The sequence below is a fragment of the Marmota monax genome, unplaced genomic scaffold, assembly GCF_021218885.2.
Source record: "Marmota monax isolate L192 unplaced genomic scaffold, Marmota_monax_Labrador192_F-V1.1 WCK01_AAM20220418_F8-fsc00027, whole genome shotgun sequence".
Classification (NCBI taxonomy): Eukaryota; Metazoa; Chordata; class Mammalia; order Rodentia; family Sciuridae; genus Marmota; species Marmota monax.
Genome location: NW_026694617.1, coordinates 5,928,337 through 6,072,515, shown reverse-complemented (window position 1 = coordinate 6,072,515; position 144,179 = coordinate 5,928,337). Strand labels below are relative to the sequence as shown.

Below are 144,179 nucleotides of genomic sequence, written 5' to 3'. Positions count from 1 at the left end.
GTTTAGGGTCAGCACATCAGGTGCCCTTTGTGACCTTTCACTCTTTTAAGTAGCAGAAAGTTGGGGCTGAGTTATGACATGAGGGAACTATAGGCACATTTGCCTCATGGACCCCTTCCTTCCTAAACAAATATTTAAAATTATATTTTATGACTGCATTGGTATCAAGATAAATACAGTCAATTCTAAATTCATTATTATATGTGTGTCTATCTATATGTATATATACATGCATATATATATATATATATATATATATATATATATATATATATAATCTTCTGATTTTAACAAAAATGAAAATTAAAATATTTTCATGGGCCCTTGTAAATATAATGGGTCCTAGGCACTTTGTGTAATGGAGAAATAATCCACCAGGGGTGTGCCTATTGGACCAAATGCACAGATCTATTGTGAGAAAAATCACTTCTCAAAGATGGACCTAAATTCCTAAGAAGGATAAAGTATTTTTTTAACTGCCTTCAAATCACAAAATATCTCCTTTTCTGTAGCACTACATTAATATTCAACACCAGAATTAATTTAATTTGTTCACTCCCCTCCCTGCTGCTTTCCAAATTGTGCTCATTTGGATTTGTCATGAATAAAAGAAAAGGGTATAGTATTTTAATGGCTGCATCCTTAATTACAAAAAAAAAAGGAGCTTTGAGACTCTTCTCCAGGAAGAGCTTGATTACATTTTGCGTCAAGGGCCTGTAGTTCTGCTCCATTGCCACCTGCAAGTATTTTATTCTTACAGTTGTAGTAGTTGGGGAACAGATGCAAGAGGAGCCCTGCGGTTGCAGTGGGGAGTAGAGTCCTGCCTGCATAGATTTCCTTCCATGCCTAACACTCCTCTGAGCAATACCAGGGCTCTTCAGAACTAATGGAACCCACTCCATCCACCACACTTATGTAAACAAGGAATCAGAGGGCCAGAAAGTGTGCTTTTGCCTTGTTTTTTAAATCATAAAGTTTGATGCGTTTCTAGGTACACTTGCCTCTTAACTTAGATCCTTGCCTGCTTTCTAGACAGAATGGTGAGTCACTTTGTTAGTCTGAATGATCTTGATTCCAGAACCCCTCCTTGATTTCCTGGAGATAAAAACAGAAAGCCCGGAATGGAATTGTCAAGGCCAACAATGTCCTACTCCCAAGGAAGAAATAATAATAGAACAAAGATAATTAAAATAATTTGGGCCACATGAGGTTGTAAGCACTTGACATATGTTACTTCTTTTTACTTCATTGTGGTACTACCAGGTGGGCATCAGCATATCCATAGAGGGTTTCTGTCAGTTGTACAGGGGTGGGTAGTTACTCAGCTGTGGAGTTAATCCATTTTCTAGTCAGTCTGACCACATGGTCTAGCTCTTAACCCCTCTTAGATATGGAGAGCCTTGAAAATTCCTATTCCAATACTGACTTTTTTTTTTTTTTTGCTTTCTTTTTCACTTAGCTTTTGCTGTTCTCCATAAAGTTGAGAAATTGTCCACATCCTTCCTTATCTACAGTGACTACTCACCTCACTTTCAGAATCCATCTGCAGACAAGAACTTCTGGTCATAATCCTAGTTATGAGATTTAAGTAAATACTATTTATTTATAATATAAAAACTATTTATTTATATTACTCTTGGGAGTTGAACTCTGTGTAGAACTATCTTGAAGACTCAGAGGGGAGTTTCTTGGAGGCTGCTGTGGAGTCAGAGCTGGAGCCAAGTGAAACCTGTTTCTGGTGCTCAGAGCACTTGCTCTCCCCACCCGGGGGAAATGCCCTCCATGTCTGGACATTATGTCTGAGTCTCAGAACTGAGCCATCCCCACTTGACCAATTATTCTGACCACATCCATGCACAGAGAACCGTGCAACACACAGACCTCCCGTCCCTGCTGCATTCATTGCCTCCCTGTCTCTGGGAGGCATTTGAGTGTTCAGACAGAAATCAATCTCTCTTAGAGTCAATGCTGGTCTTGGGGAAGTTGAGTAATCAATTTAATCCACTTCTGCCTCCTTTTTCTTATAATAAAATAGAAAAATAATTATAGTGCCTGTGTCATTTAGCTGTTATAAAGAATGAATGGAGCCAGGTACAGTGGTGCATGCCTATTAATTCTCAGTGGCTTGGGAGGCAGAGGCAGGGGGATCACAGGTTTGAAGCCAGCCTCAGGAACTTAGCGAGGCTGTAAGCAACTTAGAGAGATCATGTCTTAAAATAAAACATAAAGAGAGCACAAGATGTGTCTCAGTGATTGATTGCCCCTGGGTTCAATCCCTAGTAAAAAAACAAACAAAACAAAACAAAACAAAAAAAAAACAAAAACAAAACAAACAACAACAAAACATGATAATACATATAAAGCACAAAGCACTTAGAACATTGCCTGGTTCACAGTGAAGGAGTAATGTAGACTAACATTTACTATTATGAGATGGTTGGCAATAGGAGAGAAGACAAGGTGATCCTCATCCTGGGAAAATGGATAGGGTCTACTACTGGTGAAAGGTATCTCAAGAATTCTAATCTTAGTTGGGTGCTGTAGCACATGCCTGTAATCCTAGTAGCTTTGGAGGCTGAGACAGGATTGCAAGTTCAAAGCCAGCAAAAGTGAGGAGCTCAGGAACTCAGTGAGATGCTGTCTCTAAATAAAACACACAATAGGGCTGAGGATGTGGTTCAGTGGTCGAGTACCCCTGAATTCAATCCCTGGTACCCAAAACACCAACAACAATAACATCAAAAAAAAAAAAGAATTCTAATCTTAAAATATGATCAGATTATAATAGTGGATCACTGTGCTGCTGTGCTGCCTTCAGTTGGGTGCAGACAAAGCAGTATCCAGTTAATTTCTCGGTAGTTGTTAAACTAACTCACCTGGGAAAGCTATGTCTGTTAATCCTAGTCTGGGTCATAGTACCAAATCATCATGTCTGACTCACTGGTTTCACCTCCACTGGTCATAGGGTGGTATCACTTTATGAACAGAACTTCTAACCCTGAGCTCAGTTTTCTTCTTCATCTGCTTCCTTCTACGTACGTTCATGACTCTGTCTTGTGTTTATCTTGTGCCACTCCTAAATCATGAGTTTTTACAACTGGGACTTTCTGCCTTTTACATTTTCTTTTCTTTTAAACAGTGTGTGTGTGTGTGTGTGTGTGTGTGTGTGTGTGTGTGTGTGTGTGAAAAATACCAGGCATAAACTGGTGTGGTGAACACTGTAGTGTGTGGCTCCATCCCTTTTAAAAATGAAGGACTTTGTCCCAGATGCTGGGAGTGTTATGAGCAATAGTTCTCAGTGGTCATCCCTAGGTGGAGGACTCCAGCTGAAGAGAGCTTCTTTGCCCAAGGTCAAGTCATTCTCTGAGGTGGCCTGGATCCCAGGAATGATCAATGTGGCTGTATAAAGACTCATCTCCCATCACCAAATCAGGACAACTTTAAAGGGACATCCCAGCTCCAAACTCCCTATACTCTTGGCTGAGACTCTGTTGAGATGAAATTGAGCATCAGCCACACCCTCTACACAATACTGCTTTCTTCATTGCATTCTAAGAATACTCTCAAATTAATCTCTTACATGAGAATCTCCATCTCATAGACAGCTTCCCACCAAGTTGTGACACGTATAAAAAAAATTTGTATCATTTAGGGGATAATAAAACAAGCATTCATGTACCTTTCATCCAGCTAAAGATGTAGAGTATCTTACCAGTATTTGAAGGCCCACTATGTGCCCCCTCCCTTTAGGCATCCCATATTCTCACCCCAGGTAATTACTATTCTGAATTTTGTGTCAATTATTTTGAGTTTATATTTTTACCTTATATATGTAGGTATTTTACATAGTACTTTCTCCTTAGTTTTGAACTTTAAAAAATGCATCCCAATACCCTATGCATTGTGGTAGTCAAACTTTTCCTTCCACATTATGTTTTTAAGATTAGCATGACAGTTGGAACAAAGAATGTTCCATAAATATTTGTTCTCATTTTCATTCTCATGATACAAATTTTCCCTCACAGTCCTCAGAAAAAAATCAACCCTGGGACTGTGGTTATAGTTCAATGGAAAAGCGCTTGCCTAACATGTGTGAGGCACTGGGTTTGATTCTCAGCACCATACACAAATAAATAAAATAAAGGTACATCAACAACCAAAAAATATTAAACAACGACAACAACAACAACCTTGCTGATGCTTTGAACTCAGGTTTCCAGCCTCCAGAACTGTTGTTTGTGCCACTCATTTTGTGGTACTGTGTTGCAGCAGCCCTAACAAATTGATGCACTCTATATTCTCTTTCCTCCTCTATCTGTATGCTCCCTGGACCTCACCATGAGAATAAAGTAGGTATATAGGGTATGTATGTTCTGAGAGCTCTGTTATCATGTTATGGGAACCAGCCTGAAAATGTGGACGACTTTTCACAATAAGTCCATGCTAATGCTGGGAAAATCAAGTACTTATTCAGCTTTTCAGTTTCTGGGGGAAATAATTAAGAAAATCAGCAGAAGTTAAAAATACAAGAGTTGTGATACTAGAACTGGACTGGGATGAGTTATAAATGGATAGACACTACCAAAGTAGCAATTTTTTCTTTACAGGGGGAGCAGTAAGCATGGCTATTGAACAGACACTGGGCAACAGGAGTCAACAGGTGAAAAAGAGACAGATGGGAACCCAGGTGGGAGAGAAGTTGGAGGTCAGAACCAGGAGAATTGAAGTAGTGTGCAGAAGGTGGTGTAAGACGGTGACCAGATAAGGACTTTGAACTCAAGCAAGAGATTGGATGTCTTCTCCATGACCTGTCCTGCTTCTGACCCATGGTGAGTGAGTTTTATTAGTTACAGCAGCATCCATATATCCTTGAAAACCAGTAACATGTATCCATGTATATTTGTTTTATGTATCATGTATCTATACATGATACTTGGCTCTTGCTGAAGTGTTCTGAATGCCCAAGGAGTCTAAACAGGAGCCTGCAAATACATTATTTTGAAATTAGTATTCTCTGATGTATTTGTGTATATGTGTGTGTGGTGCTGGGGATTTAAACCAGGGCCTTGTGCATGTGAGGTAAGCAGAATACCAACTAAGCTATATCCCTAGCCCTCTCTGGTATATTTTTAACTCTTACCACCAACCCCTCCTCACAGCCCCACCTCCTCACCCTGAACTGACATCCAGTATGATTGCCATGTGGCTTCTTTCACCTGCCAGTGATTGCTACTGATTCTGGGGGTGATATACACTCTGGGTGAGGAACAGAGGCCTACGCATTAGAGGATGCCCCACCATTGCTTAGGGTTCTTTGAGAGAATGATATCTAAAAATTAAGACATTGGGTAATAGGAAATAACATATAGAGTGAAACTGTGCTAACACATTACTTTTCCCAGTTTACTTTTGGTTTTCAATGAATATTTCACAAATGACTCTGAGTGATATAATGGTTAGGTCAGGACATCAAAGGAAAAACACATAAGTAAATAAATTAGAAAAAAATAAGCTGTTTATTTTAGAATAGTTTTAGTTTTGCAGAAAAAGTATAAGGACAGTCTAGTGTTCCCATATGCCCCACAACCAATTCTCATATTACTGACATTACATAAGTATACTTCATTTGTCTCCATGAACAAACTGATATTGGTACATTATTATTATTAACTAACAGTCTGTACTTTATTCTGATTTCCTCAGTTTTTATCTTAGTTCTTTTTCTGTTCCAAGATCTCATCTATGGTACTACATTATATTTAGTCCTTGTATCTCCTTGGGTTCCCTTGGCTGTGATGATATTTTTTCAGAATTTCCTTGTTTTTGATGATCTTGATAGTTTTGAGGAGAATTGCTTAGATATTTTGTAGAATATTATTAAATTGGGATTTACCTGAAATTTTCATGGACACAGATTGTCAACATGACTCATGACTGTTGATGTTGACCTTTTCACCTGGCCAAGATATAGTTTGTCAGGTTTATCTACTACACAGTAATCTTCCTTCCTCGATCCCTTCTGTTTCTCCCTTCAATTAATGCTAATTTATATTTATTTTACGCTTTAAGTTATAATCCAATACTAATCTATTTTGTTGCTCAGATTTTTCTAGATTTGCCCACTGGGAACTGTGTGTGTGTGTATGTGTGTGTATACACATGTGTTTTAGCATTTTCTTATTTTCTGGGACAAGATGCTCTAGTCTTATCTTGTTTGGTAGGTATTTTTAGGATCCACCAAAAGAACATCAAACATTTTCCTTCCTTTTGGCATCTGCTCAGTTGCTCTGTAATTCCAAGAATTATCTTGTTTATTTCCTGCAGTATCCTAAATGCATGAGTTAAAGACCTACAAAAACCCACAGTAATGAAATACCCACAATAATGAAATATGTTTTGCTTATGAAAAAATGAAAAATAAGATGAACACAGAACTTTCTGTACTTATTACACCACAGCAGAACAGACCCCTGTAGCCAAGAGACTCCAGAAAGCGCAGTGTGAAACCAAGGGGAAATACAAGTTCAGAATGGTTGCCATATTAGAATGACCATGATAATCTATCACCCAGATGCAGAAACAACAGGCAATGTACGAAGCAGGAAATGGAGAAATTAATGGCTGACTAGCAAAAGTTGGTATTTTAAATAAAGTCATCTTTGCCAAATGCAAGGTAGAGTCTAATATTGTTATTAAGTACAATCATTTAGTGAAACTTGCATTTGATCAAGAGCATTGGGAATTTCACCCTTCTGCTATTTTAGGAGGAGTTCTTGGTTTTCTCACATTTTCATTAAAATGCAGATGTCAGGTAGCCTTAGTTGGTCAGGTCTTACGCAAGGTGTTATAAATGCAGACCATCCCAAGCTTGCAACTCTTATTACTTTCACTCTTCATGCTTTGGCTGGACATTCAAGCAGGAGTCCCCACTTTGCTACTAGAAGGAGAGCACCAAGCAAAGAACACTGTTTTGGGGCGGAACTGAGAATTGTCCTAAGCCCTGAGGCTGTCATTTAGGAAGTGAAGACTCCAGTTTCAATTTTCTTCATCACATCTTTATGTAAAAATCACAGCCTGCCTTAATCAAAAGCAGACTGAATTTTGCCTCTAGTCCTCTCCTTCCCATTTTAGACTTCCTTTTATAGCACCAACTTCCTGTTTCTTATCCCTCTAACCTCTTGGGTGCTGCTCTCACTTTGCAAATCTGACAAATGAATGCAGCCAACAGAGTAATGAGAACTAATTTTTGCATGAGAGCAATCTTTCCAGGTGCTCTTTAACAAGGATTTTTATAAAGGAAATATGTTAACTTTAATGATAAGAAGAACAGGAATTCAAAAGTAGGGACGATAGTTTTGATTGTTTGGGTAGAGGGTTTATGCTACAGTAAACGTATATATCTTGCCTTGCAGGTATTTTTAGGTAATAAAAGATCCCAATTGCTCTAAATAAATAAATAATATTGATATATTTTTTTAAAGAGAGAGAGAGAATTTTTTAAATATTTATTTTTTAGTTTTCGGTGGACACAACATCTTTATTTTATTTTTATGTGGTGCTGAGGATCAAACCCAGTGCCCTGTGCATGCCAGGCAAGCGTGTTACCGCCTGAGCCACATCCCCAGCCCAATAAGATCGATACTTGTGGTGCACTTCTATTATTAACATGAACTCTGCTATATAACAATTCATTAACAGTTATTAGTGCTCATGGTATTATTAGGACCCACTAAAAAACAGCAAGCATTTTCCTTTATTTTGACACCTGCTCAGTTGCTGTTTTCCCAAGGACTACCAAAATAATTAATTTATGCATTTAGTTTAGGAGTTCCAAAATAAGCTGGAGTTCCATAATAATATATAGATTGTTGCTGGGCACAGTGGCACCTGCCTACAACCCTAATGACTCAGGAGGCTGAGGTAGGAGGATTGATTACAAGTTCAAGGCCAGCCTGGGCCACTTAGCAAGACCCTGTCTCAAAAATTAAAATGGCTGGGGATGTACCTAGCTCAGTGTTAGGTTCAATCCTCACTACCACCTTAAAAAATAATGTATGTATGTATGTATCTATCTACATGCACACACACACACACACACATACACAAAGCCATATAAACACACATATACATGCATACTGATGACTGATTTTTTAAAAAAGCAATTATAAAATGCATGCAAAGTAAAGAAGTTTGTGAACTAACCATTTTCCAAGTGGCAAGTGGAGACGTGTGGCAAGGTACTCCAAACTGTAGGATTTCAAATTATTAAATTTTTTTATATTGAATTATTAAGCAGGACTTCCAAATGTATCATTTCTACTCTGATTACTATTTGTGGTGATTACTGAAGACTGATAGTATATATGACTTACTTTTCATTGAGACGTTTAAAATGATGACTTGAAAACACCACTTAATCTTGACAATATGTGTTTGTTGGGTGGCTAAATGCATTTACCTTTAGTGTCTTCAGTAACACTGATCCAGGCAGAGGGATAGAGATGCAGGAATAAGACTTAGTTCTTGTCATGAAGGAGCTCAGAATATGCTATCAAGCTAACAAATATTTGTTATATGGCTCAAACAGTACAATAACAAAAGAATTTATATTAGTTAAAATGGCAGCATAGGGCGGAAAGAAGGATTTATGTGGAATTTAGTAGATTTGAGAAGGCTTTTCAGCAGAGGAGAGTTTTGAGTTGGGTAAAGGAAGAACATGATTTTAACATTTGAAAGGGAAAGGTGGGGACTGATGAGGGCATTTCTAGGAAAAGGAATACCACAGCAAAGAGGGAAAAATGAGAGGACATTTGAAAGTCATTTGGGAATGGTTGGAACATAGAGGTGGTCACAGACGCAGGCACCTAATCACAGAGGACTTTCCCCATTTTACTTAGTACTGTGTATAAAAAGTGGAAATTCTGGGGAATGTTAACAGAAAACTTATTTATTAAAAATGGGTATTGGGCTGGGAGTAGTGGCACACACCTGTAATCCCAACAGTTTGGGAGGTTGAGGCAGGAGGATCACCTGTTTAAAGCCAGCCTCAGCAACTTAGCAAGGCCTTAAGCAACTTAGAGAGACCCTGTCTCTAAATAAAATATAAAAAGGCCCAGGGACATGGCTCAGTGTTTAAGATCCCCTGGGTTCAATCCCTGCTACAAACAAACAAACAACAACAAATAGGTATTGGATTTAGGAATGGTAAAAGGGGCCAGGAGATGGGGGAGGCCAATCAGAAGACTATTTAAGATGCTAGGGTAAAAGATTTTATGAGGGCCTGAGGAAAGAAAAGGCAGCAGACAGGGGCAGGAAAGAATGAGAGACATATGAGATGTTTAGGAGACAGAATTTTAATAACCTGTTGAATCTTGGGAAATAGAAACATTTAAAATGTGAGTGGAAGCTGATAAGGAAAAGAAAAGGCATTTGGGTAAAGCAGAAGGTGCTGGCCAAGTAGCAAAAATGGAATCAAGTAGGAGGTGGTATTCCATAGTACCTGTGCCTTAGCTTTATATATAAGCAGAACACTAACAACTACTGTGCATTTGACAAATATCTTTGAGTGTCTGTTTGGTGTCAGGCTCGGTCTAGATGCTTAAGAGTACAGAGATGAATAAGAGAAACAAGTCCCTCCTCTGGAACCTATGTTCTAGTAAAGGTGAGACAAATAATATAGAAGTAAACACATAGATAAGGTCATTTCAAATAATTATAAATAACGTACAGAAAAAAATAAGATGAATTTATAGAGTATGAGCATATTACTTTAGACTGGGTGGTCAGGAAAGGCCTCTCCAAGAATGATATGAGGGACCAACCTGTAAAAAGTCCTGGGTCAGATAGTTCTAGATGGAAGAAAAAACTCAGGGCAAGATCTTGAAGGGGAAGTGGGCTTAGAGGAATGAAAAAGACTGGTGAGATGCTAGAGAGGGTGAATGGAATGAGATGGATTGGAAAATAAGTTGAGGTTCAATTATGTAAGTTCTAATGAATTAGTAAACAACTTGGATTTCATCCTAAGTGCAATGGGAAACAGTTGAAATATTTTAGGCATGAAGGTGGCAGGACCTGATTTATGTTTTCAAAGGTTCACTCTGGTATGTATAGAAGATAGGTTGTAGTGAAAGCTTGGAAACGATTTGAGCAGAAGTTCAGATGAGAAAAGATGTTGGCCTGGTCTTGGGATTTGGCAGTTAAGATGAAACAGATGGTGAATATATTTAGAAATAGAGTTAACGGTATGTGCTCCTGGGTAGGATATTGGCAGAATGCCACTAGTTGGATGACAATGCTATTTACCAAGATGGTGGAAGACTTGAGTGTGGAGTGGTGGTCAAGAGTTTCATTTTTCTCTGTTACTTGTGAAGTGCTTCTCACATGAAGATGTCAAATAGGCAGTTGAATGCATGAATCTAGGGTTCAGGGAAAGATGTAAATTTGGGATTCTATGGATGTTATGAGTAGCTGTTGGAGTGACTCCTGTTACCCATGAAAGAAGTGAGGATGCAAAAAAGAGGGTCTCCAGGACTGAGCCTGAGATACTCTAATATTTCACATTCAAACTAGGGAAAAGGATTTATCCAAGGAAACAGAAAAGGATCTTCCTGTGACATATGTAGAAATACAGGATGGCATGGTGTCACTGAAGCCAAGAGAAGAAAGTTAACCATGGAGGGAGGAGTGAGTGGTCAATTGGATCAAATGCTGGTGAGAAGCTGTGTAAAATTGAGGATAGATTTAGTATCAGTGGTGAGTTTGATGAGAACAGATCCAGTTGATGAGAAACAGAACAACAGGAAACTTGAATAGAGAGAACAGAGTAGTGAGATGTTGAAGTAGAGACTGTCTTTCAAGACATTTTACTGTCAGGTGCAATGGCACATGTCTAATCCCAGTGGTGCAGGAGGCCAAGGCAGGAGGATTTCAAGTTCAAAGCCAGCCTCAGACACCTAGTGAAGCCAAGGAACTTGACAAGACCCTGTCTTGTCTAAATAAAATACAAAAAAGGACTGGGGATGTAGCTCAGTGATTAAGTGCCCCTGGGTTCAATCCTTAGTACCAAGGGTGTCACGACCCATCCATGAGCTGTGTGTGTGAGCTGTGTGCATTTGAGTCATAAAAGAGGACTGGCCTGGCGTTGTATGCTGATTGGGCTGTGTAAAACAAGCGTGCCTTTCCTCTGCCTGTGATCACACATAGCCCCCGAGATGGGTGTGACTTGCCAAGATGCCAATCAATCTGCTGACCACAAGACATCACCAGGCAAGACTCCATCTTTTGAAACCCTACCCCTTGCCTTATTTGGGTGGAGTATTCTATCGAATATCTTTTCCCCAATAAATTAAGGGGTTTGGGGTGTGCTCTCTCTCTTGCTTTTTCCAGCACTGTGCAGCATGGAGCTGACCCTTCGTGTCTTAGAGCAGTCTCACCCTCGAAACTCACTGCCGTGGGTTGCATGGTTTCTTTGCCGTTTTCTTAGTTATTACTGCAGCCAGCTCCTTTAAACCCAGCTCTTCAACAGGGGGTTGGGGGAAGACATTTTACTGAGCAAGGAAGAAGAGAAATTTAATATTGCTACTATTTACTGAGCACTATTTTGTGCTAGGATTTTTTTGCAAATATTATTTACAATCCTTACAACTCTCAAGGTAGTTTTTATATTCCTACTGTATAAATAATTAAACAGAAGATCAATGGGGTAAGAAAAAATTTAAAGGCCATATAATTAGAAATGACAGAACTGGAATTCAGGCCCAAATTCGACTTGGTCCAAGTCCTATCTCATTCCATCATACTATATTCCCACCAGAAAGGCAAATTACTCCATTGACATGATCTGCAGGGACTTACGAATTCCCTTATAATTTCTGGCCAGAAATATTTTTCTTGAAATGTATAATATTCTTGAAATTGCTAACAGGGATTTTAAAAAATATCAATTTTTAAAAGTTTTTCAGACTTCTAATTAAAAGGTCAATGACCAAGGGAGAAGTAGCAACCAACAGTTCAATACAGATTTTCATGGTTTTAAGTAGTATCTATAAACTCATGACATCCCCCCCCACCTTTTTTTTTTCTCTTTAATTCTGAACTTTTCTTTGGGTTCTGGGCTCATCAATAAACTTGATATTTGAATGTATTGCAGATATTTCAAAAGTAACATATCCAAAATTGTACTCTTGGCTTTCACTATCCCTCTTCCATATGAGTAAATGGTGACATAGTTCTTTTAGTTGATGAGATTTTTTATTTTATTTATTTATTTGTATGTGGTGCTGAGAATCGAACCCAGTGCCTCAGATATGCTAGGCAAGCACTCTACCACTGAGCCACAACCCCAGCTGACATAGTTCTTTTAGTTGCTAATTGCAGAAAACTAGTAGTCATCTTCTAATTTTTCCTTATCCTTCATGTCAGATCCACAAAGAAGTCATATCAGCTCTTTCTTTAAAGAGATCCTAAGTCTGTCTGCCCTTCTCTTGTCTTCAGTATCCCACTCTTACTATTCCTCCACCCAACGTGGGTCTCTCACTCCATCACCTCACCTATTATTGTTAAGTTCTTCTAGCATTTATTCCATGCAAGTATAATTTGGTTTATTTCTTCATTTGTTGTAAGATATCCCCTCTAGAACACATGTTCCATAAGGGCAGGGACTCTGTTTTGAATACTATTGTATCCCTGGCATATAATAACACAATTCCAGGCACATAGCAGATGCTCAATAAATATTTTGATACCTGTAAAAAGGAATAATGAATAAATAATTTCCATGTGAAAGGTGGGGTCTGATGTCAAAGAGGTTGCTCCAACTGTGACTGAAAAACAAAACGAGATTAAAAAACCAACGGAAAGCACTAAAACCTATGATCAACAAGGTCAACCTCTCTAGTCCCTGAGGCTCCAGGGTCAGTGGGGCTGCCTGCCATTAGCACCCCTTCCTTCCCCTCTTCTGGCGTAAAGTGCATGTATGTCTTCTATGACTTGACAGTGAAACAATAACAACTTAGTATTTTTGGTGGTTTACCAAGCAAATGCAGATATTTTACCTTAATAACCGGTGAGATGGTGAATTGAATTTTAGAGATAGGAAGTATGAAGAGCAAGGGATTATTTCAGAGACTATTCAGGGATGAAATCAGTACTGGGCCTTCATGTCCAACTCCTGGTCTACTTTGCTTTCCACTGGGATAGTTATATTTTCTACCAAAAGGCTATCATAACCAGTTTCAAAGCATAGCAGTGCTATAAGGTCCATGCCATGCTATTTGCGCAAGTTTAAACCTTTCTGATGAGCAAGAATGTCTATTTCAGAATTTTACCTACAGTACATTGTTTTTGCTCATTTTTGAAAGCCAGGAAAGAAAATGAAGACCAAGATGATTTTTAATTTACTGAAACTTTTACATATAATGATCTCACTTAGACCTCAATAGGACTTAGGGAAATAGGTGGAGTAAGTTTTATTATCCTTGTGTTCAAGATAAGTTATCTGAGTTGTAGGAAGGAAAGGGTTCAAGGTCACCCACTTGTGGAACATTGATTAAAAGCATGGGTTCTTGGAAGAACACTATTTGTATTTGATTCCTAATTAGACTGTTTATTAGTTACATAATCTTGAGCAAGTTTCATGACCCTCTGCCCATTTCCTCATCTACAAAATAAGGTAGTAATAGCATGCACAGGATGTAATTTTGGCAGAGTTTGCTGAAAATTATAATATCAACATACAGAATTGTTTTTTTTTTTCAGTTTATTTTTTCCTCCAGAATTGCAGAACTTAAGCAAATGTGGCCAAGTCTGTTTGTTATGACACATGCTCAGACATACTGTGTGTCAAGAGATGAAAGTTTTTAATATGATGTCGAGGCTGCAGCAATTATTTATTATTACTTTTTCTGTCTCTTTTGATTTCTGCACAGAATGCGTTGTTCCAAAGGCTGGATTAATTTAATCAATATATGTTAAAAATAAAACAAAACAAAACAATGGGAGTGATACCACGACCCAAAGCCACTGTTCTGAAGCCCAGGAAATTACAAATGATCCTGGCTGTGGTTACAGGCATACACAGATGCCACAGACCAGTGTTATTTGTCCTTATTAACAGTCTGCTTCATTCGAATAAAAAGCTTTAATTGAGCAGTGCCCATGTATGGCAAAATTCTGATCTTAGTCATTATTTTTCAGTTTCTTTGGAAGATGAGAAGTGAGATTCTTTTTTTCAAAAGAACTTCTTTGATCACTACTTTAGTCTCATTTTTGTTTGTTTGTTTGCCATCTCTATAGCTTATCTGTCCACACATTTTTCAGCTGATCTCTTGGTGGATGGTGAAGTGGCTGAGCCTCAGTTTCAAGGATAGGACGTGAGGTTGGAACTGGTTAAAATTTGACTTTTCAGTTATGGCTACCTCTTTGCCCAGATAGGCCAAGCAATCAAAGAATGAGGGGCAAAATTAGAGATAGTTTTGCTATTCTCATGCTCCCCCACACTGGGAAAGTCTTTTCAGATGTTCAGAGACAACTGTTTTTTCTGAAGTTAATACTGGATTGAGTAGCAGTCTTCATCTTTGACATGTAGGAAAATCTGATCTAGTTGGCCATTGTTCTAGATTTCAAACAAATCTAGAAATGTCCCCTAAGAGCTTCATGATCCACTTTCTAAAAGACCAGAAAACAAAGATCACCTTCTTCTTCCAAGTTTGGTTAAAGCTGCAGCATGATGAGGTTGAAAGAGCTATTCTTTGGAGCCAGATAAAATGAATTCAGATCTTGATTTTGTTACTGGCTGATTCAGGTGGGCAAATTTTTTAATATTTAAATTATTATAATTTTGACATATACTTATTGGATGAATTAGTGGATTTCATTGTGGTGTTTCCATATATGCATATATAGAACTTGATCACATTCACCCTCCTTTCTTCTACCTCCTGCCATACCCTCCCTCCCCTAGACTCTTCTCCCAATCTATAATAGTCATATGTGTGAATTTTTAATACATCCTAGTATTAGTTTTCTCATTTGTGAAATGGGAATGCTAATCCCTATAGGGTAAGCTATTTCAAGGATTAAAGAAAATGATGTATATAAGGTCAGGAACTTCATGCACAGAGAATGCTCAGTAACTCCTTGGTCCTCATAGTGAAAGTGTTGTGAAGGAACTAAGTTTTGTATCAGAGGCTGACAGATGCATCTAGTCTGGCCTAAGAATTTTTTTTTTTAAAGAGGTTAGCATATATGAAATTGGGAGATTTTTGCATAAAAATCTATTTGGTTGGCTTTTCTTGGAGGGAAAACAATAGAAGATATGGCAGTACTGGGTCTGCCTTCCCAAGCCAGTCTTGACCAGAGTTGAATGTACCTGCCTCCTTTAGATGTAGCGTCCACACACCTTTTCATCCGGCCCTCACAGGTCCTATTTATCTTATTGGTTGGCACCATCACTTTGGAGTTAGAACCTGCCATTATTAGGGCATGCTCTTGAAATTGTTGTTCTATAATATTGGGGTAGAGGAGACTCTCCAAGACCTTTTAAGGGTAGAGGAGACAAAAAAAATCATAATGTCAGAAAAGGCAGATGTATTAGACTACATAGAAATTAAAAAAAAAAAATAAATGGCAAAAGACAGAAGCAAAAGATATTAAGTCAAAAGCAAATGATTGATTTATTTTTCAATAAAATTTAAGAGTTAATGGGGCTGGGGTTATGGCTCATTGGTAGAGGCCCTGGGTTCGATCCTCAGTACCACGTAAAAATAAATAAATAAAATTAAGGTATTAAAAAAGACTTACAGAATGCTTTAAAAAAAAGAGTTAATATCTTTAGTGAACAAGACAGTTTTACTGATAGCTAAGAAAATGATAAACAAACCAAGAAAAAAAAAAAAAAAAGACAACTGAAGCCAGAATATGAGGGGGCAAAGACTATGAAAAAGAAAATTTAAAGAAGAAATGCAGATGGCTAATAAACACACAGTCAACTGCCCCATTAATTATGGCAAAGCAAATTATTACAACAGTGAGAATCATTTTTACTTTGTGACAATAATTTGAAAAGAGTGAAAATATCCTGACCTGGTGGGGAATAAATAAATAGATAGTCTCATGTATTGTTGGGAGTATGAACAGCTATACTCTCTGGGGAAAGTAATTTGCCTATATCTAGTAAAATACACACTGATAGATTTTGCAATCATACTTTGGGGACTGTAAACATGAACAAAAGGCCAGCATATTAGATTATATGTAAAAGATCATTTTTGCAGCATTGTTTGTCATGATAAACATGACAAAATAAAAAGTGGAAACAACTTGAAGGCTCATGAAGAGGGGATTGATTAAATAAATTTTGAATTATCTATTTTACAGATTGCTAGGCAGCAATGGAAAAGACGAATTATAAACTCGAAGAATGCCTATGATATGCTAAAGTGAAAATAAGCTCGTAGATTATGTGTATAGAGCGATCTTATTTATATTCAAAAACTGAAAAATCCACATATGTATATGTTTTTTGGTAAGTGTGAGAGGGATATAAAAATGGAGAGGATAGAATCTATTGAAATATAGGTGGTACTGGAGAATACTGTTAGAATCTTCAAGAATTCTAGCTTTAAAAATATTGTATCTTCCTTAGCTTTAAAGATAATTTACTTTGCCTCTGTTTTGATCTGTTTTTTTTAAGAAAATAAATACTATTCATTTAATTTAAAAATACTGTATCTTGACATTATTTTACATATAGAAATTATGTGTTAATTATGTAATAAAACATGAACTAAGAAGATATTTAAAATGTTTTTCTTTTGTAGTGGCCAATTTACACGTTTACTCTCCTAAGGCTCCTTGATCTTGAGGAATTGTACTGATAAGATGCCTTGAAGTATCCAACAGCTCTCTGTCCTGTTAGAAATCAAACCTTGGAACTTGATTTCAACAGCACAGAATTTCAGCAGAACAAATACCCTTGTTGACACATCATCATAGCCAACACAGGGACTGCCTGCAAATTATGAAAATATGCACAGGATCACACACACTTTATTAAATAACTATGATTTAATATTATGTTTGTCTTTTAATTTATAAAAATTATGATATGTGGATTTCATTATAGTGCAAAACTAAAACTATAATGTCTGAGCTTTAGATATGTACATACAATTGCCCCCCTTTCCACTGACTTATGTGATGTTCTTTAAAATGTGGCAACTACCTCTAGGTTTCAGATAAGTAAAGCCTTTGAAATATGACTCTCCTCACAGAAAGGAATCCAAGTCGCTTGGAATAAAGATTATAATTGTTGGCCTTCCCGTGTGAGATTTACAACTGTGACCTTCGGCTCTATTTCTTCTGGAGTGTAGTCACTTGAAGTTACCAGTGATGATTGCTTTGAGTTACTAGGTCAGTATGAATTGCCTAATATAATGTCAGATTCGTGCTTCCCAAGGGCTGGACAGTATTAGGGACACAAAACAAAGTGAATTTTAATGTCTACAGAAGGCAGTACTGTGATATACGAGCCACCCCAGAAACAGCAAATCTCCATGGCAAGAGATTTCAACACCAGTTCCATCCTAGCCATCCTTTAATTCATGAATTATTATGAATTCACATTTAATTGGTGAAAAAACCTCAAGAAACTACATGCTTAAAGAGATGAAAAGAAGGAGTTACATGTTAGTTCTTTAAGGCTAATCTTTTCCTATCATGATAAAGTTGCTGTATTGGGAATGAAGCAAAACTGCAAATAATAGCCTCTAACTCCGTTAATTCACCACTACCTGGGAGTGGAACAGAAGCTTTCCTCCTACTGCAGTTCAAAAGGAAATATTTTGATTCTTTGAAACTCATATATAAATTTGGGTGGTAAGCAATAAAGGCTGTTTAAGAATCTGGTTTAACAAGAACAGTCACATGGAGTATGTGAAATTAAATCCTTCTTTGATGGGCTACGTCTAGTCAACACTAGATGGCACTCTAGGGTTGCTTTTCCAGTGTGTTCCCCTTGTTCCAAGTTCCTTCAACATCAATTACCTTCTTTAAAAAGAGCAAACATGCTATTTAAACAAAGGGTCCCTGTAGTTGCTCTGTAGTTCTGTTTTTATATTTATAGTCATGTAATCAATATGTTGGAAGAGTAATTAATTTTTAACCTCAATCCATGGGGAGATCAAATGTTAGTGGAGTTAATGGATGGAACAGGCTTCATTATTCTAAAGTAACACTAATGATAAAGCAGGGAAGAAAGTCTAGGGTTGTAAACAATTGTGCCATCAAACACAACCATAAAGCAACTGTGCAACGTGATCATGCGATGCTGACCTCTGGTCTCCCTCCGTACAGCTGCAGTTTTAGTCAACTGGACTTGAGCGAATAGTCTTCTAATGTTTTAAAATATTTCCTCTTTGAATCAATGCTATTGGGATTATTATTCCAAATAATAGCTCTGGTTTCATTGCCACTCTGTTTGAAAACCTTTCATTATTCTCCATCTCTGGCCACCTTAGGGTGATATCAAAGCCTTTTATAATACACTCTAAGAGCGAAGCTGATTCCTCATCTGCAACCTCCTTGTAGTGTTTACTGTGTTCCAGACTGTGTGCCAAGTCCTTCGGAGAGAGGTACCAGCCCAGAAGTAGCTTTAGCATTGATTTCATCATATCTATCAGCAGAGAAGGTTCAGGATGGGCTTATTCCTGTCACAGAGTGTGCTGGCATCATTAGAGCTGAGGGGATGGAAGCCAAAAGAACAAAGGACTTTATATAACTATAATGCAACAATTTAAAAAAAGTAGAAGGGAAATCAATAAAAGTAGAGGACGGGGATGGAAGTAGGGAGGAGGGAAGGGAAAGAGGAAGTAATATGTAGTTAAATGAAGAAAAGCGTGTTATATGCATTTACGTCTAAATGAATCACACTATTTTGTAAAACATAAAAGAAATTTCAGAAAAAGGACAAAGGACTCAATCTCTTTTATTCTGATTACACTTACTCATCACCCAACTTCAACCCTTGAATTTCTAAACCCACATCCCCAGATCATGAGTTTATATGAAAGATCATTATAGGCAGAGAAGGCTCACAGTGAAGTGATGCCAAGGCTTGTTATTAACAGATACATTGCTATTACTTTTCTAAGTATTGTCATATTTAAATTAATCTCTTAATCAATCTTGTACTTTTCTGACTTCTTTGCAGGCACAATTTCCTACTGGGGAAGGTTCTTTTCCTGCCTATCCACTGGACCTGACTTGCATGTATCTTCTTTTTTACAAACTGCTTTTCAACTCCTTCTATTATAATGAATCTCTTTATATGTTACACTCCCAAGTTTCTTAAGTTACATGCATATTATAATAACATGTTATAGTCAGGACTTCTGTCCTTATTTTTCTTTTTAATGAAAGTGTAAAAATGTGAGGACTTGCAATACCTCATGCAACATAGATGAGTCTATAAATGCTGAATTTTCTGAGATTTGATAGGATGAAACTTGATGAGACTAAGGATTTGGCTCAGAGGTAGCATACTTGCCTAACATACTCAAGGCCCTGGGCTCCATCAGTTTCCAGAGACAGCAAGGAAAAACAAACAAACAAACAAACAAATAAAAGACCCAGGATGGATGCTTGTGTAATTGTATTGAGGAAGATCATTTTCTTTTTTTTTTTTGACTAATCATTAAAAATGGAAGATTCCTAAATGATTTATTCCTTAGAAAATACTGGTTGATATTAGTCTGGCACACTCACTGTGAAAGACTAGCAGTTGCATATCAATATTCTCCTTCCTTTATAATCCTGGTTTTCAGCTGGGCAAATTGGGGCCAAGAGGAAAGGGCTACATTTCCCAGTTTTGAGGTTCTTTAGGAAGCTTCTTATAATATGCTAACCCAGCCTCTTCTTTTTCCTGAAACTCAGGGACTGTCTGGAGTACAAGGGGACCTCGAGATTAGAAGCCATGCGTGTGGTTTGAATGTGTTCCCCAGAAAGCATGTGTTGGAAACTTCATCCTGAATGCAACAGTGTTGGGAGGTGGGGACAAATGGGAGGTGATCAGTCAAAGGGGACTCTGCCCTCATGAATGGATTAATGCTGTTGTGAAGCGAGTAGGCTCATTACCACTGAAATGGGTTCCTGATAAATGATGAGTTTGGCCCTATTCTCTCTTTTTTCCTCTCTGCCCTGCCCCCATTGGATGGTACAGCAAAAAGCACTCCCTTTGCCACATTGCTGGTCCCTAGATCTCAGACTTCTCCAGAAACATGAGCTAGTAAATGTCTGTTTATTATAAATTACCCAGTGTCTGCTTTTCTGTCATAGGAGAATGAAAGGGACTGATACCATGCATTGGGATGCTGGGGCAGAAAGATGGGAGCCCAGGTGTTAGCAATACCTTGTGACCTTGGTACCAATCCCCAGCTACTCATTCCCTAACCCCCTAACTAGGTCTATGCAAACCACACTTGTTCACGGGTTTTCTGAACCCAGTGTTGACACTCACACTCTAGGTTAACTTGGGATCATTACTTTTTTTTTCTTAGGGATTTTCTCTAATTATGATAATGATTATATAAGCTTTCATCTAAGTGTAGGCAGGAGTGAATGTGTTTAAAGGGAACAGATAAAGGTAGGATGCGTAATTTTCCATTTTAAAATAGAATATAATTGGAGATATAATTTGTGTTAATGTAGTGAGGTAAACCAGAATAATGTGAATGAAATAAAATTTTTCAGAACAGAGGAGACCTGTCATTTGCGGTTTCTGTTGTGATGCGTAGTGACTTGCTGGTGTATGGTCTTCACTCATCCATTACATTCATTTGGGACCTAGATGAATTGAGCTAAAAGAAACATAATTTTTTTATTCCATAGGGTAAGTAGAGGCTCAGTTAGAGTAGAGATTGATTGTACAGCAGGAGTGGGTGAGAAGAGAAATGACTATAAAAAGGGAGGAAATTAATATTTGTTAAGTATCTTTAACAGGTTAGTGAAAAACTTGCACAATTTTATATAATCTTTTCAGAAAATAACCTTGCATTTAGCTGGCCTGGTGGCACACTCCTATAATCCCAGTGGCCTGGGAGGCTGAGGTAGGAGGATAGAGAGTTCAAAACCAGCCTCAGCAATTTAACAAGGTCCTAAGCAACTCAGTGAGATCACGTCTTTAAAAAAAAAAAAAAAAGAAAGAAAGAAAAAGAAAAAAAAAAGAAAAAAGAACTGGGGATGTGGCTCAGTGATTAAGCAACCCTGGGTTCAATCTGATATTCTGATACTTGAATTATTTAAACAAAACAAAACAAAAACAAAAACAAAATGTTGGATTTTATGAAAAAGTAACTCTTTCTCAAACTCACTTTTCTGACTTCCAGATGGTTTCCTGAAATTGTGTCTTGGCTTCCCTGAGCTTCTATCCTTTAGCTGATCTGATTCTGGTTCCATGGCCATGTCATAGAAATGTCCATTATCTACTATGTATCTATCTATCTACCTACCTACCTACCTAATGATGGATTGAAATAAGTTCTCCTTTGGTTAGGAAGAATTACTCCTGGGGCTAACAGACTTGGTTACTATATTCCCTGTGATATTTTCCTTCTTTAGAACAATGCCTATCATGTAGAAGGCTCTCAATGATATTTTTAAATTAAATAAATGAAAAACCAAATTTGTCCATAGGCAAATGGTAAGTAGGTGGCAAATTTAGAATGGGAACCTGGCCCAATCTTGCTTCAAACCCTGTTCTTTCGTTATAAGTCTTTGCTACCAATCAGCTAAGACTTAGAGTTCTCTGACATTAAAGCAAGGATAATACTAGTTAAAGTGAAGAAATTCAGAAATGATTTGGTCAATAGTATTCTCTGAAGATGATTTTATCTGAACTCCACAAATGCTTTAAGTACTATATGCTAACTATACAATTCATAAAAACTCATTTTTTTACTTGAATTATTTAAATAATTGCCTTGACTCTTGGTTTTCTTTGCTGTCATTTATTATTCTTTATATGTATGAAGAACCATTTCCTTTTGAAAATAATATTGTTCATACCCTTATGAACTAGTTAATTTTCTTTCCGACATTTTCTTTTGGGCAGCATAGATATGACCTAATAGTCACCACAATAATACTGTTGTTTCAAAGGGTAAAGACCTTTTTTCTTATAAAAAATTGAATGTGTGTGTGTGTGTGAGAGAGAGAGAGAAAAAAAAAAAACCTTCCTCATACAGTATGTATACTGTTTTTCTTGGTAATATTTCATTTCCTTAGCAAGAATATTTTCTTCTGCTTTCCATTGTCAGTGGACAAAAAAGATACAATTAAATCAAGGAAACCTGGCAGGACTGATTTTGGAAAATGAAGTGAATTCAGTTTCTGATTTGAACAAAGAGTAATTTATTATGTTGGAAAAACACCCCCCTGATGAGATTCAAATTCAATATGCCTCCTGTTAGTACAGGACACCAGCTCAGATCTCCATTTGTGTTTATCTTTGAGAAAGGGCAGTGATTTCACTCCCAGACTTTGAACTCTGTAGAAGACGCAGAGATGTTTAAGGGTCAGTTAGCACTGAGTGTCAGAACCCCTGGGTGAGGGGCTCATGGTCTGTTGGAGGCTTTCTCCAGCTCTGAGCTCTTTGATTCTCAGCACATATTTGTGTAAATAATTCCAGCAGTTATGTCGGAGCAAAGGAAGTGTTGGGTTGATTAGAGGGAATTTTATGAGTCAGATGAATTATAAGGAGATTTTCAAAGTGAAAAAATTATTTTGATGATTCTAAGAATTGTTGTAGCTGGGAAAGGTGGAGTGGGCCTGTAGTCAGCCACTTGGGAGGTTGAGGCAGGATTGTTTGAGCTCAGGATTGTTGTGAGGCCAGCCTGGGCAATAGACTGAGATTCTATTTCCAAAAAAATTAATTAATTAACTAATTAATTAATTAGATTTTTTTAAAAAAAGCACCTTATCAAAATATATAATATACTTCAGCACTTAGCTTTAGTTTTAAGGAAAGTACAACTTAAAAGATGAAGTGACACAGAAGGTCACACAGGTAGGAAAAGTCAGGATGGACTAGGGACTTTTCTGGATGATGCCAAAATATGGATGTGTTTGTAAGCACTTTTATGCCTGGATCTTCCACACTGAATCTTTCTGTGGAGAAAGGCAGGCTATAAAAACTAAAAAGACAAAAGAGAAAATCAAGGTCTTGAGAAATAATGACTGCTGCTTGCTGTGTGCTTTGCCTGCATGCATTCATTCAATCTTTGCACAGTCTTGTGAGGAAGTCATGGTTAGTATTTCCATTTTACAGATGTGGAAATTAAGGCTCAGGAGGATTAAACAATTGTCTCCCCAATCACTTTGCTCTTGCCTGGTGGAACTGATTCAAACCTACCGTGTCTAATTCTAAAATGTGTCCATCTAAACCCTGTGTTCCAGCACTTATTCAGAATGAGAGTAAGGGGTGGCCCTCTGAGGCAGGCTACTGGGTGCTGACTTGTGACAGGATTAAGTCAGTAATATGTGTCAGACGATTCAGGTTTCCACATGTGGCTCCTTATGTAATGGACAAAATTAGGTTAGGTGTGCTCTGCCAAAAGGACAGTTGGGGTGAAGGAAAGTAACTCGCAACAGTAAATAACCCATGTCTGTGGTGTACGTTTGCCACACATAAGAAAGTATAATTCCAGTCAGTGAAAAGTCATCCATCAACTGAAATTCTAAAATAATCCCCCACAGAATGCTGTTTATAAGGATTGGGTGATTTATACTTACTAAGTTGAAAACCCTTTATAACATTCAAGCAGTCTGGAGACTTCCATTGGAAAAGAGGAGGCAAATTTTTAAAAAGTGTACTACTTTGCTAATTTTAAAACTATGTTTATTTTGCTTTGGCAAACAGAAATAAGTAAATCTGTTTCTTTAATTTTCGGAGTGAAAATCATTTCAGTCTCCTCTCCATTTAAATAGAAGTCGAGAAAATAATTTTTACATATCTATTTATTTACTGAAAAACAATTCTATCTATTCATTTATTTATTTTTGAGAAAGTAATTTTTAAAACATTGGTTTGAAGGGACATCAAATTATAATCCACTGAGGGCATAGGGTTGGTTCAAATAGCTTAGTCCAGCCCTGTTTATACAGCTTATAGCCCAAAGGAGGGTATTTTGGTGGGAGTTCAAAGTCACAGAGGTGGAGAGACAATCCCTTCTTCTGGACAGCTCAGGCTGAGTAATAGAGTTTAATTGACAAGAGGGAGGCTAATGAAGGCTGCACCTATGTGTCTGGCTTAGTTTAGACCTGTTGTGGGGTGGAACTTTTCTGGAGTAATATATAAGAGAGTGTTAACATCGTTTACCCACAGGGAGTGAGGATGGAGGGAAAGAGAAAGTGGCTAGAGGATATTTTCCATCTACTTTATAGCTTTTCGACCAGTTTAAAAAAATTTCCATGAGAATATGTTTTATAGTGAAAACAAATAAAGTGAAACAACATAAAGGATTGGTCTAGAAGTGAGCATAGATGTGTGAGCAGGTAAGTGACATGACCAGACAGATAATTTTGGCAGCTGTCTTTAAGTTATGAAGCAAAGGCAGTACGGAAAGGGCAGAACCAAGAGGTCAGCTGTTAGAATAATCTTGGAAAAAGATGTTGAATAATGACTTCTAAGCCAAGTATAATTTGGAGACAATATTTTAAAGGCAACATGGAAGATCCACATCTTCTTCAGATCAGCGATTTAGGGTAGAATGCTTCCAGTCAAACATAATTTTAGGAAATTCAATATGTTTACACTAGAGGGAGTTGTATTTTTATTAACAGGTTAATTCTCTGTCAATTAAACTAATTCATAAATAAACACATTTTCAGAGTAAAATTATGAGACAGATGTATGAAAGCCAAAAAACCATAAAAGATACATATTTTCTGAATCACTAATAAGTAAAAAATTGAGTAAGAGCAGCACATGACACATTTTCACATTAGCTTTTTTTTTTCCCCTGTGAGTCAACCAGTCCTGATTTTGTACTTTCTGTCATTTTAAGCGTTCGTTTACTAAACTAACAGCATTTCATGAAGCAAGACTAATCCCTGAGAGCATTACCTTAGCCCATTAGCTTCTAGACAGTCATTAATTCCTGTGACATGCCCTGGAATGAGGTCATTATTATTATTATCATTATTATTATTTTTATCAATTAAGTTCATTTAAAAAAATGTGCCATTTTAAACTGGATATTTTCTATTTTTTTTTCCTGAAAACAAAATTTTAAAAAAATCTTTATGATAGTGATTTGCTGCTCCTGGACTCAGGTGTTTCCATAGACCCTGTGGCTACCACTGAAGCTCAAATTCTCTGTTTAAGGGGCTGGAGTTGTGGCTCAGTGGTATAGCGCTTGCCTAGCACATGTCAGGCACTGGGTTTGAACCTCAGCACCATACAAAAATAAATAAATCAAATAAAGGTTAAAAAAAATTCTCTGTTTAATTCTCACAGTTCAACAACACTTTAGAAATCACTGTGTAGCAGTAGCACAATAGGATATGTGGGTTTCTCTTTATCGAGGCTTCTGAAATTGTCTCTGAGGATCACGTGACTGAAGTGTGGCCTCTCGGGGCAGGATTTCACAAAGGGTCTGAATTTGGCATTTCTTGTTTACAGGAATTGTTGCCACTGATGAATACGGTGGTTGTTTAGTCACAGTTCTGCAAAAGGAAAGCCCCTGCTCGACAATAATGGAAAGAGCAGATGTCACAAGAACAAAGTGGCAAACGTCAAAGTGAGGGCTTTGCTGGCAAAGCCCAGGACCACTTTCCAACACTCTTAGAATTAGAGACAGAGAGAAGAAGACTCACGAAAACACTGTGAAAATTATGACCAACCAGGGAAGGTAGATGAAATCGGGTGCTTAAAAATTCCAGGCTGTTCAATAAAAAAGGGAACTGGTATTACAGATGCCACGGGCCATAAATGAGGAACACAAATGGTTTGGGGAGAAAAACAGTACTGACATGTTTGGATGCCAAAGATTTTTAAAGTTGATCTCTTTTGGCCTAGTAAGATTTTATGCATTTTTGTCGTTCCAGCTGAGAGGTCTAAGGATTAGTGGCTGTTTTCTGCCAGCCTGAAACTCCTATGGTGAAAGGAATGGACTCGTGGCAGTGGAAAGGCACATCAATAAAGACAAAGGGCTTCTTTTCAAGAAAGGGATAAAAATTAATTATCATTGCAATCTGGGTCCAGTGCTACAAAATAGTGTTGAATTAGAAGTTCATCTAAATGAGAAATTTCTGTTTATGTATCCAAATTTGGTAAGCTCAGCTGTACTTCTGTAAGGCTACCTGATTTTCAGAGTGCTTGAGGGTTTAACTGTCCAGAAGAATGGTATTTGAAGCCTATTCTAAACTGATCCATATGGGGAACTCTAGCTTCTAATAATAATAACAATAATAATAATAATAGTAATAATAATAGATTAGTAACTATTTGAATCTTTGCACATTATTACCTATATTAATAATTCATATCAAATTTTTTAAAACCTACACTTTTTATTGATAAGAAGGGAAACACATTCATCAGAATAGCTCAGAAACATCCTATGGAGAACAGAGAGAAAACAGAAGTTCCTACCGATTCCAGGATTTATTCAGTTTTTGCTTGTAAGCCAACGCAGTGCTAGCTGGATGACAGGACAGTGAGTCCCATTACTGATGGACTTTTCATTACCATAGTTATGCTTTTGCAATTTTCCTAGATTTCTACTCCAGGGTCACATGGTAAGTCAATAGTAGTTATAAACCTCTCAGGGTTGTGATCAATACCTTTGGCTGACGTAATCTAAACTGTTAGAGTAATTTACAATAAAGGACAGTTTGGGCAAGTCTCTGTTTTATTACCTTCAATTCACTAACTGAAATATTTCACTGGTTTATGACTGAAGTTCTTTGTAGTTTTTTGATAGATAGGGAATTGAAATAGTCCCGAAGAAAAAGGTCAAGTTCGAAAAGGAGAAACAGCACAAGTGTCTCCTCCTTTGGGGCATGCTGCTTGCATCTCTTCTATGTCCTGCAATTGGCTGAAGTGCCACAAGAGTGAATTGTGTCTGTGACTACATCTGTATGTGTCCAGCTGTCTAGATGGACAAGAATATGTACAAAGTATTCCTTATCTTCCAAACACACAGCACGTAACTAAAGAAATAATGGTGCTTGGTGCTTAGTCTATCTCTACTGGAACCTTAGTAATCACTAGCTACCTATTTGAGCAAAATAAGGAATAGAAATTATCTCTGGACACCAATACTGCGGCCTGTGCCTCCTATCATTGCATCTTCTCACAACATTCATATAATTTAGGTGAATTGCTCTTTTCTCTGTCTATTGTGTATTCTAGGTCTGAAGGCTAAAGAGGGGCGGGGAAAGACATCCATCAATGGAAAACTGATTAAAGGAACACTGAGAAGCCCAGAGCAAGAAGAGATGGCGATATCCTGCAGGTGTCCTGCACACAGGGGAAGGGTGCCAATGTCTTGTCACTCTTCCAATCTGCCACTCTCTGTCTCATGAATCAGTGTTGGAGGATGAGGTAGAATCACAGCTCCCTACTGTCTAAAGCAAGCTTGAGGTGGAGACTTAAACCTTTATAAGGGTGCTTTCGGACCAATCACGGTCTCCATTTACTTAGGTTTTTATTATCTTAGACTAAAGATAATAATAGTATGGCAAGTACTGAGCAACTATGGTATACCAGGTACCTTTACACACACTCAGTTCTTAAACATTTCGTAAAATGAACAGGATTAACCTCTCTGACTGATGAGAAACAGGTTTAGAGAGGTTCAGAATGTTGCTCAAGATGAGTCAGGGCTTGTTCAATTTGCCCAAGGGCTTGTACTTTTTGTATCTTTAAAATATTATGTTTCTTATACACATTTTACAGATCTGAGATATGCAAGCTTCTAATATTCACTAATTACATAATTTTGTCTCTTTCTTCTGTTAAATTCCTTGGAGTGAGAAAGACAATTTTATATTCCTATTACCTCACAGTGTCTGTTATACAGAGGTGCTTGATAAATATTTAATTAAATAAAATATCAACTTCTTTGATATAATGCTCTTATTTCCTGAATGAAGTTGGGTAGATTAACAATGTGAGATGTCAGCATTCAAACATTTGATGTATTTTTACAGGTTTAATATATCTTTCCTTTATTTCTTTAAGGATGGGATCTCCCCTATAGAGAGTAAATATATAATTGATGACTATATCATGAAATGAAAAATTAATTACAAGGTAATTAAAAGTTCAGAGAACCAAGCAAAACTTTGCAAAAGGATATCTTTTTAACCCTCCTTCCCCAGAAGGTCCCTTTCCCCCCTTTTCCTCATGTCACTGTTTGCTAAATATCATGGGAGCTACATAAACAATAACTTTCCCCATTGTGGTTTAAGACTGAGGATATAAAACTACCGTTTCAGTTCAGCAATTATTTGAGAATTTACTACATGCCGGATACTAGGGATATAAAGACAACAGGCTCTTGTCTTTATGGGGTATAGAGAAGTGATTGAGGTTTCTAAGGAAATTAATCTCTTGACTGAGAAGGAGTGTGGCTGTGTATTGGGACTGGATTTGCTTCTAGTAAAGGATCAGCCCCTTTCTGTATTTTGTAGCACTCAGTCTAAACTTGGGTCTGTTCTAGTCAGCTTTTTCATTACTGTGACTAAAGGATCTAACCAGAACAATTTTAGGGAAGAAAAGTTTATTTGGAGGCTTACAGTTTCAGAGGTCTCAGTCCATAGAGAGCCAGGTCCATTCCTCAGGGCTCAAGGTAAGGCTGAACATCATGGTGTAAGCGTATGGTGGAGGGAAGGGGCTCACATGATGATCAGGAAGCAGAGAGAAGAGAGGTAAACTCCACTCTCCAGATACAAAATATATATCCAAAGCCACACCCCCACTTCCCACTTCCCCCCAGTCACACTCCACCACTCAGTTACCACTCAATTAATCCCTACCAGTGGATTAATCACTGATTGAGTTAAGACTCTCACAAACCAATCATTTATCCTCTGAACCTTCTTGTTTTGTCTCACATATGAGCTTTTAGGGGACACCTCACATCCAAACCATGAGGGGTCTTTAAAAAATTCAATTTACCAGAAGTGTTACATAATTCTTAGATAACATAGACATTGCTTTTGAGTTCCTTTACCATTCAAAAATATTTGTGGAGAAAACTTGAAGATAGTTTCTCTGGTAATTGAAGGCTCAGAAGAGTGAGCACCCATGCAGATGATAAAAATAGTTTCAAGTGGGCAAGAAGACATCTTTCTTCAGTCCCTACCTGGGTATCTACCTCTGTGCCAACCATAGGGTTACAACTCCATTGTCACATCTTTTGGTCCAAGGAATACATCTTGCTGGAAAAGAATACCTAGCTAAAATAGAAATCAGTTGCTCTAGTAGATGAAAGATTGTTAAAACATATGAAGCTACTTTAGCAACTCAAGGCAAACCACCCTTGGAAAGACAGAGATTTCCAGAGATTCAGGTATGTAAATTTTTTAGCTACTGCCCATGCATTAACGCGACTCTACATAGCCAAGTGAAATCAATCTTAGGCTTCCTATGTCATTATGTAAATGGAGTAGGTAATCAAACATGACTAGCAATAACAAACTCTCAGTAACAAGATGTTACATCACTTTATTTTTAACTGTATAATTGATCAGAACAACAACTATTAACATACAAAGTACCATTCAGTTCAACTGCAGCTATAGGCAGGGACAAGTATCTAATTCTTAGCAGTCACTTACTCCCACAATCTGTCCAGACACATTAACCTAAGGACAAGTTCATAAATAGAAAATAACGATTTTCACATTGCAGCTTTCTCAAGCATGTATGTACAGGTGTGCATTCCTGTTGATGGGTGGTTTTCACAAGTTCTCTGTTCTCGATGCGCTTATTCTCTTAACCTTGTAGAGACAGCTCTTTCTTTCTGCAGAGCAGATTTCTTTTTTTCTGTCATTCACCATTTACAGTACTCTGTGAATTAATATTACTCTTCACATATAGGAAGTAGTAGAACTGATATATCTCTGCAGCACAGTTCCTTGTGTCGAAGATCATTTGGTTGCAATCATTTCTCCGCAAGGACAGCCGAACTCAATTACTGGGTTTCAGCATAACACACCCTTGTTGCAGTTTGCTCTGTTAACCCATGGCTTTGAGTTCTGGTGATATAATGAGGGTGGGGTGTATTGGCAATTGGTACATTTCCTTATCACTATTTACAGCCATTTAAAATCATGCTGTTATTAATCCAAGTCTGACATACCTTTTCTGAAATGTTCACAGTGCAGTATTTTTGTGGCCCGACAATTTTTTTCTTATATCATTAAAAATAAACATTTCTATAAAAATATAATACTTTCAGTGTTTACATCAACAAAACCAGTTAGAGTAATCTACGGCACATGCACTATACAGTAGTAAGCACAAAATTCAACTGAATGAAACATCGCAAAATTCCTGACCAGAATTCATCCAGGCGAAACAGCCAGGATTTTCTTTTCTACACAGGAGCAGTGGTTGAAACCAATGAACCTTTCAGTCAGTCGTATTCTACTTTAAAAACATGCTAGGTTACCTTTAAAAATATTTACCATCACAAATTACTTGTTTATTTTCCAAGTTGGCATTAAAAAAATAAGACAAAATGTCCAAATGTCCACATTCATTTGATCAGAACAGTATCATTCTCAGTTTATTTAAATTTTTTTTTCTTTTAATATATTTTTTTAGTTGTCAATAGACTTTCATTTTAGTTATTTATATGCGGTGCTGAGAATCGGACCCAAGGTCTCATATGCGCTAGGCAAGTGCTCTACCACTGAGCCACAACCCTAGCCCCTCAGTTGATTTTTCAATGACAACTAAATATTTCATTGTGATTAAGCTATTTTATTAAAACCTCCCTAATGTTGTCTATGTACAACATGTAAATACCCCTGTTATTTACAAACATACCTGTGTCATGCTACTTTGAAACTTTGCATTGTCTATGGACATTCCTCCAACCAAAGGAATATGCATACAAAAAATTTGAAAGAGAATGTCTACCTAACTGGTGAATGACAACATCAGTAATAAAAAGTGTTCATGACCAACAACACACAATATTTCTTTTAAACACTAGAATTCTAAATGTGTGGCCTGGTCCTGCCATATCTGTCGCAGACAATATTATCTTTTCTTTTCTGTGATTAAGCAGCCTTCAAAATTTGTTACATCAGTTTCTCATATGAAATCAAGTGGGATTCTGAGTTTTTAGAAATTTCAACCCAGAATTCAGGTTTTGGACTACAATGCAATAGGAGTGTTGTCATAGTGGCAGGGTGGCCATTGGTCACTAGCCTGTGAGACCAAGCTTCTCTTTTTGATACTTTGTCAGATAAGAAATTCCTTAGAATCCAGCAGTTTCAATAACAAAACAAAGTCTTATACTGGTGCAATTTTGGCAAAAAGTAAAAAATACCAAATTGCCTTTCTGAGGCCAGGCAGTGAAAACTGTTGGAGAAAGTGTGGACTGCTGTTAGGGCAAGTACGATGATGTCGCTCAGAAGTGGGTGTGGTGTTCCCATCCTTCACGTGTCCACCACGCCATCAGCGTTATCTTGTGACAACAGAGAAGGATACGGGGCGACACACTTCACATTCACATAAGTAGCGTTCACATGGACATAGTGCTCTCCAATGAAAGTGGAGAAGATGGCAGATATCCTGGAGACCAGCTCAGAGAAGGATGGGCGCATTTCCGCTTTGGGGTGCCAACATTTAAGCATCACTTCATACCTGTTTCAGAAAGAAATACTGTTGAGAGACCCCTTGAAGTCAAGTAGTTCTGCAAAAGTAATGCATATAAGAGCTAGCCACAGAAGATCCTGTTGGGATTCCTACTTACAAGGGATCTGGGCAGTACTCAGGTTGTAAGAGCCTTCTACCTTGCAACAGGTAAACCGTGATATCAAAAGTGTTCACATCAGGATAAGGTGGGGCTCCCCTTGTCATCAGCTCCCAGAGGAGCACACCAAAGGACCACTAGCAAAACAAGAAAAAGGAGAATTCAGGTCAGAGAGTGTGACAACACATACAGGAAGGGGAATCAGTAGGTCTTGGTAACTAAGCTTGGCTTAACATTGTCAATACCATGGCTACGGTGGAACAACAGTTTCCTTTAAAGGCAATTATTAAGCTGTACATTTCATGATACGTTTAAATGATAAGGTTTAGTTACAAGTAAATGTAGTTTTTAAAAGGACATCTGAGCTGGGTGTGGTGGTGCATGCCTGTAATTTCAGCAGGCAGAGGTGGGAGGATTGCAAATTGAAGGCCAGCCTCAGCAACTTGGCAAGGCCCTAAGTAACTTAGAGAGACCCTGTCTCAAAATTTTAATCAAAAACAAAAATAACAACAACAACAAAATCAAACAAAAATAATGATAATAAAAACCAACCAAACAAAAACCAAAATGTCCACATGACAATGAAGATTTCATCTGTAGTTGGCAGAGTACATTTTCAAGTTCTCTGTTGTGGAGTCAAAGCACCAGCACATTTCTATCCTTCTCTCTTTCAATAACTTTGCTACAATTTCAGATTATTCATAAAAAGGAAGGTAAAGGAAGCCTTGGAAAAGTTAAATTTGTAGGATTTAAAAATGAATGTCCATAGCCTTAAGAAAAGTAAAAATATTTAAAGGTTAATGTTAAAAGAAAAGATCTAAATCAGTATTAGTAAAAGTCAACATTAAGAATCATACATAATAAAACCACTGGGCAACTGTTGAAAACTAATTTCAAAAAATGTAATTTCAAAATGTTAAAGTACTAGATGACTATAAAAGAGCTGTATCAGTACTTCATAGGAAGATCACAGACACGGAGAGGTTAAATGATTTGCTCAAATCCCCCAATATATCTGAATTTACACTGGGATAAACATTTGAGAATTCTTGACCTTTGGGTCTTGCTGGGTCTCCTGAACTTCACTAAATATGCAATTTCTTGATTTAAAGCACTCTAGTCGGAACAGACCAGGTCATGCACATTATCTCTCTCTGGACATGTGCCAAGGTGAGGATGACATAAGAGTAAGTCAGCAAGTGCAGGTCACCCTGTGCAGAAGATCCAGGATGTCAGCTCTCACTAGGCAACGCTTCCAGATCAAGACTCATGGGGGAGGACAGAAGGCCCTGGTTAAAAGACACTTGGAGGTAAAAGACAGGGGGAGTAGGAAAATGTAAAACTGAGAATCGAATAGAGCTTACAGTTCTCGGCAAGAAAAAGAATAATGCATGTTTTTGAATTCTATGACTGAAAGAAATGAGGTAGATATTGTACTTGCTGATACAAATCTCCATGAATAGCTTTCCCTTTGCCCAGGTGTAAGAACCTTTTAAGGTAATGAATGCCTTGATCCACATAGAGATCTTAAACCCCTGCTGAGGTGGGAGCCAGGTAACTCTGCTAACTTAGCCTTTCAAAATTGAAATTTTCTTAGCCTGAAAATCCTTATGAGTCATTCTGAGAATTTTATTGTGTTAACCTTCAAGTCCCAGAATTTGTATTAAAATTTGAATCAATTGAACAAGTATCTATTGACCTTTGATCATGTACCAGTAGGTTATCGTCCAAGTTATGGGGTAAGTCCCAGGGCTGATTAAAAGGGTTGAGCACTGTGCAGATATCTGTTCACAGAACAATAAGATAATGCTTGTAACATACAGCAATAATATAAAACAGGTTAAAGCACTGTGAGAAGCCAAAGAGATAATAGTGGGTACTGAGAAAGCCTTCAGAAAGAGTGACAGGAAAGTGGGTCCTAGAAACAGGGAGAATTTGTTTCATAGGTTTGTGTAACATGAGGGCAGAAAGTGTCCAGGTGGAAGGGGTGGGCCCAGAGGCAAGAATACATGTGTTCTTATTGAACACCAAATACCAGCGCTCACCCTGCTAGATGTGTGGAGTAGATGAGGGGACTCGGGATAGATGAGGTTGAAATGGTACTGTGCAGTGGAGGTTTTTAAATGTTGAAAGTGGGCTACACTGAAATTGGTGGGATGTAGCTAGTTGTGTTCCTGGAGACCTCTGTAAATACCAAGTTTAAGACAAACAGGAGAAATCGGTCCACAACACAGAGACCATTTAGGAGGCTTCTGAAGAAGAACAGGTGAGAATGCACAATATGCTGACACAGAAAGCCAGAGGGGCTTTACTTCCAAATTAGGGTGGTGAAGAGGGTATCCATCATATGGTGAGGCATGCATCATGCCCTTTACAAAACATTATTTTATTTAATCCTCATAATGGGTTGTAATTGGTTATAGTTCTGTAATGTAACTGATCTTGTGGATGTTTTAAGGATGAGGAAACCAAAGTTTCCATCCACTGAGAAGCTGTCCAGTTTTGTGATCTGGGCTTCTCACTGGAGAGCCTAGGCTACCTGCAGGTTTGTCTGGGACAAATTAATTTAGAAAGGGAGCAGAATTGGATAAAATCCTGAGGAACTATAGGACTTGGGTAATAACTGGGTACCAAAGGGGAGTTGGAGGACTCATGGGAGAGGAGAAGTTAGAGAGAGGCAGCTTCTAGGAGAAGTAGTGTACTGAACTAGAAAAATATATTTGCAAAAACATACGTGGGATAACATAAAACTGCATTCAGAATACATAAAAGGCCCTTAACTCAATTAATGTAAGAAAAAAATGAAATTAAATTCTAAAACTTAAAAAAAGACAAAAGATTGGAGTAGACACTTTACAAAGATGCTATAAGTATGTCAAGTAAGAACAAAAAAAGATGTTCAGTGTCATTAGTATCAGGAAAATACAGATTAAAAAGAAAATGAGGCATCACCACAACCTATTAGAATGGTTAAAATCCAAAAAAAAAAAAAAAAAAAAAAAACTGGCAATGTGAAGTGCTGGCAAGAATGATGAACGACTGGAGGACAGGACCACATTGAGGAGTTTCTCATAACATGGGGCATAAATTTACCTTCCAACCCAGTGGTCTTACTCTTAAGGATTTATTTTTTATTTCTTATAAAAAAAAAAAAAACCCGTCCACACAAAAAACTTTTAAGCAAATGTCTCAACAATTATAATTACATAGAAGTAATTGCCTAAAAATAGAACTCAAATGTCCTTCAACTAGCAAATGGATAAATCTAAATATGGTGCATCTGGACAATGGAATTCTACTTAAAAATAAAAAAGAAATGAACTACTCCCTTATAGAAACAGTACCAAAGCAATTCAATTGAACATAGAGCTACTATATGACCCGAAATCCCACTTCAGGGTATATATCCAAAACAACTGAAAACAGGCTCTCAAAGGGAAATTTGCACAACCATGGTCACTACAGCACTATTCACATTAACCAAGGAGTGGAAGAGACCTAAAGGTCCACCAACAGATGAATGATAAAGAAAATGTTCTTTATCTATACAATGGAATATTATTCAGCCTTATAAAAAAGGAGATATAATTATATGCTACAGTATGGAGAAGTTTTGAGTACATTATGCTAAGGGAAACAAGACAGTCACAAACAGACAAACACTGAATAATTCCATTTTTATGACATATCTAAGGTAGTCGAACTTGTAGAGACAGAAATTATAGAATGGTGATTGTCAGAGACTGAAGGGAAATGGAGAAAGGAGAGTCTTTGTTCAATGGATCCTGGGTTTCAGTTTTGTGAGAAGAATAAGTTCTATAGATCTTTTGCGTGACAAGGTGAGTATAATTAGTATTACTGCACTATACACTTACAAGTGGATTCAGATGGTAAATTTTATGCATTTTTATCTCAATAAGAAGGTTGAACTTGATATATTGATACTACTTATTTAGCAACATGGATCTCTCTCAAATGCATTATATAAAATGAAAGGCAACAGACTCACAAGACTACTGATGGTATGATTTCAGTTATATAACATTCTAGAGAGAAAAATACCAACTATAGATATAGAAAATAAATCAATGATTTTCAGGTCCTTGGGATAAGGTAGAGGTTGACTACAAAAGGGCACAAGGAAATTTTTCGGATGATGGAAACTCTACATCCTGATGGTGATGCACTGGCCCAAACTTGATGAACTCTACACTACAAATGGTGAGCAATAGATAGGTTGCACAATGAGGATTGACACGGACAGAAGACAGGAAGGGAGGAGTTGCCAGTTTGGTGGGAAAGCATTTGATTTTGAACAAGACAAATTTGTGATCAAATGATACCAGCTGATAAGAGCCTCCAGATGGAGAGGGTCAAAGGAGATTGTTGATGGAAATGGTGGCAATTGTTGAGGGAGTTCCATTCCTGAAGACAAAAATCTTGGGGGTTAGCTACATCTAGTGCATAAGAGAAAGAAAAGAAGCAGTCAACGCTAAAGAAAAAAACATAACCAAGTAGCAGGAGGAACACCAGATGGTGCAGTATCCAGAAACCAAAGAAAAGGATAATTTCAAGAAGGAAGGGATGGTCAACAACATTAAATGCTTCAGAAAGATGAGGCAAGATGAGAGCTGAGAAGAAGCAGATGGACTGAACAAAAGGAGAAGTCAAAGTCAATACAGACTTTAATGAAAGAACTTCTGCTGAGTGTGAAACGTTGCACAATGCTGGGTGTGAGTAATTTCAAGAGTAGTAACACACTAATTTGTTTGGATGGACTCAAGACTATTGAGTTAGCCAAACTCCATCTGGGCATTTGCTAGAAAGAGAATCTGTCTACAAGCAGGCAAGTTTTTTTTTTTTTTTTCTTATTTATTTATTTTTTTTTTAAATTTTTTATTGTTGGCTGTTCAAAACATTACATAGTTCTTGATATATCATATTTCACAATTTGATTCAAGTGGGTTATGAGCTCCCATTTTTACCCCATATACAGATTGCAGAATCACATCAGTTACACATCCATTGATTTACATATTGCCATATTAGTGTCTGTTGTATTCTGCTGCCTTTCCTATCCTCTACTATCCCCCCTCCCCTCCCCTCCCCTCTTCTCTCTCTGCTCCCTCTACAAGCAGGCAAGTTTTTGCTTGTAGGTCTCAACATGCACACATGCTTTTGGAAATGTTCCATGAATGTTGGTTCAAAAGACTGTGCTGTCTTTGTGCAAATTTATCCAGGCAATCAGTAACCACTTGCTAAAGCAGCAATGTGTGTGGATTACTCAGGTTTCACCTTTATGTCATACAGTATCGTGTCTTTCAAGGAGAGGGAGAGAACACTGTCTTATCTACGGAAGAGAAATTTCCAGTCAAGCACCTCAGGCTTGACTCCCTGTCTGCTCTTACAAACTGGAGCCAACTCTTACAACTTAATAAAAAGACAAAATAGCCCAATTTTTAAAAATAAGGCAATTTAAAAAAATTGCCTCTTGCTATGTGAGGAGCATTGGTCTCCATGCTGTGTGTTTGTTGAGGAGGCAGTGGTAGTGGTGTTTGTGTGTTGTTGTCAAAAAGCTCAGGGGATGGGATTGTGGCTCGGTGGTAGAGCGCTCCCCCAGCATGGGTGGGACCCGGGTTTGATTCTCAGCACCACATGAAAGAAAAAAAAAAAAAGATTCTTTCTCTCTCTCTCTTTAAAAAAAAAAAAGCTTAGAATTCTAACTTCTGCCTTGAACGTGCAAAATTTAATTAGACTCTCTCTTTTTAATCAGCTTTGCTGATGTATGATTTATAGGTTGTAAGATATACAAATTATAAGTATATAGTCAATGATGACCACTAAATTTACATAGTTTATACCTATCATTGTAATCTAGTTTTAGATCCTTTTCAACATTCCAGAAAGTTCCCTCATTCATGTCCATTTGTAGGCAATCCTCATGCCCATACCCAGCCCAGGCAAACACTGATCTGTTTTCTTTCTCTATAGTTTTGCCTCTTTCCAGAAATTGTGTATAAATGGGGTCATTCAAAATCTAATCTTTTGAGTCTACCTTCTTTTACTTAACATGATGTTTGTGAGGTTTACCTCATCCATGTTATAGCATGTATCAGCAGTTCTGTTACATTGCTCAATGGCATCACTCCATTCTATGGACATACTACCTTTTGTTTGTCCATTCACCAGATGATAAACTTCAAGATTGCCCTTGTTTTTTGACTTTTATGAATACAACTACTGTGATCATTTGCCTAAAAAAAAGTCTTCATATGGCATACATTTTCATGTGGGTTAGCTAGCTATTTATACAACTTTTGGCAAAATGTCTATTCAAATCTGGTGCCTATTTTAAAAAAACTGGATTTTATCTCTTATTGAGTTTTAAGAGTTGGCTTCAGTTCTTAATGGTAGACTGGGAGTCAAGTCTGAATGAACAGTCTGTTCTTTGAGGATGGATTACTTCTTTCTACCTTATGCCTTCACTTGCTACCATTACAAGTCCCCAGCCACCCTCTCTAGGACTCATTTCTATCATCTCTTTCAGAATCTTTCAGGGTCAAAACCCCAGGCATTAAGCTCCAACATGGTTTATCATTTCTTTTCTCAATCTTACACATCCAGCAGTCCCATTTTTTCCACCATGACCAATGACACATTTATTTATTGGAGAAAAAAGAAAGCCAGTCACCTCAGTTTTCTTTCTGGTATTTCCTCCACCTCTTTACAGGAACTGAAACTTGGTATTCACTTGATAACACAGTTTCTTTGACCTACCAACAGAGGCCACACCTCTCCCTCTTGCTGACTCAGGGATGAGAGTAAAATGACTGGATTCCCAATATTACATTCAGATCCCTGTCCCCCGTCATCTCTCAATAGCTGCTAACTCTTTCTTGCTTGTTTGTACATAGCCTCAATGAACATTATTTTCAGCCCAAGTTGTCAGCAGATATCCTGAGTTTGCACTTTTTTCTCTCTCTCAGTTGTTACCCTTACAGGCAGAAATGTTAAATTTTTCTCTCCCTCCAGATATCACAATTATCTTGACCTGTTACGTGCAACAGAGTAAGTATACACTCTCCATTCTTTTCAACTCCCAGGCTCCTCAGCAAATTCTGGACCTTCTAAGTACTCAAGTGGCTCAGTTTCCAAGACCCATCTGGCACAGTAAGCTGCAATGGATGTACTAACCATCCCAGATTCTTCTTGAAACTTTTTCTTTCTCTGACTTTCATGGTAGTCTCTTCTCCAGGGTCTTCCGCCTTTCTATTTTCTTCCTCACTTCATACATGTAGGTTCTTTGAATAATTACTTTTGGACTCTCAAGGGCATGTTCCTAGGCTTGACCTCTGGCATGTGATGATGTTTGAAAGTAATTAGGTTTAGATAAGGTCATAAGGATAGGGTCCTTATGGTAGGATAAGTGCCCTTATTAGAATAAACACTGGAGGGTTTGCCCTCATTCTCTTTCAACCATGTGAGGACATAGTGAAAATGTGGTCATCTATAAAGCAGGAAGAGGACAACCTGGTCTTGGACTCCTGGCCTCCAGAATTGTTAGAAATAAATTTCTACTGTTGAAGTCAGTCAATCTATTTTTTTAAAATTATGCCAGCCTGAGAGCTGATTAATATAATATAATCTTTTTTACAAGCCTCAGATCCTTGTTTCCAAGTGCCTAATGGATGTGTCTGCCTAGGTGGAGTAATCCCAAGTCAAACTGAATGTGGTCAAGGCTCAACTTGTTATTTTTTTCTCCAAATTTAGCTTTTGCTCTTGTGCTTTATATTTCTTAATACACCAGCCTATAGCTTTGCTCATCTTTGAATTTTATCAGTTCTTACTAAATACTGTTAATTCTACCTCAGAGATCTTTTTCCTTCCACGTCTTCCCTTCCGTTCTCACAGTTTCTCTATTATTCCAAGATCTACATCTCACTTGATCGTCCTGCCCCCATCCCTCTCTAGTCATTTTACAGAATGAAGATGGATTTTGTAATCTAACCTGATCACTTTTGTTTGTTTCCATGTGACCAGAAAATAAATTTCAGACTCCAGTTTGGTAAAGACCTTTATGATCTATCATGAATCTATTTTTTTAAAACTGTAGCTTCCCTCTACGCCTTCCATTCTTGCCAAATCACCCACTAAATCCTCTGTTCTCAGAACTTAAACATTCTTATACTTTCCTGCCCCTTTGCTTTACCTGGATTGATATTTCCATTCACCCAGCTGTCCAGTTCCAAGCCTGCTATCCCTTAGGGCCCATTTCAGGTGCTGCCTCCTCCACAGGGGTGTAGGAGGAATGTAGGAGAGCTGGTCCCCCAGGTGAGCATCTTGCCCATCCTCAGCTGCTCAGCTGCATGCCTTTTGAAGTGTGTTGTTTGAGAGGATCATGGCTTTTACTGATAAAGGAGGACTCTTTTCTAATCAGGCATGAGGATCATGCCCTCCCTGCTGGATCTGCCTCAGTTATAGCTTCCAGATATCTCCAAGTGGAATTCTTGCTGCCCTTGGACTATGAAAGGTAGTGCAATCCCAGACCACTTTGTGCTACAGTCATTGATGGCCATGTCTTTTCTTCCCTGTCGATCAAAGCTCCTGCAGGACAAAGCTTATGCCTAATTCAATTTGGCACTTCCCAAAGAGCCAGCTTGATACTCCATTCAACAAATGTTGGATAAGCAAGTGAATTTGTGAAAATATACTATGGGTGTTAACTTTAATTTTTTAATTAATTTTTATTAATTCATTTATCTTTATATGTAAAACAATTAATAAAAATTATGCTTTTTAAAAAAAATTTAAAAATTGCCATAAAACTACAAAGAAGTGGGGTATGAAAGTAAAAGAGGAAAAAAAGTCAGGGATGATCAGTACATTACCACATCTGATTTGGTGGTGAACTTCTGAGTTTGTAGACTTTCTAAAGCCATCCACTTCACTGGCAGTTTTGCACCTGTTTTGTTGTGTACGCTGTAGTATTCTTTGTCATACATATCCCTGGCAAGACCGAAATCAGCAACCTTGACAGTGAATTTTTCATCCAGCCTACAGAAAGAAAAAAAAAAAAAACAAAACAAAAAACTACTGGTAGCTGAAATAAAATAATTGACAAAGATGTCAAATATCTATAGATCAGAACAAGTGGCTTCAGTATTTGAAATCCATAATTTACAAAGCAGGGCTTCCTTTTGGCCTATTGACAAACACTAAATTACAGTGGAATTCTTGAATAAAAATGTTTGACATTTATGTGACAAATTCAGCAGGCTGAGGAGAGGGATCATGAATGATACAGCATTGGAAATTCCTTTTTGCTTTAATGGAGATCTGGAGAAAAAGTAAAGCTGTCTCCCTCCCAGCTCTCCTTAGCTGATAAATAGAATACGTCAACTACCCAACACAATTCCCCATCTTCGCTTGTCAGTTTATCAGAAATACTCAGTTCCATGTGAGAGACATGACATGGGATTGTTATTTTACTTCTTCATTCTCACATGTGTCAGGTCAGTATATAAAACTCAAATATTTCACCACTGAGATAATAGAGAATGTATGTTAGATCCAAATAAAGCATCAATCTTAGAATGTTAGATCCAAATAAAGCATCTAACATACTAAAATTAAAGCGCGCGCACACACACACACACACACACACACATTATGCTAACTGGTTTAAGTTGGATTTTATGATGTTACGTTGACCAAAACCAAGGTAGAAAATTAATAGCACAGCTCCTTCATTCACACATACCATAGGTCCTGAATCAGTGCTCGGCAAGGGGAAGGCACAGAATCAATTGCAAACTGTTGACTGTTGTGTTATACAGCCAGGCAGCCAGACACAAATAAAAGTTCTTTGTATATTCATTCCCAAATACCATTTTTGGTAGGGCGTCTGCAGGCTGACTTCAGACCTACACTTGGGAAGTTACACTGTATTGGTATTTGTGTTACCAGCCCTCTCCTTTCCACTGTAAGATGCTGAAGATCAAATTCTCCCTCCTAAGGACTAATTCAGTGTGAAACCACAACACTGGGGGCTGCTTGTGGGAAGGACCCAGAAAAGTGAAAGTACACAACAGCTGCTGGAGACCCCCTGTGGGGCAACCTTTTAAATCCTCTGCTTGATAAAGCCTGAAAGCCCCCACCCCCACCTCCCAAAGGCTTATACATCCATTTAAAACAGCCAAGGAAATAAAGGATTTTTTTGCATAAGAAGAGAAAAACATCTTCATTAGCTTTGAACAGTGGGAAACAAACTCTCATCACTTAATTTGGACTGTGGGTACAGAGATTCTCATACTTACATACAGTTTCTTGCAGCCAAGTCTCTGTGGACAAACTTTTTGCTTGCAAGATATTTCATGCCTTTGGCTACTTGAAGACCAAAGCCTATAAGATCTTTTACAGTTGGGTTCTGCAATCAAAGAGAGTTGGAAAAGCATAAACTAAACACCCACTGTTCTACCTCTGATCTCCAAATCCTAACATGTTTATAAGAATTATCTTGTCTCAAATAATAACTTATTCCCTGTTGACAGCAACAACTATTTCTTAAGGACCTATAGTATGTAAAGCATCAAGCTAGATGTTTTTATGAATTATGGCTAATTCTCATACTCTTCTGAAGGCAGGTGTTTTCCAGATGGGGAAATGGTGATGTTTTGAAATGCAGGTTTTAAAATCTTCAGTTATGATGAGGCCAACAGCTCTGAAGGCAATTTTCATTGAAAAGATGGTTTGTTACTTACAGTTCCCAAGAGAAGGGAGCATCTGATGCCATGCAGGGCTACCAGGGAAGCACTGGGGACAGTCAGGAGGCAGAGGGAGTGAGGGGCAAGAGCCTTTATTGTAATTTCCTTGGGGAGGAAAGGTGAGGCAAGCTACCAGATTTCAGATTGGCTACTTTGAAGAAGGTGGCTGGGGTGTGGTCTATGGATTGGTTGGTCTGCATATGAAAGGTGCTTTCTGAAGACAAGTTGTTTATTATTTCCAGGAATTCTAACTCTGGGAGGGATAGCCTCAGTGTTAGCAAGGCTCAAATTCAAAGCACCAGAAATACATAGTAAATTCAGGAGGCTCAAAGAGAAACAGATCAACCTGAAGTACTTGGGAGAGTAATTGGTGGAGTTAGGATCTAACCTAAGTCTCTTTGGCTACAATCATAAGCCCTCCTACTGGGACTGATGTATCATTAGCACACAACTCTTAGGCTTCTGGACCAGCTCAGATAATAGGATATCCCATTCTCCACAAACTCCATCCACAACATTAGATGGACAGAGCAATGCCTTATTAATAGGAAGAATTGAATCTGAAATCACACAGATGTCATTGTGACTGACAGCCCTTGCGAGGGACTGGGCTTCAGGAAGAGGGCTTCTTTTTCAGTAGCCTCTGTGGAGTTTGTAAGCATAAAAGGCACTCAGTGGGGACCTAGTAAGATGGGCTGCTGCCTCCTCTGATGTACAGAGACTGTGAAGAGGCCAGTGACTTGTGTTTCAGGCTTCTCTTTAGAAGACACATCGTGTTAGGGGCCATCATCAGTGTCAATCAACTCCTTGGGGTATAAAAGTCTGGATGGGTACTATTCTGTACTGGATAATAAGACATGTCTGTCATACTTTAACCCTGGGGGAACAACACTCCAGAGAAGGTAGCACATCCAAGAAGACTGACTCATCTGGGTAAAGACAAGAGTTAAAGTGGGATCTGTCAGGGTAGCTTTGCACTTTTCAAAGTAAATTCTTTTTATCTGTAAAAATTCCCTGCCAGGGAGTTGTTTTAGTCTTTTGGCTGAACACAAAATATTTCTTAACTGTCCTAGAGCTTATTTTCTCTGAGAACTTGACCCTGTGTTTATAAAGTTGTTTTTGAGTGAGAGTAAAGCTACTCTGTTGAGTCCCACAAGACCTGGGCTACAGGAGCCAAAGAGGAGCTGAGGCCATAGGTGAATTCAATTCTGGAGACTCCTCACTAGCCCTCCCCGGCACTGACTGGCCTGGTCAATGCTTGCTCACCCCCTGGCATAAATTTCATTAAGAAAACTCCCACTTGCAAGAGCCTATAATCCTCTTGTTAACTGTAAGAACACTTATTCACAATATTTACTGATAGCCTATGAGTTGAATGCTAATTTTAATCACTGAAGCCTTAGGAGTAACCAAAATACATAAAAATACCTACCCTCCTGAGCTTGCATCTAACAGCCTGTGTGTGTGTGTGTGTGTGTGTGTGTATGTGGTGTATATACATATACACCAGAGCTATTGTTTATTGTCCAGTACAGCACAATTCAACAAAAAATGCAACATAAGCCACATACACAATTCAAAAAGTAAAAGAAAACAGGTGAAGTTAATTTTTAGAATATATCTGTCAACCCAACATATCAAAAATATTATTTCAACATGCAATCTATAGATTATGTTAACTATTCAGACTCTGGGGTGTACTCTATGCTTACTGTACCTTTTGATTTGAACTGGCCACATTCACACATGTGGTTGTGACCACAGTACTGGACAGCCTGAGCTCATAGTTATCAGCTAAGTGTGATGGAGAATAAAACCAGGAAAGGGGAATGATGGAGGGCATGAGGATGGGGCAGGCAGCTGCCATTTAAAACAGGTCAGGGAAGCCTCGTTTTGAAGATGACATTGGGGCAAAGAGCTGAAGGAGATTAGGGAGTGAAATGTATGGATATCTGGGGGAAGAGTGTTCTAGGCAGAGGGATCAGCGAGTACAGAGGCCCTGAGGTGGCAAAAAAGGTGGCAAGACTGAGGAACAGGGAAGACTCATTGGTTATTAATTCTTCATTGTCTCCCAGAGTTAAAATGCCACATGGGCTGTGGCTTCTTTTGCCTCTTCTCCTGTGCTATGCTCTGGCAAAGAGTAGGCATTCAAAGATGACTTCAATGTATCATCAGGGAATGGTACAGCAAGATTGCTTGCGGGGCAAGTAAGAATGATTGTCCAAGGATACCATTCCAAGTCGCACCGTCTTCCCACCAGGCCAGAATTCTGAGGTACGTTTGAATGTTGCCAACATTTTATATGTGCCTCTTTGGCTGATAGCTTTTTAAGAGTGAAAGCAGCCATGTATAAAGGGATGACTGATTTCCAGGTAGTTCAACAGTTAGCAAACTTGGTAATATACTCACATGAGTCTCATTTCGAATGAAATTTCGCAGATCTCCATGCTTCATGTATGGTAGGACCACCAGGGGAGACCCTTCACTCCGAAGGCAGATTCCCAAGAGTGAGAGAACATTGGGATGACTAAAGTCTTTCATGATGATTCCCTCAGTCAGAAACTGGGAAACTTCTTCTATGTCAGTGATTCCTGAGAAATCCAGAGATGGAGACTTGACTTCATTTTGGAACAATGCATACTTTGTCAAGTTAGATAGGAAGAGCAAGGAGATGTAAAACCCCAAGGTGATGCCTTGTCCTGAGGCCTAACCCCACTGTTTTTGTACAATATATCTGAGTGAATGGTGTCACAGTGGTGGAGAGCTGTGATTGTTTTCCTCACTCATCATAAGGGTCACAGCTGAGACTCCTATAAATAAAGACAGATTACAACAGCAAAGCAAACAGATTTATTTAATTGAAGTTTTGTAAGGCATGGGAACCTTTAAAAAACCAAGCCCTAAGTACCCAGGGAAAGCTGTCCTTTTTAATTTTTTTAAATTTTATTTTAATGCTTGGACTGATGAAGAGTGGACGGATGGGTGGAAATGTGACTGGACAAAAAGTGTATGACCTAATGGTAACAGGCTGAGAGGGAAATCAAGCAAGGCTTGTCTTCTGGGATTCTCTGTGGCCTCTTTCTGGGGTATCCCTTCTAGAATGAGGGCCTTATGAACTACTTGCCGACAGGGCAGGCTAGAGAATTTCTTTATGGTTAACTCCAAGACAGAATGGCAGAAGAAGGTTAGAGTAATCTTTCTGTGTTATCAATGGCTTTTGGTGGGGGACGGGGGGGAAATGTTCTAGGTTCTATGACCTGACTTGGTGGGGACGGGGATTGGGGGTGTGAAGAGGAGAGCAGGAGAAAGAAAGGCAGGAGAAGGTCAGGAAGAAACTTCATTTCTGAAGCCCCTCCAATGTCCTTCAGTTCAACATACTCAGCATCCATACTTTGGAGCATTGTTATCTGAGCCCCACAATGACTCTTTACACTGTGACTTCAAGTTACCACCTAAAACCCACTTTTGTAAAATCAAGTTCAGCAATCAGTTTGTCTCCTACAGAACCATAGATTGTCTCTTACAGAAAAAAGATAGGGGATCAGGGAGATCAGACCAGTTCATTTCTATAGTGATTATCTACAGGGCACAGGCTGGCAAATTTCTATAATAGATCAGATAGTTTAAAAACACACACACACACATAGTGGGCCAGATGGTCGCTGTTGCTCAGATCTGCTATTGATCATCATGAAAGACACCACAGACAATAACTCTCTGTGTGTCAATAGACTCTATTAGTGAAAACAGGGGGTGGGCCATTGTTTACTCATTTGTGGACTAAGAGAGTCTGAAGTCCAATGACCATATGGTATCTACATAGGTCCCTTTGAGTCTAGTAGTTTCTACGCATTTCCAGAGAGAGAGATACTGAGGGATTGATACACGTTCTCATTAAGGAAGTCAACAACATTAATATATTAATTTGATATGTATCTTTTTGGTGTTCGTGGCATGTTGTCATTTTCTTACAAATGAAGTGCATTCTGAGACCTGGAAAAGACACTGGAAATCAGGATGGTCTGAATAGGGATCGACATGTACCAATGACAAGGAAAGATGTCTTGATGTTAGGATTGCTGAATATAGTTGGCAGTACCGCTCTCTAGAGAGATGAATTTATTAACAACTGTACTTAATCCATCAAAATTTACTATTAGATTTCTTTAATTACTTTGTGGTCAGACTTCCAACAAAATTAACCACACAAGGGTGCTCAGCATGGAGACTGATATTTAAAAAAGGCTGAAAGAGTTGTAGCAATGGTGTATCTTGCAGGCAAACCTTCTATTTGTACATTTAAAACTTATTAATGCTAATATAACTCTGTAATAGAGATGGCTAACATTTTTTTCAGGCTCCTTCAAGTTATAGGCAGAACATTAGAAACGGGAGTAGAAAATGCAAGTATGAGAGGGGTTTCAACAAAGGTGGAGTCAGGAACACTCTAGTATGTGGCATGCACGAGCTTGTACCAAATGGTAATTTATGGCCATAATTACGTCTCTCAGTCATCAGTAAAGACTTAGTTTATGTTTGGAAACATTCCTTGTTTCTTAAACAGATATATATTTCATCTTAAGAAGACTTTCTCAATAACAGCTAAAATTTTAATAAATGTTCTAGCAGTAAAAGGGGGTAGGTTTCACTTCTTTAGGAAGTTCATTTATATAGAACAACTCAATCCCCAAACAGGCAGAGAGATGAAGTATCACCACAGTTCTAATTTTCTGCCAGCATATTTCTCTCTTTCTTTTTTTAAAAAATCTTTTCAATTGGAAGTTGTGGTTAAAAAATAATTACAGTAATGCCTCTGGGTAAAATGAGTCATTACTACTGTATGTGCCAACCTGCTTTCAGTAGTTTCCACAAATGTCATTTGCAAAACAAATATTATATGGCCAACACAGTTAAATGATACTCAGCTCATCTACGAATCTCATTTTTCCTATACCCTTTCTTATGAAGGCTCTGAAGGATAACTTCAGAGGAAATGCTTCACTGAGTTTAGACTAAACACATTTTCAGAATTAGACCCATAATTTTTTTTCCAGAAAAAGTGTAAATCAGCATTTTATTAGTTGATCTATTTTTTAGTTTGTAAGCCATGAAAGTATCCTCTACTGTTAAGTAAAATGTAACTTACTATTCAAGGATTTCACAGCACAGTGAATTTTCTTGCCATCCGTGTCCAACAAAGTTCCATGATACACACAGCCAAAATGCCCTGTGTGAAAGAAGGGACTTGGTTAGAGTTGCATAATGTTTAATTATGCAATAATTATTTACTAAGCCTTCCATGGCCATCATCTCTTCCTTTTTTCTATATGGCAAAAAAGTACATTGCTTTTGATACTTTCATTAACAATACCATTATACATGCGTGTGTGTGTGTGTATGTGTGTGTGTTTGTGTACATATGTAGATGAAGTACTTTTTTTCTCCAGGATATTAGCAATATGATTATTAGTATATGTAAAAACTGTAGGTGAAATGAATGTTAATATGAAAATAAAGTTTTACTTGCATGAAGAAATATAACAAAATAAGCTCCCTGTATTCCAGTAAAACAAAATAAAATAATAATGCTGCTATTAGAAATAAGATTAGTATTATAGAAGAAGGATTTCCCCCATTAGTCACCGGTTAATATGTAAGCCAGGTTGGCAGAAATTGAAAGGCAGTTGCCCAAATGAAGCAAATTCACTCTGACTCATTTCATGCACTTCCCTTTAGCTTTAACCACATCATTTTCCCAGTGGTAGCCTTTCATTCAGTGGCAATGATTTTTCCCAGAGGTGCCAAATATCTGATAGCTGTGTAAGTCACTCATCAATTAATTCATCCAGCCAGCCAAGATGCCCTGAGTGCCTAGTATGGGAATGTCAGGCATTAGGTAACACAAAGTTGAAGAAAATAAGCCTACACTCATGAGTGAGTGCTTACATTCTCCTGGAGAAAAACATATAAACAAATAGTAGTTAACACTTATAGATTGTTAATTACTATGATTTCAAAAGAGCAATAATTGCCACTTTATTGCTTTAGCACTTTTCATGATAATTTTACAGTGGGTAGAATTGGAACCGTAACTAGTGAGGCTCCACACTCCAAAACCAGTGAAATCACTGGTATTTACAGGCTGATAACAGAGATATACAATACTCTGATGTGAGACATGGAAACATACTTGTGAATAGTGAAGGCCCTTTTAGGGAAAGAGCAGTGTGCTCAGAATTAAGTTCTGGAGTGTGTGACAGAGGAATATCTGGATGCCACCATACGAGAGTGAGAAGGTCTCATGTTCATAGAAGGCAATGGATCCTATCAGTTCTCCTGCACCACACTGGCAGATGCCTGTGCTACTTCATGCAGCACATACAGAATCAAAGGGATCAGAGGCCATTCAGTATTAGGATAAAAGTATTTTAGGAAAAAAAAAGAGTGGAGTTCATTTCTTGGCTTCTGGTTGCTTTTTTTTCCTGCTAAATATTTCCTCAAATACTGTTTATGCTAGCTGTTATTGCTGCTCTGGCTAGCTTATTACAAATATTCATTCTTCTTTGTATAAAGAAATTGGAGTGCATTGTGGAGATGATATATGTTGCTTCAGATCAGGGGAATGCTATAAATTCCCTGTCTTCTGATGCTGTCCAGCAGTATACAAACTGCTATAAACCAGGACTTTAGAGTTTGTCACTGTTCTCACGGCAAAGAAAGACTGGAAGGAGATATGAGTGAAAATAACAGAATTTACAAGAACAATCTTTAAAAAAGAAGTGTATGGCACTATTCAAGAAACTACAGTTGCCAGTGTAAGGAAGATGAGGAAGGAATGCAATTTATTTCTAACATGTTTGGGAAGTTATCCAATTGCCTGGATACACAGGGACAAGTCCCCCTAGATATGATTTGCAAGGCTGCATTTCTACAGAACAGAAATCAAACACACTCATTATCAGTGCTCTGTCAGTTGCTTTCGCCATTGTCTAAGTTCCTAATCTGCAAAGGCAGAAGATAAAATGCTTACTGGAAAATCGTATTTAACGAAAAGCTGAGTGGAAATACTTACCTCTTCCTATGACTTCATTGAAATGCACAATCAGGCTACTGGGCCCAATCACTACGTGCTGGACTGCCTGGACCAGCTCTGGATTTAGAGCACTGAGGTCAATGTGGACATTATTTTGCAGTAATGGACTGGATATATCAGAGTCTCCACTGGTTAGGATGGGGGACAGGTCTGTCAGAGGATACTGCCCTTGTCTGCATGATCCATTCTGAGATGAGTTAGGAAACTGGTCTGCAAGATAAAACAAAATGACTAGAAAACAGGCGTAAAACCTCACTTAGGGAGGCTGCAACAGTGGTAGTAAATTAATTTAAATTGATAGTGAAGCCTGAATTTTAAGATTAAAGAAATGGTGGTTATAGAATCAAATGAGGCTGGGAATAGCCTTTACAAAGGAATTGGTTGATAAAAATAGTAATAAATTGGGGAAAGATACTGGCTTATACATATAAAACACTTGCAAATTTTCTTTTAAGTAGACAATACATTAATTAGTTTTCTTAGTCTCCTCATTTGCTTAGATGTTTCTCTTTTTATTAATAGCAAAAAGCCAGGTTTGAAATTTATTTTTGAATATTTCCTTAAAAATGGGAAGCAGAAAAGACAGTTAAAAACAATTGCTTAATCTCATAAAAATCCAGCTTACATGTAAGAAAATGAAAATAATGTCTTTTGAGAGTCTGGTGTTTATGAATGGAAATAATTAATATTGTGCAAATTCCTAGCCAAGGAAAAATGTGCAGAATAAAATATACATAATTACATATAGACTGAGTATGGCTTTCTTAAAATGCCTGGGACAGAAGTGCTTCATATGTTAGCTTCTCTCAGATTTTGGAATATCTGCATAGACTTTACTCACTGAGCAGCCTTGATTTGAAAATCTATCTGAAATGCTCCAAAATCCAAAATATTTTAAGTGCTGATATGATGCTCAAAATATTTTAGATTTTGGAACATGTTGAATTTCAGATTGGGGGCAGTTAGGTATGCTCAATCCATATACACATATAATTACATATATAATGGCCACAGTTTCAAAGCTAAAAAAAAAAGCTTTTCACAGTAGTGGTACATTCTCCACTTTGTAGTGATAGCAATAGATTTAGTGTAATTGCTATTTAGAGGCAGCTTGGACCCTGGTCAGTGTGCCATCCCCACTGCTTAGGGGAGGGGACTTGGACAGGAGTCTGCATTCCTTATAAGTCTTTGTTTACAACCAAAGCTATATAAGAGCTTCAGACAAGGTTTCCTTTTGCAAGAAGTTTTGGTTTTGATTTTCATTTAGGGGTGAAGAAATTGTTGTGTTGCATGTATATTTCTCACTGCCAAACAGGGCAGAGAAGCACCAATTGCTCTGCTCTTGATGCTGGAATCTGTATATATCAAAGAGGGGGCATCAAAACCACAGCAACTGATTTGAAGATACCCTAGGTGGGTACGGAGGCAATCATTGGAGGAGACGGTCATTCATGTGTGTTGGGGGAGGTCAGTTTGGGCACCAACTGATAATATTGTTTGTTTGCGAATCAACAAGAGAATCAGAATTTGAGCGAAAAAGGTTGATGGTACCCTGATATTTCTAATCCCACTTCAGCATTTTTAGTATTTTCCACAGTGGATATAGCTGGTTAATAATAAAAATTGGCCCGAACAGTAAATCTGAAAAGTAGTTCTAGAAAAGTTTTGGGTGCTGCCTACAGTCATGGTAATCAGTAGCTGGAAATATGACAGTTGTGACCTTCAAATGTGGATGTGGAATGAATAAGAAGTACCTGAAATGTTGATGAATGAAGGAAGGAGAAAGTCTAGTTCAATGCCTGCTCCTTTAATCCCAAGGTCAGGTTCTCCAAACCTTCCTCAAGGGGCTAGAAGTGCAACTGAGCCTCTCTAAACTCAGTCCTTTCATCTTCACTCCCAAACCTTTGTACCTAGAGATCAGAGCTGTAAATTCTCAGAGGTGCAGAGATTGAGGGAACTCTATAGTGGACACAAGACAAAGGTCCTTTGGCAGGGAAGTTCTACTGAACCTTTAGCTGAATTCAGATATGTACAAAACAAATTTAGACCACCAATATGTGACACTGGTGTAACACCACAGATAATTCTGGGTCTCTCTGAAAGAAGACTGTCAGGCTAGACCAGCAGTAACAGAGAGAAGGTCTGTGGTTGCCTCTTTGTCTTGTTTTGATGTGCATTCCCTCCCTTCCTGTTCTCTGCAGGTGGCCCTTTTCTGCCTGTGTTACCTATCCGTGTCTCCAAGGTGCAGGCTGAAAGTAGACAGGAGGAAGCAGCTCATTGTTCTTAGCAATGATGATAGAGGTTTGGTGAGTAAGGCATTGGAAAGATTAGGAAAGCCTTTTTAAAAAGATAACTTTTGAATTTTATCCCAGGTTAGAGTTACTAAGTATGAATATGAAATCCTAACTAGATCTAAATTTCAAATCTACAAATTAGGTTTTGTTTTGTCCATATTGTTAAAGAAATTGATTTCTAAAGGTGAAAGGAGTCAGGTAGGCAAAAACAGTGTTTACAGAAATAACAAGTGAGCTTCAAAAAATAAGAGGCAGCAAGTGCTGAAAAAGTCGAATGCTTCATTAGTCTTGTGCTCATTGGATGAGCAACTTCTAACTTTCCAGGATCCAAAACTGCCCGTGACTCATTTTATTTGTCCAATGGTAAATATTCAACGAGGGAAATGCTTGTGCTTGACTCATGTCCTGTAACTTCTAAAGATAATGGAGCTGATACAATACAGACATTTTGCTTTGAGCAGGAGATTTTTAAATAAAACAATGTGAAAAGCTCTGGTTAACTCTGACCATTATTAGGCCTAGTGTTTTGCAAAGCAGATGATGTTGGTCTCTCCTTGCTTAAGAGCATAAATGAAGGTTTTCTTGGATAAGACTCAAAATATATTTAAGTCCTGGAATGTTGTAGGTAAAGGGCTGTGTTCCTTGAGAATGCTTCAAAAGATCTCTAATGGTATAATTCAAAAATGTGGGGATCAACAAGGTAAAAATGTAGCAGCTCTGACTTTTATTTAAATAAAAATATGTTTTGTAACTTAGCTCTTCCCGAGTTGTTAAAGAGAGTGTCACAATTTCTTAGCTTTGTACTCAGCCAATAAGTTACCTTTCTTGAATGATTCTATTTATTTATTTATTTACACTGCTGGGGGATTGAACTCAGGGCCTCAAACATGCTAGGCAAGTGCTCGCCATGGAACTACATCCCCAGCACTGCTCAAATGATTTTAAAATCCACCTTTTTTGGGAGACTAGAGTTCACAGACACTGAAATTAATATAATATATGCATGAGTTAATCTTAAAGGAAGAGCCATGTGATTCTTTCTGCATCAAATTATTCTTTGGCAGAGGGAAATGCTTCTTTCTCAGGCTTATTAAAACTATAAAGGCCAAAGCAAAAAGAAACAACAATGCCACAATCCACAGAAGTATATATATTTAGGTACCTCTCAGGACAATAAACTGAAACATACCTTCTGGAAAAGTAGCTCGATAGTCAACGGATTCATTTGAAACCATTTCTGCAGTTGGGCTCACACTCCTGGCACTTACAAGCCTATCCAAATGGGGAGTGTGGACTCTTGCATCATAGCGAACTAAATCACTGTTGAGATCTTAAAACAGAGAGAGACAGGGCTTGTTAGACTTTGCTGTCACTGGTTTTGAACACTTGACCCAATGCCCAGTGCTCACAGGTGTCATGGACTGCATGTGACAGCACATGTAGATCTGTGACAAGGTTAAACTGGAATAACTGTATTTCTAAGAGAATTTCTTAAAATAAACAATAACAACAACAAAAAAATGCACCTTTTGTTTGCTTTCTCTTTTTCAGCCACAGGAAAAGCCCGATTAATAATAAGAGTATTGCTGATATGGAGACAACACCAAAAATCAATCCTGTGAAATTCTGATCTGGTTGAACTATTACTTTCCCAAGGACAGTTGAAGTGACTGCTTGCTTCCACTAAAAATGACAAAGAAAAAAAGTCAGAATTTGGTCATGACAGATAAAAAATATACCATCCAGGAAGGGTTGTGATTTTTCTGGGCCCCGAATACCATCTGGTTACTACCATTCTAGAAGTGGCATAATTGCCCTCGGAGTAATGAGATTCCTAAATTCTGTCTCAGTGTTTGAAGAATTAGGAATACTGATCCTCAAAGTACTCATATAATGCATGTAGCTGTCTGTAGTTATAACTGGGTAATAGGAATAAAAAGATAAAACAGTTTTTCATCTTGAGGAATGAAGTATATTAGAGGAGACAACACACAAATAAATTATTAGACTATAATGTGAACTATATCATGGGAGTAAGAAGAAAAAGTAAGAAATTAATTTTTCCTTACTAGGGAGAGTGGGGTGGATGGCAGAAAGAACATCCAAAAGAGGCAAATAATCAATTTTTATAGGACAATAAAATCTTAGAATTTTTTTTTTTTTTAAAGAACTAACCTTTATTTTTTTGTTTGCCTTTTAATGTGGTGCTGAAGATCGAATGTAGTACCTTACTGGTGCTAGGCAAGCACTCTACACTGAGCTACAACCCCAGCCCCCTCAGAATATTTTTATATCAGTTTTTAAAAATTTTAGTACTGGGGATTGAATTTAGGAGCACTTTACCACTGAGCTTTACCTTTTCATTTTTTTTTTTTTTTTTTTTTTAAATTCGGAGACAAAGTCTTGCTAAGTTGCTGAGGCTAGTCTCAAACTTGTTGTGATCCTCCTGCCTCAGCCTCTGGAATCACTGGGATTATGGGCATGGGCATTACACCTAGTTTTTATATCAGTTTTGATACAGGGAGGAAACTTTGAGTTCCCTTCCAGTTCTAACATTTTATGATTTTTGATTTATGGTTATTTTGAAATTCCAACTCTGATCTCATGATTCAGTATTCGATTTTCTAATTCTTTTGTAAGTCTTTACTTCATAACTTTACAGAAGACTCCAGGAATCCTTTAAAAACCACTTATTCTTGTATAAACAAAATGTGATATATATACAATCAAATATTATTCAGTCATAACAAGTAATAAAGTATTGATACATGTTTATGTATTGAAACTTAAAAACATGCTAAGGAAAGTGAAAGCTAGATACAAATGGACAAATATTGTATAATTCCACTTACATGAAACATCTAGAATAGGCAAATTCATAGAGGCAGTAGATTAGAGGTTACCAGGGGATCAGGGAGAGAAGGGAATTTGGAGTTAGTGTTTAATGGTTTCATAGCTTCTGTTTGGGGTGATGAAAAAATTTTGAAATTAGACAATGGTAATGGTTACACATTATGGGTGCAATTTATGCCACTGAATTTCACATTTAAAATGATTAAAATGGCAAATTTTATATTATATATGTTTTACCACAATTTAAAGAAATTAATGATGTAATATAACAAATATAACAAAAAAGTGACCTGTACCCTTTTAATGAATGAATTGTATAGTATGCGAGCTATATTACAATAAAGCTGTTAAAAATAATGAAAAAAATTATTTGGGTTCTAAGTTATCTGATTTAGCTATCTGCATGACAGAAGTTACATAAAATAGTTTATCTTTGGTCCAGTGCATAGGACTTCTTATATTTATGGGGGTCCATATATTTGTGATCACTATGGTGGGCAGTGATACATTGGCTCTGGCCTCCTGGGGTGGTGAGAGATTGGGGGAAGGACATTTAGGTGTGCCCTTATCCCCACTGAGAATTTCAGTATGTTTTAAAGGAGAGGCATTGTGGATAGAAAGAACTTTTGATATCCAGCCTCATAAGCCTGGGGAAGGAGACACTGTGACAAAAAACCCCACTATTTCTAAAATAACAACTAGGAATTGAGGCTGAGTTGATGAGCCAAAGCCAACACACAAATGAGCTTTAATGATTTATTTTAAGCCTCCGAGTGACATAATTACACTGGCATCCTTATTTACATCATGAGATGAATGCAGGAACCCCACCTCTATATTTAGCTCGCTGTTCAATTTCAGCAGGTCATTGGGGACCGTACATAAAATGGCTTCAGAATGTGAACGTATATTCTCACAGCTCTTATTTCCAACTTTTAACACTTCACCTTTAACTGCTTCAGGGTCAATATCATTTCCCTGGAAGAAAAAAAAAAAAAAGAAAGAAAGAAAAGAGGATGTTAACCATTCACAGGTTTGCAGGAATGCTGACAATTATAGAGAAATATAGATGTATTGCAAATGCAGGCTAATTTGTTTGCAAAGGCATGTGATTTTATGATGTTCATTTTTGTGAGAATTGGGATGGAGAAGGGGAGTGTAACCATTTCAAGGCACTAATTAGGAATTACAGGACACAGCTTTTCCAACAAATCAGATTTTAGAGAAAAGGGGGAACCTTATTTTACGTTCTTATGTTGAATGGCATCTTATTCACAATAATCTTATTATTATCGTCAGGGGGTATCAATATTTGACAAAAAAGAAGCCACATAGAGATTCAGTTGCTGCTCTGCCTCACACTACCTAATGCAATGATTCTCAACCTTGGCTTCACTTTTAGAAGCACATTTAGAGCTTTAAAAAATATTGATACCCAGGTCCCATCTCCAGAGAACTGATGTAATTGCCCTGCCCCGAAAATTCCTTTTCTGAGTTGGGCAGTTTCTTATTTTTCTTACACACTTGAATCCAATGCATAAATGAATTCATTTTCAAAGAAATTTCTCTAAGATGCCACATGACCTTCATTATGATTTGAGAGCACAATTACATTAGTTTGAACAATTATATTGTTACATGAGGATTTTTCAAAATTACTCAATTTGACATATTTAGTTTACTAAAGTTACCATCAGGAATTTTTAAAGCATCAACATTTTGTTGAAGACATCAATCATTAGCCTTGGGAAAGAAATGTAAACATGAATACGATTTCTCATATCAAGACTTAATGAGTACAGTTATTTATTAAACAAGTCATTACTTTAAAGGAGAGATGTATCAAAACCTATTATAATTTTTCTCATAGACAAAAACCAGCAAGTAGTAACTATAGCCCTGCTACTTTGTTTATATAGTCTATAATAGTTGGTGAACTGCTTTTACATACAATGTCTCACTAGATCTCAACATATTAATAAGTCCGATATTATTCTAGGAAAAGGATCTGGAAGGTATTTCCAGAAGCTGAAATAGGATAAAAAAAAATGAACATAGAAAAACACTATCCTTATGATATTCCTAGAGGCAGTATGAGCAATCCATTGATCCAGGTCAGCCACACAGGGCAATTCAACATAGAAACACATAAATCTAATAGGTCACTTTGGGGCTTCAAATGACAACTTGTTGGTTAGGTCTGAGGAGGGCCAAGGCCCTTACTCACATATTGGAGAGAATTCAGAGAATGACAGAGAAAAAGATTAAAGAGCTGGAAGGCTTGATTTATGAGAGAAGGACTAAAATGCTTGGTTAGATAATAAGTAAGGTTGGGGGAAGGGATGAACTCACTGTACTTCCATCTCCAAGGCTCATTCTTTTAGGCTAGGAGCTCCTTGGATGTTAAAGGCAAAATGAGAGCAGAGCATACAGCTGAACAATGAATCCCTTTTCACACACCAAGGAATAAATGGTGAGCAATGAGTTACATGAAAAATTACTATCAGCTTTGAGTATGTGATTGTCATAAAAGCTGAAAAGTCCAGATGTCACAGCAGTGATACTGACACTCCATGCCTATAAGGGAGGAGCTGATTTCCAACAAGGAAAAGTTAAAAAAAAAAATAGGTACAGGCTACTTTTTGTCAATTAAAGTAAACATAGCATTATTGAGCTATTAAAAAATGTGTATGTTTAGGACTCTTATTATTTGCTTTTTACTATTTATCATTGACTATCAACTATTATTAAAAAGATAACACATTTACAAAATCAGCTCAGTTCTTTAGTCACTGAAATGATAAAATATGGGCTTTTAAATAAAGCAACAGAAGAGGAAATTTCTGATCTTTAATCCCGTATGCATATAGAACAATGAAGAGTTATAATTATCTCATTCTGTCCTGCAAAGACATCCCCATCTAGGTATTACTGTAATTCCTGCATTACATACAGACAACTGAGTTTCAAGAAAGGACTAGATCACAAAGGACATCAAATTCTATTGGATAAAAATCTGCTTACCATCTACCATGTGTTAGACCCAGGTCTCCCCAATGAGAATATAAAGATGAATAGAGTTTCATTGTAATGGTAAATGGGTGCATTTCTAAAACGAATACCAATGGTTCCCAATGTATTACATTAGGATACACTTTGCCTTTTCCCTCTCCTACTCTGGCCAGGTGAGATTCTTTTTCTTTTTGGTACTGGGGATTGAACCTAGGGGTACTTTGCCACTGAGCTAATGACCAGCCCTTGCTACCTTTTTTTTTTTTTTTTTTAATTTTGAGACATGGTCTTCCTAAGTTGCTCAGGGCCTTGCTAAATTGCTGAATCTGGTCTTGAACTTGCCATCTTCCTGCCTCAGCCTCCAGAGTGCTGAGATTACAGGTGTGCATCACCCCATCTGGCGGAGACACAATGTTTCTACTCTATTCAGGCCTGGGGATGCTACAAGTCTGAGATGGCAACAGAATGGAGCAAATAGGAGTGGAAATGAGTAAGAGTTGAAAAATTGCAATATAATAGAAGGGATCCTGCATGTTTTCACATCCAGGTGGTAGTGATGAGTTTGAGTCAGTGAAAGCAGTAAGGTGCACGTTGGTAGCAGCACACAGACAGGAACAGTTAAGTTCAGGGAGGTCGTCAGCCGGAAATCAGTGACTGGGTGGTGGGGTGAATGAGATAAACACTTTACTTGGGGGTGTAAGTACCTCGCTTAGAATCCAGGCACAGAACCTTCACAGAAAGTTTTCAAACTGAGTTCAGCAAGATTTCAACAGGTAACTGAAGGAAAAAGTTTCCTGTAGCTTTGAGACTAACCAAAACTAAGCTGGTTTCTTCACTGGTTACTGGGGACCTTTACTACTTCTGTACTTAGGGAACCACTGCGGAACCACAGGTGCTTGTCTGTGTGTACTGGGATACATGTTTTCACAGAATACCTACTGTATGCAGCCCAGGAGAACACTATTGGAGAGTAAGATATCAGTGCCATCAAATAAATGTTGATGCTGAATCCAGTGGCCTGAGAAAGAAAACCATTCCCTTCCACCTAGTCTGGAGTGAGAACTGGCCTCAGGGTAGTTGTGAGTGGGGTTGGCCTACAGTTGTAGGTAAATTAGTGGTGGAAGGAAGAATACAACCTCTGGTTGGAGTTGGCTGGTTCAGAATGATGGTCTCATCTAGGCCTTTTTCATGCTTAGTAATTGATGACTGGCCTCCACCTGAGCTCTCAACATTTGTCCTTGTGTTCACTGTGTCATAATTGAGTCCCTATTCCCTGCCTCTGCTCATCTTCCTGCCCCCCTTTTCTGTTTGAGCTGAGTTTTCCAGATTGGTCTTTTGAAGCATGTCTATTACCATATATCTCTATATGCACTAGAATAGGATTAAACTCCTGGGCAGTGTCAGGCCATCCTCATTCCATGTACTTCTCTAGTGACTACTTTCCAGGAAATATGTCCATGCACAAAAAGTCACATAATAAGACAAATAGGGAAAATATAAGGTTTCTTTAAACATAATCATATTTAGATGTTTGTAAAAAGTTTAGAGCTATTTCACTTAAAGAACTGTAGAGATATCTACATAGCATATGATAGAAACATTTTTCTTTTATGAAGGGTATTTTATTTATTTTGGCATACATTTAATGAAGATTAATATGAGAAGCTTTGCAATTTAGTTAATTTGCTGGAATTTGGATTCAAGAATCTGGAATGTGAGCCCTAGTGCTGTTACTAATCTCTCTAAACCTGTTTTTCTAACTAAAAATGGGGATAACCATTACTGACCTCCAAACCTCATAGGTCCATGTAAAGTTCAAATGAAATAATATATGTCAAAGTACTGGATTCACTGTAAATTTCCTCCTAAGTGTGAGCTGCTGTTGATAGGGGCACTGTGTTCTACCATGTGTTCGGTCCACAACTGGCTTCAAGGAATTGAAGACTTGTTCATGAACTCCCTCCTACATCCATGGGGCTTCTCTTTTATTTTTTTTAATTTTTTATTGTTGGTTGTTCAAAACATTACATATTTCTTGACATATCATATTTCACACTTTGATTCAAGTGGGGCTTCTAATTCATTCTGAGCAGTGACTGATCTTTGGCACCTATTGTGTTCTCTTGCTTCAAACTTGGCTGCCCTTTAGCACACTGTTTTGTCACTGGGTTAACTGTTCACTGAGGCAACTCTTAAAACTAGGACTGGAAACTTCCATAATCCCTTCTTTAGCCAAGGGATTCCTTCAGGAATGTTTGGTTAAGGACCATGAGCTCTACCCGGAAGTAAAGAATAAATCTCACTTCAAATACATTGTTGTCTCCACAGCACTTTCACTGGTGAAAGACAAACACGCTTTTCACTCATGGTTTGAATGGTAATTGAACAAGCCCAATATGAAATAAAATGGTCACCTTTCTTTTTTAAAAAAATATTTATTTATTTATTTTAGTTGTAGATGGACACAATACTTTTACTTTATTTATTTTTATGTGGTGCTGAGGATTGAACCCAGGGCCTTACATGTGCTAGGTGAACGCTCTACAGCTGAGCCACAACCCCAGCCCAAGGTTGCCTTTCTTTTGATAAAAACACACTGTTGCTTTTCCAGAAAAAAGCCTTCTCTTTTTATGCTTCATTTCCTTTTGTTTCTGCCTCAAGAAAGGGTTAAATCACTGTCATAATAAATGCATAAACATTCCTGTACACCTTACATTCCTTCTTATACTTAAGGAAAATGGAATAAGGAATTGAATCATGATACCAAAACCATTGCTACTGGCCCCACTATTTACTGCTCTGTGACATGGCAGGGGGCTATACACTTGTTAGAGAAAAAGAGTAAATCTTTATATAGCCAAGAAAAGGAAGTGCTTTGTGCTTGTCTCCAGAAACCCCTTGGGCTATGTTAGAAATACCACTAATAGGATGAGGATGATGTCAAATCACGTTTTTCTTGGTCCAACAATTTTGAAGGATGTTGAATAATGGGTATTTACTTTATCGAAAAAGAAGTTTTCTCTTCTGCACAACACTGTGCTTGGAAGTGTAGATAAAGAATGATTTATCTCTCATCTGTCCATCATAGATACAGAAACAGAAAATAGAGTTTCTTTGGGCGTAAAACTCTTTGCACATAAACCTTTGTTTTCATCAAGAAAACCAAATGGAATCTTTCAAACAGCAAACACAGTAATTGTTGAAAGCAAAAGGTCACACTAGATTAGTTTTATTGAAAAAAAAAGTGATAAAAGCTCTTTCTTCTTTTCTAAAACTAATTAAAGAAGCAGATGAAAGAACTCTGCTGTGGTAAACGCGCTGTTCATTGAAGCAGGCTTCCATTTAATTTCATGCTGGGACTGCTTAATTATTGTGCAAAACACAATTGTGGGGTTAGTAAACTTGTATGAGTGTAGTGTGTGCACGAGTTAGTCGACAGATAACTCTGATAGAAAAATCTGGTGGAAAAATCAGGAAAATTTCAGTAGAGACATTGGTTAGATGGAGATGACCTATGACAAGCTATTTTATTGTTAAATAAGGATGCTCCTGTTGCTCTGTGTTCATTCATATTTGCATGCAGATAATCTTTCACAAAAATTTTCTGAATGTGTACAACAATACATTGCAGGATGAACATATTGCTGTTTTTAATGACTAGGGCTATGGATAATTAAAGTCCTAATCATTTTGTCTATTTCATTATTATTTGAAGTAAAAATGACTGAAGTGACCTGACAGAGTTATATTCTAGTCTTTGTTCTACTATTTCATCACTTGTCAAACCACTTAACCCCTCTGGACTTCAGTGTTCTTTATTTGCAATAGCCTGGCTTAGAAAGATGATCTGTTATTTATCTCTATTAAATTATATTTAGAAGCTAACATATTCCTAAGATGGGAGAAATCCAGTTCCATTTATAAATCAGCTTAGAGGTGACAACGCCCAGATAGAAAGTTCCACGTATTATAAGAAAATACAGAATTGCAATTTTGCACTTACTTTCATGGTCCTTACTTTGTATCTTACAATGAGCACATTCAGTTGAAATAAGAAAAGCATAGCACCATCAGGACAATGAATTACAGGAAGCCTATTTAAATAGATTTGCGTTCTGCATTTGCTACTTTTAAACATACACCAAGGAAGGGTTTTAAAATACTTCATTAAAAAGCTATCCACAATTAAACTTATCTTTTAGTCTTATGTCAAAAAATTGGTTATTCAGAGCTTAGGCATTTGCTGATGTATCATAATATACAATGACCAAGTATAATTATTCTATTCACATAAAGTCAATAAAGTTCAAGTTGATGACTTCAGAGAGCATTTAAAGCAATTCTTACCTTAATTTCTAGTACATTTTCATTACCCATTGAGATCACCACTGGCTTTTCAAAAGGCTTAAACACAGGATTATGTACATAAGTGAGATCAAAGTATTTGGAAAGGATCCCGTCTAACACGAACAAGGCTTTGGTCTTCAGTGGGAGTTGCAGATTCAGCTGTTGCAGTGAGGGAGTTGTGCAGCAAATTATCTCTGAATTTGAGCGATGCTGACATGCCTATAGGAAGACAAAATACCCACTGTCAACAGGACAGAGTATGACAAAATACATAGTAACTTTCACATTTCACAACTTCAACTGAAAATACACAATTGTCAAAAAAAATCTGCATTTAATTTCCTAATGTTCAAGAACACAATTCTAGAAACTTGGAAGATGCAAAATTTTTCAAACAATCCAGTCTTCGGAGGAACACAGCTGCACTGGCCGAGAAAAAGCTATGTTGATCTATCTGCAACTAGCCCTCACTCCATCATTTTATTTTCCTTAAGACAGGACAGTGACCTGGATAGACTGCCTTCTGGTCTTGTGAAGCAGCTATGTATGAGTGGAAGCTGGACTTTGGGGTTAGAAGTCCTTGGTCTAGATCCTAGCTTTAACTCAAGCTGTGAGAACAGAGGCAAAGCCCTTCCTTAGAAACTCAGTTTCCTTATTTAGGAATAAAGATTAAAAAGTGATTCACAATGCAGGACATTGTATGGCAAAGTGCTTCACAAATTACCAAGTATCGTATGGTTAAGATGTGAGTAAATATGTAGTTAGATAATGTTGATAGTGTTTTAAGCTATTAACCATTGAGTTCTAGGTTCTGTGTAGAATGTTTTATAAGGTTGATCTCATTTAATTCTCTGATAATCCTGAAGATACGTGCTATGAGCATCCAGTTTACAGAGGAAGAAACTGAGCTTGGCAGAGTTCATTAGATCAGGTCACAGCTCTAAGAGACAGAGTGGAGTGCATATATCTCAGGCCATTACAGATGACACTCACTGTTGTAGTGCCCATGTTTTGCTTTGTGTTTATTATATATTCTACATTGGTACATCTCTTCCTATGCTCTCTATTTTAAAAAGGCTCAGCTATTATTATTTCATGGGCTTTCATCTCTCATTTCAAATCTTCCCCTTTGAAATTCTGATTTATGGAATTTTGGAAAATGTAGTTTCCTCTTGATTGTACTTAGACTGAAGCCAGCAATACAAAGTGGTACATTTAAGGTTAAACAGTTGTGGTTTTTTCTCCCCCCAAGGAAAGGACAAACAAGCAACAACATCCCTTAGATTTCCTTTTCTTTGACAAGTATAGTTGGAGATAAAACAATTACTTATGCCACAATAGAAAAAGGCCTCAGGATATTCATAAAAAGCACAAACAGAATTTGGTGCTTGATATGTTGTTTTAAAAATAATTTAAACATTTAGTCTACATTTAAAAATATGTGTTGTAAGCAGATAAAACAGTGATATGATATGAACTAAAACCGATATAATTTAGTTTTATCTCAAATTAATGCTGTAATGCTAAAAAATATTCCTACCATCTTGAAAAGTGAAAATGAACAATTTTATTGTCATCACAATGATTTTCCATATAACAACAATAATTCGGAGCTACACAATAACCAGCAGGCTTCTGGGATATAATGTGCATTAACAAATTAATATATCTTTTGTTAAGAAGATCATTATTATTATAATGATTTGTGTGTGGTGCTGGAGATTGAATCCAAGCCACCTGCATGCTAGACAAGTGCTCTACCACTAAGTTACACCCCTAGCTTTGAGAAGGCAATTATTTTCATTTTAAAAGATTTGAGTTTATTGGATTAAAGTTATTGTAGCTGGAGATATATATAAATCAGACTTGACCATGAGTTTTTATTTGTTAAATAATAAATGTTCTATTGTAACAACCTGTTTGTGGCTTAAGCAATGAAAGTTTACATTTCCAGACATGTTAACAGATAAGATTTTTATCTTCTATCATTGCCTAGCTCTTCCCTGGGATATGCATCTCTGATACCTAGAAAGTTTTCAGTAATTATTTGATTACATATAAATGAATGAAGCTAAGAGCTGTTCTATCTGTCATTTTAATGCTGGTGAGGGAAATCAAAGCTAATTTAGTTATTATTTTAATAATGTAGGTTTGTTATCAATTAGATAAATTAATAATTTCTTGGATTTCTACTTTAAAAAGTCACATGCCAATACCAAAGAGGGTTACTGCTGTTCTTATTTGGTTGATGAAATATTGTTATCTTAGTCGTGGAGAACTGATGCCTTCCAAATTAATAGCAGTGGTATTCTAACATTGTTTGTGGCCATGTGTGGGGATTGTCTTCAAAGCCTTTTACTTCATGCGGTGACTCTCTGGAGTACAATCTCTCAGGAATATGATAAAAATCTAATAATACCCTTTAGAGGTGATGCAATGTGGCTGATTGAGAAGGTCAAGAAAAATCTCATTTGAGATGACCCTATGGTTTGGTGATTTAGCTTGACATTTTTAGCCCCAAATTGGTTTTTGTAATTAAAGAACATGGTGGGTTTAGGCTTCAAGAAATATTGGATGAGAAATCTCAAAGAAAGTGCTGTAATTCAATCTATCACTTGCCCTGTCCAGACCCTGTTGAACGGGAGCACTTAGAACTTTCATTCTAAGTTGAGTGCACAAGTCCAACTAGATTAGAAAAACACATCAACACAAAGTATGGGGCCACTGGAAATAACTCCAACCTTCCTAAATTCTAAATAAAAATGACCATTTTAAGGTGACCCACTGAAATTAATGGGCCAGTCACTTTTAAGGAGGTATTCAGTTAAATTCTGATTGATCTTGCAAATAAATAAGAAAAGATGGAAAAAAGATAAATAATATCCACACTCTAGGAGATAACTAGTTTAATGCTCTCTCATTACTTGATAATGTATTAACAAAGGGGCAGGAAGAATGATAAGAAGAATGGAAGGTTAAGAAAACATTGTAGTCTGCTGCTTCAGAAAGATGCTGTAGCAAGGTCAAAGGCTTTATCCAAGGGTTTTATCAGGACAAAAGGGTCAATAGTCTATGATGCCCTAGGGGGCTGGAGGAATGCTGAGATTTCTATATTCACTGTCTTTAAAAACACTGCAACACTGTCTCCAGTTGGTAATCTTCATTTGCTTCTAAACAGTGTGTGTGTGTGTGTGTGTGTGTGTGTGTACACGTTTACAATGTCAGCCCAATTAATTTAGAAGACATCAGTTCTCTACGACTAAGATAACAATATTTTATTAACCAAATAATTTTAATTGTTGAATAAAAAAACACAATTTCATCTATGCTGTAAGAAGGTAACTAGCAAACCCTAAAGGCAAAACTGAAACGTCCCACGTGTCCTGAAAGCCAGGTGGTAGAGTCGAGATGCAGAATTCTGAGTGGAACCATCATTCCAAGGACTTACCACTGTATAGTTCCTTCCTGCTTCATGCACATTTATTACCAGTCTTGGGACGCTAACTGAATTCAGATTTTTTCCAACTCCTATTATTGTGCTCCCACCACTGGCAAAATAAAATAGAAAAATGGTAATATTGAGAGGTTCTTTCCACCAAGCATTTTAAGAGAGAGGTTCAATTTTTGTCAAAAGCTGTGATTACATGTCAGAGGAACCGCCAAAATCAAATGGAAGTTTGGGGGGTTGTAACTCTTTTTTGGAAATAACTTATTTAACTTGAAAATATGAGTTCAAGTTCATATTTCATAAGCCAAAAAATGCTGAAAATTGGATTTTTATTTACAAAATACACAATAGAAATTTTTTTTCTTTGAAAAAATACAAAGAAAAACATATGTAACTATCATTGCTAGACTGATAGAAATAGCGGAAATAGGGCAAATTGAACAGAGTCCAACGAGATACTGATTCAAAGGGAGCCTGGTATGGGGAAAAGCTGTGCAAAGCAGGACTGACAAAAAATACAATGAAGAGTGGAAAAAAGGATTTTTTTTTCTTGCACTGTGATTAGTATAGAATTGATGCATGTGTAATATATGTGCTTACATACTATGATGTCACCTTAAACTATTTTATGGTAATTTGTTTAAAATGTAATAAAATAGGATGAAATCTTCCAGGCATAAACTAGCATTGATATAATCAAAAATACTCAAAACTTAAATGCAGTTTTTTTCTACCGAATCGGAAAGTCAGTCCTGAAAGAAAAATGCCAGCGATAAAACTGCAACTTTTCTTGACTCTTCTATACAGCCAAATAATCCCTATGTCCATTAGTTTCTTACACTGTCAGAAGTTTTTACTTACCTAATAAAGGATTTGGTTGGTTGAATTTCAGAGACAACGGGGTCTTCCCGGTAACTGAAGCTGCTGGTCTCTCGGTTGGCTAAGTCAATTTTCAATTTCACCGGAAACTCAGCTGAAATGGTTTGGGCTGGGGTATAACATTCGAGAATACTATTTGACACACTGAATGACAACAAAAAATAATAAAATAAAATAAGACAATGAACCTTAGCTATTAGAGATACACATAATTTAGAATTATAAAGGATCCATAAATCAAAGGGTATAACTCAATAGCTCCTAAATGGGAATTTCCTGCAGTGATCTAGATAAAAGCCTTTTCTAGTGTAGGCTGTTTACATTTGACTAGAGCCCAAACTTAACCTTGTTGTTGAAAGGCCATCCTTGTCTTCAAAACATTTGGCATTTTCAGCAACCTTTAAAGTATTTTCGTCACTTGAAGGAACTCATCTCTTTCAACTCCAAAAAGCAGAAATGTAACCTCCTTCCAAATCCAATTTCCCCCATTTCTCTCCAAACTGACTTATTCTAATTTTAAATCTCACTTGAACAGTTTAATCTGTTGTCAATTACCAGAACCTCAAGCTCATAATAAAGCTTCAATATTGAGATACAACAAAAAAGAGGATGAATGGGAAGACAAAATTCAAAAGTGGGATTAATAAATAAAAAGGGAAAGGTAGAAAATTCAGCAAAAGAGTAGATGGATTTGGGAAGGAGAGAGTCTTGTTAGCAAGAGAGTAAATAATAAACATCTTGATTTTTCTTCACACAAAAAGGCACAAACTTGGCTTGATTTGTTAAGATAGTAATCTAACTTGGCAGATGCAACAAAAAAGAAATTCACAACACCTTTTTAAAGTACATGTTTTTCCACCAATTGAAATGTGTCTAGAATTCCCACTGTTTAGATACTTTCCAGTTAAAGTAAGTAAAGTGCCTCCAGCCTTGGGACCATAGCTTGGAGAAATACTGGTTATTATAGGATCCTGAATAGAAGACAAAAACAAAACAAAGTAACTTTTTAGTTTTATAATTATAAATAAACTAAGTAAAAATCATTCATCCCTAGTTCATGAGAAAAGAATGCTTAGACTTACTACATAAGAAAATGTACTATATTGTGCTGTGCCCCGACTGTTTGAAATAGTTATGGACAGATTGAAATTTTCATTCATAGCAGGACCAACTGTGCATTTTAGCCTGAAAAAAAGCAAAGTTTAATATGTTAGAAATCCACAGACATTTTCTGGTTAGGTTGTCTTTTATGATGGGATATGAACTCCATAATGAGCTAACTCACTCTGCATAGCAAGCAGTTTCATTAAGCATTAGGACTGAAAACTGTATAATCTGATTTCTGTACTATTATGCTAAACTTTATATTGACTATAGTATAGTATTTACACATTTAAAACAGGAAATGTTAGACCTGATCAATGCAGACCTCCCCAACTTAAAAGTAAATCATAATCTAAACCTATAAAATTGTAGGGATAATGTCTGACACACTTAGGATAAAGCAATGGTATTCAGTATCATATGAAACAATGTGCAAGCTACAAATAAGCCAAATCCTCCATCAAAGTTTTTCATCAGGTACATTTCTGTAACTATACTTGTGACATGTTTATTTAAATTACTTAAAGAATAGTGAAATTGTGATAGCTTTCCATAAAATTATTTCTGAATAAATAATCTTATAGTTCTGAAAAAAAATTGTATATTATTTGTTTTCTTAAGTAACTATAAAAGAAGATAATGATTATGTTTCAGTTTTACAAATCCTAATTTATGATGCAGTAATTAAAAGAGTTTTGGAAAACTTACACAGGAGATTTCTAGAATAAATTTATTTTGTCATTGAGCTAGCACATATGACATTAATTGATGTTTCAGTTTCAATAAAATGAAGGAATTTAGATCTTTTATAACCTTGGAGTAAATTCTGTTTTTAGATAAAATAATCACTTGATAGAATAGGTTCGGCATAAAGATTCAACAAATAAAACTTTGGTTGTTGTTGCTACATAACTGATAATTTCCAGATTGTCTGTTCATTATGGAATGCAGCAGTTATAGAAAGAAACTGATGAAATTACGTTATGTGCATATGTGAATATATAACAACAAGGCCCATTATTATGTATAATTATAATGCACCAATAAAAAAATCTTTTAAACAAAAGTACATGTAGCATTTAGTAGAATAAGCACAGATCTTGGATCTGAACAGCTGTGTTTGAAAGCCCATTTCTGACTCTCTGGAATATCTCTGCTAAGTTTCACTCTACCTCTCTGAATTCTGAGGACTTCTTTTGTAAAATAAGTTACCATTCCCAGGACTTTGGGGATGGCTCAATGAGACACACCCCAAAAATGGTGCTGATAAATAGTGGCTTAATAAATTTTAGTTCATCCAAAAAGAGACTTAAATATGTGACTGAGTGACTTTAATACACTACCAAGGTTTAGCAGATGAATTAAAAAGATAGGATATATACTTTGAGCACTTTACCTTTTTTTTTTTTTTTTTTAAATAAAAAAATGTCTTGGAGACTGTATCTGAAGACTCTAAGGATGGAGTGTCATGCTTTCAAATCTACCCAGACAATTTCTGAAGAGGTGTTACATAAATGGTTGAAAAACTTCATGTAGACTATATCATTTTGTCTTTCCCTAATCCCCATAAGTAAATAGGGAAAGAACAAAACAAACCTACAAAGGACGTGCATCCAAGGCCCTCATTAATTTAAGAAACGAGCTTTCTGTACAATTTTTTTTTTTTTTCTTTTTACAAACACTTTCAAAAACAAAACCCAACCCAGCAAAACACTTTAAGATCCTTACGTATTTTTTGTGCTCTCACTTAAGGTCAAGGTGCAGCTCTCATTTCCAAGGAGAACTTTGGTTTTTTTTAAATCAAATTTATTGTTCTTCTTGAATCCAAAGTCCCAGCCACATATGGTCAGCATTGTCCCTCCTTCAAGGGGTGCACTAGTTGGAAAAACCTATAAGGACAATGTAGAACTTTAGAAAAAAAAATCCAATGTATTATTATTTTTCATGTGTGGAAAACAATGTATCCTTCAAGAGCATGAAATTTTTCCATTCTCCCACAATTCAGTAAAGGTTGAATTTTTTACTGAAGGAAAGGGTTTCAAATTCCAGAGCATCTGGAACAAACATTAAAACTACCTAATCATGCTATGAAATAAGCTATTTTCAGGAGAATCAGAAATGGGACAAAGAGCAGAGAGTCCGGGTGGGAATGGGGAGGTCTTTTGGGCCACTCTGAAATTAATTAATTTCTTGGGCTTTTTTGGGTAGCAGTAGTCACTGCTTGTAACTGATTATAATTTCTTCATGGTCTCCAGATCAAAATGATCCAACCTCTTTGACAGGCCCTGTAAGCCAAGATCCAATGTATGCCTTTCTCTGTGTCCAATGAGGCTCCCCAGACAAGGAGAAATTCATACTGTAAAAACACTTCTCTTGGTACCCAGCATTTTTTTACAGTATGAATTTCTCCTTGGCTAGGGAGGACTTTGGGGATGGCTCAATGAGACACACCCCCAAAATAGTGCTGATAAATAGGCAGTTACCCTAATATCCAACATATTGATGGTATTCATATCTGCCACCCATTCATTCATTATTTCTCCTATGTTCCAGGCACCAACAAATAAATAAGTGAATCTACTTCTTAAAGCCTAATAATTCACACTTTATATCATAGACTCAAGATTTTTCATTATTTTCCAAAGATGGTCACTATTTGATGTACAGAAAATACATAATGTACTATTAAAAATTATGTGATATTCAGTACATACAATATATTATTTCTATTGGAAGTAGAAAAAAAATGCTCAGAACTGGAGAGCACCTCAAATCCACATGGTAAAATTTTTTCTAATTCTCTCCATTGATATTATTTTACATCTTATTTTGAAGAATTTTTTTTTTTTTTTGCCTCATGACATGTTCAATGGTCAGTAAATAACAGGTTCACTGTATCAATACAGGCTCATTTTTGGTGTGTTAAAAGTGAAATTTTAATTTGTAACTAAAATGTTGGCAACTATGATATAAGACAGCATTCAGTGCTTTTGAAGTTTGTAAGACAACTGTTCTTAGGTTAAAACTAGTTAAACAAAACACATTTGCAAGTTAAAAATAAGCTTTTCTTGGGCAGCTTTGTGACAATTGAGAAAGGAAATGCTCTTTTGGGGGGACATATTGTAAATTGTGCTGTGAAGTACAATGGTGGGAAACCGTAGCACCAAGATAGAGGCAACTCAAAACCCAGCAAAGGTGTTTGCTAAAGCCCACTTTGTGTAAATCTGACAACTGAGAGGACTTTTCAGCAAAATTCAAATTTGCAAACATTCCCATCCTTCCTAAGTAAATAATTGCAAGCCAAAGTCTTAACTTAACCCTTGTTACCAAACCCTTTTAAAGTCTCAGCTTAATGCTTTTATGACGGCCATTCTACCCATACAAATCCATTACACAGTTGTTCCTTTCATAAAAATTTACCTCATCCACGTCCAGCAAATCAGCATTGTTAGGAAAAAAAATCTGTTTATTATTATGTTAGAAATCCAGTAGGAGAGAATAGGACATCCAAACCTCCCAGGACTCTCTTCAGCCTACAGCCATCACACAGCTGCTATTCCCATTTCTGAGGAGGAGACTTCCCCATCCAAAGCAGCTGCCCAAGGCTGATGTCGGCCCCATCCCACTGCCTACACCCCCCATCTCTAAGTAAAAACTGAAGACTGTCACTTAATACACACATTCTCTCTGCCCCCTGCCCCCTCTCTTTTGTACAGGGGCATTCTACCACTGAGATGCATCTTATATCCCCAGACCTTTTTATATATGATTTTGAAAAAGGGTCTTCCTAAGTTGCCAAGGCTGGCAAATGAACTTGAGCTTGCACTCCTGCAGTCTCAGCCTCCAAAGTTGCTGGGATTACAGGCATATGCTACACATCATCTCTTGTATGAAAGGTAAAGGCACTGGGTGATGATTTGAGAAGACACTGATTTGGTGTCCTGGCAGTAGAAATGGATATTATCAACCCGCTCCTAGATCCTCAGAATTTGAAAAGCCAGCTAGGTTTGTCTTTATTCTGGGCTGAGCATTTTTCCCTTAGCTTTTGGGGGTAACCTTCATTCTTCCAGAGGAAGAGGAAGGAAGCAGCCGTGGACCACACACCCTTGGATAGACCCAACAATGGGCTGGCAAACTCAGCTATCCTGAAGTGCAGAGAAACTCCCTGTGCAGGAAATGAGTGTCCGGCATAAAGCCGCAGAGGCTGGGTGGCCTATCTGTCTGAACAAGGGAGATGGAGCCACAAAAGTAGCTCTCTTCCTCTTATAGGTGAGAGACTGTGCCACTGGTGGATCCATTCCAAAAGTATTTTAAATGATCATGCTTTTTAAATGCATTAAGATAAAATCTAAGAAAGCTTATAAAAGCCTTGAATATTAAAATTCACAAAGGAAACCTCCTTTCTGCTTTAGCAGAAAAATAGTCAAAAATATGATGGTAGCAGTTTAGTGCCTGCACATCCTCTACCCCCAGAAGATATTGCTGTTGCTTCTTATCTGAATCTTCTGATCAATTAATAAACAGTTTTATTGCCTCACTGGGATTGACTTCAGTTCTATAAGATGTGACAGTTTTATACTGACAAATTCAGAAAACACTGGGAAAGTGCTCTTCCTTTTCTGAAGCATTTCTCATTGCTCTTTAAGTACAGATCAGATGACATGTTTGAAACAAATAAAGGGCTTACAATCCTGAAATCTCTCATATCTGGAACTGCAAAGATTTTCAGCCATTGAACATCATGTACCTTGAAAAACAGGTTAACATTCATGTATTGGAAAGTGAAACTCTATACAGTATCTGGATCTTGAGCGGGTAGAGTTTAAGACAGATAAGAAAAAGACGAATAATCTGTCTTATTTTTTTGCAGTGAGAATGCTAAATGTCACGGTCTAGCACAGCATGAAATCTTCCTAACAACTATGAACTGAAAGGGATTTATGGACTCAGCTGCACAGCTTTGCTTCTAACTGCACAGCCCACGCCTCATCGACTTGTGCATGATACAATGCAACCTTTCAAAATCAACAACTGCTGAGTGCTGCAGTGAGGGAAGGTAAGAGAGGAGGGAGATTCTAACATTTGAGACAATCTCTGTTTCCAGAAAATTCTAAAAAAAATGTTTACTTTGTTTTCAACCATTTTCTATGGCTTTCATGATTAGTAAAAGGTGGTCAAAATTAAATGTTTTATTTGGGCTAGTTATCAACTTGATTTCTTAAAACCCCAACTTGGCTATTTTTGAAATGAAATTGTTGCAATTTAATTGTGCATATGAGTGTGTGTGCACGCACAACACACACACATGCACAAACACATACACTATATCTTTTTCATGGAATAAGAAGAGCTCAAATTTCTAGTGTCTCAAATTGCCAAGGCTGTGTGTTTATAAAAGTATAAAATTGCATGTGGGTTTTATAAGTATACTGGACAACAACAACAAAAATGTACATAAATACTATAGACTAAAATTCTTTTCTTATTCTCTTTTAGTTTATTCTCCAGATGATCAAGCTAAGGCCTGAGAGTTGTGTCACATCTAACAGAAAATGATTTGGTTTAAAACCCAGTCACCACTGCAAATCTTGCCCCAAACCGTAACTAAATGAAAACAGCCATGTGCTTGGGGGCCATTCTTGTTCTGACTTGCACACTTTGTTTACTTGAGCCTGAACCAGGTGACTGGAGACCTTTAACTTGAATATTTCACAAGAACCATTTACTAAAGTCCAACTGTTCAACATGCAGGCAGAGAAAACACATACTGAGTCCTCACTGGTTAAGTATTTCCAAGCAAAATGTATTTGGACGAAGAAACTTTTAGAAATTTTCATAGTGCCAAATATATGCTTAAGCAAATAAGGTAACCAGAGAGTGTGTCTGCCATGTTATTGACTGACGTCCACTTCCAGAAGCTAAGTTCTCTAGCAGCAGGAGTATCCTTTGTATTTATTTTGGACTGTATGTCCCCAGAGTCTAGAAGAGAGCTGTCCATGTAGTGTGTATTCAGTACAAGTTTCTGGAGTGATTAAAGATGAAGTGGCTTATAGAAGTATAGATAACAATATAGTCATCAGTGGAAACTTTACTTCTCATTCAGGCATATTGAGACAAGACACCCAGTCACCATGAGTGTTGACCCCCTCCTTTCTTCCCATATCAACCTAAGAAACCACCTCTAGCCTCATCTGTGATTGACACAAGGCCACCCTCTATCATCTATGCCTCGGACAGGAAGAAGTGTATTCTGTCTGCCCCAATATGTCTGGGATTGTCAGGTTGTATGGTTCCTTCAGCTTGGAGTTCTGGGGTATGAACAGATCTGTCTTTTTGGTGGAGGGTCATGTCTGGGCACCTGGCATAAAGTAGGTAATGAGGAATCAGAATGGGCCACTCAGGAGGAAACAGGTCCCAGCATGAAGAAATGGGGAAAAACGTTGCTCATTAGCCACTGCTCTGCTGTGCACATAGCATAAGGGACAGCAGCTGTCCAAAGAGAAAACCTAGTGCATGGCAAGCAAGCACTTCAACTGCAGGACTCAGGGGGTGCTCCAATGCTGCCTATGGGGACAAAGCCAGGAGGGAGATGGTGCTTTGGCTGATGTGTCACAGCTAAATTAGGAAATTAAGTTTTGGATTTTTTTTCATTAGTGGGATTTGGAATTACCAAAACAAAAAACAAAAACAAACAAACAAAAAAACCCCTGCATGACAGCTGATAGATATTCCTACCTTATAGACTGTAGGCAGACAGATCTCCTGAGTCCCACTGGGACATTCGTCTGATCGCACACATTGATCATGGCACCAACCACACTGCACAAAAGGAGGGGCAGAGAGACACTGACTGCAGGACTGGAAGTGTCCACAGCCCAAGCCATTCAACGGGATCTTGGTGATCTGTAAAGAAAAGAAATAAAAAGGGCTTCCAGAGGTGTTTTTGTTGTTTAAGAACAATTAGAATACACAGAAGCTACATATGAACATAATTTTATGGAGTCTGCTAGAATAGCAAGCACTGATGTGCAAATCAACTAATAATGGTTAAGTGATTAGAATTTTTTAAAAATCAAATTCCTTCCCTCTACTGTTGGCATCTCTGTAATAAAATGTAATATTGAGGAACACAAGCATTGTGACGCAATGTTAGAGGTTTGATATAGTAAGGACATTTGGCCCTGTCTGAGATGATTTTAAAATATACAAGGGAGTATTATAATTTAAGCTTCAGGAAGACACACTTGAACCCTTGGAACTTCTAAGTAAGGTTACATATCATTCTGGTATCAGGATGCACATCCTTCTCTCAGAGAACAGAGATTACTGGCTGGAGTCAGATTCCAATGTACATTTCCAGGATTTATCTGCCTGCACTGGAGCTCTACCTTTAGGACTGTATTTCTTATTCTGTATTCATTTTTCTCATTGAGAAACTAAAGGAGAAGTACTTATTATGAAGAAGACCTCCCTTAGGCCTAATCTTCTTTGGATAAGAAATTAACTTTATTTCAGAAGTTCTCTGGAATACCCCCAAAAATATAACTTAATGGAGGAGATAAGAATCTGAGATGAAGAGAGAAATTATAAAAATTGAATGCTGTTGGCAAGAAGTATCCATTCAGGAAGAACCATATCCATGGAAACTCCCCGTGGGAATAGGGCTTACCTTTTTCCCAGTGATAACCAGGGTGTAGCCATTTTGGTTTAATGGGTGCTCCACAATCACTTCTGGGGACACAGGGTGGGAATCCAGGCGAAAATTCACATGAGGGGTGGATGATACTGTTCGAGAAACAACAACCTGAGGAATGAAAGAGGAAACACCCTATTCCAGCAAGCTATTTAAAATGTAAGTGGAAAACGTAGATGATGATTGTAATAACAGATTAGGAGAGCACAAGGGTATCTGAACTAAAGACCCAACAGTTCATCTTGCTGTAAATCAATATGACATGTTCTAATCTCCTGCCTTGATGCCAATTTATCTGAACCCCCAGGACAGACGTTTGCCTATGATCTTTTAATGGTTTCCAGGGAAGAAGATCTTCCAATCAATCAGCCAGCACCTGCAGGCAAGTCCTTACAATTGTACTGGGAACTGGAGAAGCCAAAACTCTTCCCAGAAAGAAGACACCACACATACTATAAGGATCCTGGATATTTTTTAATCTATACTCTTGATCCTTCCCATGGGGCAGTTTCCCTTGACGTAATGGTAAGAGTAGTGGACAGGAGTCTGGAAACCTGGAGCTAGTTCCAGCTTTGCTACTTTTAAGTCATATTTATAGATCTTTTGAGGTTAAAATAGGTCCCCATGCTACTTTGAAATGTATTTTTTATATACCATAGTCCCGATATGTTATTACGTGCATTATAAATAAAGTTCTTACTTCTTGTCCCAGCTTTATAATAAGGCCTGATTGTTTTAACAATGCCTGGGAGATGAGGTTTGTTGATTGGTGTCATTCTTGCTTTCAGGTATTCATGTCTTCCAGCTACATAATTTCCACCTGCTCTGAAGCTAAGACCCAGCAATAATGAAGTCCAGACTGTGATCAACAACTACAATAACATCAGAATGATCATCTTGAATGAACAGAGATTTTTAGGAGGGTTTAGGAGTTCTGAGAGAGACCGTCACTCTTAAGTAGGCCATCCGTTTGCATATACGTGAGAGTGTAGGAGGCCGAGCACAGCTTTGGGCTTGAAATCTGCTCTGTGAAATTGCCTGACATCTCTAATAATCTTTTACATTGCATCAAAAGTGCATTTGCTTGCCATGTGTATGAAATCATAGGACAAACATGGGCATCTGTGAGATTAGATTAAAGAAACTCTCTTTCTACCACAGCTTTCTCATTCAGAAAATAGGAATGAAAATTAGAGAAGAAATTAATTGTTTTGTATTCTAACAAACACGTAAATGTTCTGGGGAACAGTAGTAAGTTTTTTTTTTTTTTTTTTTTTTTAATTTAGCACAATAAAGGAGCCAAGTAGCCTGAAACAATTAGGAAGATTTACTAAGTACCTAATTTTGTTCCCACAGAGTGGACTGTTGAGAGAAACTCCCCAAGCTCACACAGAGCTCCAGAGTTGAACGTGACATTTTTGCTCTAACATTGTTTTACCTCAAACACTCAACACTTTCAAAACATCTCCATTAAAGCAGGGTGGCTATGTTTGCACAGAAGTTAAATGATGGCTCAAAGGTCACTTGGTCAGGTTGGAAAAGGATGGAAACTACTGTTATTTCCTACTGTTAGGGCCCAATAGGTATTTGTGACCTTTTCAGGCAGAGTGAAACAAAGTTCAATTACCAGTTCTCCCTCCCTCTAGGGATGGCTACAAGCAGACTCCCCAGGCCTCTATCCTCAACTATCTAGATTTCAGTTATCCATTTTGCAATCTCAACTCCCTTTTGGTGCTCACCATTTCTCATTTTTTTTTTCTACTCTCTTTCATCTCCTGCCCCATATTTCCTTGGTTGTTGCCAATCACTTCAAACCATAAAGGGGGAAAAATATCTCCTTTTCTCATGCATAAGAGAAAAGCAACACAAAACATCAATCTGTCTTAATTCTCAGACTCTATTCCCCATTGTTATTCCATGCTTTCCACTACACTAAAGAGTGTTCATAAGCAGAAAACTCACCATGGAGATCTGCATTCTGTGTCTGCTCCTGGTTCCTTCCATGCTATTCAGACCTGCTACATACCCATCCCCTACCAGAGCCCTTGGAAATGATGTGTTGTCACAGTCCCATGATGTGTTAGGAGTGGGATTGTAAGGCCTTGTGTTAACTCCATATTTAACCTTCTTATTCTCTTTAAAATCATTTTCTGTATCTATATTAAGAAATCCCTTCTTAATGACTAGGTCATCATCTTTGATTTTATCAAATCTGAAGGCCATCCATATATTCATTTCCCAGAAAGGATTAACCTTCTCTCTTTCTGTTCATAAAAAAGCTCTTTGCACCTCTGGACTTTGATTGATTTGTTTTCCTCCTGTCAAGAATTTTTGTCTGGAGAGCACCATATATATGTCACTGTCATAACAGGTAATCCAGCCAGGCCCTATGCTAAGTGCTTTAAATAGAGATCTCAGTGGCTCCTCACAATTATTCTGCAAAGTAGGTATTACTATTTGCCTTATGGAAAATACAAAAGAATTTCAGCTAGAAAGGACAAGAATCAAATTTCCAAGGAGCTTTATCTAATGCCTGAATCTGTGTGCTTGACCTGTTCTTAACTAAACTGCGAGGCTCTTGGCGCACCAGAGTAAATACCAATAAAAATCTTCAACTCTGAGCTCCCAAGAGCTCTGGTGAGTTGAAGCACTAAAACAGCTTTCACAATATATTTGCCTTGCCAGTTATTCCTTGTTTTAGTAATCTAGGCTGCAGAAGTTTCATGCGCTGAAGGATAAAGCCTCTGCATCTGCATAGTTTTTGATAGTACAGAGGAAATATTACTAGCTCAGCTATCAAAGCTCTGCTTTTAATCATGACTTAGTATAGACAAATGGGACAAACAAGAGAAGGCAGGAAGTCACGTGGAAAAGTGGGATGACCCTCTGGAATGTAGCACAGAGGTAGTTCCACATATGTGAATAGCTTCTAGTTGATCATTAGCTCTCTCTCCATGGGCACATCTACTGCCATGAAATGCCAAGAATGCTTTTTCTATCATTAATTCCCCACTTTCTGTTATTGCCAGAATTCTAAATAATTGAGTAACCACTTCAACTCTCAAAAGATCCCTGAAGCAATGCTTGCAAGATTCAGGAGTTACTTTTTGTTGTCATGGAGATATTTCTAGGGACAGAACAGAATTTGGCATATCAATTTAATTATTATGATAAATCACTTGGCAATCTCAAAACAATTACTATGAAATACAAGACTGGCAATTATTCTACTGTGTCCATGACTAATCTTTAGTATTTATTTATCTTTTTCCTTAATGTTCTTGAACATACAGGACTAATATATTTGGGGGGAGGGCAGGGCGAGGAAAGAATCTGAATTTACTCCATTGTTGTGGTTTTGATCCCACATAACCTCTCCCAATAAGTTATTTGTGAGAGGACATGGGGAAGAAATAAAAATACAGATAAATGAAACTGCTGGGCCTAGCCCTCCACATTTGTAAACCTGCACCAAATGATTTTGTGTGATATTCTACAAATACATGAAGTCCAGACAGATCTTCTTACCATATACAGAGAGTTCTATTTTTAATTAAACAGCTTAAATTCTGTTTAATTTTCTTTAAGAATGAAGAACACAATTTACCATATTTGTATGTGGTTGTCTACTCCCTCAAAAGTCTGTCTTTCTTTCTTTTAGACAGTTCAATGGTTTTTAGTGTATTCACAGATTTGTTCAAACATCACTTCAACCAACTCTAGATCACTTTTAGTACCCCCAAAAGAAATCCTAGACCCCTTAGCTATCATTTCCCAATCCCCAGACCCTCTGGACCCTGACATCACTTATCTACTTTCTATTATCATATGTAATTTTCTTATTCTAGATATTTCACATAAGTGAAATCCTACAATATGTGGTCCTTTTTGTTTGTTATCTTCCACTTAGCATAATGTTTTCAAGGTTCATTCATTCTGCTTTTTATTGTCAAATAACATTTCATCCTATGGATGGACCACATTATATTAATTTATTCATTATGTAATAGACATTTGGGTTGTTTCCACTTTCTGGCTGTTGTGACTAGTGCTGCTATGAACATTCATGTATAACTTTTTGTGTGAACATGTATTTTCATCTCTCTTGGGTATATGCATCTAGGAGTAGAGTTATTGAGCCTTAAGGTAAAGGCTTGCTTGACCCTTTAAGGTACTGCACCGACTACATCCCCACAAGCAATTTCTCATTTCTTCACACCCTCAACAACACTTGTTATTTTCCATTTTCTTGATTAGAGCTGTGCTAGAGAGTGTGAAGTGGTACTTTATTGTGGTTTTGGTTTGTGTACCTCTGCCAAGTGTTTCCTTAAGTTAAGCAAGAGAAAGGTTTACCTCTGGAGGTTCACAATCTCCTTTCTAGAACGAGTACTTTGGCTTTCCCTGTTATGGAGAGCAGAGGGAGGACAGGTGGCAAGGTAGATGGGATGGGACAGAGTGGATGAGCGTGGACCTCCTGAAGGAGAGGGAGGAGCCCCTGAAAACTTCCAGAGAACAATCAGACAGAGGGTTTATAGAGTTGCTGTGGTCTAAGCATGTTTTGTATCTTTTAGTATTCTTGGAGAGACTTAAGTAACTATTGGAATTTTCATCTGCATGATACTTCTTGAAGGAGACACGGGTCTGGGATAATATAACTTTATAGTTATGTTTTAACTTTATAGTTATGTTGGTCTGACATACTCAGTGGTCCTTGATACATCTGAACTGGATGGCAGACTTTTAGAAAAAACATAATGCAGTTCTTCTTCACATAGTCATCGTGGGATCAAGAAAACATGGTAGACCTCATGGTACGTGGTTCAGTCATATGGAAATGTAGATTTAAAATGTGACCAAGAAACTTCAAGAAATCTTCTGATGAATTAAGTAAATCTTTCTTATATAAGAAATAAAAACAGACAGTTCCATTTCAAGGTAAATAAAACTGAAAAGGAGCTTTTATACCATCTAGATTGATTTCTGAATGAAAAGTTAAAAAGAAGAGAGGATATGTGTTAAGGAATAAGCAAAACTTCATTCTTCATGAAAGGTGATGAAAATGATCAGAATTTGAGTTTCAAAGAGAATAAAATGTGAGTGAAGATGCAGACACCATGGGGTCACATGACCCAGTAGATTCAGGAAGTGTCTGCTTCCCTCTAGCTGCCAATATAGACAAGACTCTGGCACAGAGTAGGTCCTTAAGGTGTATCTATTGCCTTCAGACACAACAGATTGAAATCAGAAGCCCATAGAGGCCTTAATGAAGGCATGGGTTTAGAAATGTTTCAGAGTTTAGAAAACCTTCAGGAGTTGAAGGTTTTTTTCTAGGTATGGCTTGCAATGCCTCATGCTTCTTGTCTGTTTAAAGTTTACTATTTTCTTTGGTATATGATAAGGATTGGTTTTTATTTAGAAAGAAATCAGAACATGAGGCTTAGAGCAATTTGTTTCAATCAAGGCTCGTATCTAGTTTTGTGAAACAGGCAAAAAAAAAATGAAAAATAAGAAGTAGAAATTGCAAACTGGTATTGAAAATAGAGAACTAAAAATGGTAAGAGAAAGTACCACCAGGTGGTAAAAATTGAATTAAATGAACTTTTACCCCATTCTTTGCTCCTTTTGGTAAATAGACTAGTATATCCAATGGGCAAAGCAATTTTCCTCACTATTACAATACTGATGTGTATCTGCTTCAATTTTTTGAAATGAGTCAAAAGTGAGTCAAAATGAGTCAGTATTGGATTGACTTTGTTAAAAAACCAAATAAGTTAGGGAGTTTGTAAAAATTCAAAAATAATGAATAATTTCAAGTCAACATCCCATATGTGTTGATTGTAGGATTAGCTATTATCCAGAGTATATCTGCCTCTGAATTTTGAACTGACTAAAGTTCAAAAACAACTGATAAACATATTTCATGTCTTACAATGTCTCTGTTCTATCCGAAAGATAACTATGCAAGAAATTCCAGTTACTCCTTGCCACCTCAAACCAAAACAAACAAAAGCCTTGCATTTTCCTAAGGTTGCAAATATTTGTGATGTTTTAAACTTCTATGTGTGTGATAGAGTATAACATACATGTCCTTCAAGAGCATACATTAATTCATTTGAGGAGACTATACATGAACTGGACTTAATTTTTATTTATGGACATAATCCTGAAATTATTATGTATGAGCTCTTTTTTTGCACAAAAGAAATTTTAGAATTCATGAGCATAATGAGAAATAGCCCAATACTAATAATGTTCCTTAGGGATATAATTAAGTCAATGATGTACAAATTTAAAAAAAGGCAGATGATATTTTTATCTGAGCATTTTGTAAAAGAGATGGGTAAATTAACAATCCTTATAGAGAAATGGTGTTTGAGTGTAAGCTTCATTCAGCTGTGTCTCTGCCTGATGTTCATAACATTGCTGAATTGATGATCTGTGTCTACAAATTCTGAAATAGCAGTCATTTCAAATGTAATAACTGGCACAGGCTTCCAATGCAAAGAACTGACACAGTATGATGGTGGCCCAGAAGCTAAAGGAATGTAAAGAGGCCAATAGATTAATTGATTCTGCTTCCTGGAAGTGAGTAATTATTTGCAAGTTCACTGATTACTAGCATAATTATTTAAGTAATGGAATAATAGATGATCAGGACCAAAGGGTGTCTTTTTGAGCCATCCTTACCTCTTGAAGTTTCTTGCTTGAAACCCAAGTAGCCCAGTTAAGAGCAGAAGAAAAAGAGGATGATGAGTAGTAACAGCAATAACAGTAACAGAATTTGGGAGAGGGGAAAAGGAGGATGGTACCAAAGAGCCTAATGGCAGACGTAATGGTGCCAGGCAGCGGGCACAGTTAGCAGCCTGCAGTGCCCCATGAATGTTTGTAGAGCTGAATTTGAAACAAGCCTTGGAAGGGCCTTTCTACTCCCATTCCCTCTGATCCACTCACTCTCCCTGGTCTGACAGTCACACACAAATATTTTAATAGCAATGCTCTGCATTTAGAGATTAAAGGCCTTATACAAGTGCTGCTAAAAAAAAATCAAGCAAGCATTGTTTTGGATGTAGATTAGACGAGGAGCTCAGAAGGGGAGACGTGGGCAATCCCTATGATTAGTCCTGTGATCTTCATGAGAATCCTGCTTCCCTCTCCCACGTAGCCATGTATATTTGCTAAAGTTGCTCAGTCTTATTCTTTTCTGTACTCCCTCCTCCCAATTTGTAAGGCCTATTCTCACTGTTTACTTAGACCATCTCAAACATTGCTTATCATATTATTTTACGTCAAGGCATCCCAAGAGAGTGATCATATAAATAAAAACTGTTTTTGAAATTTATACTGACATGGCTCAACAGATATAGAGACTCCACATGTAGACAACAGTATATTTAGACGTAACTGTACCTATTTAAGTTACACATGATGAAATGTCAGGAACATGTTAGAAACATCTTCTCTGCCATGCATATACTATTGTTAGCTAAACAATATAATTCTTTCTAATCAAATAACCACTGTGAAATACCTGATTCACTTTGCACCCAACAGCTGGGGCTGTAGCTTGTGTTCCCAGCCTGAGCTGAACACAAGCACAATAGGAAGGGCAGAAACAGCTGCAAACTCTTGGGAGAAAAAAAAATTGCAAAGCAACTTTGCCATTAGGTTTCAGGGTAGGAAGGAAGTAAAATCATTTTTCTGTTCCTTTTCATGTGTGGCAGCTGTCTTCAGAGAGGGAGAGAAAATGTTCATTCTATTTTGTAACAGAAACTCCATAGTATTTATTAAAAGTTGACTTGTAGAACTTAGGCGGGCCACAGGTTTAGCCCTTAGCCCAGTCAAAACATTTACAGAACTTGGTGGGCAGTCACTGCTCTGAAAGATCAGGCTGGAAAGAAGGTCACTGATCTTCCTCCTTAACCCAACTCCCACCCTTAACCCATCCCCCCACTATTATTTGCTGTAAACAAACTGCATTTCAGTAATGTTGAATGATTCTTCAAGTGCTTTCAGTTTATTTATATAAAATTTCAAGTGTCAGAAAAATAAATCTTCTGTGGGTACCAACAGCCCTTTGTCTGTGAATACTATTGTTACCAGAAAATATTTTTATCTCTTTTACTAAAACTTGAGTTTTTTTAAGGGCAGGTTCTGTGTCACTGTTTCCTTTTCATCCCTCATTTGCCTAGTAAAGAAAAGTAGGTGAGGTCTCCACACACAGTTGATGATTAAAAGTCACCTGTTTACAAAAAAATCAGTGACTTCAGTACTTTTCATAAAATAAAAATCTATTATTTCCACCTTCTGTATGGGATGCAGTTAATGGCATAAGAAGTTTCTTTTATATAAGAAGAAATCATTTGTCATAGCATTTCTGTTATAATGAGATGGACACAAGACACATTCCTTGGATTGTGTGGACTCTGTCATTAAAGCAACCTATTTAAAATGGGATTTTATTAGAAGTTTAGCATCTGGAAACAGATCATGATGCTTTTGATGTTAAAAAAAAGACCTAAAATGGTTACAGAAAACTTATTAATATGAACCTGGATTGGTGAGATAATGAACAATTTAGAAAAAAGAAAAGAAAAACAGAAATTAAGATAAAGGGAGACAAAGGAAAATTATGAACACATAAGGAATTCAACAGATGCTAGGTTTTATCCTGCATCTTCAAATTCTTTGGAATTTTTAAAACTACCATCAATATAAACTAAAAACACATATAAATACAAAATAATAATACCCATGTTACAAGGATAATAGATACAACCATATTTAAATGTGTTAGAGGCCATGTCTGTCCATGTGGAAGGCCTGGGCTTCCCTCCTTCAGATTTTGAGAAGTTAAGGATAGAATTAAATGGCCAAGATGGGTGAGGTGGTTAAATAAACACAATGGAATGGGATAGAGGGAGGAGAGGGAGGAATGTGAAGCTCAGGAGGGGAGATGGTGTGGAAACATTTAGAGCACAGGTTCTATACAGTTAGTTTTGAGCTAGGAAAGTTTTATTTACATGCTGTATGACTTTGAAAGCATTCCATTATGCCATTAGTACTAGAAAAACATGATTTATAGTCCTTAAAATGTGGCAATGACCAATATCTACATTGTTATAAAGACTGTAGTAATTTTTAAAAGTAAATTTTACAAAGGAGCACAGACACTGGATGTACAGATAATCAAGTCTTAGGAAGAACTCATCGTCCTCAATTGACTTACTAGAAGTCATTTGTTTGATCAGGATGTTAACTATATCAGACAATTGTGAAGTGAGCATCTTCCGTCACAAGAAATTTCTAGTGTTTGTAGAGCTTCAACATTTCCATAGATGTCATTGTCATTCTGCATTCATGAATTCATATTGAAAGTGCCATAATTATTAAAGTGGTAAAATAAATCCAACACTAGAGCATTTTAATGTCTGGAGAGTGCTGTGATTCTTGTAGCTAGGAAACACAGTGACTTCAATCAAGCCTGAAATGTAGACTTTTATTGTATGGAAATACTGTTGCTCGTCATTAAAAGCATTTAATAAAATGCATTTAAAAAAAAAAGTATTTTAACTTCTTTGTGTCTGATCCCATCATTTTTCAGAATCAGGAGAGCCTCAATTACAATGGGATTTTGATGATAGTGTGTCTTCCCAACTCCTGCCAACACTTCTCAATGATGTGAATGTTTCTTCTCATGGAGACACACGGTTCACACAATAGCTCTCCTTTGATCCGCTGCTTCCCTTGGAATAGGAAAACATCTCCTGGAAGTGCTTTAATTGTTTCATTTTTACTTTCCAATCATGTGATAGAAGTTATGAATGGAAAAAAAAAAAAACCACCAAACCATTCCAGACATGAAAATTAAAGCAACCACGTTCAAAGTGAAAGCTTCAAAAACTTAACAAAACTAGGCCATACACTTCATAAAAAGTGGACCAGACTTCTTTGTTTGGCTTTTAGCCTGTGTCCTGAGCTTCTGCTGTGAATTGCATTTCACAGTATTTGCAAATACCTTACTGAAAAAACCAAAACAAACTAATTACATAGTATCAAATAAAAGAGACCCTCTGAAAGCCCTTACCTGCATGAAGCGACCCTCTGATGTCCCAAGATTAGCAATGGTGAGGTTTCCTTTAATGAAGGTAGATATAGATGTTAAGAGCACTTGGTTGAATTGGCCCATGAATAAGTCAATGCGCGGCAAAGGTGTGGTAAACTCAGTTCGATATTCATCACTGCGCACTTCACAGCCCGATGAATTTCTCAGAAGCATCTGGAATAAAATATGGTTATTGAATTAATGACAGTGCAGATGAGAACAAGCTGGTAAGAAACTTCTGTGTGTCTTTTCATAGCTTGGAACAGAATGGCAGAGATAACAGTTCAAGTAGAAAAATGGCCCCACACTGGCATAAATATTTCTACTGACCAATATAGCTCCAATTTTACTAGGCTTGGTTTGTGTATATACAGACTTGAAAACTGGAGGCAAACCTTACCTTCACAGTTTGCACAGTGGTTGGATATGTGCATATGTAAAGAAGGAACTTAGCAGACGCTATTAAAAGAAAAACAAAACTTTAAATGTCTCAGCCCTTGCCATAAAGGTAATGCTTCTAGCAGGCAAGTCCTATGAGATGAATTGCAAATGGAATAACAATTGATCGTAGAATCATACTGTGATATTACATTTTAAAATGTGTGCCTCTATGCATTTTGTGCAGAGGTGGTGGGCAGTGGCGGTTAGTAGATAATTCATGGGTAGGTAGCAGTACACAGACCCAAGTGCTTGCAACAAATTCTGATCTCAAATGCTTATATGCTTTATGTAATACCTACAATCTCTCTGTGTTCAGAAATTCACATCATCTGTTTCTTTCTCCACGTGTAAAACATACAGTATTACAGAAATAGTACCTAGCTTACAGAACTGTTGCAAAGACTAAGTGAACTAATTTATATAAATCTCTTACAACAGAACTCAGCATATAGGATCTTGGGTGAGTCATCACTGGGCAAAAGTTGAAAAAACAAAAGAGCTGTTCATTAAATGTATCAGTAACTAGCTTACCAAGAAAACTACGGTCTGGTAACTATCTTTTAGGTTCAACCTCAAGGGGAAGGATTTTTTAAAAATGTTGTTTAGTAGTATGTGACAATTATATACTGAGAAGATCCTTCCTTCTGCTTCAGTCTTTTTTTTTTTTTTTTTTTTTTTAATTTAATGGTGCTGGAGATTGAACCCAGGGCCTTGTGCATACTAAGCACGTGAGTTACCACTGAATCACCACCAAGTCCCAGCCCCAGGCACTCAGATTGTAGTAATTCTCCTTTGTTGGACCATCTGCACCTGGCTATCAATGTCAGTGTTTCTCAAGGCTCCAAAGGGCTATTTCTCCACTTTTCATAGTAAGTCCTGGCAATTTCTGTGATATCTATTATGCAGACACATGTCTATTATTCATGGACACATGCTTTTGTGTCTCCACTCTCAAGTCTCAAGAGATTTCAGTCTCAAAATAACTAATACTCCACTCCTGATTATATATTACACACCCCAGTGATATATTACATATATCCTTCAAGGCACACGAGTTGGAAACCCAAGTGCCATCCCTGATTCCTACTGCTTTTTTTTTTTTTTAGCCCCCCATATACATTCCATCTTCAATTCCCATCACTTCTAAATATCTCCTGGACCTCCCTGGGTTTTTCTCTCTCCATAACCACCATCTTCATCCTGGTCACCCACCCTTTTCTGGGACCACAACTAGTGGGTTGCTAACTAGACCCACCAAATCCACCATCACTCTCATCAGGTGATCTCTTTTCAACACTTTAACAGAACTCTTATAAGAATGTGAATCTAACCATGTGCCTCTCTATCTAAAACACTTAATGCTTTCCCATTGCTTTTAGAATAGAAGAAAACATTTTTGACATGTTGGATGTGGGTGTCATCATCTGGCCACTACCCAGCTTCTCTAGGTCTGTGTTCTCTGTGCACCAGGGAGGGATCCTTCCTTCCTTTCTCCAGGTGTCCTCCCATTAAATGCTTAGGCTGTTTCCTCTGCCTGGATTTCTGCCTCCACCTCCATTCACCTTGTGAACTCCTATACCCCCTTCAGACCTTAGCTTATCACCATTCCCTCAGAATGCCTGCCCTGATGCCAATATCAAGGTCCAATGTTCCTATTATTAGACTTTCACAATACCTTTTGCCTAAGCATCATAGACAGCACAGCATAGCTATAAGATAGCTATAGCTGCAATTTCAATTTGCTTATGCAATTGTAAGATAATGTGAGCCTTCTCCTGTGATAGTTCTCTGCAGTTAGAGACTGTATTTTCACCACTGTACTGTTGGCAATAACTAAACACCACATATAATAGGCAGCTAGTAAATATCAATTGAATGAATCAACAAATAAGTGAATCAATTATAGGTAGACGGGGATGGGTGTGGAGACATGAACCAGTATTATTTAAGTCATTTTTTTTTCTGGGATAGGGGTAGTTAAAAGTTTATGAAGGACAAATAAAGAGTACAAGGCTCCTGACTATCTTGATGAGATGGCTAGGAATTAGTAAACCTGGGGCAGATGATGATGAGAGGAATATGTATTAAGGAAAAGGAGGACCTTAGAACAAATAGAAAGTTCATTTTTACACATCACTGTATGTAGCTACCAATCCAGGAAAATGAATGTTGTTTGATAACAACCAGAAAATATCATAGCATATTTCAATCAATGAGTTTAAGAACAAAAAAAAAAATTTATTCTTCTATATGATGACCTTACTCCTTAAGGTCAACCATCTGTCACATGAAATGGAAAGTTCCTACATCTATTGATTTTTATGGTTAAAAGCTACCTAAAAAGCTCTATTTCATGTACCAACAATTATTTCTTCATTTTAAATGGTAATAAATTATCAAATAGAGTCTTAGAGATGTTAAACCTACTGTCTCTCGGAAATAGTACAATGTTTTAGTTTTAGATATTTATTTTGCTCTATTAATGAGTGCTATTTCACTATTTAATTAGAAGCTTTTCTTCACTAGAATACTATAGATTACTCTGAGGAGTAGCAGATAACTGGGATGAAATCCTGGCAACTCAATAGCAATCGATTAATTGATAATTAAGTTTCTATTGGTGACCAATTGTCCATGTTGAAAGAGCCAAGGGAAGATGCTTAAAGAAACAGAGACCAATTTCAAAGATAAGGAAGTGCTCCACTGCAGAGGCCACTGCTCTTCACGGTCAGCTTCTGTGGCTCTTTCGTTCCTTCTTTTGTTAATGATCATTGTCTTTCTTTATTCTTATGTGGCATCCTGGGAACTTTAAAGTCTCAAACTTGACCGGAGGTAAGGTGCTACTTGAGCTGTTGAATTCACTGGGATATAAAAACAATTTGCTGTGGATGGACTCTTCTTTGATCATAAATGATTCCTGTCCTCCTTTCTATCAATGGGAGGACAGGAACTGTCTTATCCTCTGTATCCCTGTACCCTGTACCATGCCTAATATAAGTAAGTTTTCAATGACACTTGCTAAGAAATAAATGCATCTACAAAGCCAGCAGAGATCCTCCTCCTACCCAGTTTACTTTGCAGTTGCCTTGCTGATGGGTAGCAGGGGAATGGAGGTGAGAAGACCTCTAAGAACCCCTCAGTGTCTGCAAACCCGCAGGAACTTGCTGACCATTTTTAGATGAAGAGAGAGCAATATAACCAGGGCTTTGGCCTCTACACACCTGTTTCCACACATGAAAGGCATAAATGTAGAACTCTGCATTAGAGTTAATGCAATATTTATATTGTGCACTTCAAGGTTTTCCTTCAGGAAATAGAGAGGTCCCTAAATAGTACCACTTCAAGAACTGATAGAATTGAGTTGTGCTCTATTGCCCACTAACAAAATTCCTTAGTATGGAGACATTGCACAATGTTGGAATAGCATCTACAGAACTTATTAATCTTGAAAAATTGTGCAACTGAAGCTAAAAAACAAACATGATGTCAAGTACAAATGGCATTCAAATTTCATAAGCCAGAGGATCCTGACCTTTTTCTTTTTCATTTCCTCATAACAGAGATCTACAGGGGACCTGTGGGAACACTGGTATCTAGGAAAAAAGTAACATTCTAGCATTAGCTATAGAAGAGGGGGCTGTCCTTGTCTCTTCCTGCTGAGAATCCCAATCAACTCAATGACTGGGGTCATGGTGGCAGGAACTGACTTAGAGAGCTGCATGCTGTCCTTGCACTTTAACAAGGAGCCTTGGTTGAAGTTCTCACATTGTAAACATATAGCAGTGTGCAATTGTGATTCTCAACCTCACTCACTGTCCCTTAAAGACAACAAGAAGATTCGATGGCTGCTTACTTGTGCAAGGAGGATGCGATTGTTTAATGTCAGCACTTTAAACACAGTTCCTGGGGCCCAGTTGAAAGAGGAACTACTCACCTGCTGTCAGGGATCTCCTACCTATGTGTACTTTCTTGAAAGCCAGTTTGTGTTGTACTTTGGGATATGAGTGAGCATAGCTGGCAGGAAGCAGCTCTCTGAGATAGTAGCTACTTTGGGAACTGCAGCAGTCTACAGAGAAGGTTTCACACCAGCTGCAGGAGGTAGCCAGAATGACTCTCCCCATACTAACAAACGGAGGAAGACTGAAGGAAGGAAGGAAGAAAGGAAGGGAGGGAGAAAATCAGTCTTTACCTTGCACACACAATGTGCCAGGCACTGAACTGGGCATTTTCATACCTCACAGCAGCCCTGTGAGGTTTTACACACCCAGGGTAGCTGAGGGTTCTGCCACAATGCACAGTTCACATTGGAACAGGTGCCTGAATACAGTTCTCTCTGATTCTCAAGTTCATGAACTTCTTTTGTTATTATTGTTTTCTGGGCAATGTTCTGAGATTTACATAACTTGAAAATGGAAAAGACCCTCAAGATCATCTTATACTGGGGCTATAGCTCAGTACTAGAGTGGCTGGCCTAGCATGTGCGAGGACCTGGGTTCAATCTCCAGGATAATAAAACAAAAATCCCCTCCAAAACATGAAAATATCATTTTATAGCAGTCCTTTAACTTAAGAATGAAATTAATCATTCTTTTCTGTATAATAGCAGAGAGATAATCACTTACCTTTTGGGATGTATCAATCACTGTGGCTTTCAATTCTAGCTCTCTTTGTTATTTATTCTGATTAATGAACATGACCATGTGTGCATTCAGATAACTTTGGAATTTCATTCATCACCATTTTTTTTTCCTCTAGTATTTCCTACTCCAACCACTTGTGAAGTCCTGCTGAACTCTGTCCAGTGTTGCTCCTGGGCAGGTCCTAGCCATGCCTATGCCCCTACCCAGAATAGGTGTTTCCTCACTGGCCCTTTTGTCTCTTATCTTTTCTGCCTTGCAGCTGTCCTGAACTATCACTCCCTTTTTCAAAATCTTAATTGCTTCCCAGAGGCCTGTAGAGAAATCCAAACTTCTTAGAATAGCATTCAACTTATCTCCTTTTGTTATTTTGAGGCTCAAGGTCAAGGTGCCACCTGGGATCCAGATGAATCTCAGAGTGGTTATCCTGACCAAGAACCTCAGAGTCCTGGATTCCTGCATACTTTCCACTAGCACTGGCACCCATTCCTTACTCTTGTAAAAATGAAGTCTGTGCTCTCCTAAAAATCTCTCTTGATGGAGTCTTTTGAATGACAGAGGTGATGTATTTTATTGCACAGGGAAAGGATATAGTAACAAAGAATAAGGCGTAATTATGTAAGAGTACAGGAAGATACTAAGAGTAATTATGTAAGAGTACAGGAAGATACTAAGTACTACTTAAGTCAAGAGGGGAAAAAAATATACGGAAAAACCTACATTAAACCAATACATTTTTTAGGCACACACATACATGTGTAATGTAACAACAGGCAAGGAAAGATGAACACACAATTCACAATCATTTACCCACTCTTCTGGGAGGGAGAGGGATATTACTGGGACACAGAGGGAGCTTCAAAGGCATTGGTAATGTTTTCTTTCTTAAGTCTGGTGGTAAATACATGAGTACTGGTTTTATTTTTCACACAACACACACATACATATATGTATGCAAATATAGTCCATAATTCTTTTATATATATAAAGCATGTAATAATAAGATAAAATTTAAAAGAAAACAATGAATAGGAAATGAGGAAGTGGAGCAAGCCTACCAAGAACTTTCTCCTTCCCAACTTCTTGATGTCCTAAGCAGTTTTGAAACATTGTCCTGGCTGAGCTCCCAATAATAATATTAAATAACATTGGTACACTGGATTATGGTTTTCAAAGTACCTGATCTCATTTGATCCTGTCAGCACATGTATGATTTGGGTTTGTTAGGATCATCATAATTCTACAGATAAAGAAACTGAGATTCGGAGCGTTGAACCAGTATATATTAGAGCTTGAATTCTAGTTGTTGATTTCAAGTCCTATATTCCTTTCACTGAGTCATACTTATTATTCATAAGCTCCTACAGGATATCTGAGGCAAAATCACATTCTACAGATGGCTTAAGGATCTGATAAAAAAGAAGAATGGTCACTTCTATGGATAGGACTGGAGCTATCCCAGCAATACTTTGCTGAGCTGCATGGCCTTCGGCAAACCACAGCACCTTGGTTTTATTTTACTGATTTTAATAAACATTCATTTCTAGTATTTACAGGCAGATACTGTTCGAAGCACTTTACAAATATTAATCACCCAGTCTCATAATAACACACTTAGTGGGGAACCAAGGCATTGAGTTGTTCACATGGCCTGCAGACATCAGGACCCAGGGTCTTCCAGCAGCCTAGCTGAATGTTTTTTATCCACAAAGGGAGAGGCTGAGCCAATTGATTTCAAATTTCTAAGGATGGCTTCCCAAAGCTTCCCCTTCAGAGTTACCAAACTGCCATCAGCCAGCTGTCAGACTAAATCTGACAATCATTGTCCTCTCACCAACTTGGGCTGCCCCCAAATCCAAGTACATTCTGGATTCTATAAGAAGCTCTTTAAAAAGAATTAAATTCTTCAAAGCCTAGCCTCTTCTAAAATAATTACATGACTCTGAGAGCCAATGGTAAACATGGTTTTACTTTTTAAAAAACTTATTACAGTCTTGCTTCCTTTCCCAAAGCCTTACATAATGTCATAATTATAGGAATTACTCTATAATTTGTAAGCCTCGATACATTAATTAATTTAGTCTTTACAGTCTTTCTTTACCATTTCATGAGTAGTTGCCATATATTTTTTACCTGACTCAGCCCATACAGCTTTTTTATTATAAAAAGAAATTGAAGTACTATATACCTCAGTATATTTGATTCAAAATGTTTCCCCTAATTAACACTATGATGTATGCAGTGAATATGTAATTACATTTAATTCAGTATAATTAAGGATGTGATATATTTAAAATAGTGATTCTTGTAATTGATCTATAGGACAGATTTAGCTCATCTATAGATCATTTAAATCAGCCTTGCAGATAAATTTTTTAAAATGTACTACCTTGTAAAATCATTGCCAGTTCACTCACAGCAGCTCTTTTCCCTCTTGACCATGACTAAATTAAAATAAGTACTGTAATATAAACCTTATCCATAATCCAACTTTGTACAAATTCCAGATACACAGTGTAATGATTTTTTGGGAGAAGCACATTTCAGAATAGAAAGTCCCCTTTTTCTTAGAGCTTTTCATATAGTTAGCTAAAATCTGAACTGCTTTTATTTCGGGAATTTCACTTAGTTTATTTCCCTAGATGTCATTCACGTGTTCTCTACTGTTTATAAGTAGGAGTCTACAGCTGTATCACCCTGAATGAGCCTGATCTCTTCTGTTTATTAAGCAGGTGTTATGGTTTAGATGAGGTATCCCCCAAAGCTCATGCGTGAAACAATGCTAGACAGCTTAGAGGTGAAATGATTGGGTTATGAAAGCTTTAACCTATTCAGTGCATTAATCCACTGATAGGGGTTAACTGGGTGGCAGCTGCAGGCAGATAAATTGTAGCTGGAGGAGGTGGATCCCTGGGGTTGTACCTTTGGGGTATATGGTTTGTTCCTGAAGAGTGGAGCTCTCTTTGTCTCTCTCTGCCTCCTGGTGCCATGTCCTGAGCTGCTTTTCTTACCACACCTTTTTACCATGATGTTCTCCCTCACCTCAGGCCCAGAGCAACAGAGTCAGCCATCTATGGGCCAAGACTTCTGAAACTGTGAGTCCCAAAATAAACTTTTCCTCCTCTGAAATTGTTCTTGTCAGGTCTTTTGGTCATAGCAGCGAAAAAGCTGACTTAAACAGTAGGACTGGGAGGGGGTCAGTGTGGAGCTGACTATAAGCAGGGCATAGAGGTTTGAACTTCACTGACTGCTTATATTAGGTATAGACATATTTTAACTCCTGTCATCTACTTGAATGTCTAAGCTGTTGACATTGAAGCCCATATTCTCTGGTCAATGTAAAAGAGTCACCTTTCAAGAAGAAAGGGTCATTAATGCAAGGCTCTTTCGGTCATTAATGCAAGGTTGGCCTATTAAAGGATGTTATGGTCCAACCCAAAGAATTGGACCATGGACTTGCTTGGGTGAAGTTATCCTTCCTTGTGACTTCAACAGAGCCCTGGTACATGCCTACCTGAGACCTCCATTAGAATTCCAGCAAGAGAGCAAAGCTGGGGAGCAGAGTTAAAGGGAAGGTTGGTTGTGTCTTGGCAGGAAGAAAGGACATCCTCTTTTGTATGTAGAACCTCAGACGGCCACAAATATAGCCAGGCTCCCGGCCAGGCAGCTGCTGCTCAACACTGGTGATTCACGAGGTGATGAGTGCCACAGACACTCTGCCCTCTCAGTCTCCTGGTGATGACCTAACCACACACTCACTGGCATTCTCTTTCCTGAGGACCAGCCCTGTCTCCAAAACTGCCTGCAGGCATCTTTGAATATGTCACTGCTGACATTAAAGCCATCCTATTTCTTTCAGAACTCCCATTTTTATATGGCACCTCTAGGTTTGAGGTCTCAGCCATCTTCGATTCTTCCTTTCTCTTTGTTGTTCCTCTCTGTGCATTGATGCTTATATATTTTTCTATTGACTGAAAAGAAGTCTCTTTCTTGGTCTCCTACAATCTGATTTACTTGACTCTAGAATCTTCTTCCACAAGTTCACCATTATAACTTTTTAGTGTAATGCTCTCTAAACACCTCAGCACATCCCATAGCAATCAGGAGTCTAGTGGAGAAGCGCCAGGATTCAGGAGTGGCTGTGCCATTATTAGCTGTGCACACGGGAATACTCAGTTCTCTAAGCCACAGTTCTTCACTTGTGAAGGGGAAAACACATACCTATGTACCTTTTTAACAGAATTGCTTTGAATTTTAAATTAAATATATCCAATACCGGGAACATGTTAAATAGTTACTGCTTTCATTTAGTCGTTCAGAAATGTTTATAGAGACCCATAGTATGTTGAATAGTATTCCCTCAAAATTCACGTCTCCTGGAACTTCAGAATGTAACCTTATTTGGAAATGTGCTTTCTTTGATATATAATTAGTTGTGGATCTTAAAATGAAATCATCCTAGATATTATGTGGGTCCTGAGTCAAATAACTGTTGTCCTCATACAAAGAAGAGAGGACACACAGAAAAACGCACAGGAGATGGTCATATGAGGATGGAGAAGGGAGTGAGGCTGCTGTGCCTGAACAACCCTGGCGCATCTCAACTGCAACAACCAAGGAAAGATGCCTCCCTTGAGCCTCACTTTGAGTTTGACTTCTAACCTCCAGAACTGTGAGAATAAATTTCTGGTTTTTAAATTCTTTTTTAAGTCACTAAGTTTGTGGTAATTTGTTATGGCAGCTCTAGGAAACCAACACAGAATCATCAGACACTATTCTAGGTGCTATGGCCTTAAAGAAAAAAAAAAGACTAAGTTTCTAAACTTATGCAACTTAAACAGTTGTTATTATTGTTGCTAATATTACTGTTCTTGGTCTAGTGACTCTTCATAATGCTTATTAAGGACAAAGTTCAAAATTCTAATTATGTAGGTCAACAGGCCTTAGTTTCTTTATCTGGAAGAAACACTCATACCTATCATACAGAATTATGGTTTGCAAATAGGTCATCCATAGTTCTTCAAAACTTGTGGCCCTGTTATCTGTCTACTAATTTCTTGTTTTTAATTTCTTCCTCTTTTTAAAATATTTTTACAGTGGTGGGGATTGAACTTAGGGTCTTGTACATGCTAAGCATATGCTTTACCACTGAGTTATACCCTCAGCCCAGTTTTTCATTATCTAAAGCACACTTTTAAAAAAGACCACAAATATGTTAGTCTTTGAGGGGCTATGACATATTTTAGTTTGTCTGTGTATGTTTAACCCTTTCAAAGGGTAAAAATCATTCTTAACTTGCTGAATATACAAAAAATGGCACAGTTTGCCAGTCCGAGCAAATACTTGTATTATGCTTCAGCCTAAAGGTACTATGCACATAGGAAGCATGAGAACAACACAGAAAACAGCAAATAACATGAAGTACAAACTACCCAGTTGATGAGTAAGTTCTTAAAACCCCATACAGGAAGTTAAGTGCTATAGATGAGGAAGAGTAAAATCATGAGGCTCCAGCAGCTCATGGTGGAGGTAGAAGTTGAGCCACGTCTTAACAGAGTTGTATTAACAAGGAGAGAAGTGAAAATAATCTTAGAGCAGAATACATTTTATGTACACATGCGTATGCATACATATATGCATGTGTACAAATGTATGCGTATGTAGATAAATGTATATTCTCTCTTTTTAAGGTATCACTAGGATCCAAGGACTCAGAATTCTACAATGACATGGGCTTTGGAATTTGAAGTGTTAAAATTTTTGCTTCTTTATCATCATCTGCTAAGGTGAATCAGATGCAAAACAGACCAAACCCATGTGGTTTTGGTTAGCAGTCTTCATCTTGCCCTTCCATCATAGCCCAGAGTGACAGTGATTCACAAAAAGTTGTTCAAGTGAGGCAGATTTTTAATGCTGAGTTCAAAGAGGTTTTCTGCTTTTCTCTATTTAGTTAACGGAAATCAAATTTTAATGCACTTACTCATTGAAGTATAAGAGCTATTCAGAAGACACAACACCAGTGACCCTGTACTAACCAAAGGGAAGCAGTTCTTGCTGAAGGTTTAAGAGCCATGATCTGTTTATGTGCCTAATGGTGTTGTGCTCAATAGGAACGGGCTGATAAATGACTAGTGGAGGCCCAGGACAGGTGAAAGATGGATGAAACCAGAGTCCTTCAATCGTGTCCCAGTATATTGTTTAAGGCCATGGCTATATTCTAGCCTGCCATTAATCCATCTGTCATTAGTTCTTATCCCTCCTTTCCATCTTACATTGTAGAGTGAGATTCTTATCTTCTTCCCTTGTTTCTAACCAGAACTGTTTATTGGAAACCTCCTTCTGTGGGCAGGGTGGTCAAGGTCTCTGAGATCTTGACCCGGTTCTCTTTTCATCTCACGGCATCAGGGCAAGCTCGGGAAATTTTCTCTGTACAAAGCATGTGCTTGGTGCCTATGAACTTGTGCCACTGCGGGAGACAATCCAGTGGCCATGGGAATGGTGGTATGGATAAAGACATTTGCTCTTAACTTCTTTTCCTTAACCTGCATATTATTTTCAACCTGAGACGACAGATTTGCAGCCAGTGGTAAAAATCTGTAGATTCCAAATGCAAACCTCAAGGTAGGTCACCTTGATTGGTACCACCGCTTGAGCAACATCCATCAGAAGGTGTTGCCTAAAGTTCCTCTTTCAGGCAGTATTACCCAAAGTTGAGCTCTGTGTGTGAAAAAGCTCAAGAAAGCATTAAAGAGCAGAGAAGAAATTCCCTCTAAAATATTTTAATGGCTTTAATTCAGTTTTCCTAATTTCCGCAAAGTACAGAGTTCTGGAATTCTTATCTGTTCACCTTCCTTATCCTTATCTATTCTTTTATTTTTTTTTCCTTCTTTGTTCTTTGATCCATCTGTGTTCCAAACTGGTGGATGGTGTGTGTGTGTGTGTGTGTGTGTGTGTGTGTGTGTGTGTGAGGAAGGGACACAGATCACAGTGACTAGAACTTTCCAGGTGTTCCTTAGTGTGATTCAGATCTTGGAATTCCCCAATTCTGTACATTAGTTTTTTAGAAGTTTTGGGGAAAAGAATGAAAATTTGTTTTACCTGAAATATTACTTTTACTAATCAACATTTTATTATATTATTTGGAACACGGGCTTTGTCATAATTATTTCCTCATTTAATAAATATATATTTTGTTCAAGCCATTATGTTAGGTAGCAAAGATATGAAGCTAAAATCCATAGCCCACATCTGCAGGGGCTAACAGTGGAAGTGGTGAATATATGCCACTGAGTGTGTAGGAGGTATGGGGATGAGTAAAGAATGCACTGGAGGACTGAACAACATCCACAGAACTGGGGGGCATGGTAGGGGATGAGCCAGAGGATGTTTCCTGGGCAAGGAAATGTATAAGTAGACTCTTAAAGAATAGGGAGAAGGTGTGAACTAGACAAAATGAGGAAGCCAAGGTAAATCAGTAGGTGTTAGAAGGCAGTGCTGAGAGATAGACTGATGGTCTCTGGAACTACAAAGTGATACGAGGAGGGTATGGCAGGGTGGCAGTGGTGTGCTTAAGCTACCTCCCAACACTGTTTGTGCATAGCTCTTCCTAGTTCTTGTTCAGTGACAACACCTGTTTCAGTGATAAGTTGACATTTTGGTTTGGTGTGGGTATTTATACTCCAGAAACTGGCAAATACTACAAATTAGGGGCTCTCTCCCCAGAGTTCAACACCCACCAACATACCCCTGGTCCAGGAAACAGCCAGCACCAACGTAAGAAATTCCTCAGTTGTGATAGTAAAGAGTGTGGATTTTACTCTGAAACCACTGGGGAGTCCTCACAATATTTCAAGGAATGCACTTGTCCAAACGGATTTGCTTTCGAGAAAGATTACTCAGTCTACGTGGAGACAAGTAGATTGGGTGGGGATGAGAATGGAGCCAGATAGATAGATCTAGTTTCATCTTATTGGCATCATTTTAAAATACACCAAAAATAAAAATAAAAATTCTGGAATAATATAAAATTTTCTGTTTCTGCTTTGTTTACATGTAAAAGGAGAGAAGACGTGAAGCTTTTTAAAGTTTGTATTTACTAGGAAAGAAACCAGGTTTTGTTTAGAAGAAGGAAAAGAAGGAGACGGAATGAGATTGGGCTAGTGAAGAAGGCTAAGAGAGGCCAAATGATTCTTTGGAAATATTAACTTTCTTGATTAAATAGATAGTGTTGGTGGCACCTACACCAGCAGCTAGATACGGTGCTTAGGAAAGTCTTAAATAAGGCTGGGGCACAGAATGAGAATGTCAACACGGGTTAATGAATGAGAGACACTGTGTAAACTATTACTTAATTCCCGCTGAGGGTTGCCGAGCCACTGGGGAACTGGGTTGAGGCTGATAGACAAGAACAGGGTTAGAAGAAAACAGAGCATTAAGCAAACAATAGTTCCATTTGGGATTTACCCGCCATTCAGGGGGTAAAATGAAAGCCTTGCTAATGGCAGGAAAGGTAAATGAAGCTGTGCTGTCACCATTATTAAAGCAATTGTCTACCTACTCACTAGAGCAGGGATTTCATTATGAATAGGCAGAGAAAATAAAAAATGTTACTGTTTCTTAGTTCTTGAAATCCCAGCATACAGGGCCTTGGATAAGGCTCTGGGAGTTATAACAGCTGGTACAAAAGACCATGAGAACAAAGGAGGGCTGTAATGCAAAATTCATATTTATTTATGAAAAGATAGGTATTTGGTTTCCAAACAGTTCATAATCTTTCTCTTTTCATGATTTCATCTGCGTTCAGCTGGATTGTTATCTTATCATTAGGGTCATAGGATATCCAACTGAATGTGGTTTACACCATGGTTACCCTAGGTCCCATGACAACTGAAGTTTTTTTTTTTTTTTTTAAACAAGGAATTTTGTTTTATTAGATATAGTGAAGAATTCCTGGTGTACATTTGTATGCGTGTGTGATCTGCAACTATACATCCAAGGTTGAACTTTACATTTTCAGTACCAAGGTATAGCATCTACAAAAAAAATAAGTGGAGTTAGGAGAGGAAACAAGAAGGCTATTATTGCACCACCATGTCACATGTCCACCTAAAAATACATAATTGATGTTCATGCTTTCAAAAAGCACTTGATTCTAAAAGGTATGACAAAAAATATAAAAATCACTGGTTGCAGTTTACCAAACATGGTATCATGTTTTAAAGCAGGTATGTATTTTAGTGCCCTTTGTGCAAGTCAAAAACCTGTACTTTGACCTTCAACATTAATTACAAGTCTACCAACTATTTTAGACTACCACTTACATATTGTTCATCATTTTACAAACACTGACTAAAATCCTTTTAATATTGGGACAGTGCCAGAATTGGTCTTGCATGCTATATGCCCAACTCTACTTGGAATCAGTACTTTTCTAATTACTATTGTGAAAATAAGAGTGAGTTTAGTTGAAAATAGGAAACATTGCTCAATTTCTTTTTGCACATTGGCTTTAGATAAACTCAATGTGATTTTTTTTTGACTAGAAATAACTCTCAATTACTCTCACTAATACACTTACTGATTCTTGATTACCATGATGTTGGAGCCACAAATAAGTTTATATTTAATGGATCATCAGATATCTTATATCCTATTATAAATTCCTCTTTATTTAATTCTGTTGCTTAAGTCCTAGGATCACCTAATTTGACCCCATATTCACCTTTATTATTGCACTTTAGAGCATTTCTAGAGTCTTATAGCTGCTCATGGTATTGAAAATATAAAGAAAAAGTGTCTCACTTTCCTATTACCTTTCCCGAGGTTTTGTATACTTCCTACACACACGCTACTCTCATAAACAATCAGCTATGCCCAAGATTCTGGTCACTCTACTGGAAAATAAATAGTCTTCTCCCTGTAATTATAGCTTTCAGGAAGGGGCCAGCCAGTGACCTCCTTGACTTGTAGGTACAGGAATAAGTCCTGAAGATTGAGTGTCTCCCATTCCCTTGGCAAACACAACTTTTCTTGGGCCAAACAAGTGAACGAAATGAACCCAGAAAAAGGTGAACATTGCTTTTCATTCCTCGTATATATTTTATGCCCACATTTCACATCCTCATAGTTTGTAGAGATGACAAAAACATGGCCATTAATAATCCATTCCTAAAAATATATTCTCAAATGTTATGAAGAAGAACTTTTATCTAAACCTTTTAGCCACTGAGATGGTCTCTGTTTACTCTGTAAATACAGAGATTTCTTTATCAACACAATTTGTTGTCTATGATCTGCAAAGCATATAAAGAGGGACAAAGAGGCTGACAAAATGCCTGTCCCCTGAGACCTCAAACTTACTTAGATACCTACATGACTAAATATATACAAATTGACATGAAAGAGAGGGCAACGTGTGTATGCAGCTGACGATGAAGGAACTTGCCTATGAATCACAATGACACAAGATGGTACAGCTGGGGAGCACATGTGTTCATTCAGTAGGTGCTCATGAGATCCTCGTGAGTCCTGGGAGCTGCCGACTCTCCTTTGGCCTCTAAGCCACATGATTCTCATGAGAAGGGAATGGACTAAAAATGGATGCGATTGTGCAGAGCATACTATGCAGATGCAGAAAGATGTGACTTGGGGCCACCTCAGCATCACATCCCTTGTTTTCTACTAACGTTTATAATTTTGATAGATTTGAAAGGGCTTATTCTGCATGTTCTTGACTTCCTGATCTTCGTCACAGGACCTACTGGCAACTGGCAATGGGACAATCCCTTCCACATCCAAGACAATCATGTTCCTCTGACAAATAGGGTCCTGAGAGTTGGCACAGAAGAAAGGAAAAGGAGAAGAGGAAGAAAGAACTTGTCCCAACAGTAGAAATAACTCTTTTCAAAGCAGCTGGTAAGGTGATGGGCTGTGAGCAAGTGAGAGTGAGCATGGTTTAAATTATGTCCTTAGCTTCTAGAAACCTACAATTTGTCATCCTTCACTTCACAAAAAAGTAACAATTCACTTAGAAATCAATGATAAGCAATGTTTAAACACATCAACAATTTTTTTAAAAAAACAGAAAATGTTAAAACAGTTATGTTCTCCAGCATACTACTACTTCTTGTGAGATTTTTGTGAACACAAAATATTTAGCTCTACTGTCCATTCCCACTTGAAAAAGCTAAAGGTAAATGCTTTTACTTAAGGTGGAAAGCTCATGAGATAGATAGGAAATGACTGTTAGCATATTAAATACCTGCTATCTATTTGCTAATATACTAAAGACATACTGCTTTTTCTTAAGATTTTAAGCTTCATCTAAAAGTTAACTTTCACTTTCTCAGAGCAGTGTCTTGTGCCTGAACTACCAAATTCAGATATCCTTCTCATGTGTACTCACGGATGTTTCTTTCCCTCACAATACATTTCACGAATTACCATGATGTATTTGTTTATTGGTGTTACTGATGGTTTACCTGACCTTTCCTATGGTCTACCTCCTTCACACACACAAGTACCACATCCAGCTGGCTCATCACTGCTAACGCCAGCAGGGTTAGGTACCCAACAAATAGCTGACTTCTTGTTGAATCTTGGTTTTGTGAATAAATCCTTCCTTCTGTCTCTTGCTGAAAACGATGATCACAGTATTTGGTCATTTTATGCACTAAATAACATGGTTAGGCTTCTAGCACTTAGCTTAAACTAATAAGATGAAAGAACAAGGACATAATGCAATTAGCTTAAAATAAATGGAAAATACTGCACATTTTATTGTCAAGATCATTTTTAGAGATATTCATTTTTGCTATTGACTGCCACTGCATTAGTGCTTGTAATCTGCTTAGTGCATTAGCACTAAATACTATTGATTCACTTGGAGCTAACAGACCAATTTCATCTTTGCATTTTCCTTGTTTCCTGAACATCATTTTACCTATAGTTTGGTTAGTAGGTTGGTTGCTAGATGCCAAGTGTTAATCAGATATTTTAAATTTAAAATGCCATTTGAAAATTTAATATACAGATTTACACTTTTCTGGTACCCATGACACAAATTCTAGCTAATCATGACTAATCTATATATTCTCAGATGACAACTTGGCAAACTTAATTTTTATAAAATCAGCTCTAGAAAAGAAAGCTTTACACTTTAAAACTGACCTTAATTCACCCCATTTACCTACGGCACAATGTGAAGTATCATCTACCATTTTAGTGTTCTCTAATTGAAAAACATTTTTTGGTGATTTACCTAAATAAGACAACTAAAGTCAAATGTTAGTCTGAATTTGCAACCCATCCTTTTGTTTTATAGTTATAATATTAAAAAACCATTTCCCCCATATGTGAACATTAAGAACAGTTAAAGCAACTTTTATCCTAGATTAGCACACACTTTTGGACATTTTTCTTTCCTCTCATTGAAGGAATGGAGAATATTTTTGGATTGTCTGTGGATCTACACACTTGATGCGCTCCAATGTTAGCCTAGGTCTAGGGTGAAGCATTCCCCAAGGCAGAACTGGTTTTTAGAATAGGAAGTCAACATTTCTCAGCCAGTAATTCATATGCAAATGAACCTGCCTAGAACATTTTAGTTAGAAAAATATATAATTAGCAGACTGGAATGTATCCAGGATCCTAGAATCACTTATCACATTCACTATTTAAAAAAAAAAAAAAAAAAATCAAGGGAGTTTTAATGACTTCAAGAGTAGCTGAGCTTTTGGTTTCATCTCCCTGATAAATGAGCACTTTACAGCCCTTCCTGGACCCTGGAGATGTGACTTACTGCACATTTCTGGGCACTTAGTCATTCTGGACTCTGCAAGCCATGGAATCAGTATCTGTGTCAATCCGTGAATAAGCAATGGCAGAAATTCCTGGTTGGGTCTTCTATCCAAATTCTGACAGATACTCATTTTTCTTATTAGAGTGAGGAGATAAGAATACGGGGTGGAATGGACACTGATAAGATAGAAGTCTCCAGTTAAGGGTGTGACACCCAAAATTTGAAATATTATGCTGAGTAAAAAATCCACTATTACTCAAGCAGGTTAATATCCTTATCAAAATGCATGTCCAGAAATCTCTAATCATGGAGTACAGCAATGAAAATATCATGTATCAGTGTTACGGCTTCAAAGTTTTATCAACATTTGGGCTTTTCAAAAGTCAGGATTCCTTCTTCTTGCATGAACTCCTAATTGTTTGCTGCATCAGTTTTACCACATGAATCTCCATGTAGAAATCAAGGTTTAAATCAAACACAGGGCATTCCACTTGCTTTAAAAAACATTAAGAGAATGAAGACAATTTAAAATCCAAGTGGCATAGTTAAATCTTAATCACCCACACCAAAGAGAGAAACTATGAATCACATTATGAATCAACATAATCCACAGGTAAACCTCACCTACATTTTTTTTTTTTTTTGGTGAGAATTTCAGCTTTAACTGTCCTGTTGCTTTTATTTATAAAAATATCATGGCTTTGTCTTTTCATCGAAAGATGAAATTTCTGCCTTCTGGGGGAGACCTGTGAAATGGTTTAAAGAGGGGGTTACCAGGAGGAAAGGAAAAGGCTAACAGCTCATTCTGTAACTGTTTTCTAACACTCCCAGGATGTTCCTGGTGTTAACACAATTCTGGAAAGAAACTAATTTTAAATGTCTTTTAATAAAATAATAAATGTGTTATTTTTAACACAGAGAATTCAAATAAACTAGGAAGCAGCAACTCCCTCATACTGGTGGAGAATAGAGTCTAGAGGACAAAATCAAGTGAAAAAACTGATAAATTTCTACTGAGTTTTTTAAAAACATATACAATCCTTATACTGTGAGGGTGTTCTTTCTTGCAAATTTTGCTTTGGTAGCAATTATATTTGGCATATAGCCAAGATATTTAATATTTAGGTTTGGAGGACTATCTAATATCAAGAATGAAGAATCCTCAATAATAGTTTTTTTCATATAGGATCACTTTTATTTCAGAGCACAGGAAGTTAAAAACAAACAACTTTGTAATTTGACTTCACATTTTTCATTCCTAATACAAATTTTTTTCTCTTGAGAGTTCTAGCTTGTTTAAATAAGGCATGCCAACCCAGTATAATTACCTGGACATTATTTGTAACATTGACTTCCACACTCCCAGTTCAAATGGTGTGAGAGATTATAGATATATGGCCTATAAAGAGTTATAAATCTTTGTTTATTTTATTAAATATTACGAGACATGCCCTGAGGATGACAGATCAATAATGGTCCTTGTGGTTTCCTGATGGAAGGCTGCAATTATTTTCTTCCATTACAACTTAAATGTAACTCAATTTAACTCATCTATCATCTTTATAATAGTAATAAAGAAACATCACTGTATGTTTAGCTTTCTGCCTATTCCTAATATTCCTTGTTTGCATCTTGTTTTGATTTTTGTTCTCATTCGAAATTGTCCTAATCATTCTGCTTTCTTCCTTTGATGGCTCTGAGCAGTGACCCTTTAACTCTGGCACTCAAACGGAGATGGAAAATTACTACCTTAAGTTTCCTCTATTTTGGGAAGCAGTTGGCTAGTCTTTGGATTTGAGTATAAATGATATTTAAAAACAAGGAAGCTTAACACAAACAACCTATGAGGCTGATTTTTTTTCTAAAGCTGCAAAATATTATTATGCAAAATATGATTTTAATCATGCACAGTATAACTTATAGTATGTAGCATAATATAGTAGTTGGAATTTTAAGTCAGGTTAAGAAGCAGAATTTACGCCTTTATCCTGACTACAGTATCATTTTGATTCAACTGTCTTTCTCTCTACCCTCTGTTGACTTTAAACCACCACTAACCCTCACCCCATCCTTTTGTTTTGTCTTAAAATATTTAATCTTAAGAGGCATTAACAAATTAAGCATTATGGAGGTGGGTCACTCAATGACGCTCAGGAACAATGGAACCAGAAGGTGAAGCTTCCAGAAAACAGTACAAGCATTTGAATTTGCTTTACTTTACACAAGTATTCCTTACAAAGATAGCTGCTATTTTATTATGTGTCAAGGACTAAGGACTTTTTACAGACATTGGGCACTTGTCCACACAAAGGAAGTCCCACACAAAGGAACATGGGTTCTGAGAATGAAAATAATGCTCCCATGGCCATCCAGGTAGAAAATGATGGAGTATAGACTTGAACCCATACCTCTGATATTAGTTGCCTGCCATTGGGTCATGCTGACTCCCAAAGGCCTAAATTTATGGTCATTTTATTGTGCCAGGTACTTAATATGCAGTATCCCAAATTTGCTTAAGACTCTGTGAAGCAGGTATTATTATCTGCACATTACAAATCATAGCTGGGCTCTAAAAATTAAGTAATGTGGCAATAGTCACAGAGTGGGTATGCGATAAGTCAGAACTTACACCAGGTGTGTGTGGCACCAGATGTTACATTTTCCCTTTTCAGTTGCTCCATCATTTGGTCATTAAGATGACCTAGATGTTGGTGCCCTAAATGTTGTTACATGTTTACTTTAGTTCTTTCAAATGCTTACACATAGAGCAAAACTTTGATAATGGGACTGCAAGAAAAACAGTGTAATGTGTTAACTATTTTATTTCAAGAACCCCTTCTTATTTTAAGTTTGATTAAAAATATTTTCAAAATGTATCATTCCACCTCTCTTAGTATATATAAGTTATATACTATATACTTAGTAAGTTATATACTAGTTATATACTATCACAGTAAGTTATATACTATAACTTACAGAAGTGAATCATTACTGATTTGGGGATTTAAAACAAATTCTATTCAATGTTGATTCTCATTTGCAGGAGATGAGCTGTTGTGCTCATCTTATTTTCTGGGCTTATCATGCAAATAAATCCCTTATATGTGGCTGTTGGAGATTATAGTTAATATCAAGCAAAGTAACAGAGTTTGTTTTGTTTTGTTGTGTTTTCCTAGCTGGTGGTGGGGATCAAACCCAGGGGTTTACACATACAGGGCAAGTGGTCGACCACTGAACTACACCTCCAGCCCTTAAGTGAATTTTTAATACTGTTGATCCCCAAACAGAAGATATGGGGTTTTTACTCTCCAAATTTGTGTCTTTACAAAGTCTTCATATTATGAGGGCATTTTCTTAATCATATTTTGAATAGTAATGTGCTGTTTAGTAACTATGCGACTTCAATAAATGCTAAACTAGGACATTTATAGAGATTCACCGATGGATGAATAAAAAAAAAGGCAGTATAGATATTTAGTGCTGATTTAGTAGTTTTTGTGGTATGTAATCTTATACTTCTCGGTTTGGGAAACACTGTAAACAAACCCTTTAAGAATCACTTTCAAAAGCAACATAGAAAATGTTTACATTGTGGGAATTAAAAATATACTCTTAGAAAACAACTGGCATAATTGACAGGACTGGTATTCCATCAATGGTCACCTGCAGCTTGAGATAACTCCCCAGGGACAGCATCATGTTTGAAGACAAAGAGTTTTGAAGTCCAAATAATTTATAGGTGAAATGATGTGCTCTGGGAATTATAAGATAACTTAAAAGAGGGCTTCTGTCATAGATATAAGATATATGTAAAAAGTTTGCATAGACACATTCATGAAAAAAGAAGGCTCTGCTGTGGCAGTCTTCTATGATCCTGGGATAGAAACACATTTTGCACATGGCAGGAGGCTCAAGAAGGGCCAGAAAAGCCCTTTAAGACTGTGCTTTCATCAGAGACACAGTTTCCTTAAGGTGGTCCACAGAACCCACACATAGTTATAATAGAGATACATGTATGTATCTTCATATAGGTGTGTTAATAACAAACTACAATACAGTTGTTTATCCACCAAACTTCATACCAAAATAATAATCCATTCCAAGAAATTACTAGAAGGGTTACCTGATACCTAATCAAGTTAATATGCCAAGACTGAATAGAGTGATCTTAATTCTTAGACACTCTCTAAACAGGTTCCATCTTGTAAATCATTTTGTTTTTGGGTGATGCTTGGTTCTTCTTGCTTTCATTATGAGATAAATCTGGGAACTGATTATATGCTGATTATTGCAACACTCTGAGGTGTTTCTGTGAACCAGTTATATGAAAACAAGGGATGCATAGTCTCAGTCTCAAAAGAATTTTGATCTTTAGTAATCAGAGAAGGTAAACAGGCAAATAAAATAGAGAAGGTTTGAAATATTTTTCTTTATGGAATTGGGCCAGTGCAAAAGTTGGCTTCCCTTGTAAGAAGACTATGTTGGAACATTCCACCTTGTTTGCCACAAGAATTTTTGTGATGGGAGTGATAATGGTTTCAGGTGTGGCTAGTGCATCTTGGGCATTTTTCCTGGGCAACAAAACTGACCTGAATTTAGATAATAGATAATCCCACCTTGTTGTTCCTGTTGGGACACGAAAAAATGTCAAAGGGGTAGAATAAAGTTCAAATGAGTTTTAAGAATTTTTAGAATTAATAGGTACTTTCACATCTGGAGACTGAAATGTACAAAATAAAACAATATGATAACATATCACTATACCCTTGTAAAGTCAAGTCCCTTTTTAATTTTTAACAGATTAATGTTTAAATAGCAACATCATGTGCTGTAGAAGCCTTATAAGAACTTTTTAAACTTGTGTTTGTGAAGTAGCTTAATGGATGTGTTTTCTCAGCATTGCTTTTAATTTTACACTTCTTTTTCCTAATCCCATGTTTCCAATAGTCCTTTTGCTTCCTTTTCTGTATTTTCTAGTGAAGAAAAGGGGCAGCTTCTGAGGAATCCCATTGCTTCTTAAAGTTTGCAAAATATATTAAACAGGTGCTGGGGAAAAAAGTTTTAATTGGGATATATGTGTATACTATGAATATTGGTAAACTTTGGAAGGGAGAGGAGGGAATTTTGTCTTTACTTCATCAAAAGATAAATTGACTATCTCAGAAGTATTTCCCTAAGCTTCATAAAAAGCCATCTAGAGTTTTCATCTAGGGAAGTATCCCAGACATTTCAGCAAAAGTCAATAAATGTTTCTGAATTCATACGCTCTTGATATGCCTCAGCAAAATTATGTACTGTCTCTTATCAAGGACATAGTTATTGTTCTTCCTGATAACAATTATAACCTTTATGTCTCATGATAAGTGAGACACATGTTTTCAAAGTCAAACTTTGGATAAGCTATATTATTTGTTCAATTATGATCATAGTGGTCATTTTGCTCAAAGGCACAGCCAGGCCCATATAAGCAAATCTGGGTTCAGTACAAGGAATGTCCAAGGCCACAAAGGACTTCCAAGTTGATGTTCTTCCTCCAGCACCAAGTGATAAAATGACTAGCAAGAAAAATCCTGAGGTATAGATGTTAGGTTTTACTGTATGTAAATCAAAGCACCAAGACTTTCCCTAACACTTCATGTGAAAATACCATTTCATCTTAATACAAATGATCATCAGTGTAAAAGAATGTGTTGCAGACATGCAAATTCCAAGTTTAAAAAATATTTTCTTTTCATCATCACACTAATTTCTTAAGATATGATTTTAACTGTAAATCAAGATTTAACTTCCTGATTTTCTTGGAAAAAAAAATATTTTCGCCATTTACCAAGCACAGAAAAGCCCTTGAGAACCTTTCCTAGAATGATGCTTATTCTGCTTTATATGTCAGGATTTGTAAATGAGGAATCTATGTGACTTACCCTATTAAAACAGTGCTCATGATTGGGTCCATAAAAATGCTGGAGGCATCTCACATTGTTTTTGTTGACGATCTTGTTGAAGAATTCATTGACATATTTGATAGGGAATGCGCAGACAGCTGATCGATTCATTGGTTCGGCAGAATCTGGCTTGCTCTGTGCGAACACCCCATAGAGAATGTCGTCATTTAGGTTGGCTCCTATTTGCTTGGCAAGATGGGCCCCGGGCTTACTGACATATGCAGCTTGAAGGATATTAAATACCTCTTCCCTTGTGGATCTCTTCCTTCTCTTTTCTGTGAGAATACACTCCAGAGGCATTTCCATGTAGGAATGCAATCCAGAGTCCACGGAACAGAACCTGATTATTCTGGTGTGAAAAGTCTGGGCATTCAGAGTTTCCCTTTGGACTGTCAGAAAGTAAATAAAATGGTTACTTTCGAAGGCATGGACATACTTAATGGGGTAAGAATCTCGGAACTCAGGTAAAACATCTATATAGGACTGGTCTGTTAAGAACTTAAAGCCATCTTGAGTCTCCTTCAGCCGTCTCACCGATATTGAATGCAATGAATGATCTGGAAGGTAAGAAGAATTGATGGTATTGCCCACGAAGAAGTTGATGAACCTGTTCTTTACAGAGAGGAGAACTTTGGCTCCCAGGGGGCTCACCACACAGTCGGGACACTGTCCTGGCTCTTTGTCTGCCTGTGAGGAGAACATGCAGTGGACTTCTCGCTGTATGTCAGCAGTATTATTGCGTGGAAGGACATGTCGCTGGCAGGTCCCTCTGTTGACACTGCCGCAGCTAATGAGCTGGTCATCATAGTATGTGTCCACAAGCAGGGCCATGTTGACGTTATCTTTCCAAACTCCCCCTGACACATTCACTTTGCTGCTGCAGTCCTGGCATGGAAGACAATCCGGGTGTTCCAGCACGGGCCCAGTCTTGTACTCCGCCACCTTCTGAAGGTCCTTGTCATTTAAGACATAGATGTAGTTAGTGGCACCGAGGTAAATATGATGCTCATGTAGAACGACATTCTGGATGGGCGTTTCTGCGGTGAAGTTGGGAAGCTGATAGTTCATGTTCACATTCATCTCGGACTTCGCTAGTGCCTCTTTACATTCCCCATCGCTCCTCAGCACCCAGGTAAACAGCAGCACAAGGATGCCAGGTGCAAGCACAGCGGGGACCTTCATTGTGTGAAGCTGATCTGCCAAAACACGTTCAAGGAGAGAAGGGGTTTAGTTGTCATTAGGAACAGAGAAGAGAAAACTGAAAAAGAGAACTATCCCAGTTAAACTCTCTGAAATAACACTTCCTAACTGGAGATCGTACATAGAATGAAAACAAAAACTCGAGCTGGTTGCACATAAAGATGCATTGTGTGGTTGGACATGACTCCACATAGTTTAATTTTGGAAGTCAAGCCATGAACGAGTAATTTTAGAGAGCCATTATGAGATGCAAACAATGTTCTGTATTAAAGTCCACACAGCGGCTAAGTGAGACTCATTCAGCAGTGAAATAAGAAACACAGCATATTTCTTTCTTAACCCCTTGCTGGTTGTTTAATGTGGTTTCCTATCTGTGGCTAATGACTAGGTTGATATTTAAACTTTCTTGTGTAGTCAAGTAAAGGAACTGTGGTTCAGATTCATTTATTCTAGAAATCACAGCAGGCATTGTTTCCTTGGGAGCATGTAGAATTACTAGGCTAAATTTAGCTTCCTTTTGGAAGAAAACAATCATAAATTCTAGAAGCAATATGATCACATGCTGTTTATAGGATTTTGTGTGCAGAGGAAAGGTATGGTTAAAATTTGGCTATAGTTAACCTATTGTTTCAGACGGACAAATGCTTAACGTACGATTACTGGGAACATAAAAGCAGCGGGATGAAATTGTATAAAATATAATCTTCAGAACTAAAGTCTTAGAATTATTTCTCAGAGAAAAACAGCACATTGTTCATTACCAAGTCAAAAATCTATTTAGTAAAAAGAACATTATTTTAACATTCCATTGTATGCACACGGACAATATTTCTATCAGGAAGCATGAATGGATTAGTTTCTCAATTTTTAAAGACTTAGGTGCACAAGTTCTAGGCGTGTGAGTTCTACTTGTAATAGCTATAAACAGGGTAGTACGTTGGAAAGGAGAGCTCTTAGAACAGAAGAAACTAAACAGCTGATACTTTTCTTTAAAAACATCATTCTGACAGGACAAAAGGAACCTCTAAATAAGTACCAGGCACTATATCCATGTCAAAGACTAATCTTGGGTCAATAAAAGCACAACAGTATGTGTGTAGCTCTGTGCTTGTACTATAGGAAATGGACCATGGTCCCTGACCTTTAGTAAACCTAAAAAATTAGTTAAGCAGTAACATACACATGCTGATAACTATACTACATGGTATTATAATACCCCACATAGCACAAACAAAAAGCTACAAGCACATAGGATTAGGATTATGAGAAATAAGGACAAGTTCATTATGTCATGAGGTCCAGCAGAGCAAAGATAACGTCTACTTGGCTTATTACTATATCCCTAATACCTGGTACAGAGTCTTGGACACTACTAATGTTAAATATATGTTGAATAAGTGAGCAAACAAAAATTAAGCAATATGTTCAAAGTCATATAACAGGTAAGGGTAGTAGCCAGAACCTGAATTCACATCTTTTTGACTCCAAAATTAAAGTTACTTTTATTCTACTAAATTTCTAAGAATCAGGGGCTATCATTAAAAGGTAATGAAAAGCTACCAAAGGGATCTGAGTTGGGGAGTCCTAACAAGGTTTGACTCTAGGAAGATTTATCTGGAGGCAAAGGGTTTAGAGTAGGGGAAAATTTGCAAGGAGAAGACCAGTTGACTGGCAATTATTAGGCATAATAAAATAATAAGGGTTGGACCAAGATGGTGGCCCAAAGAATAGAAGGAAGAGATGAATGAGAGACATATCTGAATAAATAAAGACTGGACACCTAACTGGGTAGAGTACAAAAGAAAAGGCAAAGATGATTGACAGTCATCTGGGCAAAAGTGAAACAAGTTACAGAACTAGGGTAGTCATAAATAGGATGTTAGGTTAAGATATGGATTTTAAACACATTGAATTTGATATGCTAGTGGGAAATGAGTCAATGTTCTACTACAGGAATGACTAGTACGTTTTATATTATTCATCAAGAGGCAGCTGCTTGGAATAAATAAATAGTAAAAAATTTAACCAGACAGAGCACGTGTGCCAAGGACCAGAGGTGGGAAATGAAAAGGATTCTGTCCTTACTGGGAAAGGGGCATGACTGGGAGGACAATCTCTGTTCTGGGTGAGACGGTGGCAAGTGGGCATGAAAGCCAGGTATTTACCTCTGCTGCACCATAAGGAACGAACAATCCTAAATCAATCTTGGTGGACTAATTGGGACTCTCATTAGAATAGAAAGAAACTTTGCACGTGTCTGCATACAGGTGATGGTTAAAACCAAGAGTGGGTATATTCATGGAGGAACTAGGTGAAAGAAGAGTCATTAAATCAAGAAAGGTTAAGGTCTTGGAGACATGGAAGGCCGAAATTGTACACTGTCACAGAAGCTGTGTGAAGGTCTCAGGAAGGAGAATGTGGTCCACGTGGAAGCTCTTTGTTGATTTTAAAAGAGTATTTTTAATGGATTTAATAGTGGTGTGCAAGGGAATGTGTGATGAGGAAGTAGAATGTTTATCAAAGGAAGAACAAGCAGAAACCATTAACAGGGTCAAGCGGAGTTTATTCTTAAATTGTAGGAAAGACATATGCTTATTTGTAGGACTTCCCTTTCTTCTACTAATGTTGTTTTGGTGTCTGTGAAGACATGGTGTCCTTCCCCATGAAGCTCACAGTCACTTGGTGGAGCAATGGCTTAACAGTTATGGGAATGCAAAGGGAGAGTGACAATCCAGATAGGAGATGATACTAGTGTTCAAGGAGGAAATTTTCACAGAGAAAATTTCTAGTTGGCACAGCAGTTTGTGCAAAGACACGGAGGCAGTGGAGAGCATATGGCATGGGCAGGAAAGTGGCAGGTAGTTGAGCCTGGAGAACTTGGGACCCCAGACAAACGAGAGAGAAAATTGTTGGAGTAATATTCTAAAGGAGAAAAGGAGGGCCCTCCCAAGGTCACTAGAACATAAAAGAGGTTACTGTTTCTGAGACAGAAGGAGAAGATGAGTAGTCAGGTGTAAATACAGAGACATTGAGGGACAAGAGTATGACCTCAATATTGAAAAAATAAATCAGTGCATGATCATTTCCTGAAAGCAATGAACACAAAGGAGGAACTAGTGACTTTGGGGTTCAGGAAGAGTTTTAGGGTAACTATAGCAGGGTATGCAAACTGTGGTCAGTAAAAAATAAATAAAAGACTAGTTCTATGGGCTTCTTTAAGATAAGACATGATGCGTTGTGACTTCCTCTTCACATTCATGAAAGATGCACAATCAAGGATACAATGTCCTTCAGCTTCCAAGCAAAGGATTCCTATTGAGGATATAGGTTCTGAAGAACAAGCAAAGCTAGAAAACTGCAGTTGGACCAGAGAGTAAGGCGAAATTTCAGTAAGGTAAAGAACTTGAATGTAATAAAAAATAACAATAACATGCACAGAGCGCTTATCACGTGCCAGGCATTCTGCTAAACTCTCTGATTTACTCTTCAAAAAACCCGGGGAAGAAAGAAGTATTCTCATCCTCCTGAGTGAGCACACTTGTCAGAAGTCAATTAGATCCAGGATTGGATTCCATCTAACAGACAGGAATCCATCCACCCTCTTAAATACTTCAATACTGAAGCAGCTTCCTTAGCTTTCAGGGAAGCACACTGGAGCAGAAGTCAGAAGTCCTTGGCCTCTGATTTGGCCCTTCTCCCTCCAGCTCTATGGCTTCAGGCCATTCACCCTCACCTAGCCTCAGGGTCCAATATTCTCATAAGATTGCTTTTAAATATCAAAAAGGGATTTCAGGACTTCTGTAGTAGCTCATGGAGGAGCACTTGCCTAGCATGTGGGAAGCACTGGGTTCCATCCTCAGCACCACATAAAAAATAAAGGTATGTGTCCATCTACAACTAAAAAAAGGGGGGGGGATTTCATCTCTGAAAGTATTTAGACCATTATAAAACATTTAAAAATGTAGGGAGTTGTACATGCTATTTTTTATATGTAATTGTTTTGAAAGGTACTAGAAAATTTTTGGTGCTAATGAGGAACATCATAAAGAAGAAAAGAAAAGAAGGATTAGGAACAAGTTGTTCTCTTAGTCAAGTGTCTAGTGTATATTATGTGAAAAATGAAAGGTTCTTCTCAATATGGTATATATCAGTATATCTCTCAAAATTGGGAACATTAACCTAATAAATAATTTCTTACTATATTTTCTCTAGAAAATACTAATAAAAGAAAACAAATGAACCATTACGGCCAAAAGGAAGAAAAACAACATTATGACCAATTTGCGTGTTAGTTGTTGGCCATTAACACAGTATAGAATGTGAACAACTTTTTTTCTTTCTCCTCTAGGCTTTTTGAAGGATTTCAAAATTAACTTTAAAAAAATCTAAGGTATTATGTTAAATTATGTTTTAAAAATAAGATTCATAGCTTAAGTTCGGTACGTAAGTCATTCTCTGCTCTAAACCTCAACTAGCTAGAATGCAGGTGAAAGTACTAGTGGGTTTTTGTTATCTCACTTGGTGAAAAGACAAAGCCATAGAAAACCAGTAGGAAAGTATTCCTTTGAGGAAAAAACCTTTCAGAAAACACACTGGAGTTACTGCCCTGTTCTCCTACACCTTCTTTCTGTTCTCTCATAACAAATAGTGATGCCATTTTTCATACTGAGAAAGGAAAGAAAGGTTAAAATTACTTATCTTAGTTAAAGAAAAAAAGTAGGACTAGGGCCCATCATCAACAACAGGACTTTTATTTAAAATATGGGTTTCTGTTTAAACTACAGATACGAGAAAACTTAGGCACCTAAAATACTCTGTTTCTTTTAACCATCCTGTTAATTAAGGCCAATTCTTATTAACAAAGGTATGTGTTGCTCAGACCGGATCTCTAGGAAATGTATGTGTCCTTCCTAAGGGATGGAGGGAAACTTTATCTGTTGTTGAGCTGGATACTCTGATGATTCTGACAGTTCACTGAGTGATAGCTGAGGGATGAAGTGCAGACTCTAGAGCCAGGATGCAGGGTTTGAATCCATCCACTCATTGTATGGCCTTGGGTAAGTAACTCTGAGCCTCTATTTTCTCTTCTGAGGTACGGGTGTGACTATGGTACCTTCCTCCCCTGTTGCGAGGGTTATTCTGTGGATTCAATGAGTTCATACATGGAAACCACGAAGAATAATGCCCAACACACAGTAGGCCAACAAGTGTTCTCTAAGTATTACTGTTTGTTCATTCCCCCAATAAACACTGCTGAGCATCTACAATATGCCCAACACTAGGCAGAATGCTGAAGAAACAAAGATGAATAAATTCCTTTCCAGTTGTCAGTGAGGCCTCAGACAAACACACCACAGTTTAAATTCTGTGTGGGAAGGCCTCTGCAGGAAACTTAACCAAGCTAGAGGAGTTAGATGGGTTTTCCAATTAATCAATCACAGTCCTTTCCTCATAATGAATTCACAACCTTGAGGTGAGCACTGGAGAACACATATGTATGACAGTGAAGCTAATTAGTTGTATGACCCAAAGCACAATTTCTCTGGCATCACCTGATTTTCAGAATTATGGCGCTGAACTAGTCATCTGCTTAAGCCTCTTGAAGTGGATCGTAACAACTATTTTGTGCATTGCTTTCCAATTCACATGTTATGGTTTGGATCTGGACTGCCCCACAAAGTCTCATGTATTGAAGGCTTAGTCCCCATTGCAGCAAGGTTCTGATGTGGGGCTCTGAACTCAGCAGTGGATTAATCCATTGACAGCTGAATGGACTACTGAGAGGTGGTGGGAACTATAGGTGGTGGGACACAGATGGAGGATGGAGGTCACTGGGGCACTCCCTGGAAGGGTATTTCTTGTACTAGATTCCTTCCTCTCTCTTTCTTTCTGCTTCCTGTTTGTCTTGAGCTGAACAGTTGCCTCTGCCATGACCTTCTACCATTATGTTCTGCCCAAAGTAATGGAACTGGCTGACTATGGACTGAAACCTCTGAAACCACAGACCTCATGAGCCAAAATAAATCTTTTCTCCTTTAAGTTGATTTTCTCAGGTATTTGTCACAGCAAGGAAAGCCTGAGTAACCCATCATATTTTAGTGACATCATCTTGGTAGCTTGAAATCAGCCATGGTGGGAACATCTACACCATGGAAACTGACAAACACCACAAATCAGGGCTCTTTTCCTCCCCTCAAAGGATGAGTTTGAAATATGTATTAGCATTCCTGCATTCAACTAATGAACTCCAAAGTATCTCCCAACTCTAATAATTTTCATCTTTGAGATTGTTTTTCTACAATTACATGTTATTCCAGTGCCATCCACTTGGCGTATATCACCTTCTCTTCCCCATTTATGTGCCAGATCTGGCTGTGCAAGCAATTTTAATATTTATATTGGCAATGACTCCAGAAATACATTCACTTCATATATTTTTGTCTTGATGCACTTATTTCTGTGATGTGCCGGAACCAGGCTTTCAATATAGAATGTCTTTTTGCTGCTTCTGTTTGTCTTTTTTTTTTTTCCTTCTGAAATAGTACTAGCCATTTAAGCAACTTTGAATTCTTTACTAAACGGAACATGTAAAGATGATTCAAACAGACTGACTAATTCATTCTCTTAAAATGTTGTGCACATATCAGGTGAAACTGAATCACTCATAAAACATTCCTTTATTTCTTTTCAGTTGATAGTTAAAATAATCTCACTGACAAAACATTTCCTGGGAGTGATCATCTCCATGGCACCCTGGCCATTAAACTTTTGGCATTTAGGAGTATTTCCTTCTACAAAGACTGTTCCTTAAGCTATGAATTTCAGCATAGCCTAACCTTCAAACCAGCCATTCAACCATCTGCCATCTGTCTACTTGCAGTTTTCTCATTAAACTAGCTTACGTTGGTCTGTTCATTCTCCAGAAATCTTGAACTGTATTTAAGACACTAAGTACTTTACTGAGAGCTACTTGTGCCTATCGATACTTTCATCATCATGTTCACCATCCATGAAAACATGTGTAAAATAGATGTCATATTTTCATACTGATACCTCAGAAGAAAACACAGCATGATAAAATAAATTTTTTAAGAGGGAGACTTTCTAAATTTTCATGTAAGTCAGTCTACTTTCTTTAGAAATTGATTTTTTTTTTTAGAAAACATAAAACTATGTGGAAAGCACTTTATAGTTTACAAGACACTATCAGTTCCATAATCTCTTCTAATCATTTTAACGTGAGCATTAGTCCTATGTTTTCAGATGACAAAACTGAGGTTGAAAGAGGATAAAATATTAGCTAAAATGTACTAAACATGCAATCCAGGTCTTCTCAGTATTTCTAATTTTTAAAAAATATGTGATGTTTATTCAAACTATTTTAATTATTTACATTTCCTGGAAAGTTTTACTCAAAAGGCACAATATTTTTGTGAGTATCTATTCTTACCTGCCCAGCACTCTCTCTTTTGAAAACCCTCCATTCCCTGTCTATGGTACTGTCATCACATGGCCTACTTCCAACCACAGGGTAAGCCTGTAAACAAGGCTTGCCTTTCAATGAGCTGTATTCTCTTGATGCTTCTTGGAGGGGTGAACACATGACCAAAACAAGGCCAATTGTTTTAATTTTAGGGATTTAGTATGGATGCTGGGAAAGGATCTCTCTCCATCAGAGATCACAAACAGAAAAGATGATGTGACCTTGGAGAGTCTGGAAAGTCTTTGCCACTCAGGGGAAAGTCTGCCTGAGTGTGAAACTGATGCAAGCAGCAGGAGGGCCAGACATGGAGAGAGACAGGCTCCTGATGCTATTGTTTGAGCATCTATATCCAACCATGTCTCAAGCTAATGGCAGCCAGTAAAATCTCTTCTTCTTTCTTTCTTTTTTTTTTATCAACAGTTTCACAATGATTCTTTTATTCCTTGCCTCTGAAAAAGTTCTGAGCAAACAATATTAGGAGAAAATACCACAAGCTTGAGAGTTTAAACACAAGGTTGAGTGTGTAAAAGCAATTTAATGTAAAATATTCAAGTAACTGGGACAAAGGTGGTTTCTTTACTTACTTGAATAATTAAATATTTCACTTTGCTCTTGGGAATCTATCAGCTAAAATCTCTGAGGGGGTATACTGATCTTTTCCTACTATATAATTTCAAAGTCTTCTACAATATTTATATAACATAATCTCAAGATGAAAATAATGTATCTAAGCGAAGAGTCGAGATATAAAAAGAAGAAAATATTTCAATACTGCTTTTAAGTGTATAAAACAGATTTATGATGATGGAAAAGAAAAATGGCTGAGGCTCCATAATAAGGAAATTGCAGCCATAAAAACAGTCATGGTTAAATCTCCAGAAAGATTTGCCAGAGTGAAATTCTAAGGAAAATTTCTAGCTCTCTCTCTACACTTATATTATTTCCATTAGCTTTAAAAGTGGGACCATAAAAACAAAGTTATAGAAAAAAAGATTCCAATAGGAGATTTCTGATGACATTTAAAGTACTGTATTTATAAACACTCATTACTTCTGAAGTCATATTACATTATATCACACAATATTAATCAGATATTTGTAAGCACCCATTACATGCCATGCACTAGTTTATACTGAGAATTTCTGCCTACAAAGGGTGCATAGTCCATTGATTTAGAGACAGTAGGATAAACTCTATAATCTAAATCTGTAACCTAAATAGAAAAGTGAATGTAACAACAGGGTTGCTCAGAAAGCAAATCTTAAAATGTGTTTTGCTCAATGTTTGATTCTTTCACCTAAAGATTTAACACTGTTAGCCTAAGTTGACTTTAGAAAGATAGAACAATACACTGTTTCAAAATTTCTTTCTAATGCAACCAGATAGTATTTTGGCAATGATTTTTAACAGTGAGTCAAGGGCACAAAGGAATCTTCAGGACTTTTGACATGTCCACATTTAAATGATCCATATATTTTTTAAAAATATATGATGCTTATTTGAGCTTAATAACATGTTTTTATAACATTCTTCCCAAGAGCTCACGAGATAGTGGGGCTTCAGGGTGAGATGTGTCTGGGCCTTGCCATTTTCTTACCCTCTGAGTCTGAGAGTCAGTTTTTTCTTCCACACTTTGTGGGCTGGCCAAGAGGTTAGAGATAGATTTTGAGAGACATTCGTTTCTGCAGCACATCCTGGCGTTGATAAACACAGCTTCTATGTATCCTGAGTTGTGTTTTAGCCAGTTTTTACCTGCCCTCAACAAAAATGAGGAAGTGGACCAGTGCCCAGGGTGAGACCACTCCATACACCTGTTGACTGCTTCTTCACCTTCCTGTTCCTATAGACAGTTGAAATAGAGTCACTCTGTATTTCCCACCCTTTGGCCATCTTGTGGTTTTCCTGTTTCAAGCTCTTGAAATCCTTAAGTTGTCCTTCAAGATGAGACAGGCCATGGCAAGGGCCTCCCATATTGAGGAAGGAAAGCAAATAGGAACCATTACTTTACCTCTTTAAATGAGTAAGCCCTTATCTCCACTGAGATTCAGGAAGTAAAGATGCAAGAAGCCCAGGGAAATCTGAAATCTGAATTTCAGAGAAACACTGAATATATATATTTTTTAGTTTAAGTAAGTACCCTAAAGGTATTTTACAGGATAGTTCTATCTGTACACAATCAGAGAATAATAAGGGCATAATCATTTTTTTTCCCAACAGTACTCAGATTAAAAAGGTTCCAATGAAACCTAGTTATCTTTGAGGTAGAACAGATTTTTAAGATTTCTGTAGCACATATATATTGCAAACAACATATAATTTTTTTTGTTTGTTTTTGCTGCTATATATCTAAAACATGCTGTTATAAAAGTGATTACCAGGGTAATCTGTTCCTGACAGGTGGTTTCAAATATCATGTAAAGGTCTAGCAAAGTCTTTAACTCAAAAGTTCTACTGTAGAAACCAGCCTATACATGGCATGAAATTTCTGAAACATAAAAAGTGCTCCTAGATTTGGACATTTTATTTATTATAAGATTCGAATATAAACAGCTATAGAAGAAAACAAGTTAAGTGTGGCATTAGAATAATTTCCATGTGTTAAGATTAAGATTTTCTAGAATCTGCCTAAAACACTATTTCTTGATTATTATACAAATGTGTCTTTGGAAGAGAGAGAGTACTTTTATTCAGATTCTTATCCAGTATTGCATTCTTTTTTCTAATAATCATTTTAAAAGTTGAAAACGACTGAATCTTCACATAAGAAAATGCCAGTTGTGCATTTTCCAGTTATGATACATGATTGAGATCATTGTTCAACCCTGATACAAGAGTCAAGATAAAAAGAACAGGATGCCATTATGTTCTCAAGATCATCACTCATAAATTCATAATCTATTAACAAACATCTTTGTCCTTTCAAGAATGGTGGAAAGTACCCAACTCTGGGAAAGAAGAATAAATGCACATTTGTTTTACCATTGTGCATATTATAAAAAATACTGTTCAGAAAATTCATTGACCTGTCAGAGCCTTGATTGACAGGACAAGCATTTGTCCCATTAATAAATTGTAGGTCAGAAATGAATGTTTTGTTGCCCTTGTAAATGTGAAGGTTGAACCTCCCCACTCTTAAGGAAGTGCTAAAATGCTTGTAATTGAAAGTATTATTTCATGTTTTTCAGTCTAATGGATGAATGTAATTTTATAATTTGGACTGGGTAGAAATGCTACCAGAGTGTTCAATTACTACAGGAGCAACAAATAGTGTAAACCCACAAATCTCACTTGAGATGCATCTATATATGCCAGTTAAAATAATCGTGTAACCTTTTCTCATGGCATTCAAATGCAGGGCTTTAAGAAGATAAACCTGACTGAATAGTCAGAATGTGAAATACTAAAGGAGACAAGTTGGGGAGGAAACTGGCACATTACTCACTAATGAATCAGATATTCCCTGCTCAGGGGCTGCATTGTGCTCCGCAGAAGGCAAGCTACAGTTCCAAATGGGAGAGGTGCGCTCAGTAAGGGGTTGATCAATTTCTCTGGCTTTACCAAAAGCAGAAATCAAATGGCCATGGGGGAATGCCAGCAGTCAGTGGGTCCCATTCTTAGGGTGGCAGTCATATAAAGAAAGTGAAACCAACCTCTGGGGAAGAAAGTAAGGGGAGAGGCATAAGGGTGGCCAGAGGCCAGACTCCAGAGGCCTTGAAACGTGGAGTGGTCCAATGGGTGGGCGGGGTGTCTCCTTGCACCAGCATTTTTGCTTAATTCTGATTTTTATTTTGCTCACGCCTAAGGACCTAAGGACATTTTTTTTTTTGAAAGTCAATGCTATCAAGTCAAAGTGGAATGAACTAGGCTCTCTTTTTGAAGGCAAATTTTGTCAACAAGACATTTTCATTTTCAAGCAAAGTAGAAGAGAACTGTTAAGAGGTCAGAAAAATATGAATGGAAGGAACTCACAAATCTGACCATGTTTGTTGAGGCGAGGACTTCTTGAATGAACATAATGCAATTATGTTGGAAGAAAATTTAAAAGCATATCAACAGCATTGTGTTGAGATCAATGTGTCATCAGAAAATAAGAAGCAGTCAATACCTAGATTGTTGGGAAAAAATTTTCTACAAAATTTTAAATACTTTTAAATAAACAGAGAATGCCAAGAAAACCGATTCTCATGAAAATATGACAGTACAGAAAAATAAGTACAGAATCCAGTTTCTAAAACTCAGTGAACACTCTGGATTCTTAAAAAAAATCAATAAACTAAAAGGTTAGCACAACTTAAAAACAACTGTGCTCAGCACTGCATTTATAATAACTGATCAATTTTTTATTTGGAATAACTGATCATTTTTTTTTTTTAATTTGGTACCAGGGATTGAACCCAGGGGCACTTAACCACTGAACCATATCCCCAGCTGCCCCACTCCTCTGCCCCCTTTTGAGACAGGATTCCATTAAATTGCTTAGGGTTTTTGTTAAGTTGCTGAGGTTGGCTTTGAATTTGTGATCCTTCTGTCTCAGTCTGCCAAGCCACTGATATTATATTTGTATGCCACTGTGACCGGCACAACTGATGAATTTAAGGAAAAATTAATCAGGACAGGACAGTTTGTGTGTATGTGTGCTTGGGAACAGAGGTTCAAAGAGAAACAGGAAGGGCAAAGAAAGGGCAAGTCATTAAAAAAAGAAAAAAATAACTTTTCCAATGAATCTAGGTATTGACTGTGAATCTCTACCCCCGGCTCACCACCCTCCCAGGGTGTCCTGAGGATGTCAGTGTAGGAGCACACAGGGAAGAAGAGCTAAGTGTGCAGATAGAGAAGGGGTAGGAGGAGAATTTCAGAAAGGAGATATGGCTTGAGCTCAGCCCTGCAGGGGCATTGGAGTGGCTCAGCATGGGTCCTTTGGGCAGAGCAGAACTTTACACAGGCACATGGAGGGGGTGCGCAATGTGCAAGGGTGCCTATGAGCTAAAACTCACATAGAGGCTGTGTGAGATGGGTTGGCAGTGGATGAAGCTGGAATGGAAGGTTAGGCTGGGGCCACATCAAAGATGTATCCTGTTTGCGGCGGGAGGGGGGGGGTGTCTCTCTGTATTTTATCTATGGAGGGAGTTACTGGAAGGTTTTAAGCAGGAGACAGAAATCAGCATATATATCCCTTTGGGTAACAATGTACATGGATTGAGGTGGGAAGGAACTACAGGCCAGAAGACACTCCAGAGATCATTGCATCTGTCCAGGCATGAGGATGGAGACAGACAGCAAAATGAATATGTCTGGATCTGTGTGTTCATATTACATCTGCGTCCAGAAATCCATCTTGTTATGGTTTAGATATTAGGTGTTCCCCAAAAGCTCATATATGAGACAATGCAACAATCCCCTGATGGGGATTAACTGAGTGGTAACTGAAGGCAGGTAGGGTGTGGCTGGAGGAGGTGGGCACCAGGGGTATGTCCTTGGGACATATATTTTGTATCTGGTGAGTGGAATTTCTCTTTTGTGAGCTGCTTTCCTCTGTCATATTCTTCCTCCATGATTTTCTGCCTCACCTCAAGCCCTGAGGGATGGAGCCAGCTGTCTATGGACTGAGACCTCTGAAACAGTAAGCCCCAAATAAACTTTTTCTCCTCTAAAATTGTTCTTTCAGGTCTTTTAGTCACAGCAGCAAAAAAAGCCTGAGTAAAACAAATCTCTTCAGCAGCACTTCTATCACCAGTCTAGTTTCCAATATATTCTTTCTTGTCCCTTGTTCAAAGCACACAAATTTCTGTGTCTCTATAATTCCCTGACTGTCCAGTAGTGAGTTCCTTGTCGCCAACCTCACTGAGAAGCAGTATACTAGCAGCCTGACTCATGAGCTACAGAGCACCCGGAAAGTGCATCCTTCCTCTAATCTGCCATTTTTGATCCCCTCTCTAAAAGCTACTTAAGATTACATTCAGTAAGTATTTATTGAGGCCTTACTATGTGCCAGGTGTTTGGGAAACATCACTAAACAAAACGAACACATCTGTTCCTTGTGGAACATACTTGCTAACAGGGGGATCCAGACAACAAGTAATTAAAAATAAGTCAATTGCATAGTAGTGGATTAGAAGTTGATAAGCTTTATGGGGGAACGAAAGTAGAGTTGGGGGAATCAGGAGTGCCTGAAGGGAGAGGGGAACCAGTCTATAATGTTTAAAACTGGGAAGGTGGCTTCTGAGAAAAGTGTTGTGGGAGGGAAGGATTCAGCCATCGGAGATATGAGAAGATATTTCTGGGAAGAGGCAAGAAAATGGGAGCAAGCCTGGTTTGTCTGAGGCTTGGAGAACAGTCAACCTGGAACTTGGTGACTGTTTGAGTCAGCTTTTTAACTGCTGTGACCAAAACACCTGACAAAAATAATTAGAGGATGAAAAGTTTACTTTGGGCTCACAGTTTCAGAGGCCTCAGTCCACAGATGACTGACTCCATTACTCTGGGCCCACGGTATAGCAGAACATCATGGCAGGAGAGTGTAGCAAAGGAAAGCAACCCAGGACATGGAACCAGAAAGGAGATCGAGGAGTGTGGGAGGGAGATGGGAGGGAGAGAGGAAGAGAGAGGGAGAGAGAAATAGCTCCCTTGACCACAGACAAAATATAAACCCAAAGGGTGCGCCCCTATTGATCCACCTCCTCCAGCCACACCCTACCTGCCTACAGTTACCACCCAGTTAATCACTACCAGGGGATTAATGAACTGATTAGGTTAAGGCTCTCATAACCCAATCAGTTCGCCTCTAAACTTTCTTGCATCTCACACATGAGCTTTTGGGGGACACCTAATATCTAAACCCTAATAGTGACTGACAGGTGACATCAGAGAGGACAAAGAATCACAGTATATAGGGCCCTATAAGCCACTATGAGATTCAGGCTTTTACTGTAGAAAATGGGGAGTCCATGCAGAGCACTAAGGAAGGGAAAGACTATTTGAATGGAATCACCTTGGCCATGTGTGAGATAGACTGCTGGTGGCAGTGTGGAAATAATGAGGCCAGCTGGCAGACTTCTAAGGCAGCCCAGGTGAGCAGTGGTCATGGCCTGAGACAAGGGAGCGGTGATTGATGAGTACTGGCTGACTTCTGATTATATTTTGAAGACAGAGCTAATAGGATTTTCTGATGACTTGGATACAAGGAGTGGCGGCGGGGGAGTGGGAAGGAAACAAGAATACTCCAAAGATTTTGGATTTCATAACAGGAAGAATGACTTTGCCAGTTATTGGCATGGAGAAGCTGGTGGATGAAGCAATGAGTAGGCATTGAGAAAACCAAGGGTATGATGGGCTGAGACCAGTTTGATTTTCTTTACTGTTGAGATGCTGTTTTAGTAGCCAGGTGGAGATGCTGGCAGGGAGTGGGAACCTTTCTGGTTCCGTGTCTTGAAGAATACCTGGTCTAGTGATTTAAATTAAAAAAACTGTCAACATATAGATGATGAAAAGTCCTGTGACTGGATGAGGCCACCAGAGAAAAGAGTGTGGAGAATGAAAGATGAGAACTCAGTTCTGGGGCCACCAAAGCTATCAGACTGAGAAGAAGAGGATGAGACAAAGAAGGAGCCACTGGATATCCTTGTGACAGCTCTGTCTACAATTGTGAAACCTGCTCTTCTACTCGTATCCTACCTCAGTGCCTGTTGCGGTTTGAATCTGGAATGTCCTCCAAAGTTTCATGTGTTCAGAGCTGGGATTTTGGCGAAGTGATTGCATCATGAGAACTCTGACCTCCCAGGTAGATTAATCCACTGATGGCTGAATGAACTACTGGAAGGCAGAACTAGTTGGAGGAAAGCCACTGGGGTCACGCCTAAAAAGGGTTTATCTTCTCTCCAGGCCCTTTCTCTCTCTATTTCTCTCTGCTTACCAGTGGCTGTTATGAACTAATCAGCTTTCCTCTGCCACCTCCTTCTGCCATGATATTCTGCCTCACCTCAGTCCCAGAGTAATGGTGATAATCAACCATGGACCGAATCTTCGACAACCATAAGCCAAAGTAAATCTTTTCCTTTAAGTTCTTCATGTTAGGTATTTTGGCTACAGTGACAAAAAGCCAACTCCTGCAATGCTTAACATTTCTCAAATTCCCAGGATATCTTCCATGACTCCCATTCCAGGTGTTTGAGATCTGTCCATTTTCTTCCCTTTTCAACATTCAAGGCAGTGTCACTTCTGTCAACAACTTAACTGGTCTTCCTTCTCTACTCTTGCCTTGATAATCTGTTCCCCAATGTACAAGAGATATTTTTCTAAATTGACAATATATGTCTTTCTCTACAAAACAAAAGGTCAATTCCTGAGCAGAGCTGAAAAGTCACGCATGACTCAGCTTCTGTCTGACTCTCCAATCTTACCTCTTACCATTGCCCTACTAGTCACCCTGCCCTCTTCCAGTTCTTGAAGAAAGACACATGCTCTCATACTCTAGATGTCAACACATGGGGATCAATTGTTATGGAACACTTTTGTCTTCAATTTTACCTGGATAACCCTCCGTCTCTTTCAAGTTTCACCTTAGGTAGCACTTCTTCTCGGAAGCCTTCTCTGATCTATTCTCATCTTCTAGTATGGGAATGAGAACACTCTCATGTGCTTATATATCACATCTGCCTTCCCCTGATCTAGCCTGTCTTGCTGTAATTTATTTATCTGTCTCCTACTAGACCACGAGCTCCAGTTTTAGCCCCCATGTTACTGCCATTACATGGCACTTGGTAAGCATTTGTCAAATGAAGAGGTAACAGAATGAATTCACATGTGAAAGAATGATCTTGAACAAAAATTTTGGCAATATAAATTGAAAAAGAAGACTAGATTAGAAAGACATTAGAGAGGAAAAAAAATGTATGTGTCAATGATTCAACATGGATTTGGACCATAGGAGAGACTGAGATGTTGAGGAAGGCTCAAAAATGTCTGTATAGGGTATCATAAACAAAGGTAAGGAAAATAGGAAGTGGAGAGCTTGGAGACAAAAAGTAATTAGTTTAGTTAATAACTCTGAGGTATCTGTTTTAGTTATTTAAGTAGCAGTGTCTATAAAGTAAATAACAACCTACCGATGGTGGTCTATGAAAAAGAGGAAGCAAAAACAGCAATGTGGGATCCACAGGTCCATTAGTGTATTTGAAGTCATTGAAGTAAGAGAGACAAACCAGGGTATGTTCAATGAGTGGAAAGGAAGAATTCAGATGGAATCTCAAGAAGATTAGAATCTGAATTAATACAAGTTGAGCATCCCTCAAATGAGAATCCAAAATCCAAAATCCTCCAAAATTTGAAATCTTTTGAATGCTGAAATGCTCAAAAGTTCTGAATTTCAGAGCATTTTGGATCTGGGGATTGGGGATGTTCAATCGGTAAAGTCTATGCAAATATTTCAAAAATCTGGAAAAAACCCAGAAATATGAAACATTTCTGGTCCCAAGTATTTCAGATAAGGGAGAGTCAAACTTTATTCTAAAAGACAGAAATAAACATTTAAATATAGAGCAGTAAGAGGAAAAGTTTGAATTTTTCCCCCCCCAAAACTAAAGAACTTTAAGGAAGGGAGGACTAAGATATATAGTGTGTAAATACAGTGTATTCCACAGAAGAGTCAAGTGAGACAAAAACCAATGTCCATTAGATTTAGCAATGTGGAGGATACTGGGGATTAGTGAGGAGGCTTTCTTGGATGCATGAAAGAGTCTGCTTGAGTTAAACGAGTTAAGGAATGAATGGGAATAATGAAAGTAGAGAAAATAGGTTAGAAATTTATTTTCAAGATTTTTTTTAAAAGGATAAAGAGAAATGCGAGTGACTGCTTGCCTTACATTTGTGTTTTATTTGTTTCTTGAAGCAGCAGCAAATTGAGTAAAAGAGCTAATGAATAATGAAAGGTGAAGGAATCTTGAAAGCTGGGAAGGGTACACAGAGAGGGCTGGATAGATGGAGCAAAGTGACCAAAGATGTGGGGGAAAACGGAACCAGGGCAACAGGTTGAAAAGCCCATTTCAATCTTTAAGATGGAAGCAAGGAGGTAATAATGGGTGACACGGAAACCATGTGAGCTTCTGTTACTCTCTAAATACGAGAGGAGATCTTACTGCAAATAAAGGGAGCCAAAGACATCCATGAGCTTTGGAAAATGGTGAGTGTCTGCCATCACTACAGTGAGTCTGGGGGAAAATGGGACTAGACACAAGAAACCCGATTTGCTAGTAAGAGAAGTGAATGCAGTGGATTGGTTCAAGTAACTAAAACAGGAACAAAAATTGGCTTAAACAATCCTTATCTGAATGCACAGTGCCATTCCCATTATGTGTGTACACAGTCAGCTAAGTCTTAGGTACTAAATGGTTATACGGTTATGATCTAGGTAGTAAATTCCTTGTAATGTTTACATAATTCATCAGATCTATGGGCCTTTATTAACAGGAAATGCCAGCATTTGATTATTTTTATTTCAAAACCAGCTTTATTGAAATCTGAAAGGAACAACTTCAAGGAAAAGAAAATATATTGAAACAGATACTCTTCTCTCAATAATGCCAACAGTCTAAAGATGTTTAAGAAATGAATTAGATATAATGATCATTTATCTCTGAAAATTAAAACCCCATTTAGGAATTGTGGGAGAGCCTTTGTCCTGAATACCAGTCTAGTTATTCATTTAGAATCTTTAATAACATTTGGAAAGTAATTAATCAACTTATGACATAGATTCCAGGGCTGTCACCTTTCATTGTCATTAATGAAACTGTCTGGAGTTTTATCTGCACTTTTCTGGTGATTTAAAGAACTTTTTTTTTTTTTGTAAGCTCTTTGAAGACCAGAAGAAGATCTAAAATCATTGGGCCTTGACGTACAGATTTCAATGAACAATCCAAGTAATGTGTTAATGAGACTAAAATAAAATTTAGAAGTCTCTTAATTTTGACAAGATGGAAAGAGAATTTTTGAAAAGTCCAAAATGCATATTCATTTCTGTTAGGAAGAAACTTTTTTTTTTTTTTCTGTCAACAATCTCTGCTTTGGCTGCTTCTTTATGTCATTCAAGAAAACTTTAAAGTTGTACTATTTGATGCTCATTTAAAGACAACAATAATAGCTCAGGTAATATTTTAAGCTCAAAGGTTCACCCAGGTCCAAAATGGATTTTATTTGTTTGTGGTCCTAACTAGATAGTGGTTAGCCCGTGGGCTCTCTCTGGACAGTAGTCTCTGGCTGCAATGGGAGGAATTCTTCCTGAATGTGAAGCCACAGTTAGCTGACAGCTGCTCACCTAAGGGGGCTTTAAAAAGTCAGTGAGAGAAGGCAGACCCTGATATGAGCTTTCCTTCAGACTTTAGATAACCATCTGCATCTGCGTTTAGAATATGTAATTCCTATATACGCTTTGGCTTGAACTTTGTATAGTCAAAGCCCAAAGAAATGGCTTCAAGATAATATCTTCAAGGAACGTTAATTCACATCCCCAGCAGGTGATATTACAATGGAAACTGATTATAGATATGATGTTTATGGGTCATAAGTTTTGATCCCTGCAGTAATTAATACATCATAATGAGGAAATATACCAAAAAGATTTCAGTCATGAAAATGATGTAAAACATTTATAAACTTGTTGATTTTTCTTTTAATATTATGACTTCCTTATATTAAAGATGTAATTTTATATGGAGTCTGTGAAAGTAGATAATAGAGTACTTGGGATACGCCACTGACAGTCAGCTGTTTATGCTTCTGTTTGTACTCATGCTATTCTTACTAGTAGCTAAGGGGTAGGACACACTACAAGGTCTGATTTAGGACTGAAAAGACCAAATTAATCAGCTTTGTGCTACTATAATGAAATACCAGAAGCGGCTAACTTCATAGAGAAAGGTTGACTTAGCTCACAGTTTTGGGTTCAAGGGCAGGGTGCCTGCACTGTCTCACTTCTGGCAAGACCTCATGGTGAATTGTGTCACAGTAAGTGCTCACACAAGAAGCCAGGAGCCTGAGACCCTGGAGTCCCACAATCCCTTCTGAGGGCATGATTCCGTATCATATGGACCTCCTACTACAACCCACCTCTTAATGGTGCACCACTGTTTCCCAATACCACCACCCTGGGACCAAGTACACTACTCATGAATTTGGGGGAAAACAAACCACAGAATAGATGACAGTGTATCTTCTCCCAGAATCCAGCCACATAAGACAGAAGTAGAGAGCAAGCTTAGACTTTGCTTACCATGTGCCCTATCATTTTTCTGTGAGTTTCTCCTTATTTCCCATTTTAACCTGTCTCTTTCCCATTTAGAAGACAGGCCGTCTGGTTCACTTGCAACACTACTCATGACTTAGAATGTACCCATGCCCTTGACCCTTCATGTCTTCACCCACTATTAACCCTTTATGTCATCAACCCAATACCTCATCAAAACCTCCAGGTCCTCTCCTTTATCATCTATTTTTAATATCTGTGGTATGAGAGTAATTATGAAAAATGTTCTGAAAATTGAAATACCTCTTCCCAAATGTACAAATAAAGAGGTATTTGTTCATTTATTGAGGCATGAGATCTTTTAATTGGATTTTAAAAAATCTTCTAAATGTGAATGTGTACACATTGATACATGATTATTACTGGTAGTTTCAGCCAACCATAGAAATAAAAATTAAGATGTCTACACTGCACAAATAAGTTACTCCCTTATATAGTTCCATGTGTAATGAAATGTCAGAACAAGCTTTAATGATGATGTATGTATTGCATAAACCTTCAGGGTCAACGAAGGAAGTCTGCTTAAAGACCATAACGATGTAATCTACCCTTCCCCCCACCTCATACAAACCATAAGAAACTGCCAAATTCTGTCAACTCACATGTCACACAAAAACAACACACTTTTGATCAGGAAAGGTTTTCTGAAGATATATGATGAGCAAGAAAGATCTCAATACCCATGTTTCAGTCCCAAGCAGCCCTGCACTCTGATCATCTGCATTTCAACTGCTCTCAAAGCTACCTGTTTTTGCTCAGTCCACCAGGGAAGCCCAGTTACCAGAAAATACACACTTACTAACAGGAAATCTGACAACCGTAAGAAGGTGTTTTCCTCTGTACAATAGAGTTCAAAGATGTGTCATCCATGCAATTTGGAGCAAAACGCAACACCTTTATTATGGTTGAATACCCCTCTCTCCTCCCTGCTGTATTATGGCAACTTATGATTACAGCATTACGTTTTCTGAGCCTGCTTGAACATGCATGCAAGTGACCTTCCCTTTTCTGTGCATAGCTTTCAATCAGTAAGCATGTCAAGGTGGGAGGAAGGATGACAGGAATAGCAAAAGAGGAAAAATCAATTTTCAGAAAGCATATGGTAACAGCTGAATATTTAATCAAATTAGCCTAGAAATTCCTTCCTATTTTCAGCACTCTTTGCAAGGCAGTTGCTTCATGGTACAAAATGAATTTCAATAAATGTCATATATTTAGTTAGATGGCTTATTTTTAAAATTTGTTGAAACAGGTCACCGACTCACAATGTCTCGTTCCAAGACATGACAGATGGGTATTGATATCGAATAGAGAGATTGACATTAGCTGGAAGGTTCTAGGCAGAAGAAAAAGTCATTCATTTAACACCCAACAAAATATTTACTGCGTACCTACTACGTGCCAAGAAAAAAATATATAAATATTTGGGCTTTATATTGCAATAGAAAGAGGAGGTGTGTCCAAATCATTTCCTTGGGGTTAGTAAGGATTCTGACTGAATACCAGAGTACACAGTCTTTAAGGGTACTTATATTTTTTCACATCACATCAAAAATGCATTAGTATTCATTCAAACATCCATGCTGTCATGGTTGCAGGATTTTATACCTAACATGGATTTTTAAAGATGCTGTTTACTGACCCTTAGCAAAACCAACTTCCTATTTTTTTTCTGAAACAAAAAAAAAGGGGGCCTTACATGGTTTCAAAGATTTCTGAGACATCAAAGAGCTCAGAGGGACACACAGTTTATGGATAATGGCTTAAGATTTAGTGAATCAAAAACACATGGATTAAATTTCCCTTAAAAGACCCCTAGGTTTAAAACTTCAAGAAGGAAAATGCACTGGTCCCAAGCAAAGCCAACACTCATTTTTTTGTTTCTAATTTTTAAAGTGAGTTTGAGTTGCTTTTGGACCCAAAACTTGGTTGGCTTTTTCTCTCCCACATGAATTGGCCCCAAAGGACTTGACCTACCTCTGTTAAACAAATTTACTCCACCTCTCTCTCAGATTTGTAAAGACTACTATCATATGTTAAAATTTTCCAGCTTTAAATGTTCTTCTGGATATTTTCAATAAGATATTAAAGTAACTGATGTGATTCTGCAATCTGTATATGGGGTAAAAATGGGAGCTCATAACCCAATTGAATCAAAGTGTGAAATATGATATATCAAGAACTATGTAATGTTTTGAACAGCCAACAATAAAAAATTAAAAAAAAAATCGTCCTTGGTCTTATCCAACAATTTGGATAATCCCTTCCCCCCACCTCCGATAAGCCATAAGAAATTGCCAAATTCTGTCAACTCACATGTCACATGAAAACAACACACTTTTGATCAGGAGAGGTTTTCTGAGGATATGTGATGAGCAAGAAAGATCTCAATACCAATGTTTCTTTTCTTTCTTTCTTTTACATTCAACTTCAAAATTGGACCTGAGATTCTAGGTACCGTCTCAGATTTCCAACTACTGGGGAACATAAGATCATTTCAAAACAGGAAAAGGGCACTGATCTTAGTTTGTGCACCATTTCATGACATTATTATATTTGCATTTAAAATAGTAGGAAGAAATACGGTACATAATCTTCCTTTCTAACACAATGGCCTTCCAAAGGCAGCTAGCCCAGGCATTTCACCGAGTTTTTTAGGACTAAAGAAACAAGTTAGTGCATAACCTGTGAGCTTTTATTCCTTTGGAAAAATAGATTGCAACACTGATCTGATTGCTTTTAAAGGGCACACAAAATCAGCAAGGCGGTGCAAGTTTTGAATTTCAATGGCAGAGAAATAACAACAGGCGAAGTTCTGTCAGATTAAAAAAAAAAAAAAGCCAATATTCCAATGCGAGGTTTTATCCTGAATGAGAGAACTTGGGAATTAAGTTCATATATAAAGTTAGGATGGATTCAGATTTCAGAGAATGACTATTTCAGTTTAAGAATAAAACAACTAGACTATTCTTTACTTTAGAAATACACCTACTTGATGAACAATATGTGGGTTGATAAGTTGAGAAAATAAGTATGTAACAATAGGTGATCAATTATAAAATATTTTTTTCTTTTTTGAATTGCTTGATTTACAAGGTAAAATTTTGAGAATTATAAAAAATAAAATATTTTTCAGAAGTGGTTATGGGGCTCTGGCTGTGCCCCATGCGGAATCCTACAGGACCCAAAGGTTCCACAGGGGACAACTTGGCAGACATAGTGAGGAACCAGAGTGTGTGCCTGGAACCCCCAGGAGCCAAATATGGCCTGCAGACTTTTTGTCTCTTTAGGCCTTACAGTGTTTTAAAGACACTGAATCAACATTTTAAAACTGGGAGATGTTTAGCTTCTTTTGAAAATTTGAAAGATGCCAAGTACCGCTTGGGCCTGGGCCTCTCATCCTGAGCCTTAAGGTGACTCTCATGATGCCAAATGGTGACTGTCCCCTCAGGTAAGGCGTTTTCCAAGCAATAACTAGCTCCTAGTGAAATGGTTAGTTTTGCTCGTTTAAGTTACCTATTTCCAAATCTTCATTCAGGACATAGGTCAGAACAGAGGGAGGAGGAAAGGAGGAAGAAAATCAAACGTGGTTCCTTAACACTGGAAAGGCAAGAGAAGAGAAGGAAAAGAGAAGCACACAGCACAGAGGCTGCACAACATCAGCAATCGCCTCCTTTCCTGTCTCTAGGTTCATACTTTGGAAGGGATCAGCAACCAAGGCCGTGGACTGGGCTCACAGTATAGAAAATAAGGAGGTCCAAATGGACCAATATCTCTGATGGAACATGGCTCAGGGGAATGTAGAGAAATGCTGTACATTTCTTTCCATACCTCATAAACCAAGAGGTATGGGTCGCCCCTCTATTTTCATCTTTGAAACTGTAACTGTGGTGGACATTGTCCAGATTCCCCGGCTCCTAAAACCAGAGACTCTGTGAACAGCTGTGCAAGCTGTTCACTGCATGATTCCAGGAAAAAAAAAAAAAAACAAGATGAGAAGGGAACTCTTGAGGAGTGCTCCCAATATTTACATGACTCACCTCCATCTCCATAGGTTCTAGCTCAAACCTTTGATGTGAGGCCTTCCCTGACCTCGATACTGAATTTTTCTATCACCACCCTACCCCCTCTTAAGCTTTGATGGTGTCTATTCTCCTTCACCACTTTATTCTGCCATGCAGCTCTTATCACTACCTAACATGTAACACATTTGACTTGCATGTTTATTGCTCGCTTGCCTCAACAGAAGAGAGCATCATGAGGTCAGAAGTTGTTTTTCTGCTTTATTCTCTACTAAAACACCGATATCTAGAACTAAGCCTAGTAGGTGCTCAACAAATCATTCTGCATGACTTAAATCCTCAATCACATTTTCAGAGTATAAGAACCTGACTCTCATTAGAACTGGTAATTCTCTAACCACATTTCCTTCATTATATTACAAGGAACATTTTAAAGTTCTATCACCCATTATATAATGTATATGGCCCAGAGTCTTTAGATGATTTCTGGGAGGCCTATAGCTACATAATTTATCACAGATTTTAAAATCAACAAGAGTAACCTGCATAAACACACTTGCACATGCTTACACAATCACAGGAAGAAATGCATATGCCTTTGTGTGTGATTGCAAAGTTAACTGTTCCCCATTTCACAGTGCTCACACCTCCTGCTATAATGCCACATGTGTGATTTTTCTCTCAATTATATTTTACAGCTTATAAAAACACTTTCTTCATTTTTTCCCTTGAAAAGCAAAAGTAGTCAGATTTTACTGGATGTTTTTATTGAAACAAAACCCAAGGGGAATATTTTAAACTGTTTAACACAGCTGAAGAGATATCTGAGAATGAGCTCTCTGATGAAAGTGCAGATTACAAAATTACTCACAGCTTTTAATCTGATAACAGGAGAACACCCCACACATATGAATGAGGCCTTTACTTGGTATGTCCGACTACAAAAAGAGAAAAGGAGAAATAGAGATAGAGAGGGAGGAGATGAGAAAAACTTCAGGAAATGTTAGATTCATCATCTATCACTAACTTACAGATTCCATCCGATAAGCTCGTTGGAAAAATTTCTCCAAGAGTGAGCCTGGCTTGATGACTTGGGTATGTGGTGCTATTGAGAGGATGGGGTTGGGCTCAAGTTCAGTTTCCTTGACTATTATATGGGACTATTAAGCTATTAATATCAGTCATACCCAGCTCCCAGTATCAGAAAGATGATACATGAAGAAGCTGCTTGAAAAATTTAAAGTCTTTAAACTCGAATCTTTTTAAAAAAAAATTTATTTTTTAGTTGTAGTTGGACACAACATCCTTGTTTTATTTATTTATTTTTATGTGATGCTGAGGATTGAACCCAAGGCCTCGCACATGCTAGGCAAGCATTCTACTGCTGAGCCACAATCCCAAGCCTAGACTCAAATCTTTTGATTTTTAAAAAATTCTGTTACTTAGTAGCAAATGGGAATATTCTTACTGTCTTTCTCATATAATGTCCCCTTAAAGATTATATGGATTTGCACTCCATTTTATGTATGTGATGCCTGTCTGCATAACTAGATTGTAAACCCTTCAAGGGCAGATGGGCAGATCATTCATTATTTCCTTTAAAAAAAAAATACTCCTAGTACCCAGCACATATGATACTCAAAGTAAAGTTCAGTTATTTTTGGTGAGGCAAATGTAGGCCTGGCAGCAACTCGGTGTCTGTTAAGAACAGAGAATCAAAGTAATCCTGAATTGACATTAGTCAGCGTACCTATCATTTATTACTAAGAGCTGACTATTTATTTTGCACTGAGAAAAGCCTATGCAGAAAACTCTGCCCTGAGGGCTTGGTGTCAAATACATGAGTTCCAACATACATCAGCCAAGAAAAAGAAACAAATTCCCTGGCATTTAAGTTTCTGCATGTATTTTCTCCCCCTAAGCAAGCACAATAAGAAAACTAGGCGTCCCATGAACAAACATAGTAAACCAAGGGAAATCTCAGGGACGGGGAAAAGAAAGCATAGATGGCTCTGATGAGAATCACTAAATGTAATGACAGTAAAGAAGAAACCAGGAAACTGGAATGGAGAAATGTGGACACAGAGGGTTTGGAAAGGGTTGTGACCAAGAAAAGAGAAGAGGACGAGAAGGAAGGAGCAGAGAGATGGGAGGCGATCTGAATGTGTGTGCTACCTTAAAATTGCTTTGATGCAGCCACTAGACAAAGTGGGTGTCCTGAGAGGAAAGTGTCCTTCAGAGTTATTCACTTTAAAATAACCATATTTGAGAAGAAAAGTTCACTTGGGGCTATTATACAGATTGGCAAAAGAAAAACTAGACCAATTCTATTTTGAACTATTTGTTTCTGACAACAGCTACAACAGTTGATTCTTAAAATGTATCAAGAAATCAAGCCCTCATTAAGAAGAAAATTCAAGATTACTGTAGGGTATATGCTTATAAGGTCTTAAAATGAATTAATAAATTATAGGAATTTCCTCTACTTAGAAAAATGTTATTTTTCTCTGATTGTAGGTTTAAAAGTAGTGAAAATATTAGTTTTGAGCTTTCACAGTGATTGGTCATGGTTCATCTGGTACATTTTTATCATTCAGATAAACCTCATCCTCTAATTCTGAAAGCATCAAATATAAATCCGTATTGCAAATGATCAAGAACAAAGCATCTTTGAAAAAGGAGTAGGCAACAGACGGTCTTCTATCTGTCATAAATCCCATCTTACTCAAAACAAGATATGTTTAAGTTAATAGCTATTGGCTTATGCTCTGTTAAGTTTGAAAACTGAACACAAATTTTAAACTACCAGTATATTTTATAGGCCATCAGACACGTTTTTTAGTACTACAAAAATTTCTTACAAATGATGTAAATATTACCTGTGTCATTCATCAGTTCAAAAAGTAAAAGACTTGCCACAAGAGACTAAAGCACCTCATCATTGTTCCTTTATGGATTTTGACGGGTTGCAAACAAAGCCCAAGAAGCTTCTAGCTGGAAAGGAAAGCTATATACCTGCAAATAATCCCAGCATCACTTACACTGTTCACATAAAAGCACAATTTATGTCCCAGTAGCAAAGAGAATCATGATGTACATCATTTTCAGATCATCTTCATGCAGCAAAAATTCATTAGTCAGCTATAATAGTTTAGCTGTAAAGGAAAATAATGTTTTTCTGAATTCATTTGCATGGCAATGTGCATGTGTCTGGCTGATGGAAACCACAGAATAAATCTCCACCCAATGCTACAAAATGTGAACAGTCTTCTTAAAATTCAGTCTATATTCCCTCCTGCATCCGCTTTTCCAATCCTCTCATATTCACGGGCCATCTTAACTTGGCAATTAAAGTATCCTGATTATTTTGCCTAAGAGAGTTGACAATATTTCATTCTGCTCAAGAGCTCCTTTGAACATAAAACTGTGATAAGGGAAAATCCACTAGGCAACTATTCATGCGTGAGCCCCAGGAACCCTTTCCAACTGCCAAATAGCAAATGGCTCTTTTTAAAACATAAGAGATATGAAACGGGAAACCACCATACTTTGGAGTAAATTCTGCATTGTACTTTTTATGGGTGCTTTCTGTATTGGGTCAACACCAGCACCAGTCGAAACAGGGACCTCTGGTTCTAATCTATTTCACTTAAGAGGTAAGGTATGATTGAAAACGATGGATCACAAGCCCTGTGTGTTTGCCAGAAATGAAGAATTCTCACCGTCCCCGAAACACCTGCCCCTTGGAAAGACCCTCACATAATACAGATAAATCAGAGCTGGGAACAAGGAAATGGCTTGGCTCAAACCTTGCCAGCTGCATCACCCTGGACAGGGTGACCGGATCCCTTCTGTGAGGGCTGAGTCAGATCACAGCCTTGAAACTTGCTGGGCCATAACAGTCATTCAGCGCCTATGGCCCCAGCGGCCTCTCTCCCGCCCAAGTCACACAGGTGACCAGAAACAACCCCTGAAAGCGACAAGTCCAATTCTAGTTCCCACCTCCCTCTGTCTACATCCCTTCTGTTTCCGAAGCCCCTAAAGTCTCTCCTACATCCTCTGGAACAGCAGTCAGGTCTCTTAGGGGAACAAAAGAAAGCAGAAAAGAGGTGGGGTGCGGGATCTGAGGGGGGCTGTAGTTTTTTACCTTGAAGTGCCCAGGAACCGGCAGAGGAGAAGTCAGCGGCGTAGGGACCACCCGCGCGCTCCGCGCCTCCCCGCCTCCTCGCAGCGGGTCAGCTGTCGCCCCGCATCTGGCTCGCGCCCTCCACCCGGCTCCGCATCTGGTCACAAAGCTCTCGGAGCGTTGCGGGCGGCGAGGGCCTCTGGGTCACCTGCGGCCGGGCCGAGCCCTAGCGCCCCGCCCGCCCGTCGGCCGCGCTGCCTCCGCCCCTAGGCAGCCGCGCGCTGCCCGGCGGTGACTCAGCCGGGCATCGGCGCGCGCGGCCCGCAGCGGCCCGGGCGCGTCCAGGCGGGAGGCACCGCGAGGTGACGGGACCCAGGAGCTCTCCCGTCCGCCCGCCCGCGCGTGCGACCTAGCACGTGTCTGTCTGTTTGTCTCGCTTGCAATTCGTCCGCCTCGTCGGCGGGTCGGAGGACCGCCGAGGTGGGGACTGGCACCACCCAGAGGGGGAAACCGGCCCCCGCCCTTCCTGCCGCCCACTCGCCGCGCCTGGCCCCGCGGGGGTCGCGTTTCCTCCCGCCCCTCCCCCGCCCACGGCAAGGTGAAACTTTGTAGGTGGAGAAGTTTTCTTGCCCTGGCTGTGCGCTCTCTCCGCCCTCAGCTAAGGCAGTCTGAAGTTAGCACAGCGGGGGATAAGCGGGACCAAGTCTCCCCCTCCTGGTGCTCGGGCGCCCGGTGTCAACTCGCGGAGCGCAGAGCGCACGGCCCGCACCTTCCGCGCACCCCAGCGCGTTGCCAGTGGGAAGATCCCTAGGCGCTGACCTCGGCTTCTCCCACTCCTCCACTAGCCGCCGGGCACACGCCTGTATGCAGACAGGTTTGGGCACCACCGAAACAAGGAATTCTTTGTCGGAGACAGTGGTAGGAGTGGATGGACGGTTGTCCCAAAGATTGCGTTATGCAACCGTTATCCTCTAATAGAATAACTCGGATTTCTGGAAGGAAGAACAACAGAGGAGTTTAACCTCCGAAAGGGTTCAGTTTAACTTTTTGCCCCCTGTAGCCAAAAACAGGCCGACTGAATAATTAAGGAAATAGCAGTAAGCAAACAAAACCGAACAAAAGTTTAATTCTTAAACGTTGAAGTCTCAGGTCTTTCTTTCTCTCTTTCTCAGTTTTTGGCAGTCTGCATGTTTTTTTTTTTCCCACCTTTAAAAAAATGGTGCACTATAATTGTACATATTGATGGGATCTGTCGTTCCATATTCGTAGGTGCACACAATATAGTAATATAATTTGGCCAATATCACTCCCCAGCACTTTCCCCCTCCCTCCCCTCTTCTCACTTCTTGGTACAGCTTTCTCTTTTTAAAGGGTTTTGGAACCTTAGTGAATTGAATTAGGATTCGTTTGTTAAGATACATTTTTGTATTTTACATGTAAAAATTGGCATTGATCTACAAGAATAAACAAACACTTAAAGGTAGTAGGATCTAAGGAACTCCATTACCTGTTAGAACTTAAAAGTTCTTTCCAAGTTTCATAAGGGCTTTTTCAGTAATGGCAGGGTATGAGAGGTGGATCTGTTTTTCATTGGCAGTTATGGGACAAAATAACAGTTACTATGCAGGTTCAGGTATTATTTTCTATAGAATGGAGAATAGGAAAATACAGTAAGACTAGTTATCATTTTCCAAGAACTTAGTGTGTGCCAGGTACATTACCAGAGACTACAGAATGATTTGAATACACAAAAGTGGTTATCTTATTATTCCAATTCTGTAGAAAAGGAAAGTCCCCATTACATTAATGGAGTCCTCATAGAATCATTTATAGATGAAGAAATAGTTTCTAAAATTCCTAGGAGGGTAACACAGCTGGAGGTAAGAAAGGTAAGGTTAGCCCGCAGCTCTCAAATACCAATGCAGGTATCCTCACACCATGCCAAAGGCCTCAGTTGGGCAAGACTAGATAAACAACATACCCCTACTGAAGATTTTGTGGGGTTGGGGTTTTGACTCAGTGGTAGAGCATTTGCCTAGAATGTTTGAGGCACTGAGTTTGATTCTCAGTACCACATATAAGTAAATAAATGAAATAAAGGCCTACTAACAACTTTTTTAAAAAGTAAAAAAAAAGATTTTGTAATACTGCATGGCATAACTTAAAACAATTATAGTTTACACTAAAATGCTGATTTACTGGATATAGGACACTGGGCCTGCTTTTGGACAGATCAGTTAATTTTGATTTCAATAATAGCTTTTAATAAAAGGTGAATAAATGAATTTACACACACACTTAGCCACAGTAATCCAAATGAATGATTAGAGTGCTGTTTCTATTTCCTGGTTTCCATAGCAATATGTTAACTGGATTTTTACATTGCATTATGTAGTCGCCTTAACAGGTTTTTTGAGTTTGAGTGCCATGACAAAAATATAAAAGAAAAAAGTACAATTAAAGTTGTAGAAAGACTCAGAAAAGCCAGTGAAAACTAGAAAATAGATTATAAATTCAAACAATGTAGTTCGTATTTGTTACACTGAAGTTTCCTAGTTTCTAGTTACTGACAAATTTCAATCCTGTTCTGAAATGGGATTGAAAAGCATTTTGATTAACCACAAGGAGGTAACAGTTTATAAAAATAACCAAGATTATCATAACAAAAAGAATCTGTGTGAAAGTCAAATAATCTTTACACATTATCTAGATAGATTTAATGGGGGAAAGTGTTGGAAATAATTTCACATTTTAGGCAATGCAGACATTCTAAAACATAATAGGAGTTCTAAAACTTAGTTCTGGTTTTGCAGCAAACTTTAATTGTTGCTCTTTCACTCTCTTGGGGTCCACAGCATGGGTGATACACTGTATGATGAAATTCTATTGGTATTTTCCTAACCAATCCAAATCACTTGTGGCTGGCACTCTTGGCTGGCTAACCCAGCACCTGTTCCCAACTAGTTTTTCCCTTCTCTCCCTCCACTCTTCATGTTGGGAAAGATAAATATTTGTTTTCCCAGACTCCTTTGCAGCTGAACATGGCCATGTGATGTCATACTGGCAATGAAGTACAGAGTGAAAGCTTATGAGGCCTTTTAGAAAGGGTTTAATTTCATGACTATAGGGACCTGAGAAGTTGATGCTAACCCTTCTCCTTCTTTTTTTTTTTTTTGGAGGGGGATACCAGGGATTGAACTCAGGGTCACTCAACCAGTGAGCCATATCCCTAGCTCTATTTTGTATTTTATTAGATACAGGGTCTCACTGAGTTGCTTAGCATCTTGATAAATCGCTGAGGCTTGCTTTGAACTCTTGATCCTTGCCTCAACTTCCTGAGCTGACAAATTTCAATAAGGAAGCCAGGGGTGCACCACTGCACCTGGCTTCCTTATTTTCTTGATTTCATATATGATGCCCAATAGGAAACTAGCCATTTTGCCACCACGAAAGAAAATAGTGGCACCAATATTGCTGAGCAATAACACCGATGCCAGTGAGTGCTTGCTTCCAGATTCTTTGGTGGAAAAATACTTGTTCCAGATACTGTTAGCCAGGGTTTCTGTCATCTGAAGAAAAAGCATTAAAGATGGATATACCCCTTGAATGAGGAGCAAGACATCTGCAAGAGTGAGTTCACATAGTAGTTAAGAGTCTGGGTTTAAAAACCAAACAACTTGCATTTCAATTCCTTCTGTGCTTCTTGCTATGAGCCAGTAAGCTCCCTGTACTGTGGCTGCAAAATGGTGATAATAATAGGGTCAAAATGAAGATTAAATGAGGAGCAACAAGTAAATCACATGGAATAGCATCTGGCAAAATATAAGTGGTTAGAAATCATGAGCTGTCCACATCCACATGTTTGTGGATAACACATAATACTAAATTATTGAGAACTCATCTCCCGACCTTGAGATGGGGCCAATGGTAGCTCTGATCTAGAAAAAGATAAAGGTATCTCCTGCTCGAAATATGCCACATCCTTTTCACTCTTGCTTCAAACATTAAATTTGTATCTTCAAAGATACCCTTTAAATTCCTTTACTTAGTGCTTTTGTTGAAATAAAAACAAAAGAAACCTCCTTAGAATAGGGGTTTCATGTTTGCAACCTGTGGTGAATATGGCCTGCAGACAGTCATAGGCCATATTGTTAAAAATACTGAATATTTTTAACAAGTCTGAATCATGTAGACAGAACACGTGTTCTTCAGTTTGCTGTTGACCTGTCATCTTCTCTTGTATTGTATCCTTCTCCCTCTGCTCTCTCCTGTAGGCATTAGGATTGTGACTCCTGCCTTAGAGTATTCATTTTTGGATTCTTTCCTTCTCTCTGCTGTGTTCCCTGCCCTGTTATCCATGTTATTGTGCCTAAGACAATGTCAATTTTCTATTGTCAAAATGCAATTCATATTGCTTCTATGTGCAAACAAATTTGGAAATATAGTACTCCTGTAAATTTTTTAGACATTCATCATACAAATTAGAATATTGAAGGTTTTGAAAATTCATGTGGAAAATCAGAGTAGAATAAAGCAAAGCCAAAACAACACCCTTCTTAACCTCACTCACCCAATCATTTCCCAAACTTAATTGACCACGGAGTGCTCACCACCCCCCCTTAACATCTTGGGTGCCAATTTTATTTGAAACTAGTTTTATAGATAACACATTTTAGGAAATCTCACTTTAAAGAATGGCAGTGCCAGCTACAGAGAGTTAGAAATGGGCTCTTTTAATATGAACTGCTTTTATGTTGATTTGTATGGGTCAGGTACTTGTGGCTAGGCTCTAAAAATAAATGCATAATGTTAAATTATCTAAAAATATGACTCAGCATATTCAATACTGAGGATAAGTACAAAACTGCTTGGCTACAAGCTGCAAGTATCACAGTTTTAATCAGAAGACTTAGCAAACTCTAGGTAGAAAAACTAAAAATAAATTACTCTTCCAATAGGATGCTGCCCTTTTGTTAGTGATTTGATTCGCTCATTTTTTGTATTTAGTTTATTGTCTCTGTTCTAAAATAAGGCAAAGATATAATGTGTTTAGCTCTCACTTATGAAATGTCTGTAGTGTATCTGTCATGTGTTTAGAGTTCGCATGTCCTCATAACAAAACTCCATACTAGGTAGCGTCCTTCTTGGTTTACGTGAGGGAAAGGAAGCTCAGAGAGATCATGTAACTTACTCAAGGTTACACAACTGGCCTGAGTCTGTCTCTTTCTAGAACAACTGCACTTCCCTTTGCAATGATTATAAACTATCTCTGACCCTGTGGTGAGTGATGAAGTCATTTGACTAGGAGCAGCTGAATTTAGGCTGCCTTCCCCTGCCCCCCCCCCCCCCCCCCCCCGTTTTACTCTGTCAACAAAGTCAGCCATAACTTAAGACATGGCCACTCCTCTGCTTGCCTGATGCCTGGGGACCAATATTGAAGTGAAGAATAAAGGTATTGTTATCTCCTATATTTCCCATGTGTAAAACACTGTGCAGGTTGAAAAAAGGGTCTTCGGTAGACTAGGGAGTTGGGGATGCATAGGACTGAGACCTCTGGTATACAAAAAAGGATGCTCTTTCTTCTATGCCTGTTTTATAACCCCTAATTTCTCCTTTGGGAACTGTGTTAGTCTTTTTTCTGTTGTTATACCAAAA

At 37.8% G+C, this 144,179-nt stretch overlaps 1 protein-coding gene across 2 annotated transcripts; it reads right to left on the bottom strand.

Moving 5' to 3' along the window:
- Nucleotides 1-29,702: 29,702 nt before the first annotated feature.
- On the bottom strand, nucleotides 29,703-139,363 carry Met (MET proto-oncogene, receptor tyrosine kinase). 2 transcript variants are annotated; one of them, XM_058572120.1, is made up of 21 exons: nucleotides 139,344-139,363; nucleotides 109,378-110,594; nucleotides 85,562-85,753; nucleotides 75,454-75,588; nucleotides 74,520-74,687; nucleotides 69,513-69,673; nucleotides 67,763-67,865; nucleotides 67,515-67,651; nucleotides 66,663-66,824; nucleotides 65,802-65,901; nucleotides 62,354-62,572; nucleotides 55,826-55,972; nucleotides 53,668-53,824; nucleotides 53,331-53,471; nucleotides 49,827-50,057; nucleotides 47,901-47,981; nucleotides 45,164-45,345; nucleotides 42,308-42,417; nucleotides 40,880-41,045; nucleotides 31,992-32,128; nucleotides 29,703-31,882 (listed from the first exon to the last, which is right to left on the bottom strand). In XM_058572120.1, the coding sequence occupies exons 2-21, from the start codon at nucleotides 110,578-110,580 to the stop codon at nucleotides 31,675-31,677; spliced, it is 4,140 nt and encodes a 1,379-aa protein (XP_058428103.1). In that variant the 5' UTR covers nucleotides 110,581-110,594; nucleotides 139,344-139,363; the 3' UTR covers nucleotides 29,703-31,674. The 2 variants fall into 2 exon arrangements, with proteins under 2 accessions (XP_058428103.1, XP_046278349.1); XM_046422393.2 differs by lacking the exon at nucleotides 139,344-139,363 and adding an exon at nucleotides 138,546-138,761.
- Nucleotides 139,364-144,179: the final 4,816 nt, after the last annotated feature.

What these genes read in the sequence shown, in the direction of transcription:
- Met (XM_058572120.1), bottom strand. Translation starts at nt 110,580, where the DNA reads ATGAAGGTCCCCGCTGTGCTTGCACCTGGCATCCTTGTGCTGCTGTTT. An exon ending in CAATGAAGTCATAGGAAGAG is followed by an intron (nt 47,982 to 49,826) that starts GTAAGTATTTCC and finishes TCTTTCACACAG; the next exon opens with GGCATTTTGGCTGTGTGTAT. An exon ending in TCACCACCAAATCAGATGTG is followed by an intron (nt 32,129 to 40,879) that starts GTAATGTACTGA and finishes TTGTTTTGCTAG; the next exon opens with TGGTCCTTTGGTGTGCTCCT.